The sequence below is a fragment of the Chamaea fasciata genome, unplaced genomic scaffold (assembly GCF_029207755.1).
Source record: "Chamaea fasciata isolate MVZ Bird 193981 ecotype frontalis unplaced genomic scaffold, bChaFas1.0.hap1 SCAF_6, whole genome shotgun sequence".
Taxonomy (NCBI): domain Eukaryota; kingdom Metazoa; phylum Chordata; class Aves; order Passeriformes; family Sylviidae; genus Chamaea; species Chamaea fasciata.
The window spans coordinates 49,423,253-49,563,732 of NW_027094091.1; the positions used below are offsets into that span (position 1 = coordinate 49,423,253).

The 140,480-nt window shown below is 43.0% G+C and overlaps 9 protein-coding genes and 1 long non-coding RNA gene across 16 annotated transcripts in view; 7 read left to right on the top strand and 3 right to left on the bottom strand.

Moving 5' to 3' along the window:
- Positions 1–1,866: 1,866 nt before the first annotated feature.
- On the bottom strand, positions 1,867–28,714 carry MTTP (microsomal triglyceride transfer protein). 2 transcript variants are annotated; one of them, XM_066186319.1, is made up of 18 exons: positions 28,648–28,714; positions 24,174–24,361; positions 23,457–23,600; positions 21,360–21,467; positions 20,530–20,646; positions 19,372–19,511; positions 18,338–18,488; positions 14,830–14,987; positions 13,789–13,957; positions 13,097–13,204; positions 11,995–12,207; positions 10,760–10,971; positions 10,050–10,147; positions 9,827–9,948; positions 8,829–9,056; positions 4,954–5,078; positions 4,400–4,570; positions 1,867–3,506 (listed from the first exon to the last, which is right to left on the bottom strand). In XM_066186319.1, exons 1-18 carry the CDS (start codon positions 28,706–28,708, stop codon positions 3,338–3,340), a joined length of 2,682 nt encoding a protein of 893 aa, XP_066042416.1. In that variant the 5' UTR covers positions 28,709–28,714; the 3' UTR covers positions 1,867–3,337. The 2 variants fall into 2 exon arrangements, with proteins under 2 accessions (XP_066042416.1, XP_066042417.1); XM_066186320.1 differs by lacking the exons at positions 24,174–24,361; positions 28,648–28,714 and adding an exon at positions 23,804–23,821.
- A 3,911-nt stretch (positions 28,715–32,625) lies between these two features.
- Positions 32,626–43,150, top strand: TRMT10A (tRNA methyltransferase 10A). Of its 4 annotated transcripts, none has more exons than XM_066186322.1 (8): positions 32,626–32,706; positions 33,772–34,063; positions 35,040–35,202; positions 35,630–35,701; positions 36,131–36,205; positions 36,826–36,975; positions 37,533–37,638; positions 38,935–43,150. In XM_066186322.1, exons 2-8 carry the CDS (start codon positions 33,801–33,803, stop codon positions 39,099–39,101), a joined length of 996 nt encoding a protein of 331 aa, XP_066042419.1. In that variant the 5' UTR covers positions 32,626–32,706; positions 33,772–33,800; the 3' UTR covers positions 39,102–43,150. The 4 variants fall into 4 exon arrangements, with proteins under 4 accessions (XP_066042419.1, XP_066042418.1, XP_066042420.1 ...); XM_066186321.1 differs by lacking the exon at positions 32,626–32,706 and adding an exon at positions 32,757–33,197; XM_066186323.1 differs by lacking the exon at positions 32,626–32,706 and adding an exon at positions 32,757–33,152.
- Positions 43,151–47,522: 4,372 nt separating this feature from the next.
- Positions 47,523–58,979, top strand: LOC136291348 (alcohol dehydrogenase 1). The gene is made up of 9 exons (XM_066186325.1): positions 47,523–47,671; positions 50,460–50,561; positions 51,735–51,873; positions 53,936–54,023; positions 54,132–54,351; positions 55,050–55,310; positions 55,794–55,929; positions 57,205–57,343; positions 58,772–58,979. The coding sequence occupies exons 1-9, from the start codon at positions 47,654–47,656 to the stop codon at positions 58,794–58,796; spliced, it is 1,128 nt and encodes a 375-aa protein (XP_066042422.1). The 5' UTR covers positions 47,523–47,653; the 3' UTR covers positions 58,797–58,979.
- Positions 58,980–62,369: 3,390 nt separating this feature from the next.
- LOC136291349 (alcohol dehydrogenase 1-like) lies at positions 62,370–68,203 on the top strand. The gene is made up of 9 exons (XM_066186326.1): positions 62,370–62,618; positions 63,536–63,637; positions 63,842–63,983; positions 64,362–64,449; positions 64,562–64,781; positions 64,911–65,171; positions 65,474–65,603; positions 65,927–66,065; positions 66,497–68,203. The coding sequence occupies exons 1-9, from the start codon at positions 62,601–62,603 to the stop codon at positions 66,519–66,521; spliced, it is 1,125 nt and encodes a 374-aa protein (XP_066042423.1). The 5' UTR covers positions 62,370–62,600; the 3' UTR covers positions 66,522–68,203.
- A 4,235-nt stretch (positions 68,204–72,438) lies between these two features.
- LOC136291350 (alcohol dehydrogenase 1-like) lies at positions 72,439–76,887 on the top strand. Its single transcript, XM_066186327.1, has 9 exons — positions 72,439–72,803; positions 73,714–73,815; positions 74,265–74,406; positions 74,505–74,592; positions 74,705–74,924; positions 75,054–75,314; positions 75,617–75,752; positions 76,076–76,214; positions 76,646–76,887. The coding sequence occupies exons 1-9, from the start codon at positions 72,786–72,788 to the stop codon at positions 76,668–76,670; spliced, it is 1,131 nt and encodes a 376-aa protein (XP_066042424.1). The 5' UTR covers positions 72,439–72,785; the 3' UTR covers positions 76,671–76,887.
- A 4,436-nt stretch (positions 76,888–81,323) lies between these two features.
- Positions 81,324–85,760, top strand: LOC136291351 (alcohol dehydrogenase 1-like). The gene is made up of 9 exons (XM_066186329.1): positions 81,324–81,688; positions 82,600–82,701; positions 83,151–83,292; positions 83,391–83,478; positions 83,578–83,797; positions 83,927–84,187; positions 84,490–84,625; positions 84,949–85,087; positions 85,519–85,760. The coding sequence occupies exons 1-9, from the start codon at positions 81,671–81,673 to the stop codon at positions 85,541–85,543; spliced, it is 1,131 nt and encodes a 376-aa protein (XP_066042426.1). The 5' UTR covers positions 81,324–81,670; the 3' UTR covers positions 85,544–85,760.
- A 4,437-nt stretch (positions 85,761–90,197) lies between these two features.
- LOC136291352 (alcohol dehydrogenase 1-like) lies at positions 90,198–94,643 on the top strand. The gene is made up of 9 exons (XM_066186330.1): positions 90,198–90,562; positions 91,474–91,575; positions 92,025–92,166; positions 92,265–92,352; positions 92,452–92,671; positions 92,810–93,070; positions 93,373–93,508; positions 93,832–93,970; positions 94,402–94,643. Exons 1-9 carry the CDS (start codon positions 90,545–90,547, stop codon positions 94,424–94,426), a joined length of 1,131 nt encoding a protein of 376 aa, XP_066042427.1. The 5' UTR covers positions 90,198–90,544; the 3' UTR covers positions 94,427–94,643.
- A 4,720-nt stretch (positions 94,644–99,363) lies between these two features.
- Positions 99,364–108,765, top strand: LOC136291353 (alcohol dehydrogenase class-3). The gene is made up of 9 exons (XM_066186331.1): positions 99,364–99,468; positions 102,085–102,186; positions 103,087–103,228; positions 103,841–103,928; positions 104,687–104,906; positions 105,406–105,666; positions 106,397–106,532; positions 107,407–107,545; positions 108,466–108,765. The coding sequence occupies exons 1-9, from the start codon at positions 99,457–99,459 to the stop codon at positions 108,488–108,490; spliced, it is 1,125 nt and encodes a 374-aa protein (XP_066042428.1). The 5' UTR covers positions 99,364–99,456; the 3' UTR covers positions 108,491–108,765.
- Positions 108,766–110,814: 2,049 nt separating this feature from the next.
- METAP1 (methionyl aminopeptidase 1) lies at positions 110,815–138,573 on the bottom strand. Of its 3 annotated transcripts, none has more exons than XM_066186334.1 (12): positions 138,454–138,573; positions 128,438–128,489; positions 126,257–126,369; positions 124,821–124,881; positions 123,535–123,626; positions 122,722–122,805; positions 121,127–121,265; positions 118,406–118,537; positions 115,831–115,974; positions 113,600–113,665; positions 113,262–113,439; positions 110,815–110,949 (listed from the first exon to the last, which is right to left on the bottom strand). In XM_066186334.1, exons 1-11 carry the CDS (start codon positions 138,571–138,573, stop codon positions 113,279–113,281), a joined length of 1,164 nt encoding a protein of 387 aa, XP_066042431.1. In that variant the 3' UTR covers positions 110,815–110,949; positions 113,262–113,278. The 3 variants fall into 3 exon arrangements, with proteins under 3 accessions (XP_066042431.1, XP_066042430.1, XP_066042429.1); XM_066186333.1 differs by having other exon boundaries at positions 110,823–113,159; XM_066186332.1 differs by having other exon boundaries at positions 110,823–113,439.
- Positions 138,574–139,053: 480 nt separating this feature from the next.
- The window catches only part of LOC136291356 (uncharacterized), a 3,354-nt gene continuing 1,927 nt past the window's right edge, over positions 139,054–140,480 (bottom strand). The window contains exon 3 of the long non-coding RNA XR_010721500.1: positions 139,054–139,414. This is a non-coding gene — a long non-coding RNA (uncharacterized lncRNA). The remainder of the gene's footprint in view (positions 139,415–140,480) is intronic.

Here is a 140,480-nt window from a genome sequence, read left to right on the forward strand (position 1 = left end):
AACCTCTACAAAAGAGAGGCCAAAAGTAAATAAACTGAGAGACATGAACTTTAACATTTCCCTGAGAGGTCCAGTCTTGCAACTAGTGTTTGTCCAACCACAAAGTGCCTCACACCACACGAATCCACTGAAATTAAAGTATGAGGATTTCTTATGATACCTTAAATAAACTGAAAGGTGGAATATGTGTGGGATTTTCAAGGATTGTTGGAGAAAATTATATAAGTTTCTACAAAATCATTAAAATATCACTGGTAAGAATGATGAGACCAAAATGGTAAAAGTGCAACTCTATTGTCAAAAGGATTAGGAACAAAGTAGAATGAGAACCAAATTATTCCCTGATGTCAGATCTAAACAAACTATCCAAACATAGAACATAACACTAAAAAAAGCCAAAAAAAAAAAAAAAAAAAAAAAAAAAGCACCTATTTTAGGATTGCTGACCCTGGGCTTGTCACTACTGAGAACATGTAATATGCCTGCCAAACCAAAACTGTATCCCTATATATATGAATATTTTTTTTTAAGAGTAGATGAAAACTACTGTTAAAAAATTAGCAGTCCTGGAAACCTGGAGGGGAAAGTTTCCAAGTCTCTATTGCAAGTGGGTTGCTTTTTGGTCTTAGCTGGATTATCATTGTACTGTTCCTTCTGTGGCTCCCAATTAGAAAAGACTGAGCATTTGTTTGCTTCTCTAAACTTCAGGTATGAATTATTGTTTAATTGCTACCACTGCTGACTACTTAAAAGTACATGTAGTATCATTATTAAATATGTATTTTGCATCTTGATTAACCCCCACTGATCTGATAAACAGAGCATTTGCTTTGTTTGTAACCCTAAGTGGTTTTTTCCTTCAAATGCAGGCTCGAGCAATGTATTAATTTCACCTTATTTTTAGAAGTTTGTTACTTTTGTTGTTTCTGTAGCTATGGAGCCCAAGTAAGGAAGCTATGGCCTTCCATTGCCCAGCTGCTGGACTAAACCTCTCCTGGAATCCCCATTATGTCCAGCTGTTGGGGTCAGATAGCTTCAGAAGCATCTGCTGCCAGGGGGTATCCACAAAGACACAATCACTTCTGAAGGAGCAGTGTGGGTCCCAGGGGCTCTGTTTAAGGGTCAAAGCTGTGGGAGGTCCACAATTTTCCTTTCCAGGCTGGTTCTTCAATTTGATAAAATTGAGAAGGGATAAGCCTTGCAGTGGGATTGCTGGTATCAGACAAAGATCTTACAGATATAATTTAAATTATCTAGAACCTTTTTATTCTGATTTTGGGTTGTAAATTGATAGGCAAGCCTGGCAGAGTGGGGCTAAGGTGTCATCTGGTGATATCTCAACTCTTTCCAAGTAAAATAGTGATGGCAGCTATTATATTGTTCACCTACTATATTTAGAGTGTCAGGTCACTGCAGGAGGAGACTGCCTCTTGCTAGGGGAGTGAGTAAGTAGCTGTGCTCTTATTTTTGTTTTGTGTGACACAGAGAGCAAGTAGTAATAACAGATGCAAAAGCTTGTCTTCAGTTTGTTCCTGAAACAGTAGTGGAGGTATCAGAGTGTCTACGACAGAGAGGGTGCAGACTGTGAGTGAATGCTGAGGGCAGTACTGACACTGAGGAGGAATGCCTGGGTCTCACCTCCCCTCTGGGCAGGGGGTTTGGGCAGGCACCTCCAGCCCATGGTGCATCCAGCTTCAGGTCTCCTGGCTAGAGAGGAAGCCCAGAACAAGTGTGTGCCAGCTCAAGTTATTGCTTCATATTGTGAAGGTGAGTAAAATGGTTCCTCTTACCCCAATCAACAGTATTCTTTCCCCAATAAGAAGCTTTCCCTACCCAGAAAGTAACAGACAATAAAACCGGAAACAATTTCTTCACACTGTATTTTTACCTGTTTTATTTAGGCTTTGACTAGAAATGTGCCAGCATTTTCAGGAAAGACAACAAGCAGACTATTTCATCCCACTGACAGTTTGATTTTTGCAATTTCTGCACTCTTGTTTTTTTACAACACAAAAGAATTTGGATTTTTTTCTTAATCTTGTAATAAATTTTTTTTCATGACAATTTATGAGGTTTTCCTGCTTGCTTTTGCATTTGGTTTTTTTTTATTGTTCTTGACTTTTTATTTTACTCTTTTTTTTTTGTGAACAACACTTGCCCACTTTGTTCTACAAAAATTAGATTGATCAGAGATCAGCTGAGCTGGGATGGGGTATATTCCTTTTTAATATGCAATGCTGATGTAAATGTAAAACTTTTTTTTTACAGATCCTATAAAGACATTGCTTGAAGTATATAAGTAATTTTAATCAGAGGACTTGTCTGAGTAGTGATTATTTTTTGCATTGAAATACAAACCAAACTTACCTAGAAGAAAATGTTCTGGCTCAGCACAGGCTTTGCTAGACTGTACATCAAAAATCTAAAATCTATTTCTTTCAAGATCCTTTCCTTCTTTGTAGTTCAGAATTGCCTTAGGGGGTGCTAATTTTTTTGAAATGCACCTGCCCTGCCTTGATTACACACAGGGACACAAGTTTTTAGGAGGCAACCTTGATGAACAGCCAGTGTTGGCTTAACTCTGCTCCTTCTTCTTGCAGCTACAGAAATTATACCATTGATTTCAATGAGAACAGAATTAAGGCAACTGTAAGTCCTTCTGGAAACATAACCCCACACTGTTTATCAATTGCATTTAACTACAGCAGTTAATAAAAAAACTCCAAAAGATAAATAAAAATAATTGAGTTCTGCCTGCTTAAAAAAACCCACAAAATCCTTTAAAATAATGTAAAATAAAATCTGCTTTTTTTGTAAAGAGGCAATACTAAGTAAGCAGAAATTCATGCTCCTATCTGGATGTTAATTGTACTTGAATATTTGAATGGGGATTGGTCATAGGCCTAAAACGTGTAAATACTTTAAAATACATTTATAAATAATCATTCTTTATACATCATAATTGTTCTTTCTGCACGTTGAAAACACAGACTTCTGTATTTCCCAAGAAAGAAAAATGAAAATTACTTTTGCTTTCGGCACAAAAAAGTGAAAATGAAGAACAAGCACCACCCTTAAGGGAGTGCATGGAATCCCAGCAAATTGGTCTTTATTTGCCTTAGGGTTTTATTATATATATATTTTTTTTACAAAAGTTTTAAATATAGGTTAATATGTAAACACTGTGCACGCACTGACAGTTTGATCCTGGCCCGTTGAAATCAATGGCAAATTTCCCATTAACTGCAGCAGTGCAAGGGCAAGCTCCACGCTGGTAGGGTACGTGCAGGCCTAAGTCATTGAGGGATTCAGGAAAGCAGGAGCTCAGGTCCTGCTTTCAAAACCAGCTGCCAGCAGAGTCAGACTTTGTGCCAAACACCTTCTTGCACATGTTGGAGTTTTCCTGGTGGAGAGGGTATTCATTCCCTGCCAGCATGGCTGCTTTCCCCCTTCGGGCAGTGTAGCGCCTGCCAGAGGGCAGGCTCTCGTACTTGGTCATGTGAGTCCTGCAAAGACACAGCACCGGGCTCTGGCATTAGCAGGTTTATGCAGAGCTTGCACCCTGTTACAAGCACCTTGCACACAGGTGAGGTGGCACTTCCCCAGTGAGCAGATATAATCAGCAGATGTTTTAGTAGGTGCAGAATAGCAGACACTGTTTTCTTAGGATTTCCCGAAGATTCTTAAGGTCTTTGATTCCTTTCAGGTTTTTAAACATCTTTTGGATGAGAAAACCCTGAATGGAAATCTGGCACAGGCTCTTCAAATGTTATCTTCCTTAAGTTTTAGCAAATAGGAATTAGGAGAAAGCAGTAAACCAAATAAACCCAATTTAAATACTATTCTTTGGCTGCTGAAGAGCATCTTTTTAACCTTACTGCACGGTTGTTTAGTTTTCAGGAAAACTGGTGCCTTAATAAAGTAGAATAGAACATAATGGCTGCAGGAGTTTAACAGACCAGGTACTTTTGGTGACACTACCAAATAGCAGATGATGAAGAAAACTTTCCACTTCAGCTCATTTATGGCTTTGCACTTCCTCTTTCAGTGTAATAGAGAACTACTGCTGGCAAAGCCTGAGATCACCATCAGAACTGATTGCACACGAGGGCACTACTGTCCTGCCATTTAAATTAGTTTACTTGCAAAATCAGATTTAAAAATTGGAAGTGCACATTCAGAGCTGATCAGTTGTGATCTTCAAAAAGGTTATTTCTGAATCTCAGGGGTGAGGGACAGGCAGGAATGGGTTAGCAAAGAGGTCAGTGTTGTGCACTGCACCGGATTGTATTAGGCTGGAATTTGGCCTCCGTGGTTAATCTCTTGTGTCTGTGAAAACCAAAACGTCCAGCAGCTGGCTGGAAGGACACCTCAGAAAGTGTGTACTCTTAGTTCTTACCTGAATGGAGAGTCCACTCTGTCCATCTGCATGCAGACCAAAAATGGGTACTGTGAAAACTGCACTGTGGAGATGAAGTCTAAAGCTGTTTCTGCTTCCGAAGTGGTTTCCATACCAGTTTTTACAAAGAAGGAATCCACCTCGACGTTACCAGCTACAAACACGGCTATCCTACAAAAAAAAAAAAAAAAAAAAAAAAAAAAAAAAAAAAAAAAATCAGGCATTACAATTATTTCAAAACACATTAAAAAAGAGGAAATTTAATTATAAACAGTCCTACCATTCATACATAAAAACTGCCCTCAAAGGAGCCTGTTCTTCACGTAAAGGTATATAAATTCACATTTATAGTGGGAACTGGTATTATCCAGGAGGAAAGAAAAATATAAGTACAAACATTCTCCCATGCACATAACTATTTAATTCTGTTTATTTAATTGCTTAATTCTAACTCATCTGCAGGGTCTTTTATACTTAAATTCATCTCACTGGTGCTACCATGGCTCAGAAGCCTGAGCCGTCTACAGCCACAGCGTATGCTGGGAGTATCTCACCGGTTCTTGACGTTGGTTTTGGATTCCCGGTACCACAGGCTGAACTCCATCCCTCCAGAGATGTCGATGGCCAGTCCACCCATGAACTCCGCACTGGCTGTGGGCCCAGACTGCAGCTGGATTTCCTGGAGCCACGGGAAAGCACAGGTCACTCACTGCAGACCTCAGAGGTTTCCTTATTCCCCTTGGTACTGCCCTCACACCACTTGTCATTTTGCAGGAACAAAAAGGAACAGAGGGATTTTCTGAAAGGATGGAAAAAACATCCTGATGCACCTCCCTCCCCCAAAAATGGGATGAAGCTACAGCAGGGTGCCTTGCATCCTTCCCCTCTCCCTTGTGTGCCAACTGGCATAATTTCTGCAGGGAATATCAGTCTCCAAGAGCTAACACAGAAGTTCCACAAGGAGGCTGTGATGGCAGTCCAGCTAAATCAGATTAAACTCCTTGATGGAAGCCCAGCTTGGTGTGACTTCAGCACCCCTGAGCAGATTTGTAGTGGCTCCAAACCCACCATATGACAGGAATTATGTCTTCAGTGGCTGGATGGCCAAACCCATCAGCTAATGCACCCTAATTTGCCTTTAATGCATTTTCTATTAAATATCAAATGTGCTCATGGCTTTATGAAACCTGTAAGGCTGGACTGGAAACACATCCATAAAGTCCATTTCGGAAGTGGTAATATAGCTCAGGGTCATGGCAGTTCATTACTTTTAAAGTTTGACGCACAGCCAAGATTTTAAGGTTCACCCAGATTGGCAGTCTAGCTCTCTTTATATAGTTGTCCTGCTTCCCTAAGAACTAGTGGATTAATTCACCATTTAAAAAGAAACATTAATTTGGGAAATGCTTATTTTGATCATGTGCCTCACATACAGGATACTTTCTCCAGTCTCACAGATGGTTTTCTCCCTCCTCCCAGGTTTCTGTGCCTGTGGTGTTCTCAGCACCTGTAATGTTGCAGGCCTTTATAGGACATATGGGAATGTGAATTTCCTCCCCCTTTTTGATGTCCAGGCACCCTAGAAGTCTCTATTATCTTCTTAGCTATTCAGTAGTCCAGTGGCTCCAACTAATGCTATCCCAAGATTTAAGAAAGAAGCAAGCAGAGAGTCAGTCTAACTTCCTAATCCCTATAGCAAGCAGCAACATCGGGGAAGGTTTTTGTTCAGAATGTTAAAGTTATCCGGCTGTAATCGAAGACTTGGATAATTATGGTAGCTGTACATGGTTACTTCACCTTTTAGGGTAAGTTAACTATCCTTGAAATTATTTCCTTGACAGAATGAGCTTGGCAGAGCCATCTTGGCAGTCAGTTGATGCTAAAGTGGGCTCAAGATTTAAAGAATGCAGTGGGCTGGCTGTGGCTTATAAATCCAGCATGACCCCAGCAAGTGTGGTCATATGATGCTCTGATTTCTTATTTTCACCCAAGTTACAATCATGGATTGAAACTGTGGTCTTTCTGAAATCAAAGGGAGTTTTTATACTGACTGCAATGAGGCATAAAATACTTCCCTTGTTGGTCTGTTTAGGTGTGGACATAAAGCTTGTGTTACTTTATTTTACTTTGCTTTTAATTGGGACTGGATTGGTGGGTAGCTGCTAATGAGTGAGGAGGTAACAGTATACATGCTGGCAGAGATATGTACACACAACCAGAGCAGCAGATATTTTTAGATGTATTGTCAAATTGCACCCAAGAATATTAAAGTAGGCTGGGTTTACAAAGGCTGCATGGTTCAAGACTTAAATGCTACCTAGAATTAAGCTGTATTTGTCACTGAAACCAGCAGAGAAGCTAAGGAGCACTTGTCTTGTGTTTTACTAGCTCATCTATTTCCTTATTTATAGCTCAGCCCTGTCCCTCGTCTCATGTGCAAATCCAATCCAGGCTGATGGGAGGTGTAAATCACAGGGACCCAGCCTCCTCAGGAGAAGTATTTTCCTTCCCTTTCCTATTTTAAGCTTTGTGTCTCATTTGCGGTGGAAAATGTGATCCAAAACATCAGAATCACTCATTTGTTATGGTTTAAAACACTGAAACGTGCCATGTTTCAACAAAAAAGTGTCTTCATGTACCGCACTGTAATGCAACCTTACTGTAATGCAATGCAGAGATGGCTGCAAGAAGCAGTTCTTTGAGAACTGGCTACCTTCCACTGGGGTCTGGCTTGCAAGTGGCTTCTCTGACCTATAGGTACAGTATTTAATTTCTCTGGGCTTCTGGCAGGTGTGTTGCCTAGGAGAACTATTAACACTGCTGAACTTTAATGCAGGTGACTTAGGAGTCTTGAAAACAGTTTTATGAGAGCTGTTTATTTTATAGCAGGAATATAACTTCTGGTTATTCTTAGCCCTCAAACAATACTGTGGCCAGAGGGAAGTGCCAAAACCATGTTGATGTGCTGTTGAGTTGGAGCATAGCTATAAGACCATTCTTAAAAAGATAGGCTGTGCTTAAAAGGCAGCTCAGCCTGAAGCTGTGTTTAACAGGGCTTTAAACCCCTCCTACCCTTGTGGGGTGTGGAGATAAGACACTGCTGCTGAGGCCCCAAAAAGGCAGTGACTGACTGAAAATACTGCACCCTGATATTGTTAAAAATGGCACACAGTCCCAGCCCTGGCTGCCCCAGGCTTTTGAGAGGTTCTCCAAAGACGAGAGGTAGAGAATTTGCTGGCGGGCAGAGCTCTAGGGGTGCCCAGCCAGCTGATTCAGCCAGAGTATGTCTGGAGCTTGGTGCATGCACAGCAGTTGGAAATATTTAGTTCTCTAAATGCTCTCTATGCTCAGGACTAGACATGATTATCTTTCTCACCTCTGCGGTCTGTTTGTTAAATAGGTCATGGTAAAGTTTCTGCCCATAATCTGCGTGTGAACTGTAAAGCACTGTTGGAATGAGCTTTAGTTAGCCAATTTGGGCACTACTTGGGAAGCCCTCTGGACTTAAAATACCATTAGAAGGAGATGAGCTGGGTTCTGGATGGGGAAACCTGACATGTGCAGAGGGGGTTTCTGTATAATTTTGAGCAGAGTGGATTGTCTCATCATCTACTTTTGGCATTTTCTTTTGTCAAGAATTAAAAGGGAAAAGCCAAAAGTAAAGTTTGAGACTGCAGATGTTTCATGAGTTGAGTACAGCTGTTAAATCCTTAGATTCTAAGGAAATCCCTGCTTGGGAAGAGCAAAGATATCAAACCAAGTTCTGACCCTGCACTTTGAGAGAGATGTCTAGATTCTTAGTCCTCCAATAACACACTGTGTAGCCAGTTATATTTATATGTGAATCTATTTATGCACAAAACTAGCAAATCATCTGGCGTAGCAGTTGCATAAAAGCTGTGTAATCCTCATTTTAATTCCTTGTTTTGCCTAGAAATAAACAGTTGAAATTTGGAGATCGCAGCATTGTTCTTTGAAGGATAGTTATCTGATTCATTCACCTGACAATTATGGCCTAAGTGGACACAAGGTCCCTGGACAACTTGTAAAGAGGAAAACTTAGGTGGTCACATGGCCAATACTATATTCCAAGAAACTGTGGGAGGGGAGGTCATAGCTGAAAGCAATGTGAGTTTTCAACAGGAAACTCAGTTGGATTTGCTTTTATTCAGTGTCACTTTATTTTCTAGAACATCTACTCTCACCTTTGTGCTACGTTGATTTTCAGGTAATTTTATTCTGGTTTTTAATACTCTTTTCTATTGCTCTCCTAGTAAAGGTAGCCAGGTGTAACACTGGTCAGGCTTATCAGCATTGAAAAGAAAGAAAATAAGGTGTCCTACTATAGCAGCATGGGGGAGGAACCACTCTAAAGCACTCTTCTGTGCTTAAGAGACAGAAAAAGAAGCAAATAAAGTGCTGTTAGTACCTGTAAGAAATCTGTGAGGAGGACAAGTCCTTTCACCACGTTCATGGCATCTCCAGTTGCCGAGAGCATTTTAGACATTAAATCACCATACCCTTGGAAAAATGTCACTGGTCTGAGCTGGAAGTCGAACAGAATGGCTGACATGCCAGCAAATGAGTCCAGGTTTTCCTCGCCTTCATCGGGAGTTGCAGCTATTATGGACTCTAGACCCTGAGCTTCGATCACCACCTACAAAGGAACAGTGATACAGAATCAATGAAAAAATTCTGCCTGACTTAGAGTATTAACAACACCACTTATTTTCTTAAGGTCTAAGAGCCTAATTCTAATTTATGTAGTTGTAGTGGAAAAGGTATGAGGTTAAGACTTAATGGAACTAGGCAGAGCACCCAGAAAAATGGAAAATAAAATAATCCCATGCCATGTTTTTGCCCTTTAGGTGCTGAGCAGGATTTACCCACATGTAGATCACAATCCTGAGATTAGTTTTCTTTCAAACAGATTTTCCTTTATTCATATAACTATTTTTCATAGGCAGTTGGGAGAAAAAGCCAGAGATGTTCCACAGCACAATTTTTGTCCTGCATAAATTTAGGAGAATTATAATAGTGAAGGTTCTTGCCAATATTAAGAAAAGTCTAAAACACAGACATTTAAATCTCTTTGATTTGTACCTTTGTTCTGCTCTTCAAATTTCCATTCTGTGACATACCTAAACTGGGACCCGCTTTTACAAACTCACAAAGCTTTTATTGATTACATCAGATAAACAGCATAGGCTTTACACAGACACAGAGCTTGATGTATGATGCAGAACAAAACACTTGTTCTTTTGTTTATGGCAAACATGCCACATTGTGGGATTTCCCCCTGTTATTGGCTTGTTCTCTGCCTAGTGCAGCAAACCTTATGGTCTTAAGCATTATCTGAATTGATTTAGAAGCTGTAAGAAAAGGACCACAGCCTGGCTTGGTGGTTATGTACAGTGTGGCAGTTACCTGGATGGCATGAAGTTCAGCATTTCTGTCAAAAACATGGATGTTCATGTTACTTCTTCGTAAAATGCCAGAGCCGGAGTAGAGGATGTCAAGGCTGTATGTGGATGACACATCAGGACCACCTTGGTTAAAAAAGAAAGAAGGTACCTGTGACTAAACTAGTGGATTAATCAAATGTTTGGGAATACAAGGAGGGTTCAAAGGCAGTTTCATGGTTACATACGTGTGATGTATCCGGTGTAGGCAGAGGAAGAGCCCGTCTTGGAGAAGCGATCGTAGTTATGGGCACGCATGTCCTTCAGAACCTGCCGAATTGTTTTGCTGTGGTATTTCAAAACAAACAAACAAAACCACTGAGATACAAAAATGTTACAGTGCCAGATGTGTTATTTTTAATTTCAAAAGTAAAAGATCAAATTTGAGAGAGGGAGAATTTTCCAGTAGGAAAGAGGGTCTTCAAAACCCTTACCTTTTCCCACTAAAAATCTCCCCTAACCCAGAGTGTTTCTTTCAATTTCAGTTCCTGCAGTCATAGGAAGAAAGGCAAGGAAAGGTCTTGATTGAAAATTAATGGTTTTGAGAAAAATATATATATTGATTATTTTCATTCTCACACTGTGATGTTTAAATTTTTTCCACATCACTGGTTCTTAAAATATAAAAGCAAGGGACCCACTGAGAGAATTAAGATCAACAGATGACATTTTTCACAGTAATGCAAGTCAGATGCCTAATTATTTTTTGTACCTGTGAAAATGTGAATAACTATTAAAAGAATTACGTTAAAATAAAGGGATTTATTCTGAAATAACATTACAAGGGATACAAAAATAAGATATCCTTTTGTACTCTCATTAAGCTTTAGTAATTCATGAGAACCTGTGTGTTCTTTGTAAGGAAGGGCTATATTTATTTACACTGAACCTAATGTACCTTGAAGGCATTTCAAAGTGCAGTATATCTTGGATCATGGAGAGCATGTACTTGTTCATTTCCATAGGCAGTTCCCCAATGGAGAGTAGGATGTTTTTCACTTCCATGTAGGATGGGTTACTGTTTAAGATGATGGCAGCTGCTGTGGTTCTCACTGTCTTTTCATGGACTTTGCGAGTCTGGTGGTATATCCTGTTCATTGTTTCCTTCACCTGGTCAGGAAACACATTATTCACTCAATGCTCATGCAGATGACTGGGCAAAGTACAGGTTGGAATCTCGTTTATAATATCAGCTTAAGTTAGCTTAAGTTAGCTCCATAGCTATGGCTAATACATAAGGATATATTTTCAGCATCATGTTTTTCATGGTCCTTTTGGAATGTTGAGACATGTATAGCTCAGTGACCACAAGGACAAGTGGGACATCTGTTATGTTCTCTCAGCCACAGTCCAAATACAGCCTTACACACTGGTTTTCAAAGTGGGGCTGTAAATAAGTAGCAGCACTAAGAACAAATGTGGCAGTGGTAAGACAGATATTTTCTTGACTGTTAAGGAAATATGTACTTTAAAAATCAAGAATCTTGTTAATTTAATTTTCTACATAGTGCCTGTGGGTGGCCTTGTGTCCCTGAGAAGATTGTGACACATCTTTATTACAGGGGAGTCCATGGAAAGCCACATAGCTGACAGAATGGCCTCCAGCACGTTCATTGCAGAGCAGCACCCTGACAGCCTCCATCCTGGTGGCAGCAGCAGGTATGAAATGGAAAGCAAGGTAATGCAGAAGAGGCAGGACCTCTTGTCCCACTATTTTCTATGTCTTTTCCTACTCTTAGAGGCTGCAGGGTAAAATGCATCTGTTTTACCTTTCTCTTACTTAGTCTGCTCTCCCTGGCTGTGTGAAAGCACAAGAAAGAACAGGGGTTGCACAGGTGCCCAAGTGCTCCCTCTGGCGAGCAGAGCCCGCTTTTCCCCGCAGACTGCAGGCCACCTTTGATGGCTGTGCGTGACCCTGGAGCCAAGGGCTGACCAGCACCTGTCCACCAGTCCATTTCTTGCCTTCAGCATGTTGACTGCACCACACAGCTTGGTGTCATCAGCAAACTTACTAAAATTGTGCTCAACCTCACTGTCCACGTTGCTGATGACAAGAAATGAACTCTGTTAATTTATCCTTTTTCTTTAATACAGTCTCCTGCACCTCATTTCTTGGGCTGTATATTTTCTTACCTCTTTGGTGAGAAAAGAAGGATCATATCTCTGTAAGGCAGTGGCAGCAAGGCTGCTGATGGGCCCTTCTCCTGACTCAGCGTACTTCAGAAGCACTGGAATTCCTTCAGGAAGGAGCGCATTCTTCAGTGCCAGCAGGTACATCTGCACATTGTCATCTTTACTGGCCTTCTCCAGTCTATTTAGAATCAACCTTTTGGCTTCCATAACAGCCTAAGAAAATCAACAGCACATTAAATGGTGATCATAAACTTCCCTTTTTCCCCTTGCATGAGTAGAAGGAGCAGGGCAGGGTTCTGGCATGTTTTTGTTGCACAGGTTTAGCAAAGGTGTCATTTGTATGTTGATGGCTTCCTTCAAGCATAACCAAAGTGCCTGCAGCCACAGTGACACCTGATCCAAAGTTTTATCACTTGCCAGCTGCTCCTGCCCTGATTCAGGGACATCACAGATCTTTTCTGTGGGGCCAACAAGTCCCCACAAAAAAAGGCAAGGGAAGTGTTCTTCAGTGCCTCATAACATAATGTTATAAAACTGCTGGCAATTGACAAGGGAAATTAAGAGCGCCTGTTCAAGTGCTCTTTTCAGTGGTGTGCTGCAGTGCTGAACAACACAGATCCAGCAGCCTTGTCTCATCATTCCCATCCTCTAACACCAGCATCTACTCAGTTCATGCTCAGAGTAAAAATCTTCCTCCTTTTATGCATGTTTGGGGCACAACTGAGTACTTGATTCAATGAATTTTCTTCACAGAGGTGAAATAACCTACGGTGATTGCAAATAATAAACAGATCCTGAGTTTGCCACTGTTTCTCTGTGGATATGCAAAGCTTTTGGAAAAGGCAGCATAAAGGCTTCTGCTGACAGATTCAGCCACAGAAATGGGAAGAGACAAGATTAAAGCCTAAATCTGACAAAGTAGAAGTCATTGTTTTAAAAAAATTACAATCCTCTATCAAACATAGGAGTTCATGGGCTTATTTTAAATGGGAGAATCTGCTTCCCATGTCTGTCATGCTCTACCAGTAACATCACCAGGGCTCAGTCAGGCATGTTGCGGACCTGACCAGAATTTGGGCAGCAGTGACCATCAGATACTCACTGGCAGCTTGCAGCCATCTCTGTCACACAGCTTTTTAATGAGCGCTCCCATGACAATGACAAGAGTTTCTCTGATTTCTTCTTTGGCAACATCCCCCTTGAACTTCTCCTGTCATGCAAAAGCGAAGTTGTTTAGTGTCTCAGTGTAAACATGACGAGCCACACTCTGCTGTGGGTTCAACAGGCTCCTTCATTTTCTGTGAACATTAATGCAATGCAAGGGCAGTGATTACCACAATGGCCTGGGCTCAGGCTAAGCACTGCACATCTCTATCATTACATAGGTATTACATATAATAACTCACTGCCATTTTCACCCTGAGGTACACTCAGCATCTCAATTAGATTCATTTGGGGGAAAAAAAAAAAGGATTTACAGTTCTGGTTACAGGACTTTGATAAGGCAACAATCAAATGATCCTCAAATTATTTTCCTAACATTCAATATTATGTTTCTTTTCTAAGTACTGGATTTTGGTAATATTTTAGAAAGTAAATAGACTTTCAGTCTGGACCTAGAAATGTTCGTTGTTTGCAGACTCTATGTTAATGGCACATTTATAGGAAACCCTGGAAGGCATAAAGAAAGGAAAATTAGAAACAGCAACCCTTGTTTCTTCTTCTCTTCCCCTTTGACTGGGATGAGGCATAAGAGCATTAGCTCTGTTGTATTTGTTTTGTCCTTGGACTTACAGTTAGTGATTTCAGGAGCATTTCACTGGGGTGAGAAGCAAATCCACAGGCATACAGGAACCGCTCCTGCAGGATAAAAGTGCTTGCATCCTTAAAGTCAAGAAACTCCAGTACAGCCTCCAGTGATTCTGGCGTCTGAGCTGAGGTTACAGCATCCACTACCTGTGGACTACAAAAAGTAGAAATTAAATGAACATATCATTGCAATGAGCCGGTCAATACTGAAAAAGGCTTTGCTGCATATTGAGAAAAATAAGCTAATATACTGAAACAACTCTTCATTGCACATAAGAAAATCTTTTACTCTTCTTGGGAAAAGTGTCCCTGAACTCTCAAAATGGTACACACCTCAAAATGGTAAACAAACTCACATCCAGGATAATCTTTGAATTTATGCAAATAGGGGACCAAAAAAGTATGAAAAAACCCAACTATCACAAATGCATTAAAGTCTACAGGACAAGGTTGTAAATATAAAGAAGTGTTACTACTGCATGCACAACGGCACATAGTGAAAAGGCTTCTACCTGAGCGATTCTAAGGTTTATCTCCACTGCTAACAACTGCTGCAATTTATTTGGAAGATCCTGACCATATGACTCAGAAATGCTTTTCAACTCTGAAGTCTCCGTGTGCATGCTGTTCACAACCAAACTCTAATACTAGGACAATTCCCAGGCATTAATCTTCCCCTTCTTTGTTGTATTTTCTATTGAAGGAAACAAGTGGGAACTCAAGAACAAGTTATAGGGTGTTTCAGAACAAGCATTTGGTTTGAAAACCTTTAAAGTTAAACTACAAAGCATGTTGGACTTGAACTGTAGATACAACCCTGATGGCTGAAGGGTTTGCTGAAAATTTATTATATTACAAGAACAAACATAACAGGAAAAAAAAAATCCTTTTCCTATAGACAGTACTGAACACTGGGTTTGCAGCACTAGGGCATCACCAGTAGAAGTCAATCGCTTTGTATGCAATTTTCCCTTCTGAATTTTTCAGTATCTTAAACCTTTTAAAAGTCTGTTCATGGTAACTTACAGAAATTCTTGCTTTTCACTTCTAATAATTTTCAGTATCTCCTCTTTCGTAGCTTTTCTGATGTTCTGAATGAAGGACAAAAAGCTTTTTGCTGCTTCAGGTTTGGAAAGTTTGTCAGGATGCATATGTTCTCTGATGCTCTGCCAGTGCTCAGAAAGCTGCAAAACAATTCATATTATGTCAAATCTCTCAGACTGTGGTTTCAGTTCTCAAAATGAGACTAAGTAAATACAGATATGTAGGCCAGCTGTAGTTCGAATTAGCTGAAGTCCAACAGATTGATGATCCTTTGGCACAGTATTAGTTAATTTATGATATCCCAGCACAAATATCTTTGCAACATTTCTATAGCTGTCTCTCTTTCAACGCTTTGGTATTTTCCTGATGTTGTACATGACCTTAAATGCAATCTCTTTTGGAACAATAAAATTTATTTATACTGTAACTGGAATAAAGTGAATTCTCTTCCCTTGCAAATTTATTGTGCTTTCTGGTGAATATGGTCTTTGCCTTATGTTCCCATTTTTTCCCAAGTAGATTTTTTAAAAAGGGAGATGCAGGATCCCCAATTCACCAATTAATCATATTTTCTGAGAGGACGGTAATTTTGGGTTAGTATAGAACAGGATTAAATGTCCAAGAAGTTATTCCCATTTTTTATTCATAAGCTTGCATACTAAGGGATTTGTAGCTATTGTAAAAAATGAAAGGTAAGATGGTATTAGAACAAGTAACTCGTGGTTGCTGTATTTATTCCCACACCACATTTTTTACCTGAATGAGCCAACATGGTAGCAAAGCACCCATATCTGTCCTTCCAGATGCACTCCCATAAGAAACTGGTGCTGGTATTTTGACCTTTCCTCTCTCCCTCGCCTTTGCCTCTGTTATCTCAAATTATCGAGAACATTCCTCGGGGAAAACTCAGCTGTTCTTTGCAGCAGTCTTTACTGCAGTTTTCCTGAGTGGGAAATAACAGTAGCACCCATTTGACCTTTACTAAAATACTTCCCTTCTGTAGGTTTTGTATTGGGCAATAGCACTTGAACCTGCTGGCAATTAGAAGGATCATTCATCAGTACAGAGTGCAACTTCTATCGACTGTAACAAACAATAATTAGGCAACAATGATTGAGACATAGGATATTTCCTGAGGATTAATGACCAGCTGGGAGGAGCTCATGTTCAGAGGCACAGATGGGTCTTTTAACCTCAACTGGTGATTAGTGCTTAGCACCAAGGTCACTGTTGCTATTATTAACTGAAATTGGATAAACATATGGGGCACTTTTTATTCCCCCTGCTGAAGTTGCACCATAGTCCAGCAAAAAACCCTCTAACTTCATTACTCCTGTATTTTCTCCTGTGCAGAGCCCAGCTGTGTGGGCTGCTCTTAGTCAGTCTAGCCCATACCCTAGAGACAAGCAAAGTGGGAGATGCAAGCTGGAGTCATCTCAAGCGAAAGAGAGTGGAGACCAAGCCTTCCTCTCTGGGGAGGAGTTCAAACTGTTCAATAGCTACAAGGAGCAGCTACCTTCTCCTGCAGTGACCATGGCATTAAAAACACCATTCACAGTTGACTTTTATGAGGGCACTCATTCTCCTGATGTGAATGTCAGGCAGTTTGGATTCAATAACCCAAACATTCAGGCACAAGATGCACACCCTTCCAAATGACAACTCAGCATGGACACGGACCTGTGTTTCTCTGACAGAGAGATCAGAACAGAGGTCTTGTGAGCACTCTAGGAAAACTCCAGCCAAACCAAGAGGCTCTAAAACCAGCAGGAGTTGGTTTTGAATGTCAGTGTCTGACAGCTGTTTACTAACATACAAAGGGTGGCTGCACAAGACAGAACAAACCCACCTCACCTTCAGAAGGGGCAAGAAGCCTTTCCCATAGGAACCATGAGCATAAAAGAATGTAAGGTGCATGAGCTCTTCTGAAAAGAGCATGCTTTATGTTGTCTAAACACAGAAATCTAGACCTCATTTTAAGTGCAAACATTTGTTATAACCTCAGGGAAGCTAGTGCTGCCATCTGGGAAATGAGGATAGTAATGGTTATTTTACTAAATCCATAAAGATAGAGATAAGACCTGTTACAATTTTAAAAGGACTTTGAGAATATAAAACTCTAAGGCATAGCATGTCAGCAGGGCATTAATGTATACTATGATATATAAGTACCATATGCTATGTTGTTGCTTTGGATACAGTGCTGTTTATAGAGCACATCTTTTCATAGCAGTTACTGAAAAATACAGTGAGAAAGCAGAACTTCATTCTCCTCGTGCCATTAGGTTTATAATGACATAGCTCAGTTCCCAGGCAGTGCTCTAGAATTATACCCTGTGTTTGTTATCTTGGTCTTGAAATTATAACTGTTATGACAAACTCAGTCCCAAGTGACAAATTGGTCAGCACAAACCCTGATGGTAGAGTCAGGGAAAAACCACATGTCCCTACTCTGTTTAGGATGCCTCAATATTCCCTGCTCAGAACTGCTCCAGCACACATGCAGCATCATTTCTATATTCTCCAAATATGTGGTTTTGGTCTTCTCTGTGGCTCAACAAGTATTAAACAAGATAAATTTTTACAGTGTAATGCTACTTCCAAATAACTAGCACAAGTTCCGATACAGCAATATATTTGTGCTCTTAAGGAGTATCTCTGGAGGACTAAAATTATGTGTGCTGAATAGAAGCTATATCTTGCTTATCAGCACCAGAGAATAATGATCCTTAAATCAATGTTCCCATTCATTCCTCAATGGTAATAGCATTAATACTGTTTGCCAACAGTCACTGTAGTAATTTATTTAGTTTATGACGAACATCATTAGTAAAACAAAAGATAATGCATTTATAGTGCCATGCTCTTAGCCTTCAGATGTCATAAATATAAGAAAAACAAGGCAGATTTTTTTTTTCCAGGGAAAAATGAGAATATTATTGGACTTCCCAAGACTACTAAAGCCCCATTTTATACTTGTAAAATACTTATAAAATATTTTAAACAAAAGACTTCCTCGGGGTCAGGTAGTAAGAAGAGGTTAAATATACTACCAACAAATGCTTAGCCTGCCTGAGGAATAGCTAATGAATTTGAATTCCTAGGAACAGTTCAGCTCCTCCATGACATAGCTGTTTACAAACACCAGTCAACCATCTTAAAATTAATTTTCCACCCAGAGGAAGTAAGCCTCTGCCACCTCAAGGTTGCCAAAGGTGAGATAAAACAACAGGGTGTTGTATTTTCTAGTGATCTGGAGAAATACTGCAGTCTTTAAAAGAGAGCAAAAAGGTTGGTACTTTTAGTGGTAGATCTTATGACACCCTTGTGGGATGAGCACCATTGCAACACTTCCATACTCCCTACTCCAGGGTGTATTTTATATTGATATGTTGGACCTGACCTAGTTCTGCTTAGACAGAAAATTTGCTTTCACACTTTTCCTGCTCAGCTAAGCAACCTGCTGTCCAATGAACCTGTGTTTACTTACTGAAGGGCATTTTTTGCATTCGGATTTCACTGGCTCTGCTTCCAGGGGAATGGCAACATAATTGGGGTCCAAGGTCTTGATCACACCAGCGACTTGCTTTGCAGCGATCAGTCCCATCCCAGCTTGGACTGACTTCAGTTCCAGCCTCTGCCTGTACATCCACACAGTGAGGAAACCATTAGAGCTCAACCATCAGCGCAGAGATGCAGAAATCACACCAAGACAAAACAAAAAACCCCTCCACGGGCAAAAAAATACAGAATGTAGACTTATTGAAGCCTTATTTTAGAATGTTCAGAATATGGCAAGTCTGTGGGGTTTTTAAGGTAACAGAAATTTCTGACACCAGCAAAATTACTGCTAGACTTATGTGCAATAAAATATCTGTATGAGAAACTTTCTAAAGCACAGATTTATAACACTTGATAAACAGCCTTCAGTATTTATGTGCATTCTGAAATGTTTCATATATTTGCTCTTAAAAGATCTGGAAAGTGAGATTTTTGAATGTACTTTTAAATATCTACTATTACTGAAATGCCTGAATAATATATCTTGTATGAGTATCTCCACACCTTCAGTGCTTTGGAGTCTGGAGTCTAACACAGATCTAGGTTTCACTGTTGTTTCCTTTCTATGCAGTAGATTTTATTTTCTATACTTCCAACCTCTCATATACTAGAAATGGAAATCCATCAGAAGTATTTCTTGATAAATGGGAAGACAGAACACCTATAGCACTAATGGGTAGATTAAAAGGTTTTGGTCAATTCTTGCTGTTTTCAGTTGACTTCTTATGAATGTCATTATGCAGTATTTGTGGTGTGGTAGAACCCCTAATCAAAGTTAGACTTGGTACCTGGCACAGCTGGACCTGTATATAAATAAAAAAGAGACCTAAATCCTTGCCTGGAGAGTTCACAGCCTTAGGTCTCTAAAATTAATAATTTTATATTCTATAAGACCTACACATATAACCTGACTTGAACCACTAGTTTTGCTACCATCAATGACAGTCCAATTGCCCAACTTACTTTGAAACTATTTTGGCACCAGTTTTTCGTCGGTAATTCAGAACGAAAACAAAATTTTCTTCTGCCTTAATGGATTTAATGAAACTGTCTTCCAGCACATAAACTGTAGCAGATGTGCCTTTTGTACCGACATCCAAGATCTGAAAATTATTAAAAAATAAAACAGAAAGAGGGCTATTCAACAAACAGCAAAATAGGAAAAGAGTTCCAAAGGAGGGTAAGACTTGTAATGAAGTAGAGCCATATGAGGAAGGTGCATATAGGCTGGCATCTCAAATTAAGCCAATGAACCAGGTTTTCGAGAATTCCCTCTGCAGGAGGGAGCCACTCACTTCTACACCATGTGCTTCAAATTCAGTATGTTCCAGGGTAAAACACAGTAGAAGCAGGGCGGGAAGTTATGGTGTAGGCTGCAACTGAGAACACACCCAGTACTACATTTAGTTTAAGATACGCTTTAAATAAGACAAGAATCTTTCCCAGAGAAATGTCTTGTAAATGAGATTGTCACATTCACGCTCATATCAAACAAGGTGGCTGGCTTTGCTTCTTGTTTTGTAAACAAGATGATGTCTTTGTGGTAAGTGTGAAAATTTGGAACCCAATCGTAGTGTTAAGGCAGTTTATTAAGAGAGTGTGTGCTGTCTTTGTACTTCTCTGAGCTGAGAAAGGTCAGTTTCTGATGTGGAGAATCCCAGTGCCTTCAGCAGGTGTCCAGCCTGCCCTCAGCAGTGACTACTTAGAAAGACATTCACTAATAGTGGAGGACCATTAGAGCTTCAGCTACCTCTATGGCACATCTGTATTACACCTGGGTATTAGGGAAGCCTTTGACCTTCCAGGCAAGCCTGACCAGGCTTAACCATTCAGGAGTCAGCATCTTGCCTGGCATTTACAGCAAATGGGAAAAAAGGTTACTGTTATCACTATGACTGTGTCTGTATCAGCTGAGCCAAAGTGGTTTACACCACAGGAGAATCCGTTCCCTGTTCTCTCCATGCAAACTACATACGACATTTGGGCTAGTAAAACTATAAAATTTACATATAGAATTTGCTTTCTCTAATGCAAGAAGAACTTCTGAGAAGATGAGTAGTAGCTGCTAAGAATGTATTTTTAATAGGAAGAATAGGTTTTATTTTGTTAAAGAAATCATACCCGGTTGTGGCTGGTAAATCTTTTTCTTTCTATTTCACAGGAGTTCAGGTCTTTTATTTTAGTCACTTGATCTTGCCGCACGTGGTAAGTAGTATTGCATTTCCCAGAAATGTCCACCTTGGAAAAGAGAGTTAGATTAGGACAATTTCTTGAATTTATCTTTGGGACCCCACAACACCTTCCAAAGATGAAGCATTTTCTCCACTGTTGGAATCCTGTACCTGAGATGCTTTTTGAGGATGTCAGTGGTTCTAACTATTTGCTTTGGATTGACAGGGGTACTATTCATTAGATGGCTATGAAGAAAAGTAACAATGGTCGTTTAAACAAAATAATTAGGAAATACCGGGCAACTCACACTATACTCACAAATTTTAGTTAAATTCAAGCTTTGTTCAAGGGGACAGGTTTAGAAATTTAACAATGGAAGGCAAATTAAATGGATGCAGCTAAACTAGTGTTAATTTTGTGTGGGTACTCAGATTTAGAATGGGACTCTGCTGAATTGAATTTAGGAATCAACCAACTTTAAACAGCAGTATAATCACTTTTATAGTGACCTGGTTTAAGGTAGTTTATTACCAAAGTGTGCTAAATTTATAAAGGCATTTTAAATCAAACAGATTGCACTACTTCTTTATGCTAATTGCAGCAATTTGACTTGTGTCACCAAATATTCAGAAGTCTGTCTTTATGTCCCTAACATCACATGTGATCAAAGGGCTGACTTCTATCACAGTTCACTCCTTCTGAAGTCAGCAGGAGCCACAGGTCTGCCTTTCACAGCAGATCCTAAGGTGATGATATTCTTGCCTGATAGAGCACCATACCTCACGGGAAGAGCCAGAGTGCAGCTGTAGCTGGAAAAGGCTAGCCAGACCTCTCTTAATATTCTGAGTAAAACCAGGTTCATTTTGATAAGAGTAGAAGGTTTTGACCTGTAGGGATTAAAAAAAAAATTATAAAAAGCATTCAAAAGTGTGTAAAAAAACTGGTTAAATGAGAAAGGAATAGTGAGGAGCCACTCTAGAAAAACTCCCTTTACTTTTTTCTCATTAGAAAGTTGAATTTGGAGCTGTTGCTCTTATTTAAGCAAACTGCAGAGGCTGCAGGGCCTGACAACAACAGTAGAAATATGTTTCAGCCTTCAGTTGAACCTAAGTACAGTTTCAGTGCACTGAGCATCTCTCCTGGAATTACAGAAAATTCAGATGCGAAATGGGAAACTTCATAATTTCACAGGCGACTCATTTCTCTGCATAATCCTCAGGCAATTACAGGGGCATAATATCTGTTGCACTTTAATCACAGGTTACAAAAACTCAGGATGAATCATAGATAAATCACAGAATGACCTCAATGACGTGTCAAACGTATCACAACCTTTGCACTTCATGGGTCAACTGTTGTGCTTGAGCCTCTCCTCTGGTAACAAGACTTTGCCCCTCCACTTTGCATTCAGGGTGCTTTAAAAGTGCCCCTTTTTCTGGAACTGCAAGTACAATCAGTGTGTTATCTCAGGGCAATCCTGGAAAGTGAAATTATTGTGCCAAGGATGAAAGTGTCACACTTCAAAGAAACCATAAAAGGAGTGTATAGACCGTAGTACCTGAGAAAAAGCCCGAATTTTTAATACTACATCTTAGCCTTAGCATGTGAAAGCGTGCAATGTATGAGGAGCAGATGCATTCTGTGTTCTTCTGGTACCGCTATTCTCATGTACGGATGTGTACAGTTCACAGTCAGTGCTGTCCTGTTTCTTTTTATGTTGTGTAAAACTGATGACAAGGCTGAGTCTGAAAGTTACTGAGCAGGTCTGATAGCAGCTGCAATTCAGCAGGCTGAGCTGGCAGCCAGGGTATGTGCTCAGTGCCTATTTACAGCAGGAGGTAAAGATCCTGCTGGGATAGGGTGTCACAGCCCTCACTCGGCTCTGCAGAAGGGAAAAGGGAGTGTGACCTTCAACCTTCCTCCTTTCTCACAGTCCCTCTGCCCATGCTCCATCTGCTGAGCATTGCTCAGGCTGTAGAGGGGAAAATGGGGCTCCTGGCCTAATGCTACAAGCAACAGGAGGGTGAAGGACCAGGAGCAAGGAGGCAGGAGCAGCCATGGCTTGAGCCTCACCACTCCCCAGCCAGAAGAGTAGGCTGAGTACAAGGGGACACATAAGCAGCTCTGCAGAGAAAAAAAGAGTGGGATGGATGTACCTGAATCCTCTTCTCAGAGAAATGGGGACTCTGAGAGCTACAAATGGACATGTGTGCTCCTGTGCTGGGACAGTGCTTTGTTATTCTCTCAGGGTGGGATATAAAACCCAGGCATGTGTTGAGAGACACCTGCTCTCTGACTCTTCTCCACTGATTTTTGGAGACAGTCTTCCAGTGGGGGGAAAACATGTAAGGCTGTAGCTCTTTCAGCATCAAGCTCATTAAACTTGGGACTATTGAAACTGCAGGTGACACAGAAGTAACTAAGCAAACCAAAGAGCTGGGAAAAGCAGTCCTGGTAAAATATTTGGTAACGGTTTAAAGTGACTAACACCGTTCCTCATAGACTCAGTAGAACATCCTTCATGATAAATGGTATCTCCTTTTCTGCCTCCAGATCTTGGACAAAATCCTGCCCTTGCTGAAGTCAACAGCACAAATCCCAGGTAGCAATTGTGTACATATCCACATGTGTACCTGTATATTTGTGGACAATCTGTCCTTTGCTTCCCCACTGTGTGGTGTTCTCAATGCACAATAGGCCTGGGATAGAAGGTAAATTACAGTCTGTTCTAAACTACTGTATTTCACATAGAGTGATAGGACACAACAGCTTATCAAAAACTGAGTGAATTGTGAACTGTTAAATTATTCAAGTTTGTTACAAAAGATTTGTGTTATGTTTCCCTAGGGACTGAGTTTTAAAAGACAGGGTCTTACTTTTCCACGGACTAGCTCAATCACTATGGGCCTCTGTAAAGCCTCCAGATAGTCTTTCCCGATGATCTTCTCTGTGCTTTTTCCTTTGAAGATATTTTCAGCAGCTGGACGTTCATTCACATTTTCAACCTGGACATCTTTTATCTATCAAAGTAAAAGCAGAGAAAATTAATGTAGAGAGCAGTGCAGAACTAGCCTGGAGCAGGCTAGATAGACTAAATCCCATAATAAATGTTCTTATTTCTGCATTTCCGGTTCTGATCAATAATCTTTCATGATTACTATGTCAAAGTTTACAAAAGAAGCCAGTGCTCTCCACTGGGGAAATAAATGCCAGAAAATCTCACCATAAAGCTAAGTACCAAAGCCAGTTTCTATTTAGAAAATGTCATGATTTGTAGCTAGAACTGAGGGTTTCAGACAACATATTGTCCCATGGGTAAGGGCTTGCACACCAGTTGTTTGAAGCTATAGGTGCTGTATGAAGCAATTTCTAAATACAGGAGATATTCTGAAGTTCTGGCTTATGATGTTAGATAGACACTTGTGAAATCTTATTCTATAGGAATCAGATCATCAAAGCAGCTGGGTTTAGTTGATGAGACTAGAGAATAAAAGGTTTAGCTAGTGTTCTGAAAGTGAGCTCTCTGAGATTAGATTAGCAGCTAGGTAAGTGTAGCAAAAATTGTGTATGTTTTGTCTGGTGGCAATAATTACCGTAATTTTGACCAGCTGGTCATCATCATTGTCAGGATTTCTCCATAAGAGGTTGACATCCACAGCAGAAGAAATCCGATATCCTGCACTTTTCTGCAGTGATGCTTTCACCCGATCAACATAGACTTCAGCTGAGTAAGCAAACTTATACAGCTTGTCATTATTGAGGCTTGGCCCAGTAGTGTGCCCTGTTTGGAAAGCAAAAACAAACAGCATTTTAGAACTGACTAACTCACACAATCTACCATTTTCTCTAAGAAACACCTTTAGAAAAATTAAAAATTTAATTACAAGCAAAAGATTTATGGGACTGATCCTGCTGGTATTGATTACAGAGGCTGTCCCACTGAAGCAGCTGGGGTTTTTTGTGATTTAGTTCTCACTGATTGTACATATTTAACATAAGAATGGCCACAAAATGAGATTCTTTTCTTCAGTTATGTTAGCATTACAAATTAATCTAAAATTATTTGCAACTCAAAATACTGTTAGTAATCACAAAATTTGTGTGCTTAGCAATGTGAAATGCGCTGATGTGATTTGCTGGAGCCAAAAGAAATCATTCTCTGCATCTTTTGTATGTTTATCGGGAATCTTCCCATTGGCAGTCTTGCCCAAGGGTGACACGAATTCAATGAAAACGTTAGGAATGTATTTTTTAGATTAACTAATTAAGCTCTTTTTCTCTCTACTAAATAATTGTCCCCATAGCTGTGTCTCTGCTCTTAATTTATATCTTTTAAGGAATATAAAAGGGAAGGGAAGCAAAAAAAAAAAAAAAAAAAAAAAGCTGGCTGTACACTAAGTGCTCTTAACATTCTCAAAGCAAACAGACACAGAGTGACCTTAGGTGCTATCTGTAAGCAGCACAGCACCAGTCTCACACTCCCAAATGCTGCACCACTGAATGCACTGAAAATTTCTTCATGGAGTTCAGGAGGTACAGAGCAGAAACAACAAGTTCACAACAGAGTTAATCTAAGAAACACAAAGTGCTGTCCTCAGGGAGATGAATCTCAGTCTTATGACAAGTGCAGGGAAGGGCGGGGGAAAGAAGAAAAATCTCTCACAACATCTCAGAAAAATTCTTAAGCATGCTGTAATGGAATCAGTGTCTTCAAAGTCCCCTGCAGAGATTCTTCAGGCTATCCAGATTTATGTTATATCCCTCTCTTTTATCTGACTCACTTAAATAAATTTCAAATCACTGCATTGATGGAAAGGAAAATCAGTCTTATTTCACTTTAATATGTTAAAGCCCGTTTAGGTGGGTGCACAGGGTAGTTCCATTGTGGCTGGATGGATACATTCTGCAGCTCTTAAAGAGCCCAAAACCTCTGCTTCGTTAAGATTTTGCTCACATCATTCCTCTGTTCATTCACATACCATGGCAGTGGATTAAGGTCAGCTTCAGAGAACCTTACCCTGAGCAAAATTGACACTTCACCAAGTTTAGTCTGCAAGTTGTGTAAACTGGCAAAGTTACGGAACTAAATGGACTTATACTTCATGCCAGCTGGGGATGTGGTGCAGCAAATCTGGTGATCCCAGTGGGCGCAGCCTGTTTGCATGTGAGAGGCCAAAGCTGTAACTATTGATTTTTTTTTTCCCAGGGATGCTGAAGGATTCATGTTGGCACGATGGGGTTTGCATGTCCTGTGTCTGTTTCAAAACAAAGTCACCAAGAGGCATACAACCCTTCCTGCAAGTTTACTGTGAATTACCTAGGCAATTTCCTTCCCCAATTCCATTCTCTGAAGCTACCTTACCCTCGAGAGCAGAGGGTGCTCAGTGCCTGCTCAAAAGTGGCTATGCCTTTCAGGGACATCCCTGGTTCCCTGCAGTCCCTTGGAGCCTGTTGCTTCCTGGTTCAAAATGTCCTTCATTTGCAGCAGAAACTGCAGTGCAAAGAGATTTTAAGAATACCACATACTAGGTGCATTCTAAACACAGTCCTATCTAAAGGAAAAAAGTAGGTGAATAACACATCCAAGAGAAATTATTTGGGTGCTCAGAGACAAGTGTCTTACTAGTTAAGGTGTATGTTGTGGTTTTGCTCCCTTCCTATTTTCAGTTGAAAGCACCTTTCACCTACCCTCTTCCTTTTCCCACAACTGAACACATACATGGTTTTATTCTCCTTTTGTAGGAGCTCCTTCCCTCTTCCTCCCTTTCAGCATTTGCTTGTCCCCACATACAAAAGAGCTGTACCATCCTAAAGCAAACAGATGAACAAATGATGCAGCAGCTTCTTGCAAGTGTCATGGAAGAAAGAAATAATTGCAAAGTATTCCTGGAAGCTAGAAGAACATGTGGTTTTGAAAGCTTTCATCATTTCACACATAGAAAACACTGCAGGAGCCACGGCAGAAGACACCTTTAGTTGCCAGACAGGGAAAAGGTAGGCCAAGAGTGGATCATGATATGAGAAGCAGCAGGGATGAGGCAGTATTGAAAGCAGTCCCGAAGAGTTAGCATTTCTCTCTGTGGAAATGGGGAGGCCAAGAGAGGCAAGTGAATAGTGTGGTCAGGCTGAGAGGCAAGGGGGATCTTCACTGATGAGAGACACAGATACAGGGCCACTGACCAGAACCAGTATTCAAAACAGCACAACTAAATTTTCATGCCAACTTCCATGAAGTAAACACCAGTACTATTTTAAAAGGAATATTGCAACATCTTTCTGATAGAAACTTTTCTTAATAGAAAGCCCTCCTTTCAGAAGCTCCTTCCTTTGTATTCAGCACAGCACTGGAATCCTTGTTGCCTGTGCAGCCACTGACATTTCAGCTGATGGCAAGTGTCCCACTGCCTGAGAAGGAAGGAGAGACGGACACACAGACTGCCATCAGCCCAGCCATGCTCTCTGGGGGTCAGAAGTGCTGCTTCCAAGGTGGAGTGCATAACACATAGTTTGACTAGTAATGTTTAGTGTCTGTCATTAAGGGTAACATGCCAAGTCTATAATTAAATCATGATACTGTATAATACAGAAGGTTACACTGCATGAGTAGAGACAGCTGTCAAGTCCTGTGCCTTTTATTAATACATATGGCATGCACAGCATGTGTGTCTCTAACTACTTGCTAGCTCTACCTTCATAAATCATATTTGCCACTGTCTCTGATAGCAGATAGCTTTAAAAAGCAAACCCCATCAGCTTATTTGAAAACATTTTTCAAGTGGAACTGCAGCAGGAAAGTTTTATGTGTGCTTACCTACCTGAACTGAACAGAATCATGTTTCAATATTTCCAAAAGGCAGCATGGCCTGATGAAAAGGTAAAATACTAATACTAATCCCAGCTCTCACACTAAGGCCCTAAGTGGCCTTTGGGCTAGTAATTTAGCTCTCAATCTCCCTGCACAAGAGAGAGAGGAAATCTGGCAGAGCTGAAATGATGGCTAATTAAAGAGAAAATGTTTGCTCAGTATCCTGGGGATGTGACAAGCAAATATTACTTCACACCAAGAAGCTTTACTTAATTGATATTAAGGGGAAGCTGGGAAGATCAGACACCAGAAATGTGGCACACTGGTACCTAGCCATAAACTGAACATGGCAGTCTCATGAAATAAATTCACAGGTAAAGGCACTGCCTGCAAATTTCTCCCCTTTATAACTCCTGTCATGAGGATGTAGAGAAGCAGGAAGGAAGGCGGGTTGCTACTCTGTGCTTACACAGTGTCCTGGATTCCCTGCAGGAAGCAGGAGGTGGCACCCATGAGAGCACCTCTACAGCCTTTTTAACAGCTTAACCCAGGATGGCGTGTCCCCCCTGCTTCTCATCATGATGGAGACATCCTCATTAAACTAAAAACTCAGCTTGTGTTATAAGGCTGCTGTTCCTCTCAATTTTATGTGAAGTTATACATGATGAATCACTACCACAGACACCTTTCCTTGCTTCACACATTGGCACTGTAGAAGCAGTCTCCAAGTCTTCATACCCTAGATTTTGTCAGGATGCCTGGGTAAAGTTCTGCTCACAGGGTTTCTGCAGACATCCAGATTTTCAAGACTTACTACAGAGCAAAGTTCTCACAAAATTAATAGGATGCTTCTTACTGACTTCAGTGGTAGCTGAGTCAACTGCTCAGAAGCTGAAACCTGGAGAGTCCTGAGCACTTCCTGGCTCTGCTCCATCACAGCACTCCATGTGTTTAACTTCAGAGCGTGTGAAAAGGCCCTTTGAAGTTGGTGCCCCCACAGTATGTCCTGATTAAGCAAGGTCAAGATCCCTAATCTCCTGGGCACACCACTGGCCCTTGTGCACTTGAAAACATCATCTCCTCCATCACCTCTCCTGAGAGGAATGCCACAAGCACTTAAACCTAACTACTAAATGCATCTTGTATTACTCAAGCATGTCTAAGTAAAGTTGATAATTTTTGAGGCAAAACAGATCTACATATACAGACTGATTATGCCTCTGGCTGAGGCAGAAGCTGAACCAAGCCCAGTAGAGACCTACCTTTAACAGAGGCTGAGTAGGTGGAAATGATGCAAAGGAACAGCACGGTAAGGAGAATCATGCTGGACTCTGCAGAGCTCCTGACTGCAGCATGAAGTGTGAGAGCCTCCAAGAAATGAGCTGAGAGTGGAGCTTGCAGAGAGAGCCACAGGCTCAGCCACACTGTTTATCTAGATGTAGTAAAGGTCAGATTCCAAATTCCACACTCAGGTACTAAGTTCATGAAAGGACTTCCAGTTAATTATTAAGAACTAAGGTAACTGGTGGTTTCTACCCCATTTTACTGATCACCTCATTTTTGAACACTGAGCCCACACAGACCCATTTTTATGCAGCAGAGCCCACCTCCAGTGCTGGAAGAACCGGGAGATCCTGCCACCACTCCTCTCTCTGAACAAAAGGGCAATCGGGTCTGTTGCTGCCAGGGACCAGCTCCGGACCACTGTCTCCACTGTCTTGCATCATCTGTCATCATCTCTGTGAGCAACCACAGAAGCAGAGGTTTTTTAAGGGTCTTCCTGGAAGCAGAAGTACATGGGATCAAGCCATCCCAAAAACTGATCCTACTTCATTACAGACTCAGATGTGATGTCAGTGCCTGCTACATTGTACCATACTAAATCAAGGTTCTTTCTTTCAGCAGCCCCAGCCCCCATCTTACATCATTGCAGTGGCAGAGGTTAGAGCCTGAAAGATGAGACAAACCAAGACATTTTGTTCCATCTCAGTGAAGGGTACCTGCTGGGCAAGGTCTGGGAGCAGGGCAAACCAAGCCCTTTCCCTTTTTCTTGTGCTTACTTCATGACCTCCCTTGAAAAGGCCCTGGCTGACTAACCCATGTGCTTCCCTGTTTCCTCTGACAGTAAATCCCAGGCCCTCTCACATTAACCTCATGGCCACAGGGCTGGTTAAAGGAAGTCTTACAGCTGTCCCTCAGGTGTCAGTGGGGCAGCAGGCCAACCTCCCGTGTTTCTTAGCACACTCTGGCACACAGCCTGTGAGGCTTGCATGCCCCTCTCCCAGCACACAAAGCCTTCCCAGCTCTGTGAGGAGGCAGGATTTGCTCCTGCCTGTAAAGGAAACACACAAATGAGCCATCACCACAGTCTTCCAGTCCACTTCCACAGGTTGCTTTCACAAGACTGTGATCTACGAACACCCCAACCCATAAAGTGCCACACCAGGCTGTGTTTAGATGCTCCCAGAGAGCCATTTCTGCCACCACATCCTCTGTAAGGGATGGTAAAGTGAGAACAGCCTTCACCCTGAGTGGTATAAATGCCTCCTCTGTTTTCTTGTGGTAAAAGAGAAGTTAAATACTGTGGATGTGAATCACTGCCCATCAGTGGGAAACAACAGGTCCATGCCACTGCTTCTCCCCCATGCTCATCTGCACCTTGTGGAAGTTCTCCCTGGGCTTCTTCCTGTATTTTGTCTGTGTGTGTGCACAGGTGGGAGGGAGGAGATTAGAAAACCCCAAGGGTTTGCTATTGCTTCTTCCCCATTTGTGGTTGTTTATGCTGCTTTCTCAGCACAGGTGACATGTTCCCAAATTGAAGGGGCTGAGCCAGAGGACTCCTTTTGCTGCATTTAGTAAACAAGGAGCTTGCCAGGCTTTCTGTGCTGTTTTGAAAAAATAAGGACACTATCTTGGTGCAAAACCAACTCTGTCTAGAGGAAGACCAGAGATATGGACCCTGCTTTAGAAAAGCAGCATTGACACTCTAGTCAGAAGAGGGAGGTGATGTTGGTCTGAAATCTGTAGAAGAGCAATTGTCCTCTTTCTATGCTCTTGAGACACAAAGAAATTTATTTCTTCCTTCAAATAAAATATTTTTTTAAAGGCCTCTGTTAAAATATCCCTGGCCAGATCTCCTGCTGCTGTAAACCCACATCTCTCTTTGGACACCACTGCAGCAGTGCCAATTACAGAAGTAAGGATGTAATTGCCATGACATTTTGTACCTACATTTCCACGTGCACACACATTTATACACCCATTGGCATACCTATAACACAGAGCTGGAGTGTCCTTCAGACGTCTTAGAAACAGGAGGCCTGAGCCTCACCTTAGTTATGGTCAGAGTTAATCAGCAGTGACTTCCTTTCAGTCAGATTACACCAGTGAAACTGGTGCAGTGGCCACCAAAGTCCACACCACGTACAGGTTGTGGGATCGGCCCCTCATGGATGCTTCACGCCATGCTGGCATATGGACAGGGGTCAAAGTATTCCTGCTGCTGCACATTTTCCAGAGTCCAAACTATAGGGCTCATATCTTTATACAGCCTAATAAAACTAATGAGATTTCCTCCCATGTTCTGAGGTCAACAAAATGTTTCATTCTGTCTTCTCAAGCAACAGCACAAAGCTCTTCCTTTTCAATTTAAGGTGCGATCACCAAGGTACCCAAGTGCATCTTTGCCCTTCAGCGGGTGCCCATGTGCCCCCAGCTCCCTGGTTTTGGGTAAATAAGACCTCCCTATTTCTGCCACAGGGGAAAGGGGGTCAGAGATGCCCATTCAAGCCACTGGCCAAAGCTGGTTTGCACCCTAAGCCTTCCTCAAGAGTGCTGCAGTCAGACCGAGCCCACAGAGGTCAATGTCATTGTCCACACCTGAGCCTCCCGAGTATCTTTTTTCTTCTCCGTGGTCTGCCTCTTGAGCTGCAGCTTTAACCTGTGGTGTATTTAGTTCTTTCTGTAGCTGGGGGAGAGGGTGACTCACCATTGGGACCAGCATCTTGAAAAAGTCACATTAAGACCCTATCAAAATAATGAAATTTAGACAGACAGCTCTTTCCCAATATTTGCAACTGCTCCGTTCTTCATTCCATTTTGTCACTGCTTGGCATTTGGCAGACTTCAGAAAACATTGCATTACCCTGTGTTGGTGCCTGAGGACACAGGGGGCTGGATGAGCAATACTTACGCTTTGCAGAGTGCACTGTGAGAAAAACAAACTGTGTAAGCAGTTTCTTCATTCTAGGAAAAAGCACATCTGAGTATTGTGCGACTTTGTCAGATGTCTTCTGCTTTTGTTTAAAAAAGGGCTTCTACCTGTTAGTCGTCTGCTGCCTTTCAGTGACCAAAAAACACCAAAGGATTCTCCACAGGGAGGCTGGAGCTTTTGGACTCTTGTGATGCTGGCATGTCAAGCAAGATATTAATAGTAACGTGAGTGAGGTTTTAAATAGACCCCAGCAAATGCAAATCTAGCTATTTTTAAGGTAATGCACTGAATAGGAATCACAAATTAGATCAAATACTACAGCAAATACTAAATTCCAACAGCAGTTGAAAGGTCAGTGTCTCACTATAGTGACACCACAGAGTTTCGTGAGTGCAACACAGCTGTAGCGAACCTGAAACCAGCACTAAAACTGTACGAGTGTGTATATCTGGCACCAATGAAACCTGAGATAAACACTGATGCACATGAAAAGGGGATTATGGTAGCGCACGCTCGTGTGCTTGCTAACTTTGTGTGCCTCGTTAACCAGGGGCAAACAGACCATCTACATACTCAGGCTGCCCAAAATACATTGTTCCCATAGAATATAATCCCAGTCTCCAGAACCGACTCCTGTAATAGGGCAGCATTCTTTCATGAAGTTATCTGGCGGCGAAAGAACGCTGCCCTTCGCTGGGCATTGACACCGGAGTTGAAAACGCTGATTGTCGGTGGCCTTTAAAAATAGGAAGCACGAAGGCGCGCACCACTCTCGCGGGGGCGGAGGGAGCACGGCACTGCCGGGGGACCTCTGCAGCTACAAAACTGGCCCGAGGAATGCCACCGGTTAAAAATACGTCGCTGGCCCCTGCGTGAACTCAGCGGTGCCATCAAAACCACCAGTTAATATTAAGATTTTCCCTTCCTTTTCGCTCCCCTTTATCCCCACGGAGCCCCCAAAGCAACGGCTGCGGACCGGCGCCCGCACACCGCCCGCCGCTGGGGGGCGCCCCGCCCAGCGCCGTCACGTGACCGCCGCCCCGCGCGCCTGCGCGTGGCGCGGCTCCGCCCCCTCCCAGGCCGGGCGCGCGCTCGGGGCGGCTCGCGGGTACGTTGCGGCCCCTCGGGGGCGGGGGGGAACATGGCGGCCCCCGGGGCCCTGAGCGCGGCCCCGCACTGCGCCCGGCCCAGCCGGCGGGGCGGGACACGGCGCTCCGGGGGCCCGCGGCCGGCCCTCTGCAGTCATGAGCGGCTCATGGCGTGTCCGTGTGTAGATACACGTGTGCTTGCGTGTGTATATCTGTGTGTCCGTGCGCCCATATACACGCACGAGGTGTGCGCACAAGGGCTCGGTGTGTGAACGCCCTCAGACAGGGAAATCGGGGTGTGCCAGCAAAACCTCCGCTGGCTTTGTGGCGTCCTCAGCGTTTCCTGTCTCTGCTGCCACTGCAGGAAGCCGCGGGGTTGCTGTTTCCTGCCTGTTGGAGACGCAGTGTTCTCCGGTGAAGTTGTCCTTGGGGAACTGCGTGGGTGTCAAGCACAGAGGAGCTGCAAGTGCGGAAACATCGTGCTTGCCATTGGAAAGGAGTCGTTATAATTGTAATTGATGTGAACCGAGAGTGTTTTGCTGAATAACAATTGTTCATCCTTTTACTTGTATTTGTTTACTGACAGTGGCCGGTGTCTGTTACTGTCCAGTGTCTTCTGTTTTCAGGATAAATAAAAATTCATTTTGAAGGAGTACAGCTCGTTCACACTTCTTTTTTATCTCCCAAATGGCTTTAGTGACTTTAAAATTACATTTCTCTAACATGCTGCTGTATTTATATTGCAAGATACGTCTTTAATTTTTTGTGTTTGTGTACACATACTGCTAATGCTTTTTTATTATTACATTTGATTCATTATGATTCCCTAATTTTATGCTGTTGTTCTTTCGCAAAGTTATTAATTAGAAGCTATTCACTACCTGCAGATCTTGCAGGCAGAATTTTAGACTATCAGAATATAGATTATAATCCTTCTAGAATGTTTTATGTTACTATTTGCAGAGGCTTTAAACAAACAAAACAGGCCTTCTTTTATTCTTTATTCAGGCTTATAGTAAGTGTTGAGTGATACTTGGTCTAGTTGAGCATCTTGTTAATGACACTCATGTCACTTTGTTTCCTAGAGAATTGGTGAGCAGAAAACTTGCTTTTAATGAAATATCCAGCACGTGTGGAGAAACCCAGCCAAAAGCTAATGTCGTCTGAAACACCCACAGACAGTCCAGAAGTGCCAATGGAAAATACCGTGTTCCCTGGAGTTCCTGATGTGGAAGGAAAGGCGAAGTCAAATGACAATCCAGTAGAGAGACTGGAGGCAGGCTCGGGCAAGGAAGATTGCCTTGAGTCCATGTCGAAGAGACAAAGGAAGAAGCTGTTGAAGCAGAAGCAGTGGGAAGAACAGAAAGATCTACGGAGGTATGGTTTGCAAAGGAGCTTCCCGTGGTTCACATGTAATATTTAGTGCTAATAGTAACGACGTGTCAGCAGAATTTACTTGTGAATTGCTTCATCAAATCAAGGCAGTTGAACCGGTTTTCTCCCACATCAGTTTAAAAGCAGTAGCCCCAGGCTACTTCGTCTGCACTTGAAGAGGCTGTAGAGGTAAGCATCCCCTCCTCATACTAGAATTGTTCCTCGGTTTCAAGAGGATGTCAGGAGGGATTCAAACGTGCATGTTTTTCATTTGTCAGAAGGGAGACAGATCGTGTGGCCTTGTTCCTTTCGCAGTGGGCTGCACCTCTTTTCCTGGTGCTGTCAGACTTGAGAATCTTACAAAGACACTGAATAAAAGCAGCTATGTTTGACACGTGAAGTGCTGTGCTACAAGTAACACTGACTTATGTAGAGCTTCTGTTTTGTTGTGTTGAGTGAAAGTGTATCTGCAAATGCACTGATGGTGGTTTATTCTTGTCCCACTGACTGCCTGGTGCTCCTTCCCAGACAGTGGTTGTTGCTGTCTCTGGAATTTGATCTCCCTACTGCCTGCTCCTATCAGGAGGACAGGAGGATGGAACAATTTCTTCAGAAGCCTTTTGAAAAACTGTTAAGTGAAACAGGAAGTAAATTGCCTTCCTCATTCTGATCCTGATACTGTGATTTTGTCAATCTTTTTGGTTAGTTCTGTTACGAGACTTGACTCAGAGCACCCTTGACTCCTAGTATGGAGTTAATTGAATTTGTGTCTTTGTAGGTATTTACAGAACTTCACAAAGGTGGGGGCGTGTTTTGTGCTGGTCTCAGTGTAGCACAAATGCAGGCAACAGGCTGAGTTTAAACTATCACAGTCACAGGACAACCACTTTGGCCCTAGAAGTCTGCATTTGTGTGCATAACACAGCACCTCAGCAGGCTTGGCAGCACTTTTTGAAGATTGATTTTTTTGTTTACTTAGGCAGAAACGAAAAGAAAAACGCCAGAAGAGAAAACTAGAGCGTCAGTCAAAACTGGATTCCAACAGTGAGGGGAATGACAGGAAGTGCATGCGCAGAGAAGTTGTTCCTAGCACACTTCGCCTCATCGTGGACTGCAGCTTTGATGACCTGATGGTGTTAAAGGTAAAAGGATCTTCAGATTAACTAGGTATATTTAATTTTCTTAAATATAGACTGTATGTTCTCAGGATTTTCCCATGGGTTAAAGACTGAGTATTGTCACAGTGATAAACCTGTTTGATTCCTCAGATTAATTTTTTATGCTAATTAAATACCTGTGATTTTTTTTCCTAGAATAATGTAAATCAAGCACATGCATAGAGGTGTCTAAGTTCACCTGTGTGGAAGATGTGTGCATTTCCTTGTCAGCATAATGCCCTCACAGTGGGTGTTTTTTCTCTCGGGATCTGGCGCCCACACTCTCTGAGTAGTCACTTTTGCAAATCAAAAGCTTCCTTTTTCTCTCTTTAGTTTCTGACTGGGTCATGATAAAGCATTTTGTGATGCTCTGTATGAAGGACGAAATAAAAACAAATTGTGTTGTGTACAGGATGTTAAGAAGCTTCACAAACAGATTCAGAGATGTTACGCAGAAAACCGCAAGGCATTTCATCCTGTGCAGGTATGTTCGAACAAACTGAACACTGTCTGTTGCCAAGTACCAAACATGAGAACTGTAGTAGGAAAAGAAAATATTTAAGCTGCCTCTTTCATAAGAAAATTACTTCTGTTGTAACACCCAGATGTTAAAAAGATACCCCTATATATGGAACAGTATGTGCATGCAGATGAAAAGCACCAGATCCAAGTGTGCCACTAAGAGGCTGTTGATACCCTTGGTTTTAGCTGTGGCAGATTTTTAAAGAAATCACTCTAAGTCCGAATTTGTCTTGTAAATGTATCACTAACTATATGAATATGGTACTAATACTACTTCCATCTAAAAAATGTTAAGAGTTTTAGCTTACAGTTAAGGGTAAAAAGAGAAGGAAACAGATTGTAGCAAATTGACGTTTCTGTATTTTGTACCTCTTGTTTGTTCTGTTTGAAGTTTTACTTGACCAGCCATGGGGGACAGTTGAAGACCAACATGAATGAAAATGACAAAGGATGGGTGAATTGGAAGGTGAATAATTGAGTATTTCTGTAAAAAGTTAAAGTCTTGATTGTAGTTGTTAACTCTATTGTTAGTTGTGAAGAATATAATTTTTTTCCACATGGGTTTTTCTAATACATACGAGCAAGGGCATATTTGAATAAGTGCAGCTTTTTGTCCTTTTAATTGATTTAACTTAAATAAGCCAAAGACTACTTTTCTTGAATCTAGATTTGATTTTTGCTTGAAAAACAATAGCTGCTTCATGAGAGCTTAGCATAAACTTCTCTTACTGAACAATTAATGTTAACTAAGCATTTGCTTCTGGGTTCACTTTTTTTTAATGGGCTTGAAAATTAGTTGGATCCATAGGAGAAATATGGCAACGTTTGAAGGGAATCACAAGAACTCTCAATTTGTAAAGTTCTTTTGGCATTTCAGAAAATCTCCTGTTGATTTTTACAAATCAGTGCTCTAGGGACTGGATTGTTTACACAGAAAATTAATCTGCACTCTGCTACGTATTTGAATGTGGAGAAGGAATGTGGAATGACCACATACTGTTGGATTTATTTTACCAGTCCCATCTTGGGTATGTAAAGCTTGGTCAGCAATTCATCAGTAACTTCTTTTAACTACCTTTTTTTGAGGATATCCAAATTAGAACAGAGCACTATAGTGAGCTAATAAAGAAAGAAGACCTAGTATATCTTACCTCAGATTCCCCAGATGTTCTCAGAGAGCTTGATGAGAAGAAAGCCTATGTGATTGGAGGACTGGTGGATCACAATCACCACAAGGTAAACTGTGGGTCTGTTTCTTTGTAGCTTTTTTGGCACCTTATTTGACATTATTGCTGTTCATGTGTAAGCTAACATAATTAATAATGAGAAAGCTTCTTCAAAAAAGAATTCCAAGAAATGTTGAAGAAACGTGAAAAATCCTTGTGGTGGTAGCAGTGGTTTTGTGTTCCGGAGTTTTCTTACCCTTTAATCTTCCTCTGAAGAAATACCAAGTGACTACAACCTGAATAACTTTGTACTTTAACATAAGCTCATCTTTAAAGCAGGCTATGGCTGATGGCTCTAGAGCTGCAGCTGCATGAACAGGTTGCATTTACAATCCTTTTGAGCACGTATATTCACAGATATAGAAAGCAGTGAGTTTTCCAGAGGTAGTAGCCCTTGAGGCAGGTGCTGTCCAATTGGGGTAGGTTTCTTTTTGTAAGCAACTTCTAAAGCAACATCATGGCAGCACAGGCAAAACTCTTGCCAGAAAATGATACTTGTAGTAAATCTGTATGGGCTGATCTGAAACAGTAATACACAATCCACTTGTTTTGGTATCTTTTCCCCAGGGAATTACTTACAAAAAAGCTGTAGAGCAGGGAATTGATCATGCACAGCTCCCACTTGGAAACTTTGTCAAAATGAACAGTCGGAAAGTGTTAGCTGTCAATCATGGTAAGTTCTAAGTCATAAAGTAACTACATTATTTTAGAATATATCTCTGACAGTCACAGTTCGAACCCTCTGCACTGTAGTGCAGATACCTAAACCTTGTTTTATTATGTTGATATTTCTTGAATTTAGTTGCCTTCAGAATACATTAATTGCCTTGACCTTTAAATATTACAGATATGGTTAAATGTAAATGATGGTGTCTTAGCCATTTAGAAGTGCACATTGTATCCTGTTGGCTTGTCTGAGAATTACTTGTGGCTTTCTTACCATACTGGTCTTGTTTCCAGGCTTACTGTATAAGTGAGTAAAATGTTGGAAACTATCCAACATTGTATTTTATTGTAGTGTACACATTTTGTGCCAAGGGAGGATGAATGTCTGTGATGTTTTCACCTTTTTGGACAGCTTTGTTCAGCAGTAACTGTCTCAGTACCTATAGACTTTCCTCAGTTGGTATCAGCAGTACCCCAGCTAGTGAATTTTCATAAATGTATTTTTACCTGATTTGCTGGTTCTGATTGAAGTATTCAGTTGCTTAACCAAGCCTTGAATCCTGCTCCTTTTAAACTTCTGGCTTTATTATTAGATTGTCTGTCAGTGTCATTAAACAAAAATACATGCAAAATGGAGCCTACTCTGACTTTCATGGAAATTTTTGACATGGTGTCAAAAGTCTTTATTGTGCCCTACTGCACATTCTTTAGCTTGTCTTACCTTGCTTTATTTCAAGTTTATTTTTTATATAATACATTGCTCAATGATGACTTTATTTTCTGAAAGTGCCATATTAATGGGAGTGGCTTTTGCATGATGATAACTGTTATTTAAGCATGGAGGAGAATATAGTATGGCATGTGACTTAAAAATTATCAAATTCTCTGTATTTGTAAGATTTTACATGTTTCTAAAATTAGATCTTTCACTGTTGCTTTATATAGAAAGGAAGAGCTAATTAGAGCTAATTATAGGAGGGGTCAAAATCTTTGTTAAAGTGCACCCACAGCAGGATTCCTGTCAAGCAAGTGAAAGGATTGGTGCCTGTACAGAAGGCACTGGTGAGACTGAAGTATTTGTCTCAGTCCCTGGGAGAACTACTGTCATGCAGCTGGAGACTCGGGGCTTCAGGCTGCAGTAGTAGCAGAGTCTGTTCCTGCCTGCCTTTCAACAGCTCTGCTCTGAAGATGCCACAAGAGAATGCACAAAAACGTCTGTAAAAAATGGATTTGGGTGTGTCTTGCTATCAGCAATTCACTTACCTCCCTGTAAAAGAGCTGATGGGCTTTTCTGATGTTGCAGTGTTTGAGATCATCCTTGCATACCTGGAGAAGAGAGACTGGAAGGAGGCCTTTTTCAGTGTCCTGCCACAGAGGAAAGGGGCTGTTCCTTTGGGAGAAGCCAATGATTCATCCAAACATGCTCTGTCTGGAAAAGAAGATGAAGACAATGACTCAGACAGCAACTAGGCTTCAGAACCAGATGATGGGAAAGATGAGACATGGAGTTGATGGAAGAAAACTGGGGCATGAAGTAGTTTTACTTCAAAGACCATCTGCGGCCCCTGTAATGCTGAATTGTCTCAGTGCTCAGTAGTCCCAGAGCTGTTTCTGTGCATGAAGGGTTAAGTTAAATGCAGGGTTTTACCCTGAAACTTCAATATAATAGCTTAAAAAAAAAAAAAAAAAAAGACAAATGCAGCATTTATTTTTTCCCAGGGAAGCTGTTTAATTTAATTTTTTTAAATATTATTTTTTATACATACCAAATTTGGCGTAAATGCCATGAGCTTTAGTACTTACTATTTTAATGTATACATTCTTTCCTCCATTTCTGTTCAAAAGTTTTCTTAAAAGCAATGAATGACAAGTGTTCCTTTGGCTCCAGAACCTGTACCACTAGTGCCTGCTGCAAAGTGTGCATGAACACTCAAAAATTCTGACTTTCCTGAGCATCTCAACAGACAATCAGCTGAACTGCCTGATTTATATATTGTGTTTAGTTAGCTGGGGTCAGTAGGTGAAGTATGAATGTGGGGTTAAGCCAGTGCTTTATACTTGAGCTTGAGTGGGATGGGTGTTAGCACAGGTGCAAATCATGTGCCTTGGTTGGCACACAGGGCTCACTGAGGTGACTCAATCACTTTTAATTTTTTCTTCATCTTCTCAGCAGAATTTACACAGCCTCAGAACAACACCAGGAGAGAGGAAGTCTTCCTTACATGTCACTCAGATTCAGTATTTCTGTGTTATCATATGATCCTCTGTGTATTGTATTGTCTATCAAATATTTTTCCTTTTAAAAAAAAATGTTAGTCTTGGCTGGATGTTCTGATTCATCAACTGACTTCAGTGCTTTGGCGAAGTAGTGAAGTGGAAACCTTGGAAGTGAGGCTGTGCTTCAGCCCTGTGAGCCTGCCTATCCCTTTCTTCTCCAGGGAGTAGCCAGGGAGCTGCAGTGCCTGAATAAGTGCAGCTCTCACACAGGTTTCTAATGCCTGAAGAGCATGAGGACACGGCATCCTAAGTGTTCCTCTCTGCTGAGCTGCAGTCAGAGGGCTGATTAAAGTCTGACTTGTCTGTGCCCATTTTTCTTCCTCTCTTCCTTGTTACTGCTTTCAAGTGGAGACTGCAAGTGGAATCCCTGTGGGTCCCTATGGTCTGTAAAGGCTTGGCAACCAACTGGTTATGATTTACTTAGTGCACTTCTCTCTACACTTTCTAAAAGGCCAATAGAAAAGTTTCTTCTGTTAAAAGGATTGATTAGGGTTTGTTGCTGAAGTTCCACAGGGCTTTTCTTAGGCTTTACAAAACTGTGATTGCTTTGTTGCAGAAACTAGCTCAGCCTTTTCATAAAAGCATTGCTGGTTTAATTTCTGTAACAAAAAAGGCAGCATAAGTGTACCCAGCATGCATTACACTGATTCTCCAACTGAAATGTGTAAAATTGCAAGGAATTACACCTTTACAGCTGAGGTTCTGCATCTTTATGCATGTAGCACCTATTAAGCCTGATCTAAGACTTCTCAGTCTGTCCAAAGTTTACTTAAGAACACTTCATACATGTGCCTCATTTACTTGGGCTTGAGAGTGTAGGAGCAGATGGCTTAGACAATCTGGGAACTTTCAGAGACATGCTGAAAAGGTTCCAAAGCATCTTACAGAATTGTTGTGCAACTTAAAACACAGCCTTACCAACTTTACCAGTGAAATTAGATACACACACATGCACACATACAGGTGTTTTAAATTCAGCTGTTTAAATCTGAAGCTTACCTGTCTGTGGAGAAATAGAAGGAAAACACGGTCTGGTGTGTTGCTGTTCAGAGGCTGCTCATGCCACCTGCACAGTATCACAGCAGCTCAGTAGCTGCTGCCTGTTTGTATACAGTGTTTGTCTCACCCATCTGCTCTTCCTGTCCCCCATCACAAGAAGCATGGCCAGCAGCTCAAGGGAGGTGATCCTCCTGCTCTGCTCTGCTCTGCTCTGCCCTGATGAGAGCCCACCTGGACTGCTGCATCCAGAGCTGTGGCTCACAACATATGAAGCCCATGAACCTGTTTGAGCAAGTTCAGAGGAGGGCATGAAGATGCAGAGTGCTGGAGCACTTCTGCAGACAGGCTGGGAGAGCTGGGGGCTGTTCAGGCCAGGAGAAGAGAAGGCTCTGGGCAGACCTTACAGCACCTTCCAGTATCTGAAGGGGGCTACAGGAAAGCTGTAGAGGGACTTTTTACAAGTACAGGTAGTGATAGGACAAGGGGGACTGGTTTGTATCTGACAAAGGGTGGGTTTAGATTATATATTAGGAAGAAATTCTTCACTGTGAGGATGAGGACTTTTAATTGTTTTTCATTTTGGATTCACATATTGTATACAAGTTATAGCCCTGTTTGGCACTCTGGTGTTCTGGCTTGTGGCATGCTACTTAAGAAAGCACATTTATTCTTCTTTTTAAATCTACAGACCTGGGTGGTGTTCTCAATATTTTCAAGATGGCCATTTGCATATTTCAGCATGGCCCACTAATGCATTACACTGGCAGCAGAGATAAATCACTATCCTGTTTTACAGTAAGAAACAAAAAGAAATTTGTTTCTGATAACAAAAATAAATACTTACATGGAGTGCTTCAGGGCACTTCTTCAAGATCTTTCTTTGAACTAGCTTTAACTGTACAAAGTTAATGAAACAGAAGGAAACACACTGGAAGTTCTCTGCTTCACCCTGCTGTCTTCCGGGAAGATCAGCTCTGACATGCTTGTCTAACCAAAACTTAGAGACCTCCAATGTGATTTGTTCCTGGGCCACCACGATGTTGAAGAAGAGAACATGAAAAAGACAATTGCACAGAAGCTCCAGAAGAACAGGATCCCTGTGTTTCACCACCAGGCGTCATTGCTGTGCTTCAGAAAGCTCTTTCATCACTAAGCTTTGTAAAGTTTCAGGTACTGCCAGAACTATTGCTCAGCAATGCTGGGCAGCAGAATACATCCAAAGGTCTTTCAGTCTGTGTAGTAAAGCATTAAAAAGGCAATAAAGAAGGTATGGCTCAAGGAATCTGAAAGGAAAGAAACAGAAAGGGGATATGGCAGAAAGTCAAACCTTCTGGCTAAATGGGCAAACTTTCTTTTAGTTATGTGCAGTGGGGAGGTCACAGCAAGATGCCATAGGTAATCCTGTTGTTTTGTTCCGTTCCCACTGAGCCTCAATCCCCTTGGTTCAGATTTATGAAGTCAGGGACCCCAGCAGTTCATCTGCATCCATGTTGTGACAGTTTCCCAAACACTGTACTGCTGCAGGTTACTTTATTTTCCCCCTTGTCTATTTCCTGGATTCAGGTCAATTTGCCTTTGCTTTGGCTTCCACATGCCCCATTTCATAATATATGCTCATTGCCCCTATGTTTGCTTATGGAGCAATAGCGTTTGATTCTAGAAATGACTCTGCAGAACAGCATCTGAGTGTAAGGAGCCTCTCTGGACAGCCCCATCTCAGAGGCTTCTGCTCACAAAGTTGACAATGATGGTGGGTTTTGCAGTGCACACTGCCATGCTGCACAGGGTGTAGCTGTCCAGGGGGATTCACACTGATGGTTATTCCAAAATCCAGTGTGTATGACAAGGCACATGTCCTCAGGGCAGTCTTGGAGCAATGTGACTGTCAGCTGCAGGCTTGTAGGATGTGGCATTCCAAAAATCCTTAGAGTTGGAGGATAAGGTCAGGGAAGTCTGAAGAGTTCCAGTGTTTCTTTGATTTAAACAGAACTTTTTACTGCTCAGGCTGTTCTGTAGATCACACTGAAGATCACAGGTACACTGCACCATTATTGGTATTTGTTCATATTACTGTAAAGTATCCATTTATTCTACAGGAGGGTTTTTAAATAAGCTATCAGTAAGCACACATTCTTCTTGTCATAAGTTATTCTGAAAAGCAGAGACAGACTTCTGTGTGACTCCCAATTCAAAAGGTGAATAAACTTTGGCCCATCTTTGAAATGTGTACCTTAATTGTCTCTCTTCCAAGAAGGTGACTTTGTTAGCTGGAGCAACAGCATCTGACAATCCTAAAGCCAAATAATCAAATGTTTGATTCATGTTCATTCCCTTTTGCTGCATTTTTACTTCAAGTAGTGTAAGAAGGATGTGCTTTTTCGTTTCTTGTTTGCCTTGTTTGACTGTGATCTTTCCAGAGACCTAAAAGGAAGAAAAAGCATTATTTAAAAAAGGGGTGTTAATACTTGATCGAGTACTCCCCTTGGATATTATTTTCCCCTTCTAATTCTTCTAATACTTGCTCTAAACCCACAAGGTAATTTGCACCTTCCACCTTTAGCTTTTCTTCAGCTTACTAAAATGAATAAGGCATTGTCCCATGAGCAGGTGATTTATTCCCCGTGTGTTTTGGAAAGGTGTTTATTTCTGGATGTCTTTGTTCATGTTCTCACAAAATTGGATGCCATCCCATATGTGCTGAATTCAGCTCCACTGTAATGTCATGCACATTTGTAAAATCTTCAGATATGATCCCTAAGCTTTTTGACGGGCATAACCTGCCCTGCCAGCTAGTTTTGCTCAATCACGGTGCTTCAGTAATAATGAGCACTTGCAGGGTTTTGATACCTAATCTTTTGGACATCCTTACATGTGCAGGTGGAAAAATACAAAGGGATTGGAGTAGTCACAGCTCCTGTACTGTGTGGGGTGGGACTTCAGAAATGTTGCTCTTTTGTTCCTATCTTCTACTAACATGAGTGTCCCAGAGCTTTTGTGTTATCAAGTTCTTCAGAAGTGGCTCATAAGAGGGTAACTTGGAAATTGCTATCACACAGTGGGATGAAATGATGGATTTTCCATTTAAACACCCTCCAGAAGGTTTATTTTCTTAACAGCTAAGTCACTGTCTGAAAGAAAGAAAGGTACCTTGGTAAGCTTAAAAATCAACATGGTAGATAAGGAAGAAATAACCTATTTTTAAAAATGCTAAAGTTTTAGCTAGAGCTAGTATGCATTTTATTATTTGTAGAACAGTATAGTTGTCAGTAAAATCTATGATGCATTACTGCCATTAAAAGTTTGTGGGGTTTTTCCTGTAAAGAGTTAGGTCACTTGAGCTGTGGTTAAAATAGTGTCCTGTTAAATAGAGCCAGGTTCAGTGCAGAACTAATTTTCCATTAAAAGAAAGCTGTTTCAGAAAACACTGGCTCTCTTCAGCTGGAGTCAACATCATGCACTGCTTCAGGCAAGCAAGCAATGCAAGGCTGCAAAGCCCTGGCAGGAGTAAGGAGTGAGAAGCAGGCTGTGCTGCCTGTGAAGTGGCAGTAAAGAACCACTTTCCCCTGCAAGTGCCTTGTACTCAGAAACTGTAGCTATGGCTACAATCTGCTGAGCATGGTCAATGTTTCATAACATTTGCCCAAGTTACAGTCCCCAAGTGAAGATAACGTGGAGTTGCAAGAGCAGGCCTTTGCCCACTGCTTCTAACCTTTTTTTGCGTGCAAGCTCACCAGCCATGAACACCTCCAGTATGTTCTCCGTCTTCAGCCTGTGGCACACATTTCACTTGAATCTGCTGAGGTTAATAAATCACTGGAGAGGGAATATTACTGCACTATGTTCAGTTGGATAAAGTGAGATTAAAAAATGATAAAAGAATGTATCATATTTCCATTGAATTATGGGCTATCCTGAGTTGGAAGGGACCTGCATCAAAGTCCAGCTCCTGCCTCTGCACAGGGCAGCCCCAAGAGTCACACCCTGAGCCTGAGAGCACTGTCCAAACCCTTCTTGAAGTCTGTCAGGCTGGTGCTGTGATCACTGCCTTGGGGAGCCTATTCAAGTGCCCAACCACCCTTTGGGGGAAAAACCTTTTCATAATATTCAACTTAAACCTCGCCTGACACAACTTCATGCCATCCCCTTGGGTCATGCCACTGGTCACCAGAAAGAAGAGATTTTAATTGCACAACATGTAGATAACCATGAAGAAAAATTCTCTCCATAGTGAGCAGCCCTAAAAGTGGAGGGGGCTAGGAATCAGCTAAGTATTTTCTGGCAAAGGGTTGAGCCGAGGGCCTGTGTAAGCAAGTTATAAAGGGGTGGCACTGTGGTTTCCCTCCATGCCAAGGGCACTGTATGCCCCAAGCTGGAGCCTCACCCTCATTTATCTTCAGGAATCGGGCGGAGCAAGACAAATAAAGTAGCTCCTGCAGCATGGTTATGCAAGTCTGCTCATGTTCACTGGAACCCTGTGCAGTCTCTTTTGTTGTCACCTTTTGCCTGAAGACCATGACATCTATCCCTGCACAGGCTGCAGACAGCGTCCACTGTCTGATGCAATATTCTCAGTTGGAGAAAAAAAGTCACGGCCTTGATATGCATATAGTTAAAGATATAAGGAAAGTTTTGAGGGGAAAGGAAATCTAAAGGGATATGAGAAATAAACCAAGAAGGAAAAGGGATGGGAACTTTACAAGAATCATAGAACACTTAAGGTTGGAAAAGACCTCTAAAATCATTAAGTGCAAAAGAAGGGAGGAAAGGAGAAAGATAAACATCAAAGAGTAGAGTGGACTAGAAATACTTCATTCTAATACAAGTAATTTTAGGAAGTGTAAATCTCTAGGTTGTACCTCCTGAGAGGACTGGAGAGCTTTGGCTGGAACTCAGAATAAGAAACGAGGGTTTATGGCCTTTGGAAGAAAGGGCTGAGAGCTCAGGAGGATTGCAAGGATGTTATGAGTTTTAGCAGGGAGAAAATTGGAAGGGCCAAAGCCCAACTAGAACTTAACCTGGTTACTGCCATTAAAGACAATAAAAAATATTTCAATAAATACATTAACAGGAACAGGGCTCCACCATGTGTAATGGTGACTTGGGAAGATAAATGCCATCACTCCAAACGTCCATGCCTTCCTCCTTCTTCCCCCACTTTGTATACTGAGCATGATGTCATGTGGTCTGAGATAGCCCTTTGGTCAGTGTGGGTCACCTGTCTGGGCTGTGTCTCCTCCCAACCTCCCATGCATCCCCAATTTCCTCACCAGTGAGGCCATATGAAATGCAGAAAAGGCCTTGGCTCTGTAAACCATGCTTAGCAATAACAGAAACATCCCTACATTATCAGCCCTGTGTTCAGCACAAATCCAACACCCAGTCCCAAACCAGCCACTGTGAAGAAAGCTAACTCTGCACCAGCCAAAACCAGCACAGAGGTTCAACAAGGCCAAGGGCCAAGTCTTGCCCTTGGTAACAACAATCCCAGGCAGCACTACAGGAAAAGTTGCCTGGAGAAAAAGGACCTGGGGGTGCTGGTTGACAGCAGCTGAACATGAGGAATCGTGTGCTCAGGTGGCCAAGAAGGCAAATGGCATCCTGGCCTGGATCAGAAATAGTGCAGCCAGCACAACTAGGGAAGAGAAGAATCTCTTCTTGAATTAATTACAGTCATACAGGTAAACATGAGAGACTGCTATACTTAGTAATTACTAGTCAGGTTATATGCAGCATCTTACCTCTTTTTTACTTGTTTCTGAAGGAAAAATCTTGATTTCAGAATGCAGGGCATAATTTAAAAATGGATGAGCCTTGAAGTCCCCAGGAACAGCATGCAGTGCTGACTTCAACCCAATCCCTTGCACCAGCATGTAGTGCCAGGAGAGAGCAAGTGTGTAGGCATCTGAGCAGTGATGGGGGCTGTGCCTGTGGGCATTGATGGAACCAGCAGGTCAGGCACTCACAAAACAAGCAGGGTGTTGCATGTGGGAAGAAACATTGTGTCGCAGCACTTCTGACTTACTGGTTTTTGTTTTCCCATCAGCATGGCTGGCACATTGTCCTTGGACACAGTGAAGTGAAAGCTATTCCAACAGATTAATGAGTAGCTGGACTGTAAAACTAAGAATTCAGGAGCAGATAGAGCCACAGCCACCCAGTCAGTGTATGTTTCTTAAGCAGCTTGCACGATCGCATGTTTTGATAGATGAGCTGGGCTCTTGTAAGTGTCACCAAAGTTCATCAGCAAAGCCTTCATGTTCTCACTGTGTCCCTGCTGCTATGAATTCAAGAGTCACTCTCTCTGTTTCTCTTTGCACCTACAGTGCCACTGAGAGTAGTGGGTTTGGAGGGCAGCTTCCATGGAGATGGAAAAAGGGAAATAGCTTCCAGCTAGGGCTGTTGCTTTTGTCCCATGATGTTGAGGGCAACCACAGTGGGCTGCAAAAAAGGGTAGGGAAAAGCATGACAAAGGAATCAGAAAGACAGAGGCACTGAAAGAGTGAGGTTTCATCAGATGAGTGTTTACTCTTATTCTAGCACTTTTTCTGATTAAGGGGTGGGACTCTGAGCTGGGAGGCTTGGCTAGAAGATCAGAGCAGTCCACTTGCGGGAGGGCTTCGCACAGACAGCTTCCAGTGTGCTGGAGAGGACTTGTGGTACCAGCAACCCAGCTGCTCTGGGGGTGACTGAGTTCTTGGTGCAAGAAATCAGCAGTGGGAAGATTTGAAACAGACACACCGGTCAACATGAGCACAGCAGGCAAAGTAAGCAATAGTTTGTATTAGGAAAGTTTCTTCGCTGCAGCTGAGTAATGCATTTTTAAATGTGAATTCTTTGCAGGGACACTGTAAGTCCTGGTGGTATAGCACAGATTAGAGTTTAGGATGAAGCTGGTACAGAAGAGTTGCTTCTATTTTCAGGGTGCTGTAGTTTCCTAGGAAATGGTTGTTAACTCTTCAAGGCAATAGTTTATTTGAGGCAACAAAAGGTAACAGCACCAGAATAGATCAATGCATTTATCTGCTCTACAGATCAGCTTCTGAGATCCTACATTAGCTTTAATTTTTAGTTTATGTATACTTCTATTATCTTGTTTTCTAAAAAGAAGATAAGCTAATACTGTGTTAAATTTCAGGGTGAATTGTGCTGGCATTAGGGCAGTCATTAAATTTGAATATGCATATAACAAGTCTCAAACTTTAGTTAATAAATACCAGAGGTGAATTTCACATGCAATGCAATATTGAGCTGGAATTGAAATGAGTAGTTACATCATTGCTAGAAATTAGATAACAAGAGAGATGGAGGTATTGATACCAGTACATGTTCCTTCTTGCACTGCTGGCGAGATGCTAACAGACACCCAGGGGTTAAGGGACAAGCAACGCAAAATGGAAAACAACTGAATGCATGTGCCTTGCTAGAATGTGCCTTAAGATAGTTCCAGGATCATTTGCTGTTACTGCCAGCCATATTCACTATTCTAAAACCAAATGAGAAAGAAAAAAGAAATCTCTTTAACTTTGAAATACTGCAAGTGCAAAATTAATTGTAGCTTACTTGTAGGTAAATTCACCAAGTTCAGTCCTCTACTCAGCATTGGATGGAGCACAGTAAATGAAATGTTGTGATGTAGCTTAACTGCTTTGATTTTACTGCGTTTATCTTGGAATAACACGGGAGTTACAGTGCAATTCATGTAACCAAGCAGCATAGTCCTTGTGTCCTGTACAAGGGTGCGTTTCTACACCTGCCCTCTCCTGCCACAGTAACTCACACGGCTGGTAGAACCTAGGAGCAGAGAAAAAACCATTAAGGCAGTTTGTCTCAGCAGATGAAGGGGGTGACAGTGTGTTGTTGCTGCATCTGTGGGATCCTGCTGCAAACGGTAAAAGCTCACAGGGACTAAACAGATAGAACAATGCATAATTAACTAATGTCTAATTATAGGGAAGATTTGTTTGTTCTCGGCAATCCACACTTTTTGGCCACCTTTGTTCCTAGAAACACTACATGTGCTTTGCAAGTCATGAAATCATCACTGGATACAATATAAATATATGAACTGCCTTCTTTTTTTAAAGTAAGTTGGTGCCCTTTGAAATGTGACCTTTGACCACACTCGTGAATTTTTCACTAATCACATTTGCCTTGAAACATTAAATTTAAATTTACTGCAAATATCTCTTGAGGCAGTTTTTTCAAAGCATTGTGCCCATCCCACTTCTGTATCTAGCTGCTGAAAGTCTGCTCTTTTATTTCATACGTTTAGTATTTCCTAGTAATTATTTTCTTTGTTACCAATTTTCAGTTTGTGGATAATCAGACATTATTTCTACTTCTACTTCAAAAGCTTTGATACTAAAAATTCGTTTGTTGTTTTCCCCTGTGAATTGTGCAGCATACTGGTGTTAAGTTGTCCCAGTCACACGGGATAAATACGCATGTGTAAACTTCTTGCATCCTTGATTTGATTCCCCTCCATTTCCTTCTCAAGATAATGCCACTCGAACACTTGCAGGCAGTAGATTTCACAGAATGACTGAGGACTTTATAATGTGTCACCCAGGAAAATCGTATTTCAGGGACCGGGGTTGTTTAAAGACCTAGGATGAGATCTTTAAACACCTCCAAGGAGGAACAGCAATTATGGGGACAGAGAGATCCCACTGCTTTTGAATATACTCGGATTGAGCTTGCAGGGAGGAAATCTGTTTGAGAGCCTGGGATGTGTGTGGGCAATACTCTTCTCTTCCCTGAGGGCATTTTTCTCTCAGTGGCAGATGGTCAGAGGAGCCCTAAGACCTGTCATTACCAGGACAAAGCCTGAAGAGTTAGTGGACAAAAACTTCAGTCGCGGAGATGAAAAAAAAAACCTGTCTTGGATAGTTGGGTAGTAAATCCACCTGAGTTAGAGAACCCTTCTGAGAAGGAGGGTACCTTATGGTGGATAATACTGCACTTAAAGGGACTCCTCAAGATTATCTCTGTGTAGTCCTACATCAGCTTGCACAGGTGACCTTTCAGCCATCACCTCATGGCAGAACTTGGGCTCTACTAGAATGTTTATAAATCTGTACTAGGTTCTGAATTCCGTTTTTAGCAATTTTGTCAGTTCCCAACACAGGCAGTTCTAGGCAATACAGACTTTATCACAGCCTGATAAATGACATCATTTAGTGTGCCATCTTCAAGAAGAAACAAATACAGACAAGTAATCCAATACAGCAAAAGAAATTGACCAAGGAAGTTAGCAAAGGAGCAGTGAGAATTGGTAAGGTATCCTATTACCTAGGAGATTATTACACATGCAGCTGAAAACTTAATGTGACAGAAATATGAGCAAAGTCAGGCATGATCTTGGTGGGGGGGAAAAGTAGGCTTACACTGACCTTTGGTGTTGACTTTTTTTGTTGTTTGGTTTGGTTTTCTTCCCTGTAGCTTCCCTATCTTCTCCACAAATATGAGCAGGACTTTCACATGCAGAATGGATGTCTGTGTAGTGACTTGAAAAAGCAAGTGCCATTCCTGTTCTCTTTGCTCTGTTTGCAGGTTATTAAATGCAAGGCAGCAGTGCTGTGGGAAGCCAATAAACCATTCAGTATTGAGGAAGTGGAAGTGGCCCCACCAAAAGAACATGAAGTTCGCATAAAGGTATTGAAAATAAAATTTAAAACAACTCCTATGACTTTCAATCTATGTTGCTTTTAATCAGAATTAGTTCTATAAATTTTTAAAACCCAGTCAGAAAACATTCTACTAGAAAGTAGTTACAAATCAGTGAGCTCCTATGGAACCTGTTTAAAGTCCTTAATTTGATAATGAGGTTCTTTAAAAAAAAAAAAAAGTTTTTCAGGGCTGTATTTTTTGTTTACTGACATCTCTTTTTGTAATAGCCTGAAAAAATTACAGTACAAGGCAAAAATCAGAATTTCCTGTAGTGTGGAACAGGATAATTTCTTTTATTTTGTTTGAATCTGTGCTAGGAAATAGCTCATTATGCCTGGGAGCTTCCTTTTTTACCTGCATGTTGGCCTCAGTGGAATTCAGCAGCTGCCTTAATTTTTGACCAGTTTCAAGTGTTACAGACATGAGGAAAACCTTCCCATGGGGTTGACAAATCCATTTGTCAGAATAAAAGTTGTAAACATACCTGAATATTTCAAAAGAAATAGTGCTGTTGTAGCTGCAAGAAAAGGCAAAATGTCATATAAAACATTATGTAGCCTAATTTTTTTAATGTAACATGTCCAAATATTTTAAATATATACATAATACAATAATATAATTATTATGTATTATCTAGAATATAAGATCATTGTGTAATACATCATTTTTATAAAATGTCTATTATATATTGTCATATAATCTGATATAATAAACACACAATATACACAATATTTCTGTGTCTATAAATAATGTGATAGTTAACATGCATTTACACAATTTTACTATATTTATATAATATTACACACTTTTCAAGTATTTCTATATAAATATTAGGAATAATTTAATTTATTCTGTTCTCCCCATATAATTGTGTTGCTAGAACATTGGTTCTACAGAAAATCCATCCAACTCCCTATAGAGCTCAGTACTGCATAGCAAATATTCACAAAGTAGCTTTTTCCCTGTGGATTAATGACTAATAAATACCATGAAAATCTTCAATCACACAAGTAAATTTGTTTTACCTGTAGATTTATTGTATGTATATTGGATTTTGGAGAGAAACAAGTGGCTTCTCCAAATGCAGAATATCATTTCACTTCTGCACATGACCTGACATAGTTAAATGCAGAAATATTCTTCTTTCCTGTGAATCAGATCATGGCCACTGGGATCTGCCGCTCTGATGACCATGTGGTATCTGGTGCACTGGTTATGCCTTTTCCAATAATTCTTGGGCATGAAGCAGCTGGTGTTGTGGAGAGTGTTGGGCAGGGAGTGACTTCAGTCCAACCAGGTATGAAACAACAGTGAAAACAAACCCTGTGCTGAGTTTCCAGACTCTTCCTTAAGTCAAAGATTATTATATTCATGAGTACTTTTACTGCACGGAAAAATATTCCAATTTCAATTTTTTCAACGATACCTCAAAGGATATAAACCTACTGTTTACGCTTTTCTGTGTCCCCAATATTGATTTACTTTCAGAATTTTCTACTCAATTTCTTTTGGTTTTGGCAAAAACATCTGCAGCTTGCTTTCCACCTACTTGGTGCTTTTCCTGTCATGAGACTAAGAACATGCAGTCTTTGCTGTTGTTCATATGATATCAGGCATTAGCTGAAGTTCTCTGAACACAGTTTATACAGCTCACCTTTCTCAAGAATAAGGCAAACAAAGCACCAGATGACAAACATGTCAAAGCACCTTTTAATTCTCCTAAAAGCTAAATAATCCATTGATTTCAGTTGACCGGAACTTAGGTCTTACCTCACTTTAAAAGCATCAGGGAACAACTGGATGCCCACTCTGCTGCAGACTTTGCATGTGGGCAGCACCAGTGCAGGTGAGGCAGCACTGCTCCCTGAGGGCTGGATTGCTCTGAGGACACTCATCTGGACCAGCTGCTCCTCTCCCTACATTCTCTTTGAACCACAGTGCGTGGATAGTCAGTGAAAGATGACAATTTTCAGCCAACTGCTGCAAGATGAGATGGGATTCCTCTACACTTTTATAGGACTGAAGAAGTTCAAACAAGGGCTAATTTATTAAGAGAAAATCTGCAGTGAAAATAATCTACACAGAATCACTCAATTTCCAGGCAGTTTGTTATGATACCTGAGTATCCCACTTTTAACACCTCTGTATTTCCAGTGTCTTTGCCCATACTGACAAGTATGAAGTCTGTCCAAAGCAGGTTGGTGTGTATAACAGAAAATTTTATTAGAGAATTCTGCTTTAACTCTAAACAAATATGCATATTTCAAATTTCAGTGACAGCTCTAGCTGCTTTTTCTCTTATGTCTGGGTTCATAAATCTCTCTGTTGCCTAATTCTAGCTGCCCCATGTTTCCAGGTGAGCTGAAATAGCTGACCTGAACACATACATGCACAAAATCACATTTCTCAGATGTTGCTTAATTTACACTTCCAAGTTCTGAAAAAAAGGTTTCAACTTGTGCAATGTTTCTTTAGCAAAATCATTATTAAGCCCATATCACAGTTCTAAGTTTAATCAGGGTCAAGGTAGTGGGGGGATTTAATGTTCTGTAGGTATTTTTCAGTTTTTGGTGGAAATCAAAAAATTTCCCTTGACTTTCAATGTGTCAAGGATTAGCCACATTTTAGAACGGACAAATCATAAACTGATATGTATTAGGAAATACCTGTTTAGAGATTATTAGATATTTACCATGTACCATTGCTGTGGAAATTGCGTAGGAGTAAAAAATTGCACTGGGAAACTATGTGCTACTTTGTTAATCACATAATTGTGCTAAAGAATTAGAGATGCTGGCTTAGACTGTGTGTGCCACTGCTTCTCAGACAAATATTTTACCTGCCTATTACTCAATGCAACAGTAATAGGATTGCTATATAGCAAAGGTGCTCAAAAAGACTGGCAAAATAATGCTTAATTCCCCATTCTTTGTATGCATAGGTTACAGCCCTGTTATCTTGGCACTGCAATCTGCTGTCTAGTGGATGTCAATTTTTATCTCTGTTGCTTTACTGAAAGAAGGTGTATTACTACCTTCTTTTTACACAGAAGGTGCATTAAACTGCTGAGTAAGTACTTCAGAAGTGTCAGTAAATAACATGGTTTTGTGACACAGGTCTAACTCATTTCTTTGGAAAGACACCAGAAATTTTGCATATCAAAATTAGTTGTCATAACATTGCCTTAATTATGTCTTTTATATAAAACACAGAGAGATGGTTCATCTTACAAATGCAGCAGAAGGAAATAAAACCTAGTGCATATTTTCCTGGGGATTAAATACATTTGCTTCATGTTTTTACCTGCATGCTTCTTGTTTACCTTTTTTAATCCTCTGTCATTACTGTTTTATTTCTAGGAGACAAGGTTATTCCACTCTTTGTTCCACAGTGTGGGGAGTGCAAGAGCTGCTTAAGCACCAAGGGTAACCTGTGCAGTGAAACTGAGTAAGTTTTGCTGGATTACTTACAACCCTAATTTGATTTGACTTTATCCAAAACTGAGTACAAAGAACAAATTTCACTTGCCATTGTTTCTGGTCATCTTTCAAACAGCCTTGGTACACGTGCTGGATTAATGCCTGATGGCACCACCAGATTTACTTGTAAAGGAAAAGCAGTTTACTGTTTTCTTGGTACAAGTACCTTCACTGAATACACAGTAGTGCATGAATCTGCTGTGGCCAAAATTGATCCTGCTGCTCCTCTGGAAAAAGTTTGTCTAATTGGCTGTGGATTTTCCACTGGCTATGGGGCTGCTCTGCAGACTGCCAAGGTAAATATGGTGGTGGGTGTTTCTGATATTTTATGGTGTCTGTTCAAGATTGTGTAGCCTGCAAGTGGGTTGCCAGCATAGCAGCCAGGAGGCATAGACTGTTTAGTTCAGTGTGGAAATAAGATACTAGTTCTTTGCCTACTTCAGATTCTGTCTCTAGAGTACTCAGAAGTCTTCACTTCAAAATCCAGTAAAATTGTTTACTACAATCTATACTGTTTTCCCTCATAGCTTTATCACCCCTAGAAAAATGTTACAACAGAGTTCATTTTTTAATTGTAACTGAAGTCTAGGAATACACAGAGGCCTAGATGGGCAACACTCACAATTGTAGCAAAATATGAATGTGAGTTTTAGAGCCGGCACCATCTCCAATTGAGTGACCCTACAGATCTTAACATCACTGGAATATAAAGCATCATTTAAAAAATGTGTGTTTAAACCTGAAGCTGAGACATATAAGGAAAACCTGGTCTCAGAAATGTATTTTAGGGACAATAACTCTTAGTCAACATGTAGCATTGTAACTGTACAGATGGCTACTGCACTAGCAGGTATGCATGTACAAATTCCTTCTCAGCAGGTAAACTCTAAATTGCAAGAAGTGGCTTAAGTGAAATCATGTTGATAATGAGGAAATGCATGGTGCCTTCCCTAGCCTGTAACAATATGCCATGTTTACATGGTTGTTATTATAGGTGGAACCAGGCTCCACCTGTGCCATCTTCGGCCTCGGAGGCGTTGGCCTCTCTGTTGTCATGGGCTGCAAGGTGGCTGGAGCTTCCCGCATCATTGCCGTGGATATCAATAGTGACAAGTTTGCCAAGGCCAAGCAGCTGGGAGCCACCGACTGCATCAACCCTAAAGATTTCCATAAGCCCATTCACGAAGTGTTGATTGAAATGACCGGCGGGGGTGTGGACTACTCCTTCGAGGTCATCGGCCGTACAGATACCATGGTATGTAACCAAAAGATGGGGTGACAGGAGGCATTAGCTCGTCAGCACTGTCTTCACCAGGCCACCAAGCACCGAGGAGGAGGAGCTGGGAGCCACTGGCAGAGTACCAAGCTGACTTCAAACCTGTTAAGTCCAGCTATCAGCCACTGAGATGCAGGGGCAGAAGCATGCTCAGAAATTTAGGAAAGGGAACTTCACTGTAGTGCCCTGGCCAAACCAGGGTGGCTACATTTCACACAGCCCATTATCTGCTCTCCAGAAATGGGTTATCACTAATAGTTTAGACAAAATGGGCTAAGATATACTTAACCAGTGAGAGTAGATACAGTGGTGTGAGCAGATACAATGGACAATTTTTATGTGGTTTCAGTTACAAAAACTGAATTGCAAGCAGAGCCCTGAGAGGAGGACATGGAGTTCAAACTTCTGTGGCCCAAGGACAAATCTTGCCTGACTCTGGGTGTCTCTCTGTTTCTAATGCAGACTGCAGCCTTAGCCTGTTGCCAGTGTAACTATGGAGTCAGTGTGATTGTGGGAGTGCCCCCTGCAGCACAAAAAATCACTTTTGATCCCATGCTCCTCTTCACTGGTCGCAGCTGGAAAGGCTCCGTCTTTGGAGGTAAGGACGTGATTTAACTGTCTTGGGAAACTTGTAAATCATCTTGAATGAAACATGATATATCAAATTAATTGCTTAGGCTGTCTTATTAGAAGTAATTGTATTGGTACTGATGTATTGATGGCTATTTTGCTGACAAAGAAGTTGAAAAGGAATTAATTAGGGGAACTGTTAGTGAATGGCAAGAGAAGGAAGGAAAAAAACAGAAAAGGAGGGAGGGGGAAGAAAGGGAGGAAAAGAAGAGACAGAGAAAGAAAGACATAAAAAGGCAGAAAATAGAGAAAAAGAGGGAGGAAAGAAGAAAGAAGAAGGGAAAATGAGAAAAAAGGGAGAGAAGCAAAAGAGCAAAAGAAAATGAGGGGGAGGGGAGGGAGGAGGATGGATGAAAATAAAGATGAAGAAAAAAGATAAGGAGAGAGATAAGAGGAGATAAAGGACAGAAGATAAAGGGGAAAATAAAGAAAATCATAAAGAGGAAGAGAGGACAGAGGGAAGGGAGAAAAAGAGCAAGTGCAAAAAGGAGAATAAGAGGAATAGAAAGACAGGGAGAGACAGCAGGAGAGATGGAGAATCAGGACTAAAGGACATCAGGGCTTATACTCAACTGATTTCCAGAGAGGTCAGACCCCAGTTTAGCCCCTGGCCAGCTGCCAACAGTCCCTTCCCATTTTTTCTCTTTTTGGAGCTCTCTCAGCACTCCTACACTCAGCTAGTCCTAGCTCAGTCAACACAAAGGCCACAGAAAACTTATTTCCAAAAACAGGTTTTCTCACTCATAACCAGTTCCTCCCATGTATTCAAAAGACACCTGAATAAAATAGCAGAGACCAACCAGGTTCCTCTGGAAGGGCATCCTACTATTTATGACAGCTTTATCTAGTGGTGCTTGTCAGAAAAGAGAGACACATCCACCACCCACTCCCCAATGTTGAGCAGACAATCAAGTTTCAACTTATCAACATGGATGTCAGCACTCTGGCATTTGTATGAAATGTAATTAAGTTGAAACAGTATTTAATGTGGGGGAAAGTTTGGATTCTGCAAAGACTGACATTTGTACTAGTATTCTGCTAGGTTTGTCATATGTAGAATAGCTGCACTTTGTCCTATGTTTCCTGCTGGCACACTGTGTTAGAAAGGTAAAGCCACGCTGCCACATTTCATCCTATTAGACTGCAACAGAAAGTTTATCTAAAAATTTAAGCTGCCCTGGGTTTTATGTATTTTCAGAAGCATTTTAATTTCATTATGCATTTTCTGTATGTTTTTTTTCAGGCTGGAAGAGTAAAGATGCAGTTCCCAAACTGGTTGCTGATTACATGAAGAAAACATTTGTTCTGGATCCCTTAATAACCCACACACTACCTTGGACAAAGATCAATGAAGGATTTGATCTTCTAAGGACAGGAAAGAGGTAAACGTTGTTTCATTGTAAAGGTTCTGTATAAATAACCTAAAGGAGATGTATGGTAAGACAAAGTCTGACTTCACAGCAGAGAATGGGGAAGGTAGCCCAGCATGCCCCTTAATGCCTCCCAGTGTTCCCATGGGTTGCACCTGGAGTAATAAAGCCAGCAAACCTTCAGCTCGTGAAATGCAGGGGGCCCTTGCAGAGGAACTTTCAGATTCTAAGTTTGGGCAGAGACACTGGATGTCAGAGGGAGAAAAGACTACACAATTAAGGAAGTCCCTTCCCGGTACCCATTGGAAAAAAGCACACAACCAAGTGAACATGGGAGTGCCAAGTTGTTGAATGCCAAGGGTTAACTACATCATATTCCAAGAAACATTTCAGGATGAGAAGCAGGAACACAGAAACAGAAATAGCCTATTCCTCTTGTGAATTAGGGAATAAAGTCCCAGTCCAATTGGTCCTAAAGTCACTGGGTACTTTACCTTGAACTTCAGAGCTTTTTAAAAAGGAAAGTCCTTGGTATGCATCTACATTGCAAAATCAGAATTTAGCTCTTGTGCTTTCCTCAAATATTGTGAAAGTTCAGCTCAGACTATTTTCACAGGGTATTGAAATTGGAAATATTTTTTGACAAAAACATTTGACAAGATTCACCACAGGAATTGAATATTGTCCTTGGCAGAAGTAGGAAAAACATTTGTATATCTTAGTATGTGTGGGGACTACGTTTTTTGAAAGTTCTAAGTGTTTATAACTTACAATGTCTGGAGAATTATATTCATGTTTTCTTTTCATTGAAATTTGCTAGCAGTTATTTTAGACGTTACTCACTCTGAATATAAAAAACAAGTAACAGAAGAATTTTAGCCCCTGAGGTTTGTTCTCAGGTTCTAACAATGCAGCATGCACTTCCTTTTTTGATTGTCCTTATTTTACACAGGCCATAAACGTTCATTTTAGTTCTTAGTATAACAAATAGGAAAGTGGTGAGGACAGAAGTGTCAGCAGCTTTGCTAGAATACTGGTAGTCAGCCTGAAGATGTAGGCATGTTGCAGCTGATCATTTTTACAGAGTGTAATACTTCAGTGTTTCCGCGCAGAATAAGCTGTACCCGTTACCCTGTAAGTGGAAAGATGTGTCTAAGCCCCTCTCTGAGGAACTTCTCAGGCTGTAGCTGGTAATTAATTACCAGAAGCTCTAGGCTTCATCAGTGACTGCTTTGCAGTCTTCTGTGAATTTTGTTCTCTACATCTGCAGCAAAGTTTGGGCATCCGCTCTGTCATTTTGCTGCAAGCTGGGGCAGAGGCAGGCAGGGAGGGAGTAACTGTTTGAAAGCAGTAGCGCAGATTATCAGAGAAAACAGCAGTGTTTTGCTGATGTCAGCCCAGGGGATTTTCTAATTACTAACTTATCATTTTGTATTGCAGCATCCGCAGTGTCCTGACGTTTTAAGATTCCCAGACGTTAAGCAGCAGATGACTCAGCACCAGTATGAACTTCATCACCCTCCAATACAACTTATATGAAACCAAGAGATTCCTGAAAGATCTACCAGTACTCTTGAATAAAAGGATCAAGCTCAAACCCCACATTTCAAGCAGAGAATTTATAAATTAAACCATCTTTTTCCTTCTACCTCTTTCTCCTCATTCTTGTTTTAAATCCTTTCTATTGTGCTGCAATTTTTTTTAATAGCCAGTTATGAATTACAGGACTTGCTCCTGTCACAGGTGTTTTAAAAACACCTGTTGGATTTTTAAAAATTACTTATAATATACAATCTTTTAATAAAATAAAAAGTAATGAAAGTGTTTCTTTAGGCTTCCATAACACTGCAAGCTTAACAAATTTGTACATGTAGTTCAGCATAGTAAAACTATAGGTTAGAACTGTGAATCCATCCTGAATGACTGTATTATTCCAGTGCCTAATAAGCAAGGAATGATATAGCAGAAATTAAAATTTATGGTGACCATGTGTTTGAATTAATAATTTAAGTAAATCATAGACTGAGGTACTGGAGAACATCTCCATTTCAGATACTCCCATGTCTCCATGGAGTATTTTACCAGATTAACACTCCCAAACATTTTATGTAAAACTGGTGTGTTGTTATTCTGTGTTGGGGTTTGTATTTGGGGTTTTGTGGGTTTTTTTTTACCTTTATACCTCTTTCTTGGGGTTGTTTTATTTGTTGATCAGTGTTGATCAGGTTTTAGACCTTTGGCCAGTTTATACAGGTGCCTCTCATGTTTGGGAAGCAGTGTGAAGAAATACCAATGTGCATCAAGTATTGTTTTTTGTTTCCATTATACAAAGGGGAGGCTTCTTAACTTCTTAAGTATGAATACAGAATAAATGGGAAGAAACAGGTGACAGGTAACAGTTTGCAACAACTCAAACATAAAGCATCTTACTGTTTTCTGATTTTGCAATTCAGAAACAGGAACAGAGGCTATTTGTATCTTGGCAGATATGGTCACCATTGACATATCTTTAGCACGCACTAATCAGAGCTTGCAGGCATTCACACGCATGGCAGCTGAGTAAAAGAGCCTGTGAAGCAAGGAGACTCTGCTACTGATGACATACCTGTTTGTGTCAGCAGAAAGAGTCTTTGAGTGGCACAGCTAGTTTAATGTTTTGAGGAGAAGAAATTACAGTTTAACAGATGAAGATCCTTAAACACGTCTACAAACTAAATTTACATAACAACTGAGAGCTGAACTTCAGTCGAATTTACACAAGAATTGAGAGCTGAACTTCAGTTGTCAGTGTAAAAGAGCTAAAGTACAACAAACTTCACTTCTATCCTCTTCAGGATGATGCAGAGCCCATTTTTGTGGTTGTCATCTGCCAAGAATAGTATGTTACTATCTTTAATAGGATAGTTGCTGGAGTCCAAAATAATAAACCCATTAAATCATTCTTATTAGGGATATTTTATAAGGCAGCCATCTAGATCAGTCTTCACATGGAGGAATGAAGTGTATTCTGACTGGGAAACAACAAAAAGTTCATACTTTCCCAGAGTATTTTGCCCTGCAGACCCTCGTCAGCACTCAGCTGAAGATGAATTTGTTTGTGTGATTCTATAGCTTGGACAGAAGGTTTCTGACAGCCCTTTCTAATGACTCTGGCTCTGAGGTACTCCAGGGGGGTCCAGGAGCTCTGGACAGCTCTGGACAGCTCATGCACAAATTCTGTGTAAGCCTCCATTTAGGAGCTTTCCTGGGAGCTAATAGAGACCACATGCCCCATCAGAGCACCAACTGTCCACTAGCACATGATGACACCATGAAAAATCCACAAAAGACATGAAAAATCCAGTAATTTCCCAAGAAACAATCTAACTACCAGCCAAAGCTCAAATGGTGTTTCCTCAGACCTTAGAATATGGCAGTGTTTAACTGAACATCACTTGGCTTTGCATACAACCGAGCACTCCCATGTTTCTGCTCTCCCACCACATCCCACCCACCCAGACACACCCCCAGGAAATGGCACATGCTCCAGTGGGCAGCTCTATTTTCGAATGCTTTTAAGATCATGCTCCCTAACAGTGCATCAAAGCCAAATGATCATTCCCAAGCAACATAATTCCCTCCAATGCTTCCAGGTTATCAGATGGAGACCACAGATCCCAGTAAAAAAAACAAATGTGCTACACAGATACTTGGGAGACAACAAGCCCATGTTTTGTTCAGGGATTATCACATCTTTGGACAAGTGAAAAAAATTGCTCTTGATAAGTGATTTTTTTTTTCTCTAACAAGATACATAAATCATACTGGAAGTCATGATAGATTTATTTAGTTTTAATGCAGCAGGTTGACCAGGCTGAATATTGAAAATCTTTAAAACTTCATTCTAAAACTCCTTATGCCTGTGAAATTATATATCATCATAATGGTTCATGGTCTGATTGAGGCTACCAGAGGTGTGCAAACAAATGTATGAAAAAGCAGAAATTTCTTGGAAAAAACTGCTAAACATCCCTGTGCATCTGAAATACAGATAAAAATGATCCACAATGTATGTCTGCTCTAGAGCCAGCTGCTCACCTCCAAGACAGGAGTATGTCATCACCTAGAGGTTGGGTTGATCAGCAGGGCTCGGGAACTGAATGCCAAGCAGCACTTCCATGTGGCTGGGACCACTGTCACACCACAGGGCTGCCATGCTCTGTGCAAGAGCTCAGACAGCTGCTGGGGCAGGATAGGGCAGCTGGGCTGCACCTCTGAAGCTGGAGATGGGTTCAGGGACCTTGAGAGCTGGGGCCTTGGCCTGCCAACTCTGAGTCCTGTAGCTGCTACCAACCTTCCTCCTCAGATCATGAAACAGGGTTGGGACATTGAGTAGCAAGCACCAACACAAACCTCTGCGGGCAGTCCACTGAGCACATAAACATGGGGCTGACATCTTGCCAAACACAGAAGCAGTTCCCAAACACACATGGTGCTCATCTTAGCCTGGTCCTCCAACAGGCTCTTGCTCATCCTATCACCCCAATACATCACCTTGCCCAGGGCCTCAGCAGAAAGCAGCTCTGGGGGAACATAAAGAGCCCAGAGGGTGTGAACACACAAACCTGGTTACACAGGAGTGATGCAAATGTGTCCTTGGGGGGAAAAAAAAAAAAAAAAAAAAATCCTTTCTTGACAGACTCTCCCCTTACTGCTCTGGTGAAAATGGCAGCAATAACACAGACAGTAAAAGCCTCAACCCAGGAGGACATGTGGGTTTGTCCACCACACCACATTTTCACTGCCATTTCTTATGTTTTCATGTGTTTTTTAAAAAATTTAACCTCTTTGCAAATATTGTGGTGTGAATGGCCACCAGGTCAAATGCTCCAACCTGGCAAAAGGGGACGCCAAAGGAAGCCCCAGCGTTTCAGCAAATCTCCCTCCACACCTGCCAGAAGCAACTGGAGGGGGAAAAAAAAAATCTTTCTGAGCACTCTGTGCCTTTAAGGCAGAGAGGGCAGGGAATGACCCAAGGTCAGAGTCACGGATAAAAGCTTCCCTGGAGGACTTCTGCCCCCATCCATCTCCCTGCCGCTATCCAGCTCCGCCCCTCAGCACTCCCTGAGCTCCTCGGCATCCAGCATCCGCACAGATTAAGCAGCGCTCTCCAGCGACGGTGCCGCACCGGGACTGCTCCCGCTCCACGCCTGGGGGATTCTGCAATACGCCGAGGCAACAGCTTCCCTCCTGCCTGTGACAGCGACAGACACAGCCCTGCTAAGACCACATGGCCACTGCGGGAAAAGTAAGGACATCGCATTTCCCATCCTTCTTCCGGAGGTGCCCTGCTCCTGGTGACATCCGCTGCAAAAGCCTCAGCCTGCACACCACTCGGCGTGCCCTCCTCTCTCCTCTGACCTCACTCCCCCACCTCTTCCAAACCCCTGCGAATTTCACCAGATTCTGCTTTCGGACAACTGCACGTGTCCAGACCTGCGTTAGGTAGTGCATTCCCCCTCTGTCCTGCCCACCCGCTCAGGAGACAAAATATGGAATTGTGCTGCTCTGAAAAGCATCCACCTGCTCAATCCCACTCTGTGCTCCTGCTCTGGCAGCAAACGCAGCTCTTCAGCGGTGCCCTCTTCAGCCACCCATCTCCTGCCCTCAGCCTTGTCCATGGCAATACCCTTTTCAAGCTGCAAGCTCCATTTTGCTGATGCCAAACTGCTTTGAGTTGATCCAGAAGGGTTTGAGTGATGTCACACTCAAAACATCCTTTTGGCAAGGAGAGAAATTATTCAGTTGGCAGTCAGGCTGGGACTGTTTTGTAAGCTCTTTTTAGGTAGCTTCAGCCCACTGAAACTGTTCTGTCCTGCTTGCCTTAAGCTGCAGAAGTGCTCATGTTGCTGTCACATCTGTCCCGTACACCAGATAAACCAGTCACTTCATTTTGCAATTCACACGAAGCCAGTGTTTAGTGAATATTGTTTGGCTTCACATACAGCTGAGCAGTCCAATGTTTCTGCTCTCCCAGCACATCCCACCCAACCAGCAACCCCCAGAAAACAGCACAGGACAGTTGTGTAGCTCTAGAAATGTGTGCTGCGTTGTGCAGAGACACATGTTGTGCAGCTCTGGCTTTGATGATTATAGGACAATTGTCTTGGCCTTTTGCCAAAGGTAAACCTTTCCCTGCAATGTATTCCTCTCGGCTGCTTCCAGGTTATCAGGTGCAGGGCTGCTGTTGCCTGGGCCCCGGGAAAACCACTCTCTATTGAGGAGGTGGAAGTTGCCCCTCCAAAGGCAGGAGAAGTCCGGATCAAGGTAAAAATACGTTTCAAAAATTTTTTCTCCCTTGTGGGAATTGCTCTTCTTGTGGCTGTACCTTGGGTATAACCAAGTGATCTATGTCCACCCATGAGTCTTAAATGTCCAGAGACATTCTGTGGAAAATCCTTCCACAAACTGAGATTAACAGAAGCTGGACTATTTCTAGAAATCACCATTTACTCTTTCCTCTCCAAACAGATTGTGGCCACCGGCATCTGTCTCTCAGATGATCACGTTATTAAAGGTTCCATGCCTAATGTGGAATTCCCAGTTATACCAGGCCATGAAGGAGCTGGGATTGTGGAAAGCACTGGAGAAGGAGTGACCGCTGTGAAACCAGGTAACCAACACACACTCAGATGCACACCCAGGATTCAGGCCTCAAAGCTCTGCCAAGCTCAGAAACTTCCCCCTGCTCCTGAGTCAGTGGTTAAAAAGCTGAGTGCACACTCATTGCACTGGACTCTCAGGTTGTAATCTTTGCCAAAAAGCCTCTGATTGTAATTTTACCTGGCAGATACCTGTCTTCCCAAACCAAGACACAGGTCCACTTTCCTGGTCTGATCCTCATGTAGACAAGTGGGGCCTGCAGCATTCATCCTCACAGAGAAAGCAGAGGGTTCATGGTAGGTTTGTGCCCTCAGAAGGCTCAGGACAGGTGATTCAACAGGCATTGAGGGCCTGCAGAGTTGCCTAACAGAGATCCACTTTGTTGCAGGAGACAAAGTGATCCCCCTTGCCATCCCTCAGTGTGGGGAATGCAGCTTCTGCCGGAATCCTGAATCCAACTTCTGCCAGAAGTTCCAGTGAGTTTCCGTTGCCTTCCCCTACACCCACATTGGATTGACTTTATGACAAATCTGACGGCCCCATTAGTGCTTTAGTAAATCAAATACAAATGTATATATGTCCCCATAGCTTCTGTGAACCACAACACCTGCTGCCAGACAAGACCAGCCGCTTCTCTTGCAAAGGGAAGCAGATCAACCACTTTGTGTGGATCAGCACCTTTGCAGAATACACCGTGGTCCCAGAGTACGCCGTTGCCAAGATAGATGCCGCAGCACCTCTGGACAAAGTCTGCCTGTTCGGCTGTGGGTTTTCCACAGGCTATGGGGCTGCCATTAATGCAGCCAAGGTTGGTATTTAGGCGTGTTTAGCACACCACAGCCACCCTCACAACCTCATCAATCCTGTGCAAAAGAAACCTCCCCACTTCCTCCTCCTCCTCTTCCCACTGGAGACTCACAGGGTCCCATTTGTGCAGGTAAAACCAGGCTCCACCTGTGCCGTCTTCGGCCTCGGAGGCGTTGGCCTCTCTGTTGTCATGGGCTGCAAGGCAGCTGGAGCTTCCCGCATCATTGCCGTGGACATCAACAGGGACAAGTTTGCCAAGGCCAAGCAGCTGGGAGCCACCGACTGCATCAACCCTCGAGACTTCCAGAAGCCCATCCAGGAGGTGCTCACTGAGATGACCGGGCAGGGCGTGGACTACTCCTTTGAGGTCGTCGGGCACCCGGACACCATGGTAGGTGACACTTCAGCACCTGTCCTCACTGCCAGGTCATCACAGGATCCTCTCAGGGCAAAATCCATCCCCATGGGAAACTCCACACCCGCTGCCAGCACTGCTGGATGCAGAAAGGCAGGCTGTTGGCTTGGGGATAAAACTGTACAAATCTTAAAAGAGGCCACAAGCTCTCCAGGTCTGCTCCCAAGGGGGGATGTGTATTTTCAGATCACCAGGGAGGAGCAGGAGATGGCACAAAAAGAGCATTCCCCTGAACAACTCATCAGGGCTTTCTCTAATTCTCCTCCCTGTCCCATCAGATTGCTTCCTTGGCTTCCTGCAATATGAACACTGGTGTCTGTGTGATGATTGGGGTATTGGATTCAAAGATTTCCATCGATCCCATGCTTCTGGTGACTGGACGTACATGGAAGGGGACTACGTTTGGAGGTAGTAACCTTAAGAATACAATCTAAATATTTCAGCTTTTCCATTCATGGTTGTTGACAAGTCAGAAATAGTAAAAAGAGGGTTTTCAAGTAGAAAACAACTAAAGAGCAGCACTGCGTTATCTGTACTGAAAATCAGCATGACACATGCAAATAAACCTCCACCTGTTTGACACAGTAACCCACTCATCCTAAAGAGCAGAAAATCTCTCACAGGAGTCTAGCACCAGCACTGGTTACTCAGTCCTGACCCTCACACTAACACTGCCTTACCAAAACAGCCTTTCTCTTGTTATTCATGCAGCTGATTTATCCTGTTTCTAGGCTGGAAGCCAAGAGAAAGTATCCCCAAATTAGTTTCCAGCTATTTGGAGAAGAAATTCGACCCAGATTTGCTGATCACGCACACGCTGCCATTCGCTAAAGTGAACGAGGGATTTGAGCTGTTACGTGCAGGAAAAAGGTGAGACCCTGACCAGCAGCAGTGAGGTTCAGCAACACCTCAACTCCTCCTCCTAAAATTCCAACAGGCAGAGCATGTAACACTGGCTTCCCAAAGAGCACCTGTGCCTCTTGGTGCTGCTCTGCTTTTGGGGAAGCAGGGCCTCACAGCTGAGCGGTGGCAAGACCTGCCCTAGCCCAAAGGGAAGAGCCCACGTTCGGCACAGGGAACCCTCCTGCTCATGGTTCAGCTCAGCACACATCCTGTGGCCTTATCCCCTGAGGGGTTCCCCTCAGCAGGGATTTGAAGGCTGCCCTGCTCCTGCACGCCTCATGCAGCTCAGTCAGGAAGAGGCTAGATGGCAAAGAAGTGGCCGGTCCCCAGGCACACCTGCCTGCCCCACTGCCTGCTCCTGAGCTGCAGCAAACCCTCCCTTCCCTTCCACTTTTCAGTATCCGCACTGTCCTGCTCTTCTGAAGGACGCAGCCAACCAAGCCGAGCACAGGGACCAGCGCAGCAGATGCTCTCCTGGCCCGGGCCCTTCCCAAGCAGCATCTCCTTGTAGGGCACAGGGAGATGAGAATGAGGAATTCAGCGGTGCTGGTGTTACTGCTGCTCCAGCTGTCCCTGAACAAGATGCAGAAGGATGTCTCTCCCAGGAAAGTGCTTTTACTAATAAAGGCGTTTAAACAAACTCATCTGACACAGTGCACTCAATCAAAAAGACTCCATGGCCATGGGACAATCGGTTGACAGCAGGAACACAGGTAGTGATTTCATTGATCTGTCTGTAACAAGGAATTATACTGGCAGGAATAGGCAGATCCATCAGCATGGCTCCAAGGGTGGTGTAAGCAAGAAAATATTGGGTTTTTTGACTGTGGGTTGATCTATTCAACACCTGGTCTACAGACATCTGACAGCATGAGCCTTTCTCAGAGGGGAAAAGGGGCTCTAGCACAGGAGCTAGCAGGGCTCTTTGAGGGAGCTTTAAACTAGGCTGGAAAGGGGAATGAGAAAATGCCCGGCTGGCCAGTGATGAACAGTGGCATTGTGTGCCCAAACCTGAGGAAAGGAGCACTAATGGGATCCCTCCATCTGCTTCACAAGTGTTGGCTACGAAGTACCACACGTGGAAATGTTTTTATACCAAGGAATGCCGCTTGAGGAACAAACAATGCTGACCTGGAAGCTTTTGCCCGGTGCCAGAGACTTGATTTTGTTGGCATAAGTGAAACTGCTGGGACAAGTCCTGTGACTGGTGTAGTGGTTTAGCATGAATGTGAAGGGGTTTTTTTTCTTAAGGAATTTATAGCATGGATTGATAGCTTGGCTGACGAATAGGAGTGTTTTCCACGCCTCTGGAGACCCTGGCTTAAATCAAAGGTCCCAGGCGATTCGGCCGTTTTCCTTTTCCGGCTGGCGAGGAATTAACGTGACCTTGTCAGAAGTTCAAGCTAGGCCCCCCGGGGCCAGGCCTTGGAGCAGGGGCCGCTGCCTGTGGGACAGCTGCCTGGGCCGGCAGTGTCCCCTTTGTCCCCCGGCTCCTCCCCCGGGGAGAGGAGGAGGATTGCAGACCGGCAGGGCTGGCCCTGCGCCACGGGCCGCGGCGGCCGTGCTCTTGGCTTGGCTGCCGTAGCCTCTGGTCCGAGGGAGGAGAAAATCTTGAGAATCTTTCTCCGGAGCTCCAGGGAGCTGATCCAAGTTTGAGTTGCTTTAGATATGACCAGGTGTGGAGGAGGGTTATCCATCAGCGTTCCTGAGCATGCTCCTTCTCCTCCCCCCCCCTCCCCACCTTCACCTGCGGCCTTGAAGTTCCAGGAGTCAGCTGGAGAGGAGGGGAAAAACAACCTCTGGGCAAAGACATTAACCCTTTTCCCTCCTCCACAGAAGTCAGAGTGATTTTAAATGTAGAGAAACAGTATGAGACAAAAGGCAACAAAAAGACTGATAAAGACTATTGGAAGAAAGGATGGAAAAAGTGGACATTTCTGACCAAACTTCTCCGGATGTGAATTATGGAGAAATAAACTATTTCTTGTAATATCATAATGCTGTTTGGAGGAATGCAAGTTCTAGCCAAAGGGTTGTGTGTACTGATAAAAATGAGATTTAACTGAGAATTTTAATAGAGTATGTCCCCCACTCCTGAGGAAAAATTAAGAGGTCTCAGCCTTTGAGACAAAAATAATTCTAGAGAGAAAGTGATTTTGAAGCCCTGGGTCCTGGGCATAAAAAGAGGTCTCTTGTTTCTTTTGAGATAAGGATGATTTTAGATACAGAAGAAGAGAATCCTTGCTTTATACTAAAAAAGCATTCTTAAAACAGTACCCCAAACATACAGAAGCCTATAAGCAGCTTGAAAAACTGTTATATGGGTAGGACTGCACAGAATCTGCAAAAATTCCAAGTAGTCGCAGATTTATGATGTTGAAAGCCACCAGACCTTTTCTTGTAGCATGTCTCCATAAACTAAAGAAGCTCCTCTCCTAAAGTGATGGAAAATTGTGTTTAAATAGTTGCAGCTGACTGAAAATCATAGTTTTCTCTCTGTGTTGAGTGAAAAAGTGAACAGTTTGTAGTAGACAAGTGTCCCTCTGATCTTTTTCAGCCTTCTGATGTTTGCATTTTTGTAGTAGAGTTTTTTATAGATTTTTATGTCAACAAAAGTAATGTGTTGTAAACTGTTCTTCCTGTTTACATTCCTCTCTGGAGGAGGGACAATTGATAAATTCTAGTTTGACCAGTGTAATTAAAAGAGGTGTCAACCTCATTTGTCCAGTCCCTGGTCAATGTCCAGAATCTCTATAAATCGAGGTCGAGAAATAAACTTCCCCTCTTTTTTGCCCAGACTCGTGACTGCGTGCGTGTCCTTCATTTCATACCCTCTAGAAACAGAGGAGAAGGTGTTTGAATGTCTCATTTTTCTTTTTCTCTTTTCTTAGTGTACATTAATAAAATCTATCTGTTTTTACTTTTAAGTTGAGCCTGTTTCACCTTTTTCTCCCAATTCAGCAAACATAAAACCACCACGTAAATGGTGCATTGGCCGAGAAATCAAACCAAAACCACTACGCTGGTGTGCCCTGTTGGATGGTTACAGGCTCTTCAGGAGGGAAGGGCAGGGCAGAAGAGGCCAGGGGGTGGCACTGTATGTAACAGAAGGGTTGGAATGTATGGAGCTGTAATGGCACAGTTGAGAGGCTCTGGGTGAGAATCAAGGGGCAAACAAATAATGGAGATGTCACCATGAGTATCTACTATAGACCTCTCACTTTGCCATTTACTATTCTCTCCTAATTTTTCCTTCTTTGATTCAGATTCGTTCTCTTTACATCCTGATCTTAGTCTGGAGGCTTTTCTCCTCGTCCAGTTTAGATCTTGGAACAACCTCAGAGAAATCTACAGACCATAATGGGAGAGACACATTACACGTGCATTTCTGTTTCATCACATATAACTGTGGGTGCTAGAGGTGCTATGCCTAGGCTATCAGAAATCATAAATTAAAAATTTTCTCCTTACATTGCAGAGGGAAATTCTGTAGGACATACGATGATCACAGCTGGTCTGACAAAGTAATTCATTCTAAGCACACACACAAAAAAAAAACCAAAACAACAAAGGCAGCAAGGCTATGATCCTAATGGTTGCCCCCCAAGCTGAGATATTCCATCAGTCTATGGCAGCGTGGACTCAAAATCAGCAGCTGCTGTAACAGTCCTGTTCTCTATTTTAACAATTTTTCCCCCTCAAACTTTCTCCTTAATCTGGGTGAACTGAATCAATTCTTCTTTTTAGTAGACTTTTTTAGGGTTATTTTTTTTTTATCCCTGCTAGGTACAATATATTTGGGTGGATCTAACTCCCACTTTCCTTACATCATTTTCCTAATTCTGCTATCATTTTCTACAAGCTACACAATATTTCTGTTCTAACAGAAAGTAAAGCAGGAAGGCATCTTATAGAATAGTGAATTAGCAACACTCCTAACAAATGCAAAGCCATATCAGCTAGGATATGATCTGGTTTGTCATTCACAGTAGCATGCAAAAATGGTCTCTGAGACATGTGCCCAGTTAAACCGTGGACAGAATTTTAATGCTGAGTCAGTAAGAAAGGCACCAATATCGGGCTCTGACTTTTAATTAAAAATTATTGAAGCCTGCTGCAGGCAGCAGAAAAGATAAGATTTGTACTTAGCCCTCATTACTGCATTTCAGCGTCTATTCCACACAGATTTCTCTCATATTGTCTTCCATCTTTCCACCTCTTTGATACAGGCAGCAAACAAACAGAACACAAAGAAGGGGACAGAAAACTGACTACCAAGATGAACACAAACACTCTGAGGTCTGTGTGTACTAACATCTGACCTCACAGATCAGATATTAAAACTGATAAAATATATGCACATGTACAGCAAGTCAGGATAGCACCTATTGTAGAATGTAGATACACAGGATCTGCCATTAAAAAGTTACTCATTAAATCCGTGCCTGCTGACATACAAGTTTGATCCTATTTTCCCTCTATTACCTGGATAAGAAGAAAACAACAACAACCTCCTGTCTGAAACCTATACCAAAAGCTGCACAGCAACTGGATCTCAGTATCAACTCCCTGCAATAATTACATACATTTCAAATGTTCTGCAGAGGTGCCAGCTCCCCATGGCACTTAACAACTACAAGTAGGGCAGACAGCAATTCTCAAACCTGTATTGTCCTCACATCAGTGGTGAGTTTGCAAGTTTGGGGGACTGGAGTAGGACATGGATGTTTTAAGGAATAATAACAGTACACATCTGAAAGATCTTTTTACCACCATTGTGTAGGTTATATACTTAACAGCAGACACTAGACATGTCTTAAGAGCCATGAAATGAATGCTAGCACAAGTAGCACATCTATGTGCTTATATGTGAGATGAAATCATAGGGCCATATGTATGGAATGCTATCTAGGAAGTAGGTGAATGATTTCATTCTCTGTTACAGGACTTTTTAAATTTGTTGGTTTCAACTTCAAACACTGCCAACCATATGAGCCATCAGCCATACAGCATTTGACCTCTGGAATTGCTTTACAGCTCTTGTGCAATGCAGAAAACAGAATGGGAATCAAAGCCAACTAGTCTATGTCCCAGGAGTTCTGTAAAGTGGGTCTGTCTGAACAGCCGACAGAGTATTTTTGGCTTTGTCTGACCACTTAAATCTGCCCACTTTCAGGCTGAAGTGAGGATTGCAAGGCATAGGAAAGCACATGAAAATCATGGAGAGGAACCAAATTTTTTGCTCCACACTGTCTGCTGGGTGACCTGATAGGATAACAGGCATGAAAGACAGTAGGTTTAGATCAGATATTAGGAAGAAACTCTTTACTGTAGGAAAGCTGAAGCACTGAAACAGGCTGAGGGAAAGTTGTGGAGGCCCCATCCCTGGCAGCATTCGAGGCCACTCAGATATGGCTACGAGCAATTTTGTCTAGTCAGAGGAGTTCCTGCCCATGGCAGGGGGTTGGAACAACATGATCTTAGAGGACCCTTCTAACCCAAGGCATTCTGTGGTCTTGTGAAGGACATGTGAATCAACTGGAGAGCTGAGGGTGCCAAGCTTGAGTCTACACAGTAATGCCCTCCTGATTCAGGAATGCCACGTTTTTTTCCTGATCATGTCTAATCCCTTTTGCTATTCCAAATGTCAACAGATGTCTTTTGATTTTAAAAGAGTATATTTATATATAGGTATAATTTTTCTCAATACCCAAAGAGTTAACTTCTCCTCATTATAGCATTCTAAATGGTGAGTGACCCAAAAAGGGGGGTTAAGTCATTAGTGACAGCCGTCTAGGAAATTATCCCATTCCTTAGGTTTGCAAAAGACTCCTTTCAGCCACACTTTCAGCTGGCTCCTTTCTCCTTTCAGTTAGAAGATTCCTTTCTAACTGTGGGGATTACATCACACTCTGGGTGCTCATCTTAGCCTGCTCCTCCAACAAGCTCTTGCTCATCCAATCCCTGCAAGACATCACCTTGTCCAATGCCTCAGCAGAAAACAGCTCTGGAGGAACCTGAAAAGTCTGGGTGGGGTGAACCCACTTAGAAACCTCATTACATTGGAGTGGAGCAAATGTGTCCTTGGGAAAAAAATCCTCTTCTGCCTTTACTGCTCTGGTGAAAATAGCAGCAATAATACAGACAGTAAAGCTTCAGCCCAGGAGGACATGTGGGTTTGTCCACCACACCATATTTTCACTGCCATTTGTTTCCTTTGGTTTTGTTTTTTTAATTTTTAATCCTTTTGCAAATATTGTGGTGTGAACGGCCACCAGGTCAAATGCTTCCAACGTGGCAAAAAGGGACTCAAAGAAAGCCCCAGCACTGCTGCAAATCTCCCTCCACACCTACCAGAAGCAACTGGAAGAAATAAACCAAGCTTTCTGACCTCTCCGAGCATTTAGGGTGGAGAGGGCAGGGAATGACCCAAGGTCAGAGTCACGGATAAAAGCTTCCCTGGAGGACTTCTGCCCCCATCCATCTCCCTGCCGCTATCCAGCTCCGCCCCTCAGCACTCCCTGAGCTCCTCGGCATCCAGCATCCGCACAGATTAAGCAGCGCTCTCCAGCGACGGTGCCGCACCGGGACTGCTCCTGCACCACGCCTGGGGGATTCTGCAATACGCCGAGGCAACAGCTTCCCTCCTGCCTGTGACAGCGACAGACACAGCCCTGCTAAGACCACATGGCCACTGCGGGAAAAGTAAGGACATCGCATTTCCCATCCTTCTTCCGGAGGTGCCCTGCTCCTGGTGACATCCGCTGCAAAAGCCTCAGCCTGCACACCACTCGGCGTGCCCTCCTCTCTCCTCTGACCTCACTCCCCCACCTCTTCCAAACCCCTGCGAATTTCACCAGATTCTGCTTTCGGACAACTGCACGTGTCCAGACCTGCGTTAGGTAGTGCATTCCCCCTCTGTCCTGCCCACCCGCTCAGGAGACAAAATATGGAATTGTGCTGCTCTGAAAAGCATCCACCTGCTCAATCCCACTCTGTGCTCCTGCTCTGGCAGCAAACGCAGCTCTTCAGCGGTGCCCTCTTCAGCCACCCATCTCCTGCCCTCAGCCTTGTCCATGGCAATACCCTTTTCAAGCTGCAAGCTCCATTTTGCTGATGCCAAACTGCTTTGAGTTGATCCGGAAGGGTTTGAGCGATGTCACACTCTGATCAAACCTTGGTAAGGGAAAAAATTATCCAGTTGCCAATCAGATGGGACAATGCCATAAACCCTCTCACTCACCTTCAGCCCAGTGTGTCACAAGGCTGACATCAAAGCTCTCCATAGGCATTTCCACAAAGTGGGGCCACAGTCCCCACGACAGCACAGTCTGGCCAGTAACATATGGGGATACTATGAAAAATCCACCAAAGCCATCAAAACCCAGTAACTTTCCAAGGCTATACCTGACACTCCTTGGGAGACAAACCACAAACACAGTTCCCTCAGACCTTGAACTAGGCCAGTGCTTATTGGACATCACTTGGTTTCAGGTGAAGCTGAGCATCACCAAGGTTGAACACCTCGGGCTCAGCTGATTGCAGGATGACTTCCCCCAACCCTGTGCTAAAGGCAAATGTTCCCATGCAATGTATTCCTCTCGGCTCCTTCCAGGTTATCAGGTGCAGGGCTGCTGTTGCCTGGGCCCCGGGAAAACCACTCTCTGTTGAGGAGGTGGAAGTTGCACCCCCAAAGGCAGGGGAAGTCCGGATCAAGGTAAAAATACATTTCAATAACCTTTTCTTCCTTCCTTGTGGGAATTGCTCTTCTTGTGGTTGACCTTCAGTATAACTCAGGGATCTGTGTCCTCCAAGGGGCTTTAATTGTCCAGAGCTGCCTTGGCTCAAATGCGCCATCTGCCAGGGGCTCCTTTTGGGACTAATCCTTGCCTAAGCTGGCACACAGGAATTCCTTTCTCCAGCCCTTGCTCTGCTGGACATGGCCCTGGTAGGGGCCTCTCTTCCATTTCCACCTGCAGCTCAGTGCAGAGGAAAACCTCAAGGAGCATTCAGAGTGAGCAGAAGGCAAAAGCCCAGCCTGGGCTCAGTCTGCTGCCATGGAGCACCAGCACTGACTGACCGGACATCGTAACACCCCTGAGAAAATTCCTTCCACAAACTGAGTAAGACAGAGGCCAGGACATCTACTTTTCCCTCTCCAAACAGCTTGTGGCCACAGGCATCTGTCGCACAGATGAACACCTCCTGCAAGGCTGCTTTCCCAAAGCAGAATTCCCAGTTATCCCTGGCCATGAAGGAGCTGGAATTGTGGAAAGCGTTGGAGAAGGAGTGACTTCTATGAAGCCAGGTAACTGACACACACACAAACACATGCCAAGGAATCAGCTCTCACACAGCAGGCAGCATCCTCAGAGGCACCTAACATGGGATATTGTTTTCTTCCAGGTGACAAAGTCATACCACTTTGCATCCCTCAGTGTGGGGAATGCAGCTTCTGCCGGAATCCTGAATCCAACTTCTGCCAGAAGTCCCAGTAAGTTTCCTTTGCCATCCCCTACACCCACATTGGATTGACTTTATGACAAATCTGTCAGCCACATCTGTGTTTAAGGCAATCAAATACAAATACTTGCATCTCCCCACAGTATTTCTGAACCACAACACCTGTTGCCAGACAAGACCAGCCGCTTCTCTTGCAAAGGGAAGCAGATCCACCACTTCCTGTGGGTCAGCACCTTCACAGAATACACCGTGGTCCCAGAGTACGCCGTTGCCAAGATAGATGCCGCAGCACCTCTGGACAAAGTCTGCCTGTTCAGCTGTGGGTTTTCCACAGGCTATGGGGCTGCCATTAATGCAGCCAAGGTTGGTATTTAGGCGTGTTTAGCACACCACAGCCACCCTCACAACCTCATCAATCCTGTGCAAAAGAAACCTCCCCACTTCCTCCTCCTCCTCTTCCCACTGGAGACTCACAGGGTCCCATTTGTGCAGGTAAAACCAGGCTCCACCTGTGCCGTCTTCGGCCTCGGAGGCGTTGGCCTCTCTGTTGTCATGGGCTGCAAGGCAGCTGGAGCTTCCCGCATCATTGCCGTGGACATCAACAGGGACAAGTTTGCCAAGGCCAAGCAGCTGGGAGCCACCGACTGCATCAACCCTCGAGACTTCCAGAAGCCCATCCAGGAGGTGCTCACTGAGATGACCGGGCAGGGCGTGGACTACTCCTTTGAGGTCATCGGGCACCCGGACACCATGGTAGGTGACACTTCAGCACCTGTCCTCACTGCCAGGTCATCACAGGATCCTCTCAGGGCAAAATCCATCCCCATGGGAAACTCCACACCCGCTGCCAGCACTGCTGGATGCAGAAAGGCAGGCTGTTGGCTTGGGGATAAAACTGTACAAATCTTAAAAGAGGCCACAAGCTCTCCAGGTCTGCTCCCAAGGGGGGATGTGTATTTTCAGATCACCAGGGAGGAGCAGGAGATGGCACAAAAAGAGCATTCCCCTGAACAACTCATCAGGGCTTTCTCTAATTCTCCTCCCTGTCCCATCAGATTGCTGCCTTGGCTTCCTGCAATATGAGCACTGGTGTCTGTATGATGGTTGGGGAATTGGATTCTGGTTCAGAGATTTCCATCGATCCCACACTTCTGCTGACTGGACGTACATGGAAGGGGACTGTGCTCGGAGGTAGTAACCTTAAGAATACAATCTAAATATTTCAGCTTTTCCATTCATGGTTGTTGACAAGTCAGAAATAGTAAAAAGAGGGTTTTCAAGTAGAAAACAACTAAAGAGCAGCACTGCGTTATCTGTACTGAAAATCAGCATGACACATGCAAATAAACCTCCACCTGTTTGACACAGTAACCCACTCGTCCTAAAGAGCAGAAAATCTCTCACAGGAGTCTGGCACCACCACTGGTTACTCAGTCCTGACCCTCACACTAACACTGCCTTACCAAAACAGCCTTTCTCCTGTTAATCATGCAGCTGCTTTCTCCTGTTTCTAGGCTGGAAGATGAGAGAAAGTATCCCCAAATTAGTTTCCAGCTATTTGGAGAAGAAATTCGACCCAGATTTGCTGATCACGCACACGCTGCCGTTCGCTAAAGTGAACGAGGGATTTGAGCTGTTACGTGCAGGAAAAAGGTGAGACCCTGACCAGCAGCAGTGAGGTTCAGCAACACCTCAACTCCTCCTCCTAAAATTCCAACAGGCAGAGCATGTAACACTGGCTTCCCAAAGAGCACCTGAGCCTCTTGGTGCTGCTCTGCTTTTGGGGAAGCAGGGCCTCACAGCTGAGCGGTGGCAAGACCTGCCCTAGCCCAAAGGGAAGAGCCCACGTTCAGCACAGGGAACCCTCCTGCTCATGGTTCAGCTCAGCACACATCCTGTGGCCTTATCCCCTGAGGGGTTCCCCTCAGCAGGGATTTGAAGGCTGCCCTGCTCCTGCACGCCTCATGCAGCTCAGTCAGGAAGAGGCTGGATGGCAAAGAAGTGGCCGGTCCCCAGGCACACCTGCCTGCCCCACTGCCTGCTCCTGAGCTGCAGCAAACCCTCCCTTCCCTTCCACTTTTCAGTATCCGCACTGTCCTGCTCTTCTGAAGGACGCAGCCAACCAAGCCGAGCACAGGGACCAGCGCAGCAGATGCTCTCCTGGCCCGGGCCCTTCCCAAGCAGCATCTCCTTGTAGGGCACAGGGACATGAGAATGAGGAATTCAGCTGTGCTGGTGTCACTGCTGCTCCAGCTGTCCCTGAACAAGATGCAGAAGGATGTCTCTCACAGGAAAATGCTTTTACTAATAAAGGCGTTTAAACAAACTCATCTGACACAGTGCACTCAATCAAAAAGACTCCATGGCCATGGGACAATCGGTTGACAGCAGGAACTCAGGTAGTGATTTCACTGATCTGTCTGTAACAAGGAATTATACTGGCAGGAATAGGCAGATCCATCAGCATGGCTCCAAGGGTGGTGTAAGCAAGAAAATATTGGGTTTTTTGACTGTGGGTTGATCTATTCAACACCTGGTCTACAGACATCTGACAGCATGAGCCTTTCTCAGAGGGGAAAAGGGGCTCTAGCACAGGAGCTAGCAGGGCTCTTTGCGGGAGCTTTAAACTAGGCTGGAAAGGGGAATGAGAAAATGCCCGGCTGGCCAGTGATGAACAGTGGCATTGTGTGCCCAAACCTGAGGAAAGGAGCACTAATGGGATCCCTCCATCTGCTTCACAAGTGTCGGCTACGAAGTACGACACGTGGAAATGTTTTTATACCAAGGAATGCCGCTTGAGGAACAAACAATGCTGACCTGGAAGCTTTTGCCCGGTGCCAGAGACTTGATTTTGTTGGCATAAGTGAAACTGCTGGGACAAGTCCTGTGACTGGTGTGCCCTGTTGGATGGTTACAGGCTCTTCAGGAGGGAAGGGCAGGGCAGAAGAGGCCAGGGGGTGGCACTGTATGTAACCGAAGGGTTGGAATGTATGGAGCTGTAATGGCACAGTTGAGAGGCTCTGGGTGAGAATCAAGGGGCAAACAAATAATGGAGATGTCACCATGAGTATCTACTATAGACCTCTCACTTTGCCATTTACTATTCTCTCCTAATTTTTCCTTCTTTGATTCAGATTCGTTCTCTTTACATCCTGATCTTAGTCTGGAGGCTTTTCTCCTCGTCCAGTTTAGATCTTGGAACAACCTCAGAGAAATCTACAGACCATAATGGGAGAGACACATTACACGTGCATTTCTGTTTCATCACATATAACTGTGGGTGCTAGAGGTGCTATGCCTAGGCTATCAGAAATCATAAATTAAAAATTTTCTCCTTACATTGCAGAGGGAAATTCTGTAGGACGTACGATGATCACAGCTGGTCTGACAAAGTAATTCATTCTAAGCACACACAAAAAAACCCCAAAAAACAACAAAGGCAGCAAGGCTATGATCCTAATGGTTGCCCCCCAAGCTGAGATATTCCATCAGTCTATGGCAGCGTGGACTCAAAATCAGCAGCTGCTGTAACAGTCCTGTTCTCTATTTTAACAATTTTCCCCCTCAAACTTTCTCCTTAATCTGGGTGAACTGAATCAATTCGTCTTTTTAGTAGACTTTTTTAGGGTTATTTTTTTTTTATCCCTGCTAGGTACAATATATTTGGGTGGATCTAACTCCCACTTTCCTTACATCATTTTCCTAATTCTGCTATCATTTTCTACAAGCTACACAATATTTCTGTTCTAACAGAAAGTAAAGCAGGAAGGCATCTTATAGAATAGTGAATTAGCAACACTCCTAACAAATGCAAAGCCATATCAGCTAGGATATGATCTGGTTTGTCATTCACAGTAGCATGCAAAAATGGTCTCTGAGACATGTGCCCAGTTAAACCGTGGACAGAATTTTAATGCTGAGTCAGTAAGAAAGGCACCAATATCGGGCTCTGACTTTTAATTAAAAATTATTGAAGCCTGCTGCAGGCAGCAGAAAAGATAAGATTTGTACTTAGCCCTCATTACTGCATTTCAGCGTCTATTCCACACAGATTTCTCTCATATTGTCTTCCATCTTTCCACCTCTTTGATACAGGCAGCAAACAAACAGAACACAAAGAAGGGGACAGAAAACTGACTACCAAGATGAACACAAACACTCTGAGGTCTGTGTGTACTAACATCTGACCTCACAGATCAGATATTAAAACTGATAAAATATATGCACATGTACAGCAAGTCAGGATAGCACCTATTGTAGAATGTAGATACACAGGATCTGCCATTAAAAAGTTACTCATTAAATCCGTGCCTGCTGACATACAAGTTTGATCCTATTTTCCCTCTATTACCTGGATAAGAAGAAAACAACAACAACCTCCTGTCTGAAACCTATACCAAAAGCTGCACAGCAACTGGATCTCAGTATCAACTCCCTGCAGTAATTACATACATTTCAAATGTTCTGCAGAGGTGCCAGCTCCCCATGGCATTTAACAACTGCAAGCAGGGCAGACAGCAATTCTCAAACCTGTGTTGTCCTCACATCAGTGGTGAGTTTGCAAGTTTGGGGGACTGGAGTAGGACATGGATGTTTTAAGGAATAATAACAGTACACATCTGAAAGATCTTTTTACCACCATTGTGTAGGTTATATACTTAACAGCAGACACTAGACATGTCTTAAGAGCCATGAAATAAATGCTAGCACAAGTAGCACATCTATGTGCTTATATGTGAGATGAAATCATAGGGCCATATGTATGGAATGCTATCTAGGAAGTAGGTGAATGATTTCATTCTCTGTTACAGGACTTTTTAAATTTGTTGGTTTCAACTTCAAACACTGCCAACCATATGAGCCATCAGCCATACAGCATTTGACCTCTGGAATTGCTTTACAGCTCTTGTGCAATGCAGAAAACAGAATGGGAATCAAAGCCAACTAGTCTATGTTCCAGGAGTTCTGTAAAGTGGGTCTGTCTGAACAGCCGACAGAGTATTTTTGGCTTTGTCTGACCACTTAAATCTGCCCACTTTCAGGCTGAAGTGAGGATTGCAAGGCATGGGAAAGCACATGAAAATCATGGAGAGGAACCAAATTTTTTGCTCCACACTGTCTGCTGGGTGACCTGATAGGATAACAGGCATGAAAGACAGTAGGTTTAGATCAGATATTAGGAAGAAATTCTTTACTGTGAGAAAGCTTGTTATAAATGCATAATATAAAGTTGGCTTTTCACAAGATGTGTGCTATATGATTAATAATGTTATGGTAAGGACATAAGTTTTTACTTCTGCTATTAATAAAGAAAGATAGGCATAGTGGTAATAGTTGATATAGTATGCTTAAACTGTTTGGCCGGGATAACATCCAGTGAACATGTAAAGAAGACCCTGCTATTGAGATACCAACTATCAGCATCTACCATCTGAAGAAAGTATGGACCAAGGCCCAAACTGGAGGTGATAATGAAGACATGGCCAAAAAACACGCATGCTCGAAAAAGGTAGACCTAAGGAACATGCAGAACAGTTCCTTGAATATGGAAACTAGTCTATGGAAAAATATGGATATTAAACAGACTGATGCAATAGAAAGGGTATTTAAAGAATGACTATGATAGAGCAGTGTGTGGACTTGGCTGAATGCCAAGTCACCCGGCCGCCATACTCTGCTTTTTTTATCTCCTTATTGTCTTATTATTTTATTAAATCTATTTCTTAAAATTTACATACAATGTGAACCTCGTTTTTCACAGGCTGAACCACTGGAACAGGCTGAGGGAAAGTTGTGGAGGCCCCATCCCTGGCAGCATTCGAGGCCACTCAGATATGGCTACGAGCAATTTTGTCTAGTCAGAGGAGTTCCTGCCCATGGCAGGGGGTTGGAACAACATGATCTTAGAGGACCCTTCTAACCCAAGGCATTCTGTGGTCTTGTGAAGGACATGTGAATCAACTGGAGAGCTGAGGGTGCCAAGCTTGAGTCTACACAGTAATGCCCTCCTGATTCAGGAATGCCACGTTTTTTTCCTGATCATGTCTAATCCCTTTTGCTATTCCAAATGTCAACAGATGTCTTTTGATTTTAAAAGAGTATATTTATATATAGGTATAATTTTTCTCAATACCCAAAGAGTTAACTTCTCCTCATTATAGCATTCTAAATGGTGAGTGACCCAAAAAGGGGGTTAAGTCATTAGTGACAGCCGTCTAGGAAATTATCCCATTCCTTAGGTTTGCAAAAGACTCCTTTCAGCCACACTTTCAGCTGGCTCCTTTCTCCTTTCAGTTAGAAGATTCCTTTCTAACTGTGGGGATTACATCACACTCTGAGTGCTCATCTTAGCCTGCTCCTCCAACAAGCTCTTGCTCATCCAATCCCTGCAAGACATCACCTTGTCCAATGCCTCAGCAGAAAACAGCTCTGGAGGAACCTGAAAAGTCTGGGTGGGGTGAACCCACTTAGAAACCTCATTACACTGGAGTGGAGCAAATGTGTCCTTGGGAAAAAAATCCTCTTCTGCCTTTACTGCTCTGGTGAAAATAGCAGCAATAATACAGACAGTAAAGCTTCAGCCCAGGAGGACATGTGGGTTTGTCCACCACACCATATTTTCACTGCCATTTGTTTCCTTTGGTTTTGTTTTTTTAATTTTTAATCCTTTTGCAAATATTGTGGTGTGAACGGCCACCAGGGCAAATGCTTCCAACGTGGCAAAAAGGGACTCAAAGAAAGCCCCAGCACTGCTGCAAATCTCCCTCCACACCTACCAGAAGCAACTGGAAGAAATAAACCAAGCTTTCTGACCTCTCCGAGCATTTAGGGTGGAGAGGGCAGGGAATGACCCAAGGTCAGAGTCACGGATAAAAGCTTCCCTGGAGGACTTCTGCCCCCATCCATCTCCCTGCCGCTATCCAGCTCCGCCCCTCAGCACTCCCTGAGCTCCTCGGCATCCAGCATCCGCACAGATTAAGCAGCGCTCTCCAGCGACGGTGCCGCACCGGGACTGCTCCCGCTCCACGCCTGGGGGATTCTGCAATACGCCGAGGCAACAGCTTCCCTCCTGCCTGTGACAGCGACAGACACAGCCCTGCTAAGACCACATGGCCACTGCGGGAAAAGTAAGGACATCGCATTTCCCATCCTTCTTCCGGAGGTGCCCTGCTCCTGGTGACATCCGCTGCAAAAAGCCTCAGCCTGCACACCACTCGGCGTGCCCTCCTCTCTCCTCTGACCTCACTCCCCCACCTCTTCCAAACCCCTGCGAATTTCACCAGATTCTGCTTTCGGACAACTGCACGTGTCCAGACCTGCGTTAGGTAGTGCATTCCCCCTCTGTCCTGCCCACCCGCTCAGGAGACAAAATATGGAATTGTGCTGCTCTGAAAAGCATCCACCTGCTCAATCCCACTCTGTGCTCCTGCTCTGGCAGCAAACGCAGCTCTTCAGCGGTGCCCTCTTCAGCCACCCCTCTCCTGCCCTCAGCCTTGTCCATGGCAATACCCTTTTCAAGCTGCAAGCTCCATTTTGCTGATGCCAAACTGCTTTGAGTTGATCCGGAAGGGTTTGAGCGATGTCACACTCTGATCAAACCTTGGTAAGGGAAAAAATTATCTAGTTGCCAATCAGATGGGACAATGCCATAAACCCTCTCACTCACCTTCAGCCCAGTGTGTCACAAGGCTGACATCAAAGCTCTCCATAGGCATTTCCACAAAGTGGGGCCACAGTCCCCACGACAGCACAGTCTGGCCAGTAACATATGGGGATACTATGAAAAATCCACCAAAGCCATCAAAACCCAGTAACTTTCCAAGGCTATACCTGACACTCCTTGGGAGACAAACCACAAACACAGTTCCCTCAGACCTTGAACTAGGCCAGTGCTTATTGGACATCACTTGGTTTCAGGTGAAGCTGAGCATCACCAAGGTTGAACACCTCGGGCTCAGCTGATTGCAGGATGACTTCCCCCAACCCTGTGCTAAAGGCAAATGTTCCCATGCAATGTATTCCTCTCGGCTCCTTCCAGGTTATCAGGTGCAGGGCTGCTGTTGCCTGGGCCCCGGGAAAACCACTCTCTGTTGAGGAGGTGGAAGTTGCACCCCCAAAGGCAGGGGAAGTCCGGATCAAGGTAAAAATACATTTCAATAACTTTTTCTTCCTTCCTTGTGGGAATTGCTCTTCTTGTGGTTGACCTTCAGTATAACTCAGGGATCTGTGTCCTCCAAGGGGCTTTAATTGTCCAGAGCTGCCTTGGCTCAAACGCGCCATCTGCCAGGGGCTCCTTTTGGGACTAATCCTTGCCTAAGCTGGCACATAGGAATTCCTTTCTCCAGCCCTTGCTCTGCTGGACATGGCCCTGGTAGGGGCCTCTCTTCCATTTCCACCTGCAGCTCAGTGCAGAGGAAAACCTCAAGGAGCATTCAGAGTGAGCAGAAGGCAAAAGCCCAGCCTGGGCTCAGTCTGCTGCCATGGAGCACCAGCACTGACTGACCGGACATCGTAACACCCCTGAGAAAATTCCTTCCACAAACTGAGTAAGACAGAGGCCAGGACATCTACTTTTCCCTCTCCAAACAGCTTGTGGCCACAGGCATCTGTCGCACAGATGAACACCTCCTACAAGGCTGCTTTCCCAAAGCAGAATTCCCAGTTATCCCTGGCCATGAAGGAGCTGGAATTGTGGAAAGCGTTGGAGAAGGAGTGACCTCTATGAAGCCAGGTAACTGACACACACACAAACACATGCCAAGGAATCAGCTCTCACACAGCAGGCAGCATCCTCAGAGGCACCTAACATGGGATATTGTTTTCTTCCAGGTGACAAAGTCATACCACTTTGCCATCCTCAGTGTGGGGAATGCAGCTTCTGCCGGAATCCTGAATCCAACTTCTGCCAGAAGTCCCAGTAAGTTTCCTTTGCCATCCCCTACACCTACACTTGACTTTATGACAAATCCGACAGGACATTAGTCAATCAAATACAAATACTTGCATCTCCCCGCAGTTTCTATGAACTACAAAACCTGCTGCCAGACAAGACCAGCCGCTTCTCTTGCAAAGGGAAGCAGATCCACCACTTCCTGTGGGTCAGCACCTTCACAGAATACACCGTGGTCCCAGAGTACGCCGTTGCCAAGATAGATGCCGCAGCACCTCTGGACAAAGTCTGCCTGTTCGGCTGTGGGTTTTCCACAGGCTATGGGGCTGCCATTAATGCAGCCAAGGTTGGTATTTAGGCGTGTTTAGCACACCACAGCCACCCTCACAACCTCATCAATCCTGTGCAAAAGAAACCTCCCCACTTCCTCCTCCTCCTCTTCCCACTGGAGACTCACAGGGTCCCATTTGTGCAGGTAAAACCAGGCTCCACCTGTGCCGTCTTCGGCCTCGGAGGCGTTGGCCTCTCTGTTGTCATGGGCTGCAAGGCAGCTGGAGCTTCCCGCATCATTGCCGTGGACATCAACAGGGACAAGTTTGCCAAGGCCAAGCAGCTGGGAGCCACCGACTGCATCAACCCTCGAGACTTCCAGAAGCCCATCCAGGAGGTGCTCACTGAGATGACCGGGCAGGGCGTGGACTACTCCTTTGAGGTCATCGGGCACCCGGACACCATGGTAGGTGACACTTCAGCACCTGTCCTCACTGCCAGGTCATCACAGGATCCTCTCAGGGCAAAATCCATCCCCATGGGAAACTCCACACCCGCTGCCAGCACTGCTGGATGCAGAAAGGCAGGCTGTTGGCTTGGGGATAAAACTGTACAAATCTTAAAAGAGGCCACAAGCTCTCCAGGTCTGCTCCCAAGGGGGGATGTGTATTTTCAGATCACCAGGGAGGAGCAGGAGATGGCACAAAAAGAGCATTCCCCTGAACAACTCATCAGGGCTTTCTCTAATTCTCCTCCCTGTCCCATCAGATTGCTGCCCTGGCTTCCTGCAATATGAGCACTGGTGTCTGTATGATGGTTGGGGAATTGGATTCTGGTTCAGAGATTTCCATCGATCCCACACTTCTGCTGACTGGACGTACATGGAAGGGGACTGTGCTCGGAGGTAGTAACCTTAAGAATACAATCTAAATATTTCAGCTTTTCCATTCATGGTTGTTGACAAGTCAGAAATAGTAAAAAGAGGGTTTTCAAGTAGAAAACAACTAAAGAGCAGCACTGCGTTATCTGTACTGAAAATCAGCATGACACATGCAAATAAACCTCCACCTGTTTGACACAGTAACCCACTCGTCCTAAAGAGCAGAAAATCTCTCACAGGAGTCTGGCACCACCACTGGTTACTCAGTCCTGACCCTCACACTAACACTGCCTTACCAAAACAGCCTTTCTCCTGTTAATCATGCAGCTGCTTTCTCCTGTTTCTAGGCTGGAAGATGAGAGAAAGTATCCCCAAATTAGTTTCCAGCTATTTGGAGAAGAAATTCGACCCAGATTTGCTGATCACGCACACGCTGCCGTTCGCTAAAGTGAACGAGGGATTTGAGCTGTTACGTGCAGGAAAAAGGTGAGACCCTGACCAGCAGCAGTGAGGTTCAGCAACACCTCAACTCCTCCTCCTAAAATTCCAACAGGCAGAGCATGTAACACTGGCTTCCCAAAGAGCACCTGAGCCTCTTGGTGCTGCTCTGCTTTTGGGGAAGCAGGGCCTCACAGCTGAGCGGTGGCAAGACCTGCCCTAGCCCAAAGGGAAGAGCCCACGTTCAGCACAGGGAACCCTCCTGCTCATGGTTCAGCTCAGCACACATCCTGTGGCCTTATCCCCTGAGGGGTTCCCCTCAGCAGGGATTTGAAGGCTGCCCTGCTCCTGCACGCCTCATGCAGCTCAGTCAGGAAGAGGCTGGATGGCAAAGAAGTGGCCGGTCCCCAGGCACACCTGCCTGCCCCACTGCCTGCTCCTGAGCTGCAGCAAACCCTCCCTTCCCTTCCACTTTTCAGTATCCGCACTGTCCTGCTCTTCTGAAGGACGCAGCCAACCAAGCCGAGCACAGGGACCAGCGCAGCAGATGCTCTCCTGGCCCGGGCCCTTCCCAAGCAGCATCTCCTTGTAGGGCACAGGGACATGAGAATGAGGAATTCAGCGGTGCTGGTGTTACTGCTGCTCCAGCTGTCCCTGAACAAGATGCAGAAGGATGTCTCTCACAGGAAAATGCTTTTACTAATAAAGGCGTTTAAACAAACTCATCTGACACAGTGCACTCAATCAAAAAGACTCCATGGCCATGGGACAATCGGTTGACAGCAGGAACACAGGTAGTGATTTCATTGATCTGTCTGTAACAAGGAATTATACTGGCAGGAATAGGCAGATCCATCAGCATGGCTCCAAGGGTGGTGTAAGCAAGAAAATATTGGGTTTTTTGACTGTGGGTTGATCTATTCAACACCTGGTCTACAGACATCTGACAGCATGAGCCTTTCTCAGAGGGGAAAAGGGGCTCTAGCACAGGAGCTAGCAGGGCTCTTTGCGGGAGCTTTAAACTAGGCTGGAAAGGGGAATGAGAAAATGCCCGGCTGGCCAGTGATGAACAGTGGCATTGTGTGCCCAAACCTGAGGAAAGGAGCACTAATGGGATCCCTCCATCTGCTTCACAAGTGTCGGCTACGAAGTACGACACATGGAAATGCTTTTATACCAAGGAATGCCGCTTGAGGAACAAACAATGCTGACCTGGAAGCTTTTGCCCGGTGCCAGAGACTTGATTTTGTTGGCATAAGTGAAACTGCTGGGACAAGTCCTGTGACTGGTGTGCCCTGTTGGATGGTTACAGGCTCTTCAGGAGGGAAGGGCAGGGCCGAAGAGGCCAGGGGGTGGCACTGTATGTAACAGAAGGGTTGGAATGTATGGAGCTGTAATGGCACAGTTGAGAGGCTCTGGGTGAGAATCAAGGGGCAAACAAATAATGGAGATGTCACCATGAGTATCTACTATTGACCTCTCACTTTGCCATTTACTATTCTCTCCTAATTTTTCCTTCTTTGATTCAGATTCGTTCTCTTTACATCCTGATCTTAGTCTGGAGGCTTTTCTCCTCGTCCAGTTTAGATCTTGGAACAACCTCAGAGAAATCTACAGACCATAATGGGAGAGACACATTACACGTGCATTTCTGTTTCATCACATATAACTGTGGGTGCTAGAGGTGCTATGCCTAGGCTATCAGAAATCATAAATTAAAAATTTTCTCCTTACATTGCAGAGGGAAATTCTGTAGGACGTACGATGATCACAGCTGGTCTGACAAAGTAATTCATTCTAAGCACACACAAAAAAACCCCAAAAAACAACAAAGGCAGCAAGGCTATGATCCTAATGGTTGCCCCCCAAGCTGAGATATTCCATCAGTCTATGGCAGCGTGGACTCAAAATCAGCAGCTGCTGTAACAGTCCTGTTCTCTATTTTAACAATTTTTCCCCCTCAAACTTTCTCCTTAATCTGGGTGAACTGAATCAATTCTTCTTTTTAGTAGACTTTTTTAGGGTTATTTTTTTTTATCCCTGCTAGGTACAATATATTTGGGTGGATCTAACTCCCACTTTCCTTACATCATTTTCCTAATTCTGCTATCATTTTCTACAAGCTACACAATATTTCTGTTCTAACAGAAAGTAAAGCAGGAAGGCATCTTATAGAATAGTGAATTAGCAACACTCCTAACAAATGCAAAGCCATATCAGCTAGGATATGATCTAGTTTGTCATTCACAGTAGCATGCAAAAATGGTCTCTGAGACATGTGCCCAGTTAAACCGTGGACAGAATTTTAATGCTGAGTCAGTAAGAAAGGCACCAATATCGGGCTCTGACTTTTAAAAAAATTATTGAAGCCTGCTGCAGGCAGCAGAAAAGATAAGATTTGTACTTAGCCCTCATTACTGCATTTCAGTGTCTATTCCACACAGATTTCTCTCATATTGTCTTCCATCTTTCCACCTCTTTGATACAGGCAGCAAACAAACAGAACACAAAGAAGGGGACAGAAAACTGACTACCAAGATGAACACAAACACTCTGAGGTCTGTGTGTACTAACATCTGACCTCACAGATCAGATATTAAAACTGATAAAATATATGCACATGTACAGCAAGTCAGGATAGCACCTATTGTAGAATGTAGATACACAGGATCTGCCATTAAAAAGTTACTCATTAAATCCGTGCCTGCTGACATACAAGTTTGATCCTATTTTCCCTCTATTACCTGGATAAGAAGAAAACAACAACAACCTCCTGTCTGAAACCTATACCAAAAGCTGCACAGCAACTGGATCTCAGTATCAACTCCCTGCAATAATTACATACATTTCAAATGTTCTGCAGAGGTGCCAGCTCCCCATGGCACTTAACAACTGCAAGCAGGGCAGACAGCAATTCTCAGACCTGTGTTGTCCTCACATCAGTGGTGAGTTTGCAAGTTTGGGGGACTGGAGTAGGACATGGATGTTTTAAGGAATAATAACAGTACACATCTGAAAGATCTTTTTACCACCATTGTGTAGGTTATATACTTAACAGCAGACACTAGACATGTCTTAAGAGCCATGAAATGAATGCTAGCACAAGTAGCACATCTATGTGCTTATATGTGAGATGAAATCATAGGGCCATATGTATGGAATGCTATCTAGGAAGCAGGTGAATGATTTCATTCTCTGTTACAGGACTTTTTAAATTTGTTGGTTTCAACTTCAAACACTGCCAACCATATGAGCCATCAGCAATACAGCATTTGACCTCTGGAATTGCTTTACAGCTCTTGTGCAATGCAGAAAACAGAATGGGAATCAAAGCCAACTAGTCTATGTCCCAGGAGTTCTGTAAAGTGGGTCTGTCTGAACAGCCGACAGAGTATTTTTGGCTTTGTCTGACCACTTAAATCTGCCCACTTTCAGGCTGAAGTGAGGATTGCAAGGCATGGGAAAGCACATGAAAATCATGGAGAGGAACCAAATTTTTTGCTCCACACTGTCTGCTGGGTGACCTGATAGGATAACAGGCATGAAAGACAGTAGGTTTAGATCAGATATTAGGAAGAAATTCTTTACTGTGAGAAAGCTTGTTATAAATGCATAATATAAAGTTGGCTTTTCGCAAGATGTGTGCTATATGATTAATAATGTTATGGTAAGGATATAAGTTTTTACTTCTGCTATTAATAAAGAAAGATAGGCATAGTGGTAATAGTTGATACAGTATGCTTAAACTGTCTGTTTGGCCGGGATAACATCCAGTGAACATGTAAAGAAGACCCTGCTATTGAGATACCAACTATCAGCGTCTACCATCTGAAGAAAGTATGGACCAAGGCCCAAACTGGAGGTGATAATGAAGACATGGCCAAAAAACACGCATGCTCCAAAATGGTAGACCTAAGGAACATGCAGAACATTTCCTTGAATATGGAAACTAGTCTATGGAAAAATATGGATATTAAACAGACTGATGCAATAGAAAGGGTATTTAAAGAATGACTATGATAGAGCAGTGTGTGGACTTGGCTGAATGCCAAGTCACCCGGCCGCCATACTCTGCTTTTTTATCTCCTTATTGTCTTATTATTTTATTAAATCTATTTCTTAAAATTTACATACAATGTGAACCTCGTTTTTCACAGGCTGAACCACTGGAACAGGCTGAGGGAAAGTTGTGGAGGCCCCATCCCTGGCAGCATTCGAGGCCACTCAGATATGGCTACGAGCAATTTTGTCTAGTCAGAGGAGTTCCTGCCCATGGCAGGGGGTTGGAACAACATGATCTTAGAGGACCCTTCTAACCCAAGGCATTCTGTGGTCTTGTGAAGGACATGTGAATCAACTGGAGAGCTGAGGGTGCCAAGCTTGAGTCTACACAGTAATGCCCTCCTGATTCAGGAATGCCACGTTTTTTTCCTGATCATGTCTAATCCCTTTTGCTATTCCAAATGTCAACAGATGTCTTTTGATTTTAAAAGAGTATATTTATATATAGGTATAATTTTTCTCAATACCCAAAGAGTTAACTTCTCCTCATTATAGCATTCTAAATGGTGAGTGACCCAAAAAGGGGGTTAAGTCATTAGTGACAGCCGTCTAGGAAATTATCACATTCCTTAGGTTTGCAAAAGGCTCCTTTCAGCCACACTTTCAGCTGGCTCCTTTCTCCTTTCAGTTAGAAGATTCCTTTCTAACTGTGGGGATTACATCACACTCTGAGTGCTCATCTTAGCCTGCTCCTCCAACAAGCTCTTGCTCATCCAATCCCTGCAAGACATCACCTTGTCCAATGCCTCAGCAGAAAACAGCTCTGGAGGAACCTGAAAAGTCTGGGTGGGGTGAACCCACTTAGAAACCTCATTACACTGGAGTGGAGCAAATGCCTCCTTGGGAAAAAAATCCTCTTCTGCCTTTACTGCTCTGGTGAAAATAGCAGCAATAATACAGACAGTAAAGCTTCAGCCCAGGAGGACATGTGAGTTTGTCCACCACACCATATTTTCACTGCCATTTGTTTCCTTTGGTTTTGTTTTTTTAATTTTTAATCCTTTTGCAAATATTGTGGTGTGAACGGCCACCAGGTCAAATGCTTCCAACGTGGCAAAAAGGGACTCAAAGAAAGCCCCAGCACTGCTGCAAATCTCCCTCCACACCTACCAGAAGCAACTGGAAGAAATAAACCAAGCTTTCTGACCTCTCCGAGCATTTAGGGTGGAGAGGGCAGGGAATGACCCAAGGTCAGAGTCACGGATAAAAGCTTCCCTGGAGGACTTCTGCCCCCATCCATCTCCCTGCCGCTATCCAGCTCCGCCCCTCAGCACTCCCTGAGCTCCTCGGCATCCAGCATCCGCACAGATTAAGCAGCGCTCTCCAGCGACGGTGCCGCACCGGGACTGCTCCCGCTCCACGCCTGGGGGATTCTGCAATACGCCGAGGCAACAGCTTCCCTCCTGCCTGTGACAGCGACAGACACAGCCCTGCTAAGACCACATGGCCACTGCGGGAAAAGTAAGGACATCGCATTTCCCATCCTTCTTCCGGAGGTGCCCTGCTCCTGGTGACATCCGCTGCAAAAAGCCTCAGCCTGCACACCACTCGGCGTGCCCTCCTCTCTCCTCTGACCTCACTCCCCCACCTCTTCCAAACCCCTGCGAATTTCACCAGATTCTGCTTTCGGACAACTGCACGTGTCCAGACCTGCGTTAGGTAGTGCATTCCCCCTCTGTCCTGCCCACCCGCTCAGGAGACAAAATATGGAATTGTGCTGCTCTGAAAAGCATCCACCTGCTCAATCCCACTCTGTGCTCCTGCTCTGGCAGCAAACGCAGCTCTTCAGCGGTGCCCTCTTCAGCCACCCCTCTCCTGCCCTCAGCCTTGTCCATGGCAATACCCTTTTCAAGCTGCAAGCTCCATTTTGCTGATGCCAAACTGCTTTGAGTTGATCCGGAAGGGTTTGAGCGATGTCACACTCTGATCAAACCTTGGTAAGGGAAAAAATTATCCAGTTGCCAATCAGATGGGACAATGCCATAAACCCTCTCACTCACCTTCAGCCCAGTGTGTCACAAGGCTGACATCAAAGCTCTCCATAGGCATTTCCACAAAGTGGGGCCACAGTCCCCACGACAGCACAGTCTGGCCAGTAACATATGGGGATACTATGAAAAATCCACCAAAGCCATCAAAACCCAGTAACTTTCCAAGGCTATACCTGACACTCCTTGGGAGACAAACCACAAACACAGTTCCCTCAGACCTTGAACTAGGCCAGTGCTTATTGGACATCACTTGGTTTCAGGTGAAGCTGAGCATCACCAAGGTTGAACACCTCGGGCTCAGCTGATTGCAGGATGACTTCCCCCAACCCTGTGCTAAAGGCAAATGTTCCCATGCAATGTATTCCTCTCGGCTCCTTCCAGGTTATCAGGTGCAGGGCTGCTGTTGCCTGGGCCCCGGGAAAACCACTCTCTGTTGAGGAGGTGGAAGTTGCACCCCCAAAGGCAGGGGAAGTCCGGATCAAGGTAAAAATACATTTCAATAACCTTTTCTTCCTTCCTTGTGGGAATTGCTCTTCTTGTGGTTGACCTTCAGTATAACTCAGGGATCTGTGTCCTCCAAGGGGCTTTAATTGTCCAGAGCTGCCTTGGCTCAAATGCGCCATCTGCCAGGGGCTCCTTTTGGGACTAATCCTTGCCTAAGCTGGCACACAGGAATTCCTTTCTCCAGCCCTTGCTCTGCTGGACATGGCCCTGGTAGGGGCCTCTCTTCCATTTCCACCTGCAGCTCAGTGCAGAGGAAAACCTCAAGGAGCATTCAGAGTGAGCAGAAGGCAAAAGCCCAGCCTGGGCTCAGTCTGCTGCCATGGAGCACCAGCACTGACTGACCGGACATCGTAACACCCCTGAGAAAATTCCTTCCACAAACTGAGTAAGACAGAGGCCAGGACATCTACTTTTCCCTCTCCAAACAGCTTGTGGCCACAGGCATCTGTCACACAGATGAACACCTCCTGCAAGGCTGCTTTCCCAAAGCAGAATTCCCAGTTATCCCTGGCCATGAAGGAGCTGGAATTGTGGAAAGCGTTGGAGAAGGAGTGACCTCTATGAAGCCAGGTAACTGACACACACACAAACACATGCCAAGGAATCAGCTCTCACACAGCAGGCAGCATCCTCAGAGGCACCTAACATGGGATATTGTTTTCTTCCAGGTGACAAAGTCATACCGCTTTGCCATCCTCAGTGTGGGGAATGCAGCTTCTGCCGGAATCCTGAATCCAACTTCTGCCAGAAGTCCCAGTAAGTTTCCTTTGCCATCCCCTACACCTACACTTGACTTTATGACAAATCCGACAGGACATTAGTCAATCAAATACAAATACTTGCATCTCCCCGCAGTTTCTATGAACTACAAAACCTGCTGCCAGACAAGACCAGCCGCTTCTCTTGCAAAGGGAAGCAGATCCACCACTTCCTGTGGGTCAGCACCTTCACAGAATACACCGTGGTCCCAGAGTACGCCGTTGCCAAGATAGATGCCGCAGCACCTCTGGACAAAGTCTGCCTGTTCGGCTGTGGGTTTTCCACAGGCTATGGGGCTGCCATTAATGCAGCCAAGGTTGGTATTTAGGCGTGTTTAGCACACCACAGCCACCCTCACAACCTCATCAATCCTGTGCAAAAGAAACCTCCCCACTTCCTCCTCCTCCTCCTCCTCCTCTTCCCACTGGAGACTCACAGGGTCCCATTTGTGCAGGTAAAACCAGGCTCCACCTGTGCCGTCTTCGGCCTCGGAGGCGTTGGCCTCTCTGTTGTCATGGGCTGCAAGGCAGCTGGAGCTTCCCGCATCATTGCCGTGGACATCAACAAGGACAAGTTTGCCAAGGCCAAGCAGCTGGGAGCCACCGACTGCATCAACCCTCGAGACTTCCAGAAGCCCATCCAGGAGGTGCTCACTGAGATGACCGGGCAGGGCGTGGACTACTCCTTTGAGGTCATCGGGCACCCGGACACCATGGTAGGTGACACTTCAGCACCTGTCCTCACTGCCAGGTCATCACAGGATCCTCTCAGGGCAAAATCCATCCCCATGGGAAACTCCACACCCGCTGCCTGCACTGCTGGATGCAGAAAGGCAGGCTGTTGGCTTGGGGATAAAACTGTACAAATCTTAAAAGAGGCCACAAGCTCTCCAGGTCTGCTCCCAAGGGGGGATGTGTATTTTCAGATCACCAGGGAGGAGCAGGAGATGGCACAAAAAGAGCATTCCCCTGAACAACTCATCAGGGCTTTCTCTAATTCTCCTCCCTGTCCCATCAGATTGCTGCCCTGGCTTCCTGCAATATGAGCACTGGTGTCTGTGTGATGGTTGGGGTATTGGATTCTGGTTCAACGATTTCCATCGATCCCACACTTCTGCTGACTGGACGTACATGGAAAGGGACTGTAATTGGAGGTAGTAAACTTAAGAATACAGCCTAAATATTTTAGCTTTTCCATTCATGGTTGTTGACAAGTCAGAAATAGTAAAAAGAGGGTTTTCAAGTAGAAAACAACTAAAGAGCAGCACTGCGTTATCTGTACTGAAAATCAGCATGACACATGCAAATAAACCTCCACCTGTTTGACACAGTAACCCACTCATCCTAAAGAGCAGAAAATCTCTCACAGGAGTCTGGCACCACCACTGGTTACTCAGTCCTGACCCTCACACTAACACTGCCTTACCAAAACAGCCTTTCTCCTGTTATTCATGCAATTGCTTTCCCCTGTTTCTAGGCTGGAAGATGAGAGAAAGTATCCCCAAATTAGTTTCCAGCTATTTGGAGAAGAAATTCGACCCAGATTTGCTGATCACGCACACGCTGCCGTTCGCTAAAGTGAACGAGGGATTTGAGCTGTTACGTGCAGGAAAAAGGTGAGACCCTGACCAGCAGCAGTGAGGTTCAGCAACACCTCAACTCCTCCTCCTAAAATTCCAACAGGCAAAGCATGTAACACTGGCTTCCCAAAGAGCACCTGAGCCTCTTGGTGCTGCTCTGCTTTTGGGGAAGCAGGGCCTCACAGCTGAGCGGTGGCAAGACCTGCCCTAGCCCAAAGGGAAGAGCCCACGTTCAGCACAGGGAACCCTCCTGCTCATGGTTCAGCTCAGCACACATCCTGTGGCCTTATCCCCTGAGGGGTTCCCCTCAGCAGGGATTTGAAGGCTGCCCTGCTCCTGCACGCCTCATGCAGCTCAGTCAGGAAGAGGCTGGATGGCAAAGAAGTGGCCGGTCCCCAGGCACACCTGCCTGCCCCACTGCCTGCTCCTGAGCTGCAGCAAACCCTCCCTTCCCTTCCACTTTTCAGTATCCGCACTGTCCTGCTCTTCTGAAGGACGCAGCCAACCAAGCCGAGCACAGGGACCAGCGCAGCAGATGCTCTCCTGGCCCGGGCCCTTCCCAAGCAGCATCTCCTTGTAGGGCACAGGGAGATGAGAATGAGGAATTCAGCTGTGCTGGTGTCACTGCTGCTCCCACTGTGCTTGGACACGATCCAGAAGGATGTCTCTCTTAAGAAAACACTTTTACTAATAAAGGTTTTCTGTCAAACTTGTCCCATGCAGTGCATTCATCAGAAGTGTTTCCAGAGGACATGAGGTGCTCCCCCTCACAAAGAAGGCCTTTCCTTCACACCCTTAGTCTCAGCAGTGAGCAACGGCCTTTGCTCCTCCTCTCTGCTGTCTCCCACCTTCATCTGCTTCACTGACGTGGGGCCTCTCCTCTCTGCCCTCCCTCTCAGCTGGGTGAATGCTGCAGCTTCCAGCAAAGCCCAGCAAGGAAACCACCCCTGCTGCTGCTGCTCTGAACCATATTATATAAAGCAGTAGATGACTTTCTTATTACGATGTAGCTCTCATACAGCATCCGTGGATGCGGTTTTATTTTGGCAAATGTTCTTGTACTTTTAATATGTTTTCCACACCAAGTCCCACAGTAAATTACAAAACAACCCTGAAAAATTTTCCCCAAATAACAGGATTGTCACTCCAACACGTTCATTCTGCTAAACAGAACCTTCTTTCAGTGCTGAACAGTGGACCCACAACACTACCAGGCCTTTTGACCTCTTTTGTGCAACACTTACCACATCCCACAGCCCTTTGAACTTCTGGAAACCCCTTAGCACAATGAGCAATTACACAGAATATCAAGAATACACAAATCAGTTATCAAAGGTAAACAAATTCCATCCTGTTCGCCAATTTTTAGTGACTTCTGCACATATCACTGCCATGACATAAAAGTTAGCTATAATTCTCTTAACCACTTTTTAAACAATAAGACAATATAATTCAATAAATGTTGATTGAGTTCTAGCACTTCCCTAATGAGAAAACTCCAAGAACTTCCTTCCAATAAAAAATGTTTCCCTAATACTGCACATGCATCTGCACCGTCTTTATTTTATACAAGTGACAAGTCTCAAAAACATAAGCAATTTGCCAAGTATCTGTCTACCGAATATAAACACAAATAAATCTGTACAGGATTGGGACAAAAGATAATATTCCTTTTGGGAAAAAATCTAAACCTAGATGAAAAAAAAATTCATCAGTATAAAAAAACTCTGCCTGAAGTAAATTGGAACTCGCACTTAACCAATTCTTTTTGAACTGATGCTACGTGAAAAATCGGGCAAGCCCTTCTGAGTACTGAGGAGCTCTCCACTACAGCAGGGCCACCTGGTGGTCGACTGTCCCTGCTCTCCGGGCCGGCTGCCTTAGATCTCGGAGATTCTCCCACCCCTTTAACATCACCAGCTGGGCAGGACTTGAGATTTCAGCAGATAATTAGAGAGTTCCTCAAATTCTGATCGATTCCTAAAACATCACTTGTTTCACAGCTGGCCAAATAATTACGTTTGAAAACAAAGACATCTATACAAACCAGAAGAAAATGCTGCCAAGTGCAAAGAAGGAGGTGACAGAACAACTTTCCCCACTTCTATCTTTCAAATTTCCCTTGCATAGTTAGTTTAATATTAACATATTAAAATCAGCACATATTGGATCAGCTTTTTGTGTTTTATTTGGTTTTCAATGAATGCAGATACCTGAGAATATTTAATTGCAAAACTCCCCAAATTACTTATTTCCATATCTAAAATATAAAACATCTTTCAGCATCTCAGCTTCACGTGTCTCTACTTCAAAACTGTCATGGTCACTTTCACACTTATTTTGGGTACATTGGATTTGTTTTGAAAAGTTACTTTACTCTAGTATACTTTAGAATTATACTAGGATTAATTAGTGAAATTATTCCTAAAGTTTTTCCTTTGGAACAAACCATTGCTTGAGTTACCAGACAATATTTAGATTTATTTTTACAAAACCAGAATATTTCAATTACCTAGGAATTATCCAAAGAAATACCAACCAGCTTTGAGCACTTTTGGACATAGTCTCAAGCTGCGTCAGGGCAGGTTTAGGTTGGACATCAGGAGGAATTTCTTCACAGAAGGAGTGATTAAACATTGGAATGGATTCCCCAGGAAAGTGGTGGAGTCACCATTCCTGGAGGTGTTTAATGAAACACTGGACGTAGCACTCAGGGCTATGGTCTGGTTAACATAGTGGTGTTCAGTCAAAGGTTGGACTCAATGATCTCAGACGTCTTTTCCAACCTAAATGATTCTGTGCTTCTAAATAAAAACAATTCTGATTTCTAAAAGGTTTCCATTCTTTAACCAGCTATACTTATACTTTATTTAAAAAAATTGATGCTGCCTTGAGGAATTACAAGAATTTCTAGCTTTTTTTTCAAGCTGCACAAGTATTATCCTCCAGTACTTTAGAGGAAAATGTAGAAAACTTAAATCAGAATTCAAAAGAATGGTTTTGAGAGCAATGCCCCACAAAAAGAGAGTTACGTTCAAGCATCCACTGTGCATAGGTTATCCCAGCTCCAACAGGGTTGCTCTAATGAAATGTTTCTATCAAAACTACCAGTTTTATTTGGAAAATTTATAGTATTAATAGAAGGAAAATTACCTGTGGGTCAATCTAGGATCATATCTGCTTGGGGAAAACAAACCAGGTAACGTTTGTATTAATGCATTTCAGTTTTGCCTCTGGGTAGGCTTGTCAGTCTGCTCCAGCCTCCCTGTGCCTTACCCATCTGTTCACCAGTGTGTGAGGCTGCAGCCAGCAGTTCCAGTGCCAAAGCGCCAGCTCTTCCTTCTGAGGGAGGCACAAAGCCAGCTTCTGCCTCTGGCACTCAGACTGGCCCAGGATGGGCACCCTGGCAGATCACTTGCATCTTCGTTCAGCCATACACTGCCTGCCAAGCTTGCAAGGGATTTCTTGCCCCACATCTTCTCCTGCTTCAATGTTAAATAAAGGTGCAGAAAAACCCTCACTAAAAAACTAATGCCTCTAGGGTAGGCATAATAATACAGTTTTTTTTAAAAAAGGAAAAACTAATGTAATGTAATGTAGTTGTTTTGGACTTTTCTCCCCACTTGGCACACAAAACAGACTACATCCACCAAACAAGAACATGATTGCCCCATGTGTTCAAAGTGCTTCCAAGCCGTTCTCTTTTCCCAATCCAAATTGATGTTCCTGATTAACACGTAACGCCTGATAGAACAACACCAAAACCAAACCAATGTAAAATTCAGAGCAGCAGTAGAAGTCCTCACCTATGGAAGGAACTTAGGTACGTAAGCCTGAAACATGTGACAAGCCTAGATAGTTCAGTCAAGACCATGGAGTGGTAACTCATGGTGCTGAGCACAGAAAGAAAGTTGCAAAACCACTCACCATATCCTGGGGCTTCCAAAACTACACAGCAACACTGGGGGCAGCAGCACAAAACTGCAAGGAAATATGAAAACATAAACAACCTCTTTCATCTCTGAAACTGGACACCTAAACTGGAGAATTAAAGAGGTCTGATTTATGTATCTGTCCCTTTGTCCCCTAGAATCAGTGCCTACAATGTTCAGAATGCCAAAGATACTAAAAAAAAGCAGAGCATCTCTGGAGTTTAGCTAAACATAAAATACTTTGAGGCTTTTCGGAAGTACTGACACACCAGGGGTGGCCAAGAGCATGAAATTCACAGGAGAGGTTGGCAGAGCTGAATTTAACCAAGGAAATAGGCAAGGCCTGTGTTGATATCAACAGTGTGTGTAACCAGTATAGCACCCTCACTGGCCAAACTACCTTCAAGTTCCATGCCAGCTTTAATGAGCCTACAGATTTTGTTCCTCATTTTAGTTTTGTTATTAAATGTTATGTTACTTTCATGTTATTTACTAAATGCCATAGTTGCTTATGTCCTGTTATTAATTTCCCACATACCGGCATTGTTGTCTATATGTGGTATTTCCTAAGCTTTTGCTAGCATGTCACTGGAAAATAAAAATTCCTTTAATTACTGAGGGGGACTTACTTACACCCTGCAGTTCCTCAAGCACCATCACCTCTCATGGAAAATCCCAACAGCTCATGACAGAACTGTTCTCCTCATCTTACAAAATCATGTCTGCAGACGTCACAAGAAGCCCTTCCTACCCGGCCTGGAGAAAAAAAGGTTTTTCAGAAAATGAAATAACAGCATGAGCGAGTGAATGATCCCATCTTGCAGCAATAGCTCCTTTGCTTCAAAGGCTGCTGGATGGAACGTCAAGAAGCCCAGTCGAAACTTCCATCCCACTGCAGATCCCTTCCCCTACCCTGGCAGCGGGCTGCCTTCACCCTGAAGTAAAGCCTCCACCACTGTACTTTATCCAGCCAGGAACAGATTCAGGCACAAAGGACGTGCTCTGCAGGCACGGTCAGCTTCCCCCTGTGTCCGGATGAGACACAGGCGGGACCAAGCACCTCCAGAACGGGAGCCAGGGAGGGATTCCCCCGCATGGGGAGCACAGGCACATCCAGGCACTGCCGCGGCCCTCAGGGCGAGGCGCAGAGGAGGGCATGGCGTCCCGTTAGTCGGGAAGGGATCTGGGCAACCTGGTGTCGGCAGGAACAGGCCCACAGCCAGGACGGCGGGCCTGCTGCCCTAAAGGCACAGTAATGTCCATCTGCCGGCCGGACTGAAGGGGCCGCGATGGAAGACGCTGGTACAGCCGTCAGCAGCCGCAAACGCAGCCGCACCGCGAGGCAACGCTGCGGGCACCCTGAGGAAACAGAGATCTTGGCCCGCACTGCGGCCTGCGGGAAGAAAAGCGCTACACGGCGCTTGTGACAGACACAGCGCGCCCCGGCCCTGCAACGGAGGGAGGCGAGAGAGGGAGGCAGGAGCCAACTCCTTCGCCCGCCCCTGAGAGGGAGGCGGGGAGAGAGGCAGCGGAGAAGGAGGCGGCTTCCCCTTCCCCTTCCCCTTCCGCTGGCAGCCGTGGCCGTGCGCGATGGCCAGCGGGGTGAGCGTCTGCGTGCCGCGGCGGGAAGGTCGCCCGAGGGCGGGCGGAGGGTCCCGCACCCGGCAGGATGAGGCGGGAGAGCTCTCCCTGCCCTACCCTCGCCGCCGGGCTCCGGAGGCTGCCCGGGGCCGCGGGCAGGGCTCGCCGTGGCCGCTCCCGGGGTGCGGGGGTTGTGCGGGCGTCTCCGCGCTCTGGCCCACGCGTGTGAGGCGTGCGGCGGAGTCGGTGCCGCTACTTAGGCGTGGGAGGCTCCCGCTGTATTTGCAGGGTTGGGAAGGAAAACACGCGTTTGTTCCCCGCCGGGTGTCGTACTCGACCCCCGTGCGCGTCCTGTGGGTCTGAGGGCTGCGCTCCGGCCGCCCCTGGGTCGCGGCGGTGGAGGAACAAGCAGAAGACCTTGAGCTTGCGTGGTTTTCCGCGGGCTTCGGGCAGGTGCGACCGAATCGGCTGGAAAGACGGGGTAAAACAAGCCCCTGCCTGCTCACAAAGCCATTGCCTGGCACGTTTGCTGCATTGCTTTAGGAACAGCGCGATAGGCCAGACCTTCTGCCAAGATTTGTCCGAATTGTGCACAGGCGGTCAGTGCCCGCGGCCGAGCGGGCTCGGTGGCCGCGCTTGGCCGGACGCTGAGGCTGCTCCAGGCTGGCACTGGGTTTGGAGCAGCTTCTGTCACCGCCCGGAGCTCGGTTTCATCCCGACTGAGATAGCCGATCGTGTGCATAGCCACAAGGAACCCAACAGCTGTGCTCCAGTGCTAGCACGGTAATAGAGGAAATGAAGAACTCTGCTGGAAGTTGGTGTTTTGGGTTTTAGTCCCAGCTGTTGGCTTCAAGACTTTCAGCAAAGCAGCAGTGGAAAGCTATGAATAATAAGGGGGCAGAAGAAGATGGGGCTTTCCTGATACCCACTCTGAATATTCCAGGGGCCTCTGTGGCTGTATGAACTGAATCAGAAATCATTATTTCCAAATGTGCTTCCAGAGGCGTAGTTAGTTTTAGATGTTCAGCATTTATCCTGTAAGGAGACTTTTTTTCCTCCTTCCTGTCTCTAATTTTGTGTTTAACTAAGCGTGTGGAAATCAAATTTTAGGAATGCGCAGTCTCCAATGCAATAACAAGTGATGACTTAATGAAGGGAGGATGAGGGGATGGATTGAAAACCAGTAAATGATTTACTGAATGATGGCTCCTCTTGCACTTTGTGCTTTGAATTTAGATTTTCTGGCAAAATCTTTGGTAGATTTAGAGATTAGGACCAATGGCTCACACTGTGATTCCACACGTAGTTACTATGGCACATACCATGCATTTTTGTAGTATTTACCCTGGTATTAAAAAGCCGGACAAGATTTCATGGTTCTAGTTAGAGGTGTTTCTGTCTAATTTAGACCCATGCTGGCTATTGGAATGGGTACTTGTTTTCTGTTACAAAGCTTTTTGGGTCTGTAGTATGTATTTTACCAAATTTAAGCTAAGGTAAGTATCTAAGTTCTGCTATTACAAGTACAGTGAGGATTTTAACTGGCTCTGGCAAAGCCTGGTACTGTTTATTGTACAACAGAAATACTACAGAAAGGCATAGACTAGCCATTATTTTCTGCTGATCACACGTGATGAATCAGACCTGGCAATTTATGGTCTTGAGGATTTAATTAATTTAATCAATCCTCTTTCTTTCAAGCATTCCATGGGAACACCATAGCTATTTTAAACACACAAAATGTCATGTTCTTCTATTGTTTTATATTTCTAATAGCAATGGTTCAGACCTTGTCATCATGAAACTGACTTCTAAGGGTAATCCAGATGCTTATCTTGAAGCTGCTCTAGAGTGTATGGCTATAATGCCTGCTGATTTTCTCAGTCAGCTGTGTGTATGTACCTATCAATAGGGTTTACAGATCCAGAAATCCTGCTCTTTCATCCAGGCTCTGCACCGTTGGGATTGAAAAGCTTCCTGGGATGTTTAGGTGTGGTCGCAGAGCAGGATTTGTCCTGGTGCTGAGAGCAGTGAACGAAGATTTGCTAACAGTGATCCCTGTGACCACTGCAGTGGTGTTGGAGCCTTACAGCCAAGTCCCTCAGGTCCCTCTGCATCACTGGGGGCTCTGCATGTCAGCTGCACACACACATCTCCTTGCCAGAATCCTACTCGGAAACCATCCTGATAAGGAACAGGAAATTCACTCTTGATGTGGGTCTTCACGGTTTCCTTTCTGAACTTTCCAACTTCAAACACTGTGTTTAATGAACATATCTGAAATGAATGGCAGTCTTTGATTTTAAACCACTATTGTTATTATGCAACCTTTCTATTCATGGTGCTCACTTCACTACAGCGTGTCTCCCAAGCAATCCCAGGCTTATTATATTTTCTACTCAGTAAGAGAATGACATCCAAATTTCAGATCTTGGCTTACTCATTATTGTTTAGCTTCATGAAAGCAAATGTGGGGCAATTAAACCTTTGTGTTGAAATTATGAATTTCAGATCTGGGATTCTTTCCAAAAGCCAGTAGTGCTGCTTTTATTTTCTCACTTGGCTGAACAAGAATTATTTTAAACGAACCATACAACAGATGTCCTCTTTCTTTTTCTTGTCATTCTTGTCTTTTAGGTTATTAAATGCAAGGCTGCTGTTGCCTGGGAGGCAGGTAAACCTCTCTCTATTGAGGAGGTGGAGGTTGCTCCACCAAAAGCTCACGAAGTTCGTATCAAGGTAATTACATCAACTCTTATCTACATGTTTTCTGGTTTAGGAAACTGAGTATTAAAGATGAATGGTTTGTTTGCCAACAGAAGAAATGTTGAATAGATATCATTAGTTCATTAGTATCTCAGCTGGCTTTCCAGAGAAGAAAATTACAGTATTTACATCTTCCATTAATGAAAAACACTTTTAATTTCTACTAGTCTCACTTCACAGTGTGGTGTGAGAATCAGTTCCAGTTGTTACAGACTAATTTCCCTCAAAATGTCTGAACTGGGAACATCTTTATCTTGTTTGAAGGGCAGCAATTTGTCACTTGTGGCAGCTGTGTAACATGCTGGATTTTACTTCAGTCAGGCCATAAGTTACTGGCTGCTGAGCTGGGATTGGTCTCTTGGATCCCTATACCCATGTTGCTGATTTCATCAGGACTTTCCAGGAGCCTGTATCTGCCAAAAAGTATACATTCATTTGAAGTTTATTTCTGTGGAAAGGATTTCTGCATGGAGCTGAATACTTAAGCTGGATTTTTGCAATACTGAGAGTTCTGCATGGTCTCTCTGGTATTTTACCTCTTTAAGTCTTAACTTATTTCAAATCTGAGATGCTAAACTACTTTGAGATGACTTGGAGCACTGGTTTCTAGTATAGGAAAAAACATGTCATCTTTTACCCCTTTCAGGGTCACATTTTGGTTGATGGAAATTATAAAAATGTACTGTCATGACTTTGCTTTTTCAAAGTATGAAAAACTGCCTTGCCAGGAATTGAAAATATGTTGCCCATATCCCAAATGCTGCCAGAACTTTGACCTGGCAATTGTTCTGAATTTCTGACCAAAGGGAATTCTTTAGATCTATGCTACTATTCTGTTTTTCAGGGTGTCTCAGATTATATATTTCTTCACAGATCGTTGCCACTGCTGTCTGTCACACTGATGCCTACACTCTGAGTGGTGCTGATCCTGAAGGATGTTTCCCTGTGATCCTGGGACATGAAGGAGCAGGAATTGTAGAGAGTGTTGGGGAAGGAGTAACAAAAGTAAAGAAGGGTAAGGAAATACCTTACAAGTTTTCTGCCTTCTTTGAAAGTGTTACTTTATTTGAAGACCAACTGTCAAACTGGGCCACTGAAATGCCACATTGCAGGAGTTAATACAATATTTTATTCTGGGGTGTATGCCTGTGTTGATTTCTGTGGTTTGTGAGACACAACACTAATCTATTCAATGAACTCTTGATTTAAAGCTTGAAAGAGTCCAGAATAGCATTTTTTTTTTACTTGAAATCAGATCAATGTATAGTTGGAAGAGGGTTGGGGGGTTATTATTTTTTCAAATTAGTTTTTATTTTTGGTTTAATTAGAAGGCTTTAAGTGTTTAGTCATGTTGTTCACTGTTGATTTGGGGTTGTTTGGTTTTACAGTACCATTGCTACTTGCTCTGAAATGATTAATTTTGGATGGGCGGTCCTCTCAGCTGGGATTAAAGTGGTTTATCTAGCACTCTGTAATACCACTGTATACCATACACAGCTTTTAGTATGCAGAGGTTTTAAGTGAACTCAAGCTCAAAGAAAAACATGGAGAATCAAGTACCTTCATTTTTTTTCCAGAATGCTTTGCTTGACTCAATAACTAGACACGGAATATTTTTTTTTCTTAGGGGACACTGTTATCCCTCTATACATCCCTCAGTGTGGAGAGTGCAAGTTCTGTAAGAATCCTAAAACAAACCTATGCCAGAAGATAAGGTTTGTATGACTTTGACACAGGCTATAGTATTCTTTGAAGGTATACCTGCTGTAGTTAGCAGAAGTAATTGACAGGAGTTTTCTTTGAAGAGTAAGTCTGTTGATGCATCATTTAATGACTTGGAAAGTAGGTGTTTCAGGAGTCACTAATGCAATTTTTTTCCACTCTTCCTTAAAATTTCTATTCTTCCCTTAAATAAAACTGTTTCTCTCTTTCCATGTATGTGAAGGTGCAAACCATTACCTTGTGTTCACAGGCTGGAAAACATAAATGCTCTGACTGTGTATTTAATCCATACTTAAGGGAAGCACTTCAGGGAATTTAGCTCTTGGGAGTGAACACCAAAGCTTTCAAGTGGTACAAAATCATACAGACAGCTCTTTTTTCCTTAACACCTGCTTCCCAGATAAATTTGCAGGTCCTGTTCTGAAAAAATTCTCCCAAACTCCAGAAAAGCTCCAGTGGCATAACTGACAGGTGCTGCCCAAGGGAAGGGTACTGAAGCAGGCCAAGACAGTGGTGTGGTACTGTGGCACATGCAGTTAGTATTGGTAACTAACACAGTGAACATGTGAATAAACTCATGAAGTTTTAGGAGTTTAGCGTCTCACTTCTGTGAACTCCTAGGTTTATTGAAATGGTCAAAATATAAAGGTGCAAGTATGCAACTGCCTCTCTGTGCTGTTCAGTGGATTCTGTCTGATGAGAATATCTGCTGCTTAAAACTCTGACTGCACTTCCCTGTTTTCGCCTCAAGAATTACTCAAGGGAAAGGAGTCATGCCTGATGGTACCAGCAGATTCACCTGCAAGGGAAAGCAGATTTACCACTTCATGGGGACCAGCACCTTCTCTGAGTACACCGTGGTGGCTGATATCTCTGTAGCCAAGATAGATGCTGCAGCACCTCTGGATAAAGTGTGCCTGCTGGGCTGTGGCATCTCCACGGGCTATGGGGCTGCTGTCAACACTGCTAAGGTAAAGGCTGGGCTCAAGGCACACACCGCTTAGCAACTACATCAGGACTGTAAATGTGATGTACCAAATCTGTGTTCCTTCTTCCTCTTCAAGTGATGAAGTTTAGCTGAGAATTTCTAACTTCCCCATAAGAGGCCACATCAGGTTAGAAGAACCTGTTGCCCTTTGGAGGAAATTCAGGCAGAGTATTCTGCATCCCTTTTGATAGCAGCTATATATGAATTATTTTTCCTGTTCATATTCATCTTGCTGCAAGTCATTCTGAAGCTCAGGGTGAGACAGAGGTGGTAGGTGAGTGGGCATGAGTCTTCAAGTAAAAGAAAAAGCTTAGTACCTACACGTTAAATTTCTATATAGTTTCCCTTGTCTATAAAATCTCATAGCCATATATACTTGCTTCCATTTTTTCCTTTATTTACAGCTTCCTTAACCTGCATTTCCTCTTCCCATGGAAGGATGATTCTTTTTCTGCTGCTCATGACTCCTTTCTTACTCCTAGGTGGAGCCTGGCTCTACATGTGCTGTGTTTGGTTTGGGAGGAGTTGGGCTGGCCGTTATTATGGGCTGCAAAATAGCAGGAGCATCCCGGATCATTGGCATCGACATTAACAAGGATAAGTATGCCAAAGCCAAAGAGTTTGGAGCCACTGAGTGCATCAGCCCCCAAGACTCCAAGAAGCCCATCCAGGAGGTTCTGGTTGAGATGACCGATGGTGGTGTGGACTACTCATTTGAGTGCATCGGAAATGTCGGAGTCATGGTGAGTGCTTCACCAACAGGAGCATGTACAGGGAGGGACCAGTTCAGCTAAATAGCAAGATCAGCTGCTTTCTTAACACAAAACATGCCAGACTCAGTAATTTAATTTTTTTTTTAAATAGTAGTAATAACTGCTATGACTAAAAAGGACAATTTACACTCAACCCTAGTTATGTAATGAAAGCAGCCGCTACTTCTTGGGTTGAAAAGGGCACTTAACAAATGTTTTTTCCCTAATCAGATGTTTTTGAGATCCTGAGTTTCTTTGTGCTCACAGTTGAAATTAACAAAATTCACATAAAATATGTTGTGCAATGAACAGTAAAATCTCGGGGATCACTCAGTATTTCCCTGATTTCTTGTGTAATTAATTTTACCTTTGGAAATGCAAAAGTATTACTAAATGTAAGGCTAGATTTTCAGGAATTACAGTAGCATTCCTGACTGTTGGTGATATGGTCTGTGATTACAGTTTATCCCAACTCTCAGTGGCAGTTCAGAGTGACTTCTTTGAAGTCTAGATGGAATATAAAAAGTGCAAAGTGAACCTTTAACAGTATAAGGGTATCTGAACCAATGGAAAACAAATATAATGTAATGTTCAGTATATTAATTGTTCCTTAAATGCTGATGTGGTGATTCATTAATTGGGGGAAGGGAACTGGACTACCAGTCCAGGCAGCATAAACCTGAGCAATAAACACTCTGCTTTGTCCTGTCTGTCCATGAAGAGAGCTGCCTTGGAAGCCTGCCACAAAGGCTGGGGAGTTAGTGTGATAGTTGGAGTGGCTGCTGCTGGCCAGGAGATCTCCACACGGCCATTCCAGCTAGTAACTGGGCGGACATGGAAAGGGACTGCATTTGGAGGTAACTCTCTCTTGCCTGTGGGGATAAAAATAACTTACTCTGGGCTAAAACTGGGAAGAACACGCTCCCTTGGTTTGGCTTTTGCAAGAAATGTATTGTTGACAGGCTATTCACAAATGTTATGTTGGCTTTTAAGATAAAGACTCTTAAAAAAATCTGTTATTCCTACAGACAGGGTACAGATTAACACATTGGTATGATATCTAACGTATTTTGAAGAGAGAATATCTCTATATACTACTCACTACTAAAGGAGTGGGACAGGGACACTGCCTTGTCATCAAGTGAAGGTTTGGTTCAGTTTGGTCCAGTGAAAGGACCTGGTCTTCAGGGAGATGGGAACTCACATCAGTATGTTTGTTGCTTTACCACTAAGTAAATTGTGGGGCCAACATGACAATGTGCTATAAAGACCTTTAAAATAAAAAGGGAACAAGTGCTTGATACACATTTTCTGCTGTGAACTCAAAGCCACATTGAGTTCTTTTTTTTTGGGAATTCAGTAATTACTGAAATTGATGGAAGTATTCAGACTTCGAATTATTACACTGCTCTTTGCCCAAGCAATACAGACCTTATTGGGTTGGGTTATAAAGATATGTAGGAGGCCTGATAGATACGCCTTGTGTATACTTTCCTAGGTAAGGGCTGCTGTTAATGTTGAATGCTGGAACAGCTAGTGAAAGATTCTTCATCAATACTTGTGTGTGTTTGGATAATGTGTTTTGCCAGACCACCGTGGGAGGGACAAACATGTCACTTGTCTCTGTTCCTTTTCATACTGATTATACAAGTGCCGGTGTAAGGGCTGTGTTTTTAATTTTCTGAGATGGGTGGAAAAGGGGAAAAACATGGCATGTTTTCCTTCTTTCAGGCTGGAAGAGTGTAGACAATGTACCGAAACTGGTGACTGAATACATGTCCAAAAAGATCAAGGTTGATGAATTTGTGACTCACACGCTGCCTTTTGACAAAATCAATGAGGCTTTTGAGCTGATGCATTCAGGAAAAAGGTAATGTTCACAATATTGAAAGGTATACAAGACACTTTTTGATCAGACACTGTCAAAGTACAGGTTCCCTGCCCACTGTCATGTTTTCAACAGGGAAGCTAAAGGGTGACAGACCACATGCATTGATTCTGAGATAAACATGCTTCTCTGAGCTTCCAGGCACGTGCCAAAACACAGTAAAAAGCAGGTGACAGTGTACAAGAGAAATACACACAGATATAAAGCTGATAAAGGGGACAGGTCAGTCTCAGGTTTTCACTGTTGCTAAACCATTCCAACTTAGAGAAAGCAATATAAAGAGACTGAAGATTACATATTCAGTAATATTTAGGTTCCTCTGCAGTTATGAGCATTATCTCCAGAAACCAGCATGGTCTTTGTATTTGATCTCACTCTGTATCTATCTATTGTATATAACTTTGGGGGAAATACTAGTTCTATCTGCTTTAGCTCATATGGATTCTATTTTGGATAAATCAGTTGACTGTACCTTGTTACAATTAAAAACACTGCATCTTTGCAAATTTCATCCAGCAGTTGATCCCTGTCCCAGTTATAAACTTCAGTATCATTTCGGTGCTTTAGTCATACATGAGCATGTCCTAGGAAACTAATAATGAAAGCTACCTAACGTTTTTCAAACAGACAAAAGAGAGAACACCTGTAGATACTACTACTCCTGATCAATCTTTGCTAGCTACTGAGAGCTGACACCTAGTTTGAAAAAGTGTTCATTTGGAGTTTATTTTACTGGAGGAGATAACAAGCATTATCCTGGATTTTTAGTAAATACTATAAGCATAAGCATGACTTCATTCTTCAAAAAAAGAAGCTAAAATATGTCTCAGCAATGAAAGGGAGGGGACAAATGGAGAGAAAATGGACTTCTTGGTAATTTTTTTTTTCTTTTTTATTTTAAGCATTCGAGCTGTCCTAAAATTTTAGAGCCAAATGCAGACCTTCTAATTGACCAGCACCATGTTAACTGCCTTTTTATAATGGAATTTTTGATAGAAGATAGAATCAAGCAACTGAAAACTCACTGGGACTAGGAAGACCATGTATCTTAGGGTGAGCATTCTCGGTATTTAATTAAAAAATTGTTAACCACTGAATAGCATTACAGAATTAGTCCTGATTATGGAACTTCTATTTCTATACTCATTCTTCAAATTCAATAGTGGTTAACTCAATCTACTTAATAAAAGCTTATTTCTAAACCCAGTGTTGGAATTATTTAGCATTAACAGTGACTGTGATTGCTGTGTTTTACTTGTTTTGCTCTAGTGATTTTACAGTGCATGTGTGACAGAGGAAGAGTGTTCTGCAGAGTCTACAGCAAATGATGTGGCATTCACTGCACAAGGCACAGCTAAGCACAGGGGTGAGAAGCAGCATGCATTTGCTGCAACTGTGCTGAGAATGGCCAGAACTTGTCAAGTTTCTGAGGCTACTCTAGGACTACAGTGGATTGTAGCATCCAACTCAACCTTGAAGCCAAATGTAGAGCAGAGAGTTTGGTGTCCAGGGGTACCCATGTTCACTGGGGTGGTCCATGTTCTGCCTTATTTCTTATTGGCCTCTTTGACAGGCCTCTTGTAAAGTTCATGGCACAACTGTTACTTGTCCTCTAGTTACTTTCTCTAGTAGTGTCCTCCAAGGCTTCAGGACACTTGTCCCATTTCCTTAACTTACTGGCAAATTAAAGAAACTTTGCAGCCAATACTGCAAAAACAAACAGCGTGGCATTGTTACCTTTAGTCAGAAATCTGATCATGCCATTGAAACAGGAAATACTACTATCAGAGCAAGTCTGCTCTTGAGGGCTGCAGGGGAAGAGGAAAGAGCATTGTGTGGTGATGGCTTCAGGATTTTTTGGGGGTTTTTTTGTTGGAAGGGTTATGTCTCAGTTTTGGAGTTGCAGGTTTTCTTAACTAGGTGAAGTGATCTGACTGGATAAGGTTCTTTTTGCATTGAAACCTGGAATCAGTGCCTCACATCCAGGAAAACACAGAGAAATAGCAGAAAACAGACTGCAAAGCAGAGGCAGAAAGCCCAGCCAGTTAAAAAAAAAGTTAGATACATAGAAACTCAGTGTTTTTCAGTGAACCCAGGACACTGATTAAGTGAAGTTTCATGTTTTAAAGAACCCTGGTCAAAACAACTTCTAACTGAACACTGAATGCAAACAGTAATCTCATTAGAAGAAATTCCCTCTCACCACCAACAATTACTCCAAGCCACTGCTATACAGCTGGGACAATTACATCTTTTCCATCTCTCATTAAAAAAATACCCCCTAGAGCATTCTGAAAATAGTTGAGGTACTGCATTTCTACTTCATTTCAGACAGTAAAGAACGAATGTGAATGCTGTAAGAATTCTATTTTGAGCATCAGGAGGAAATAAAACTGTATTTGTACCAAGAAAGATAGCCATTGAACCCAGCAATGAGGTGATTCTCAGTACCTTGTAGCTCCAGGAGGGCTGGCTGAAATTCAGAAAATCCAGTAGAAAACTCACTCCAGTGAGAGTACTCCATAATTACAAGACGGTATCAATACAATACTAGCTAACCTGGCAAACCACCCCCCCAGCTGGATCTAACAGATGTGAAATACTTACACTGGAATAGCTGTTCCTCTATGCTGCACAGACTATATCAAGACCACACAATTTTGTCTGCACTACACTGTTACTTCAGAGAATCTGCAGTGTTTGTGGGAAGCCAGTCTGTAATACCAACAACAAAGAAATGTAGTGATACCAGAGCACTTGGGTCAAAGACCTGCAGCTTCTTCCCAGCCTGAGCAGTTATGTCACAGCCCCTACTTCATCCTGCAAAGCTTTTGATTGAATGGAGCATGTTTGAAATGGGGGTTTTTTTGGAAGTTGTTCAGCAAAGGGACTCAAAACCAAGAGCTTGTACCCCACTTTTGGCAGTCAAGGTGCAGTATTGAACAGCACCATCCTGACAACGGTAAGAACTTCAGTGGACAAAAATGTTCCACCAAATCACTGTGCATGAAATGTGCAAGTACTGTGCTGGCTGTCATGTAAAACATGCAGGCTGGCCATACTCCTCCTGCTGTTAATCTTAGTCAACATGATCTACCAAACCTCTCCTTAAATATTCAAGTCAAGTTGCAGAAACAGCATGAAGAATTTCCACACTGACTTACACAACAACAAAAAGGAAATACATTAAGAGATTGATTCGGAACTAAGTGCAGGACTGTGGTTTTGGTAAAGCATATACAATTGCCAAAAATCTCATTAAAAAGTAGATTTAAGTTGGGATCTTTTATTTAAGTGGATAGCAACTTACGTAAGAATCAAAAATAGTAAATTTCCACATTCCAGTCAGTACAAGCCTAGTACATCACGTTCAAGCAAAGACACACCTAGATAGGTGAAAAAAAGCTTTTCTCAATACTTTTATTTAGTAAGTCTTGTTCTCAAGGCTGATGTGCCCTCTCATGTTGAAAGATCTGGTGTAGATGATAACTAAGCTTTCCACTAATTTAAAAATACTGCAGTAGTATGAACTCACTATAATGAGTATGAAATCACAGTTACCATGCTGTGATTTTAATTTATAGGCAGAAATGCATAGCACCATAGATTACCTGCATTAAAAATATGCTAAATTTGGTTGTATCAGTGCAACAGAGGTATCCAAATGGCACATGTGTGGGTTTAAGGGTGAGTTCAAGCTAGGTGCATGCGTATCAGTGGGGCTTGCACTACTGGCAAGCAAACCTGGATGTAATTGAAAATTCTGTGTCTGGAATTGGATTACAAGACCAAAAAAAAAAAAAAAAAGAAGTTATTTCTGTTAAAAGCAGCTGCAACTTTTATTTCATAGACCAAAAATGAAGCCCCCCACCCCCCGCATCATACACACACATAGAAAAGGCAAGACCATTGTAACCATTCAAGTGAAGGATATGGTGGGCAAACCTCCAGGACAGGCATCTCCTCAACACAGATCATTCAGCACAGGTAATCCCACTCAAGTACTACAGTCTGTTTTGTTAAAAATCTCCACACACACGCATACGCACGCACACGCGCTCTCTGTGCATCGTTTCAGGTCACTTTACTGCATGATTAAAACAAGAATAAAGGTAATGAAAACATTGCAGTGATACTCTTACAGCAACAGAGGTCTGAGGCACTCAGGGCAGAGAAGACATTTTCTGATAAATTTGGGAGTAGATGAGTCCAGTTCTGTGAAGCACTAACCTCTTTTCCCCACTAAATTCTGCAGTGCCAAGGGAGCCAAGGGTATGCAGCACTTCATGTGGCAACAAATTCACCAAGTATTTTGTAAGAGGTGTATTTTATGCCCATGATTGTATGATTTAATGTCTGTGTTGGTTTAAGTATTTCCTGCTTTACAGTGGTATAAGACGAAGTCTACAATGGGGTCTGAAAAACTTTTCATTACAAGAAAAAATAAATTTCCTCAGCAGAGACACCAAAGATGATGGAAGGGAAATGGGCATGGAAAAAGAAAGGGTAGAGAGAAGATAGGCTTATTCAAACCACACTCCTTAACATAACCATTTCCAGTTCACTATGACCCATTTACAAAATATAAAGGGGTATATATAGCAACGCTGCCCACTCTATAGCCTGTCTGAGGAAGAAAAGATCAATGTTCATAGCTGCCCCCCTAAGACTTTCCAAAAGCCTGAAACTCACTCAACCGAGGAGAAAGAAAATGACCCGTTTAAAAATTACCAAAAGAAAATGAATACAGTGTTGAACATGTTTCATTTTCACACACTCAGACTTGTTTTGAGATACTTCACTTGCAAATCCAATCCCCCAGAGCTACTGTGGATGTACTTTTAAAAAACACCCCACAGTTAACACATGTAGGGATCCCATGAATCATGGGATCTTTTTGGTTCTTATTTCATTCCTTTACCTAGGCAAGTCTGATACATCAGCTTCACTAAGCTTTTGGTGCAGGAGGCTGCCTGCAAGTAATGCTTTGCCAAAAAGCAGCTTATTCCAGGGAACTGCATTTAAGATAGACTTTGTTAACTTCCCATCCTATCAAAACTCCAGCAAGAGGAACAAGTCCTGCCATTAACACAGTGTGCCACCCACAGTGGCAATCCCCACAGAAGCCACCAGCAGAGAGATGGGGGCAGAATTAAAGGTAGCCCACTCTTGCAGGTGCGTGCCTTTCTCCCTTCTGCCCCCTTCTCAACTGATAAACAAACAAGGCCCAGAATAGTATCTGCAGAAGCAAGAGCAAGTCTTTGGAATAAGAAATACTTAAAATCTCAGGTGCCACTTGTGCCGCTCACAAACCAAGAGTGACAGGGCACACTGAAATGGTGAAAAAAACCTGGATCCCAAAATACCAAGTCCCAGTGGGAAAGCTTACCCACGCTTTTCTACCTAATATCATGGCAGCAACAGAAGCAATTGTGTGTCTAATTGGAAGAAAGGTGCTAAAGAGATAATTGAAGAAAAAAGGAAAGTACAGCGTGAGTGTTGTAGGTAGGAGGAGAGCAGGAAATCCTTTTAATTCTTCTCTGCTTTTGCAGACATTGGGTCGGGTTCTTCGAGATATTCCTCTTATCTACAATCACTGAGAGCAAAGTAAATGGTGAAATCTTTGTATTCTGTACTCTTAAAAAAATGCATAGTACAGGGGCAAAAAAAATTAGATATATTTCTCGTTCTGCTGCACCTGCTCAGTGTGGACTATCACTGGGTCATGAAGTGGGGGCGAATGCTGTCCAGGCGCCGCGTCAGGATCTCACAGCCCGTGTCTGTGACCAGCAGCGTGTGTTCAAACTGCGCCGAGCGCTTCCCGTCCCTCGTCACCGCAGTCCAGCCGTCGGGCCAGGTCTCGTCCTGCCAGCCACCTGAAAACAGAAAGCATCACTTCTTGCCAGTTTTTAAATAACAGTTCCCCAAAGAGAAATGAAAATCTATCAGCTCTACAGGACAGAACCAGCAGTCTGTTCCATCACTACTTCAGAGCAAGCAAGAGTAGCCGTTTTACTCTACTGCTCAATTGCTCACCTTCACAGATCATTGGTTCAATTGTGAATACATGACCTGGCTTCATGACTCCAACAGCCTTGTTTTCTGCAATAAACAAAACACTCAGGTTAGAAAAAAGAGTATCATCTTAGTAAATGAACAAATCCTTGTCCTAACAGAACACAACAGAAACACAGTAAAGTCAGAAAAGCCCTTCTGAGATGATCTGTTCACTTCTCCATTTTTACATATGCATAAAGATTTCCCTGAGTTCTTTCCTCCTCCCCATCCACCAACACTGTAATAGTTACTCAAGCAGCTTAAAATTAATTGCTGTCTTTCTCTACAACAACTGGAATTTCAACTCTAGTTCTATAAAAACACTGAACAAGTAAAATACAGGAATTTCTACACACTTCTATAATGAAAAATCATAATTTAAAAACAACAGAAGTAAGAAGCACTTAAGATATTCAGAGAAGGCTTGAAATCTCCTAATTTTTTTGCATGGAGCCATTAGCTTCAATAAATTGTCAAAATGTGACAGTGGTTAAGTAATCCCATGATTCCATTTATGAAAGACACACTGCCCCCTTACTACCGTGGATAATGGGGTCATAAGTGGTGTCAAGAGTGATAATGCTGTGTTAATTAGCTAACATAAAACAGCAGAGCATTTCGAGGCATCCAGGACAATAACAGGAATCTTTTGATGTTAAATGCAGCAAAAATGCTTATGTGGGGGCACATGAACTGACAGCTTGACTCCAGGAGTGCTGTTTGACTGAAGAAAGGCTTCAGCCCATTTCCTCTGCCCTGTTTCACCTGGAAGGACAGCAAAACTCTGATATAACTCAGCCTGAGAGCTGGAACTCAGAACTGCACAGGAACCATTAGCTCCCAGCTACTTTGCAGCTGTGGACAAACATAACCTCAATTATGTAAATTTGTTACACTGCCTAAATCACTTAGAGGCTTTAAAAATCTCAGACATCAAGCTACCACAACAGCAACAGAACATTTTTTCTTAGAAAATGAGCTTTTTGCTTTTCAAACTCCTTTCATAGTAGGCTAAAAATAAGCAGCAGCATTCTTTTCCTCCAGAAGGTTTTAAGTCCCTCAGATCTTTCCACTTTGCTTTTGCGCTGACTCTGTATTTAAAAATACCAGAAAAAAACATCCAGCATCTTTCTTTCTGGGAACAGACATATTTGCTAAAAAAAAAAAATAAAAAATAAAAAAAAAAATTCAAAGTTCCAAATAGCCAGGAAAGATAAGAAATTTCCTTTGTCTTTGGACTGGATTTTAATTTTTTCCTTTGTCTTGGATTGGATTTTAATTGGCCTAAAAAGCTCTCCAAAGAATCCATATTTTCTTCATTTTACACAACAAAAAGTACATACCAGGAATTGATACCCTTTTACCCTGCAATTAACAGATTTTCTCTGTGGTCAGAAAAAATAACTTTGGGAAATGATGACATGGAAAGTCAGGAATTGCTAGACTATATTCTATACCCATAACGTGTTAAAGCTCATTAGGAGATGGGAAGGTGGAGGCATCTGTCAGGTCTGAGGAAATAAGTGTCCTATTATCAATCAGGGCAGCTTTACAGCTGAAGTGAGTGTGAACTGTTCATCACTGCTTCATGATATTTACTCTGCCCTGAGTTGTCCACTGTCCTTCCACTGTCCACTCCACACCTTCTGTCCTTTGCCTCTGAGGATGTTGTTTCTTAGTCTTGCTGGAAAAATTGTTACAGGGCCATGGACATTTCCAAAAACTACCACTGCTGGGGGAATGTTCATTCCTCCTCTGCCACACACTAGGATGAAGTTTCCAGAAATACCAAATCACAACATTCAAATGAAGAGAAGTGAAAAAAAAAACAGGATCCAGACACAACACCCATCTATACTATTCAAAGAGCTTTTTATTTGCATCTGTAAGTGGCACTAAGGTTTTGCTTAGAACTTCTAAGGAGAGAAACATTTGGCAGTTCATGTCAGACAAGAATGTCTAAGGAAATTCAGCTGGGAATTCAGGAAAAAACTTTGAGCACTAACCCAGAACTGATGACAGCTAACACTAATCATTAGTGCAGGCAAATAATGCAAGCACAGGTTCATAAAGTATGCTACAGTCCAGAGTTTAAAAAAAAAAAAATTCTCAAGTGCCAAAATGCTGACTTGATGGCTCAAGTAAATTGGGTGCATTCACTGCAAATCACTCCTTGTCTACAGGACAGCACAAAGGGAACAAATACTCACTGGCATAATGGGGCACGTTAGGAGCTGTATGGAAAAGTTTATGGATTCCATGCCCACAGTAGCTCCGAACCACTGAAAATCCATTTGCTTGAGCGTGTTTCTGAATTATGTTCCCCAGTTCTCTGTACCGAACACCAGGTTTTACTGCAAAAGTAAAGAGATACAGAAGGAAATTTAGAGAGCTTTCTTTCAACACGACTAACCATCAAACACCATCTCTGTAGCACTCATGACATGTGTGCCCATCTGTTCCAGTATGCAGCTTCCTATGATCACTTAATCCACTGAGCATGTGTGTGTGTGTTATAACATGAGAGAGGGAGGAAACTGTATCATATTAAAAAAAATCCAAGAGAGACAGAAGAAAATGCCTTTTTCACAAGAATACTACTTCCTTCCTTCCAGGGATGCAAGTGCTCACATTAAAAGGATGTTGAAATTTGAAATGAAAAACAAAGGACATTCAAAGTACTTGGTGAGCTCTCACACCCTGAGCTGCAGTGCTTCTTGCAATGAATGTATGAACTATATTTTAGTATACAGTTATCCCTCTATTATGTGAAAAACACACACAAAGGACCAATATTTAGAAAAATAAATAAAAGGGAAATGGCTATCTCTACTCTTAGACAAGATTCTCACTGACAACGCTACAGCAAATAAGAATGTTCATATTCAGGTTTAACTTTTTTTGACAATCCCTTTAGGAAGCCTTACAAGTTAAAGAGTTTGAAACACATGAAAATGGTGTAAGAAATTTCAGTTTGAATACTAGGACAAGGGAGTAACCATACCATAAAAGCAACAATGTTTCATCATTCAGCTAATGAAGATTCATCCCAAAAACAACCTTGAGCCCCTCAAAACAAAATATTAAGCTTTCCCAAGACTATTCCCAACTCCCTGAATATCTGCTGTTCCTTCAGGAGCCAGATGTGTGCTTGTGTGGAGCCATCTTAAGCAGAGTTCACATAAAGCTAAAACTTTATGTGATGCAACCATTTAGTTCAATTCTCTGCTAATGTAAGCGACTACAACTGAAACCTCTAAGCTGAATTCACAGGAAGTAACAGGAAACTTATATTACTGAAATATACATGCTCCTCCAAAAATTAAAAAAGGACATGGTGGGGAAGAGATGAATCTGTCGCATTAGTGCTAAATAGCTGTGAAGTATGGGCCTGACAGCACGTGCAACTCATTTCAATGGAGCAAGGAGCCCTGTGCTTCTCGCTCATACAGCTCTCCCAGGTAGAGCTCCGCTGGTCCAACACCAAGACATTAAGATGATTTAAAGGGGCAAAAGGTGACCCCCTTTTAAAAACTGAGACACCTGCTGCCAGAATTCCTAGTCACATGCAATGTCTAAAATCTTCTAAAACACATTACAGCATCTAAAAAATTGGTTTAAAAGACTTACAGTGAGATTTTTAATCTCATTGTAAGGAACACAGGGAAATTTCTGTCACAGCTTCTACATCAAAGCCACGATACAAAGGATAAGAAACAACACATGTAACATTTGCCATAAAAAAGTACAGGACCAAAGATACACACTGTTCTGGTTTAGCTCTGAAAAACAAAGTGGTCATTTCAGAACAGTAATCCCGCATAAAGAGCCAATCTCTATTCTTCACAGCTCAACCTGGCAGTATTTTCTTGATCACACAACAGATACACAAGGTATCAGTCCTATGGATTTTTGTCTTTTCAGCTGGAATAGCTATCTCCAAATTATTAACTCAAATTATGTTAATTTTAATTTCTTTTATTTACATTTACTTTTGATTAAATGCAAGTTTAAAGCCTTACTATATGGCACCTTAAACTTCAATCTGTAGAGGCCATGAAATTATTAAATTATAATGGGGATTTTAAGAAGCTGCAGGGTATAAAAGATACAGATGGTACAAGTATTCCCAGGGACTTGAGGAATTCTTCTTTTGTTTTCCGAAGTTGAACATAACACTCTGCAGCTACCTTTCTATCTCATTCTATGTCTCAATGCAGCTGTCCTATGTCTCAGTGCAGCAAGATAATTAAAATTCTGTATGTACTCGAGGATATGGATCTGTCTTCTCTGCCACACTCCCACAGAAAACCAAGAGTTCAAACTAGTTCTATGAAATAAACATCAGGTTTGGCAGGGCTAAAGAGATATGTTAATGTGTTCACACAGTGTTTTACCTTACCAGTTCACTGTGCAACACCATACAAATAATAAAAGTAGGATTCTCCAGAACATACTTTGCTTGTTACATTCTCTAAGTCACTCATATCAAGGATGTCTTACTCATCAATGGTCAAAAAAAGGCTGTTTCCATGTCAATAGCATCCGTGGATCAGCTCAGCATCAAATACATTTTCCTCACCAGCCCACGTTTAAAAAGAAGTTGCAGCCATCACTCACAGAGCTGTGCCATTTGAAGGATCACTGCATTACACAACACCCATCATCAGCTGATGACAACACACCAGTGTTGCTTCTGTGTGCTGCACCAGAAGTCACTCTGAGCAGTGGCAATACGAGCAAGCATCTTTGAGAACCAAACCCTTCACTTCAGACATGTTTTACCTGCATCAATGGCTTGCATTAGGCACTCATAAGTTGTCTGGACAAGCCTCCTGGCACCCTCGTCCACGTCGCCAACATAAAAGGTCTCGTTGAGATCTCCGTGGTAGCCATTGCGATAGACGGTGATATCCACTGCAAACAACAGCAGACATGAGAAAATTAGCACTCCACTCCTCGTTTCCTGCCTCTCACCTGGTGAAAGAGCCAATGTGTACAAATGGGGGATTCTAGTTGTGAAGTGATTACTTCACAAGAATTCCTTATGAAGACTCTTCCAGCAGAATCAGCTCTTTCATGCTTATCCTGTCAATTCTATATAATAATTTATAAGTTAGTGTTTCACCGGTGAACAGTCTGGTTTAGTGAAATAAAAGGGGGAGGAAAAAATCCCCCAACAATGCAACAGAGACATAGTAAGACAGCACTAGTTTTTTAGGTAAAGGTAAAAATGGGAAAGAGAAACTCTTTGCTCAATGGTGATTTACCTGGTTAAAGTACTTTCTCAGAATTAATTCCAGCACTAACAGGGGAAAATTACACTTTAAAAGGTATATAATCATGGTTTTACCTACCAAATTGTCTTGCTGTGGCAGAATGGGAACTTTTGTTTCTAAGTCTTTCAGTCAGCTGGTAGGTCTAATAGCTGCTAGATCACCAAACTCACTAGAGGAGTTATTGCTCTGCTATTCATGAAGAAACCCACACCCAAATCCTCTCACAGGTAAACAATCATGAAGGAAACTAGCGCACAATAATACTATAGGAATATTGTACATGAGCTGCCGAGAGACACCAATACAATCTTGAAAGGAAGATGTGGGAAAACACACTTTGGTGTCAACAACTAGACATCACTTGCAAGTATCTTCTGGATGATATGCTCCTGTGATTCAAAAAACCTGCTTTGGACTTTGTCATGGTTTCCAGGCTAAAAAGTTTCAAATAAAGAAAAATATGGACACTTCCTTTTAATTGTTCATTGGGTACATCCCTTCCAAGGTACCTTGTCTTTCTCTCCTTGTAACCTGTTCTGATCCTCCTTTTCAAGAGGCTTTTGAGCCACTACCTTACAGAAAGGAGGCCCAGTTCTTTCTCATCATAACAAAGGCTCCAAGCTTGATCAAGTGCAGGAATGTGGACAAAGGTATGACTAAAGCCTCTTAGAGAAGGTGTTCTCTAGGGCTGAGGTACAGCCTTGGCATGCAAACAGCCAACAGAGAGGTAAGGCAACAGGTAGGTGAAGCCAATCATGCTGATTAGAAGGCTGGAGCGCCTCTTCAGTTAGAAAAAGCTGAGAGAATTCAGATTGTTCAGCCTGGAAAAGAAAAGGCTTTGGGGTGACTTAATTGTGGCTTTCAGCACCTGAAGGGAGCCAAGAAGAAAAACAGAGAGGAACTTCTACAAGAGCATGGTGGGGACAGGACAAGGAGGAATGGATTCAAACTGAAAGAGAGTAGGTTTAGATTAGATACTAAACAAAAATTCTTTATGGTGAGAGTAGTAAGGCACTGGAACAGGTTGCCCAGAGAAACTGTGGATGCCCCACCCCTGGAAATGTTTAGAGCCAGGCTGGATGGGGCTCCGAGCAACCCGGCTTATATTGAAAGTGTCCCTGCTCACAGCATAAGGGTTGAAGCCAAATGATCTTTAAGGTCCCATTCAACTCAAACCATGATTCTATGAGTTGGGCTTTTAAACTGGACTCCAGCAATGCCAGAACAGCTGGCAATAATAAAGAGCTGTGCAAAATCATCATCTTTGAAATTAAAATAAGAAAAAGGCACTTTGGCATACATTGTTACATGTACCCTACAAGCTCAGAGCTTTCAACCAGACCACACCTTACCTAGACAGGGGCAGCAATCATGAGACTTGTTCTGAAAAGGCTGGTAGCCACAGCACTGAGGTGCAGACTTAGTAGCTATTATTACAAGCTAGTATGTATCAAATATCTGATAATCTAAAAAGATTACAACCTGTTTCTAGAGGCAGGTCAAACCTTAACATATGCTGTGTATTTACAGGTAAGAGAAAAGCAAACCAATGCAATAAACAAAGGTGCAAATGTTTGTACAAAAAAAGCATCATTAATTTTTACTGCCAAACTAGGAAGAAATGGAAATTAAAACAAGATATGGTCAAATAATTTATAAAAGTATCTCTCACCACCCAAGAAGGCCTAAGTACCTTTAGTACCAAGAATAAGAAGCAGCTGGTATTGTTAGGCAGTGAGATGCTCAAAGAAAGGTAACATGCACCTATATAATGCCTCCACATTAGGACCCCTTACAGTCATCCTAATCATCATAAGCAAAGCAAAATTGTAAGAATCTAGAGCCATCTAATCAAGAATTCACACAGAACTAATCCAGTTGAATAATTCAATATACATTTTTTTCACTATATATACACACAGTCTGGAATAACTGGAATCTAGCCCACAGCTGGAATACTCAGTCACTATACTAATGCACAGATCAGGGCAGAAGAATTATAAAGCTCTTAAAGTGGACTGAACTCTTGAAATTATTTTATTAAATGAATTCATTAATTTAAGTATATGAAGAGCAGAGGTAAATGAGAACAATCTAACTGGTAAATGAGAACAAAAGGCCCCCTTAGGAAGCTATTCAAATGATGTTGCCTGCTTCTGAAACTTTACTGCATGGCTTAGGTGTACAGAAGGTAGAATTGTTGAAGGTTAATTTTCACAGCACTCACCATTAACAATATCTCCCTCCTGCAATGGCCTCCTGTCAGGAATTCCATGACAGATCACTTCATTCACTGACGTACAACACGACTTGGGGAAATTATAATAATTCAAAGGGGAAGGATAACAATTCCTTGCAATACAAGCCTAAAGAGAGAAGATACAATTTACACCAATAAGTTTTGTACAAAGAAAAAACACAGAAGAACACATTTGTGCAACAGCTTTACAGTAAGAATGATAGGCTGAAAAGCAGTGACTCTTGAAAAGAAAGTTCTTCAAGCATTTCTTGGCAGTGTTTTCATTACGCCTTGCATTTCTTACCAGGAAGAAATTAAAGCGACTTTAATTTTGTTTCTACTAATTTTCATGTTTGACTGCGAATGCTGAGATATTCAGGTTTGAAACAATGCATGGCAATATTTACTCAGCTTTAAAAAGTCATTTTCAATTACCACTTTTAAGCACCCAGACCAAGATGTCTGCAAGACACACAAGCTAAACAAAATAATAGTTAGCACTACTCGTCCCCCCAGCTTTAAAACCTTAAGCTGCTTCCCTTGCACTGTAATAACCTTTTTGTATTTTTGCAAAACTGACACATTTCATATACACTTGCACATACATACATACACATACTTTGTGACATACTGAGCAAAGTACTGAAAAAAAATAGTGTCCACTTTTTTTTTTTTAAATTAAAAAATAACACTGTTTTTAAAACTGCAAAATATCAATTAGGAATATCAGTCAGTATCAACAACCTGCCAAAGTTTCCATAAACTGCTGATGAGGGGTAACTCCACGTTAACTACTAGCTGTTTATATTAGACATTATGCCTAAGCAAGTAGTTTGGGGGTTAATGCAGTTCAACAGAAGTCTCCAGCCTAATGGAAGCAGACAATCTTGGCTCAACAGCTGCAGATAAAAAGAAAGCTGTCTAACAAACTTAACTATACCAAAATTGTTTCGTTTCCCACATTGCACAGAAGTAGCCTCAAGTACCAGATTACATGATTTATAGAGAAGACAGCAAAGAAAAAAAATTACACAATTCAAATATCTATGGAAAGTTAAAGCAGGAAGATTCTTGAGCATGTTTTTTTAACACTTCACTGGAATGTGGCTTTATTTTGTCAGACTGCATCAAACATCTTGGTCCAGTTCTCTCTGAGGCACCTCAGTTCTGGTTCCCAATCATAAATAATTTAACTTTCTCCTCTATATGTCTTAACCAACCACAGAGAGTACAGGAAGTCCATGGCCTACATATGATGTTCTTTATATAATGGTATCCGTGGAGCAAAAAGGGTTTAGAAGAAAGAAAATAATATGATGTTAACTGAGAAAGCAAGTGAAGAAACTTAGAAGAAATCTGAAGCCAGAAACATGGAAGCAATTGATACAGAGAGAGGCCCAGGAGTTTCTAAATCACTTTGAACCTACCATTGCACTGTAGAACACTTCTGTCATCTGCACTACCCACCAGCTTCCAACTGGGAAACAGTTTGAAATAAAGAAATGGAATTCATGCAACAAAGAAAACCACACAATAATAATTTAACACTTATAAATACCAGAAGAATAATAAACTAATCTTACTAAATGGACAGCATGATCAATTTCTTCAGTAGTTACTCCTGGTTTTACCATCATGGCAGCAACATCCAATACTTCTCTAGCAAGCTGCAAACGAAACAATTTAAAATTTAAAACAGATTTAAAATTGATCTATTGGCTTAATTTAAGTTGATTTAAAATAGGCCAGGACTACTCTCGACAAGATTCGTAACCCATTTTTGACAGCTACACTGAGATCACCAGGAAAGCTGTGTGGAGTTGGGCTCTAGAAAGACTTAGAGGCATCTCCAGGTCATGTACTCAGGCACCTCTCTGAGAGCTGAAAATACCCCAATTAAGGTTTGGACCACATTTTCCTTGAATGCCATCATCTTAAATCAGATTACCTAAACACATTTCAAAGTTTGACTTTATGCACAAGGAAGTGATTCCAATTTAACAGCTCTTTTTCAAAAATTGTTAGGGATGGTGCTTTGTTTTACTTTTTAGTTTTTACTTAGTACCATTTCCAGAAGAGGAAAAATTCTCATTTTATGCACTATAAAACATATTCTTAACAGTAACAATGTGTCAGGCACAGATTGTTTTACTACTAATAACAAATGCAGGAAACAGATAAAAGTCATCCTTCTGTTTGCAAAATACTTTACTGGGAATTGGGGCCACAAGAAGAGAAAAAGCCAGAAAATATCGAGCTTCCCAAACTATTTTTCAGTGCTCTAACTGGTTTGAAAGTTTGTACTCTCAAATGTGCTGTGACAAAGTGGTAAAATCATTACAGATTTTTAAAGAATATAAAGGCACCTTGTGTAAGAAAAATCAAAAGCCCCTTACCCTACACACTAATCGCATCCCTTCTATATCCTCAGATGACAGAATTTTTATTTGAGAGGTTCCTTTTAAAGCTTGTTCTGATTCAGACATTCCTGAAGAGAAAAAAGGAAGAAGATTAAAAAATGAAAGAAAAAACCCCATGTTATATAGGGTGATGATTACTAGACATATCCAATCCAGGAACTTCCTTAGCTTACCAAAAGCAATAGAGGTACAGACTTTCTCACCACAGCCTAAAGTAAGAAACCCACCAAGCCATAGTATTTTCAACATTATTCAGATTAATTGGAATTCATAAGCCTTCCACAATACCATAATGCCCCATGTGCTCAGGAAGACCATTCACTTACCGCATAAAATCATCATGTCCAGTTAGTCAAAACACAACCTTAAATATCAGGTTTACAAGGAAGTTATTTTATTCATAGAAAAGCATTTTTCAGCTGCTCTTAGAAAATAATTAGTGAAAATTACATTCTAAAACAGTCATAAAGGGTTACAAAAGCTTGGGAATATATCTGGTTATAATACTGCAATAATCAGCTGACAAAAACATGCAAATTCTCCCTACTAAATTCTGTGCAATCTCAGCTTTATAGATGAGCAACCTCCTAAAATCCAGTATTTTGTGTTGTTTTAATATTCACACTCTTTAAAAAACAACTATGTAACATCTTAAGATTAAAAAATAATGCTAAGAGACTTTATAGCAGCCTTTTAGGGAAATGTAAAGCTCCAACACTGGTATAAAAAGGGGAAAATACCAAAACAATCCAGTAAGTGAGTAATTTTGAATGCATTCCCTCTCTGTCCAAAAGCAGCTGGAACTCATACACCAGTTTTCTTCTGGGGGATGCATACTGCAAAGTTTTCTTGGTTTTGTTATAAAATAATGCATTTTCAACAGATACACCGATGCCACAGAGAATGGTCTAGCAGAATTCATCTGTGACAGTCAACTGATTGATGTTTGTTATCAAATTAACAACAGCACTAGGACTTGTATGTTTGAGATAAAAAAACTCAAAACCAAATTAACTAACTCTTAACTTTCTGTACACCGTTGAAAGACAACGCATTACAAACTTTGGACTTCCAGAAAATACTTGCAACCATGATTTTTTTAAAATCGGGAAGTTATTGTGGGAAAGAAGCAAGTGAGAATAGATGAAATAGGTTCCCTTCTCCAGGTTCCCATCTCTCCTTGATGCTTTAAAGGCTTTTTCAATGAAAAGGAAAATAGAGAGTAAACATAACATTCATAACTGTGATTTGTTCCATGTTACCTAGTGGGTGATCAGCATAATCCGGTCTCTGAATGTAACTTGGCACAGGTCTTGTTGGCGTCTAAATAAATCACAGGCAAAGCTGGTTAGGTTGCAAGAACAATTATTATAGTCACAAAAATAGAGCCACATGGCAAAATTAAATACAATATGAAATATTTCATGTGAAATATGGCTAAGCCCATTTAGAAAAAGTTGCAAAGCATGTAAACACTGCCACAGTTCCAAGTTTCATTCCCAAACATTTTGCTGTTGATCTCTATTGCTATCACATTATGCAACTTTTAATAGCCAACTGCACAGCTTTGTAAAAAGTCAAATTTTTATTGTCAAGTGAATCACACTGGTTTTATAATGTATTATGCCTTATTGTAGTGGGTTTTTTCTGCTGCTTTCCAGACTGCAAGTGCACTGGTTCCAAATGCATCCCTCTTCTCTTTAGCAAGATTGCTACTTCTGATCACCACCTTAGTCAAAATCTCTAATTTCATTTGCATCAGTCTCACAGCAGTCACAAGACAAAAAAGCCAATGTTCAGAGACATCACAACTCAATTACTTAGCCAGTGAAATATCTCAAACATCTTTTTCTCCAACATCACTAACAAATACACATGCGCTCAGGCTCTCCTAATCTGTTCTCTAATGAGCCTGTAACAGATGGAGAAGACTAGAGAGAGGATGCCACTGGGGCAGCTTTTCTAGCACTGGCCAATTAGAAAAGACAAATGTAAAGAAAATGCCATTATTGCTGTAAAAGAAAGCTGCAGTTTACTCCATGTATAAACTTGTACCAGCTTAAAAATACAGTTACATCTGTGTGTGCATATATATATATATATTATTTGTTTATTTATTTATATATATATATTTATACACACAGTTATATGTCATCATCTTCTAAACTCACCTTTCACAACCAAAGATCTTACTGACCTGTGTTGTTTTTTCACCATTCCAGTGCTGGAGATTACTGTAATCTCAATTCTTTCAGCTGTTCACCAGTTCACTCACCAGGTTACTCTAAACCACTTACATAATACAATATAAAACCATTTATTTAAATTCTCAATTAATTCACCTGAGCTTTTCAGAAACAGACTGCTCCATAACTGATGAGGCCAACAAACAGCTAGGCGACATCTTCTGAACTAGCAGTAGCTTTTTTGCAGAATAAATGTCACAGTGTACATCCAAAAGTTAAAGCCTGTTACTGATGCTCACAGGCACTCCCTTCATTATAAATATACCAGGAGATAGGACAAGTTAAACTAAAATGAACCACAGGAACAACAGCCATGCGTGTCCTTGCCATCGGGTTCAGATCAAGAAGCTCTCCGCTCTCAGCTAAAATGTGGGAGGTCATCAGGTCAGGAATGGTCCATCAGTTGCTACAGAATGTAGCAGTGCTGGAGTAGAGTGGCACCTCTTGCTTACCAGTGGATAGTGTGGCCTGAGTTTCCCAGTGTATCGATAACCAGACCAGGGATTTGTGTTAATGTCCCCTTCCAGGCTCCAGGAGGAAACTTCACGCTTAGCTTTTTCATCTTCTGAAAAGACAAGAAAAAATGGGGGAAAAAAGTTGCAGCAGCAAAATCTGTCCTACTAAGAATGAGAACTGTGGGGTCTAGAAAGTGACTCAGAAGTGTACAAGTCTAGACCTGACTCTGTCTGGCATTTTAGATACTGATATATCAAAGTGTAAGTAGCAGTTATCATTTTGTATTGTCCATTCCAAATTCACATTCTTCCTACCTTACTCAATAGCAAACTGGGGAATGTCAGGACTGAATGTACAAAGGAAGTGTAGCAATTAAGTTGTTCTTCATTTGCAGTTTTATAACACAGTGCTTGTTTTCATGCCCAGGAAAAAGCCTGTTTCTACAGAGGCACTCACTATCCCTTCAATTAACACCCTTGCATTGCAGATGAACGTTCCTTTCTTGTGATGTCCCTTAGCACCCAGTGACTGAAAGGACTGAGGTGGAAAGGAGGCCATCCAAAGGTGGACAGGAGGCCATCCAAAGGTGGAAGGGAGGCCATTCAACTGTCAGGCTCAACACATGGAGGCTGCTACCCCTCCAGAGCTGATGAAGAGTGCAGGTCCTGCCACTTGCGCAGTTCAGGACAAGCAGTGCTCACACCTTAGAAGATGGTCCCAAACTGCTGGAGCTTCCCAGCTCTCTGAACCTTGTGAAATTCATGTCTGACCTGGTCCAATGACTGACTTCATTCACAAATAACACATTCCTATGAGGGCAAATTGAAGGTGTTTACATAAAGGACTGAAACAAGTAGATCCTGAGCAATACCAAAAGAAGTATTTACTCAGAAAGAGAAGGCAAGGGTTAAGAAAGAGCACAGTACCATTAATCTTTAACTCATAACCGGATAACTTGTTTGTTTTCTCTTTTTATATCTCAGAAAGATGAAGAGGTAGCAAAAGGTTTGCCACTGCAAGCCCTAATGTCAATTCCTCAGAGCCTCCGTGGCTGATATCTGAGCCATCTGTTCAAATGACATTCAGTTCAGATGAAACTCAGAAACAACAATTTAAAAGTCCAAAGCTTTTCACATTCACACAAATTACAGGATACAGAATGCAAGTGTGAACTATTAGATCCCTGCCCTGGGAAGGCAGAAAGAAGGAAGCCATTTGTAAAGGTCTGTAGTCTCCAACCTATTTACTATTCAACATTTATCGTGGAGAAAGAAGCTCTATTGGATTTTAGGAAAGGAGGTAAATTATTTGAGGATGTTAGTTTCTGCCATTTCACTTTTTAGTCCTACCTTCCCTTTTTAGCAGGGCTTAATGAAGATAGGCAGGGTGGTGGCAGGGAGGAACCAAGGGGGCAGAACTGAGATCTGCCCTCTCCTGTTTGGTTTTAAACTCATGAGTTATTTTCACTACTCAGATAAGGTAGAATCTACCAGTCTTCTGGTATTTCTGTGCCAGAGCTACCAGCGGTTACTAAGGCACACAGACACTCTTACTACCTTGAACTGAACTCAGCAAAATCCTAGCTATGATAGATCCTGTATCAGTGGCTGCACCTTGCACACAAGCATTCTCCCTTTTTTCCCAAAAATGTACAGAACAGCTGTACTCTGACTCACTTGTGTTCCAGCAAGTGTCTAATCACAAAGACTTTGCAAGAACCTTTCCCACTGTACTGCCTTTGACTGCAACAGACATCAAAATGCTATGAGGGAACACTGCCTTACAACAGTGATTTATTATTCTCCTTGCCCTTTATTTCAGGACTCCTCTTTCTGTGTTTATATAGCTGGCAATGTGGCTCAAGCAATAATTCATGCAAATAGAAAAGTCAACAGAAACAAACACTTCTGTGAACCTCTGCCTCTAAAATTTTACACACTTAAATTGTTGACAACTGGACAAAATTTCAGATATGCATCATCCAGTGCCAGGTATCTTGGCAAACAACCCAATACCATTCCTAGGCAGAGAAGCACAGAGCAGGTGAGGTTGGAAGGGACATCTGGAGGTCATCTGGTCCAATCCCCAGCTCAAGCATGGCCACCTAGAGCTCACTGCACAGGACAAAACCACTTCAAAGCAATATGAAAATGGATTTTAAAAAGTAATGGACTTACTTGCTTTCTTGTGTAATAACTTGTGAGTGGCCCAGCTTCCCTTAAAGCATTCCTAGAATTGCAAACAAAATGAATAAATACATGTTTTAAGCAGTATTTACATGGATAGATATGCCAACCTGACAAAATAGAGAAGCAAATGTATTTTAAAAGAAAACTGCAAGACAGTTTTTATTAACCCTTGTAGCAATATGCAGTAAATGCTACTGTAACTGCTAGTCTTAGCAATAGAAATTATTACATTTAAAAGTTTACCAACCAGAATAGGCAGAAAAAGCACAGCCTAACAGACAACACCCATGGCAGTGAAATACACTGATATAATCCTATATATTATTGACCCCTTATCACTTAAATGAGTAACTAAACACCATGGTGGCTGCAGGTTGGCTGAAACAGAGTCTATCTCTGTACCTGATCTTACAGCAGTGCAGTGAGCAGCAAGGTCCTCCCCTGACTCCTACAAGAAGCCATCTCCTGCCTAATTGCATCCCTTCTGCCTCCTGCTCCAACACAGGAAAGCAACAGAGGCCAATTAGCACAACCACAGGGGAACTAATGAAGCAGACTAAAGGGTGGAAATGAGGGCTACAAAACGGAGATAGGAAATTGAAAAAAAAAAAAAAAGTATTGAGTAAGTTGAAATGGAAATCAAGGAAAGAGTCAAACTCAGGAGGAGTCTGGTCTTTTCTCTTCTTCCCAAGCACAAATAGAGCAGCTCATGCCAGGAACAAAGAATCAGGAAAGGGGCAGATGGAAATGGCTAGCAGCTGGAGAATAAAGAAGGACTAAGATGAAGAAAAGACATGAAAGAAAAGAGATTTAAGTGGAAAGTCCGAAGAAGGCAGCATTAAAGGTGATCCTTTAAGGGGCTAATTAGCAAATTACTTGGGTTTGTAGCAGAAATTCTAAATCAATGGTTATGTGCACTCAAAACACCCATTAAGGGACTGCTAATTCCAATCATTGACAATTACAACTGAATTTCTGAAGAAAGAGGCAGGAAGCAAACTGTTTTTCTTTTTAAGGAAAAACAATACTAACGCTGAGTCATCATTGTAAAACTACCATCCAGAGCCAACAACTGATTCAACCTGAAGTTTACAACACTCAACCAGTCCAAGACAACACATCTGCAAACTAAGCCTGGCTTGTAACATTCTACCCTTGCTTCAGGGTTGCTCTCGAGCGGTCTGAGCTGTCTGCTCCTGTTGAGCCACCTTCTCCCTCCTCCCTCATTAGTCTTGCAACCAGTAGTTACCAAAGGGCACCCACAAACACACAGTACAGCGGTGCACAAGTACACCCACATTCATAGAGACCCTGCCGTGTGTGTGTGCTGTTCCCCTCATGACCAGAACCAGCTGCTCGTTGTGTTCTGCTACCCCACACAGCAGGAGCGACTGCACTGCCAGGAGCTCTGAAACCAACACCTCTCTGACCGGAGAGAACGTCACTTCCAACAGCAGCCCAAGGTTTTGTCACGCTTATATAACCCACTGCACACACAGACCTTTGCACTGCACTGTTCTCTGCTGGGGAGCTGCGAGAAAAGGAACAGGTTTAAACTGAGGCCTGCTTTAGGGAAAAGAAAGTTTTTTAAAAAACCTTAAAAACTAAAAATGCCATTTCAAGGACACTGGAAGCACCAGTTTGGTTTTAGTCCCCTTTCAAACACGAGGTCTTTGTTCTGAAGCATAAGAAGGATTACACAACTAAGGACTTAGAGCAGCTACCAAGTCTGCAAACCTAGAATCCACTTTTTTGAATATAAAGGAGTATTTGGGGAAGGAAGAATACATCAGCTGTGGTAATTACTAATAGTAGTTCATCCTCTGCTTTCCCATGAAATTTTGGGGAATGTTCTCCAAAGCCCTTGCTTTGTCCTACACCAACAGCCTTTCCTCTTTGCTAGCCCACAAACAAGAAACACCGGGCAAACCCAGCACTAGGGACAGTACCATAACCTGAGAGGCTCCCTTTTGGCTTTTTATTTCCTGCAGCTGTGGACAACCTAAGATGATTCTGCATAAGGCTGCCATATGCCTAAGCTCTCCCAAACATGTTTCCCAGATTTTACTTGCCCTCTATCTCCAGAGGAGCAGTAGCTCTGCCAGAACTCCTGGGCACAGCTCCAAAGCTGCTCTACCCCAACACAACCCAGACACGTGCACCATGTGCACATCCATCAACTGCAACAGGCACACACAGTAAGTCCAAAGTATTTTTGTGAGCAGGGGCTGTTACAAGTGCAATGTACAATCAATGAATCTCTCTGCCTTGGTCTGACACTTCTGGAAGGCACTCAAGGGATATGCTGCACATCCACCTACAGCCCATCTATTCTGTGTAGGATCAGTCACACGCTTTGGACTTACAGTGTACATACGAATTATTTATATTCAACAACCGACTGCACAAGCACCACATTGCACATGACTGCAGAGCTCTGCCTCAGCAATTCCACATAAAAACCTGGCAGCTGTCATCTCACAGGTTGGAGAACCATAGCTCTGGCAACAAAGCACTACCAAAGTAGCACTGCACATTGCAAACACCCTCACCTTCTACACTGCAGACTTCCTGACAAGCCATGGAAGAAATCTCCTCTTTCTCTCCATCTGGGCCACTTTCTGGAGTGTTTTCTGGAGAAAATTACACTTTCCATGGAGCCTTCTCCTGAAACATCTGCTTCAATCTTGCTACTACCATTCCTGTCTCTTGACAATTCTTCTGTGTTCCTATGCCCTATCCAGGTCAGGATAGAAATATTTCAATGACTAAATAAACAAAATCCAGGGGAAAAAATACCCAGGGTGATTTTTAATATTAAAATTAAGAAAATAAAGTGGCTTTTTTTCCAGATACAGTGAAAAAAGGAACGTACAATACTGCATGGCTATATTTTAAAACATTAAATAGCTTCAGGGAGAAAGTACACAGGAACAATATGAATTTGGCTTCAAGTTTCTTGGAAGACTTCCTGGGTTTCATTTCAAGCACTACATTATCCATTAGCATGCCTCATATTAATATCCCCACCCTTCTCACCTAAAGCATTTTTCTTTTTACTGCATGTGACTTTTACACCTCAATTAAGACAGACATGGAAACACTGAAGAGGACTGTACAGGAAGAGAGGTCAAATGTATGACAAAAAAGAAAGCAGAGGGGTAATCCTTGACTTGTTTAGAGCAACTCTGGGTACAACTATTCTATCAGTAAGGAAAATATAAATATATCTTCTAGAGGGAGTGTCAACATATTGAAACCTTTAACAACATTCCTGGCTTCAAGACATTTTTAAGCCAATCCCAGTGGTTTTGTGTTTAGAGACAAGTTGAATCTAGCGTTCACCAGAATATATCACAAGGTAACCCAAGGCACAACCAGCACTACCATTTGGAAAGATTCCTGTTGCATCCCCTTGTGGAAGCGGTGTTATTTCTGGAAATGATTTTTACCTTAAGGACTTATCCAGTGTCAACAGAATCATGTGGCACAGCAGCATTTGTTTTATAGTATTGTGCATTTTCACTATGAATACACTGCTCACTACCAAATACCTTTAGTTTTTGGGGTTTGTTGGGTTTTTTTGTTTGTTTGTTTTAATCAACCATTGAAAAACAAAACCCTTTAAAACAGTTATTGGAGTAATTAGGGGGAAAAATTGTGCTATGTTTACTGTCATCTTTAAAATAATAACAGAAAGGTTCTTATTTTTTCAGTTTATGTATACATACAATCTGATTAAGAGGTGGGAAAGTACAGCCAACTGCAAATTCCAGAGGAGAAAAGGATGCTCAGACAAGATAAGGATATTACTACACTACAAACCTCTGTATAGCACAGACATAACAAACTAGATTTAAATAAGCTACCCAGAGACAGGGATGCCCTATCCCTGGATGTGTTCCAGCCAGGATGGACGGAGCTTTGAACAACCTGGTCTAGTGGAAGGTGTCCCTGCCCATGGCAAGGGATTGGAACTAGATGGTCTTTAAGATCCCTTCCAAGCCAGACCACTCTGTGATATCCAGCCCAGGAGCTACGCAGGCACCACAGCACAGAACTCCAGGCATGGTGATAGACTGTGTTTCTGAACTGCATTTGCATGGCAGCAGCTCATTTCAAGCTAGCTCTGACAACCCCTGTCAGCACTCCAACTTGTGTCCAGCCTCCACAAAATTACCCCCTCCATCCTCTATGGTCACCACTTACAGCCACTGTGATGAATTTCAAAAATTACCTACTTTACAGGGGAAAAAAAAAAAAAAAGAATAGTTGGAATCAAGACTGTGAGAACAGACTGTCTGTCTCTTTGCATGTCATTATACCCTGAATTGCAATGGACAAACATCTAGGAAACAATGCCAAGCAGCACACTGTATTTAAAAATATTCTGAGCAATCTTTTTAACAGAATTTACAAATGTCCTTTAGAATGTAAGACTGTCTGGGGCTTAATCTGAGACTGTGTCATTTTCATAATGAGAACTTGTTTTTAACCAAATACCTTAAAGGTATGCAAAACAGAAGACCAAAAAAACCCCTGAAGTACAGCATTTAGCTTAATACCAGGCTATCAGTTATATATATATATATAAATTAAATACAGTACAGATTAACTCACATTTTATCCCTAAGTACAAGTATGTTGAGGTGTTAATACATTTGATGTTAAATGAAACAGCTGACTCTTCAGCATGCTGAAATCCTTCTAGGGCAGTACAAGCCCAGAGAGACAGCCTCTGGTCTGAAAAACTCCATACAAAATTCCCAGAGCAGCCAAAGCAGTATACGTGAGTAGTCAGGTTTTCAGAAGAATCAAATATGTGTTTGCAGATTCCACTCCAAGAGAAGTACCTACATGCAGAACCGTGGTCTCAGCAGGGTTGATGGACTTTCTCCTTCACCCAAGACCTGATCTTACCCTGAGACTCCTGGGTCCTTCATGACCCAGCCCTTCCTTTGAGGAAGGGACTGCATTTTGCAGCTCTTCAGATTTACAGAAACATACAACTGATTTTTGAGAGTAGTGAAGGAGCAACAGAACAGAGAAGTTCCAACTGGACTATCCTGTCAATACATGGAACACTAGCTCAGCAAGTCTGCCTACAAGAGTCTGAAGTTTTACTTCCAGAAAGTCATGAGGGCTCAGCTTTTACACTTCACCAACAATCAGGTGCTTACCTCAGACACAGGTATTCATGATGATTTATAGGCAAATGAGAATGTTAGCTTCCTGATGAAGGAAATCTGATTTTCTAGAAGATGGTATCAGCTGAGTGCCATTTATGCCTGAGGAAACTGCTATGTGCTGCAGTTGAATCCAGGCAGCTGATTTCAGCCTATTTCAGGCACAAAGAACAGTGAACCAAGGGCAAAACATTGCACTGATGTCCTATGATCTGATGTGAGAGAGGACAAAGAATAGTTTCATCCAGGTCCATTCCTCCCTGCTTCCCAGCCCCAACACATTAACAGTGAAAGGAAACAGAAAGCAGGATATGGGACAACAATCTTCTCTTCAGGTCCACAATTTTTCACAAATTACTGTGACCTTGAGCATCCAAAGCAGTCAACGGCCCAGAACTGAGTGTCAGTGAAAATGTGCCTTCCAGAAAGCAGTAAATATAAACTCACTGAGAGAGCAAAACAGCATTTCTTTCCTGTCACTGGAATTTAACAAGTCATACCCCACCTCAGATATCGAGAGGTATCAAGAGATATTGGGAGGCACCCGCCAGTGCAAGAGAGATGCTGCCCCCGAGTGTACAGTTCAGAGAAACTGCTTCCCTTTCAAACACCTTAAACACACGGGGCAGAGCCACCACATAACTCCAGCCCTCACTCCTGACTCCATAACCAGGCCACTTCATACACCTGGGGCTGACAACACAAGGGCACACAAAACAGGGAGAGGCAACACTTCTCCTCCAGTAGGTTATGACTACTATTATGGTACAACCCACAGCCACCAGCTCTCAAGAGAAACAAAAATGGCAAAGGCCACTGACTTCAGAGTAAGAGAATGTTTCCAGTAAGTGTCTACAAGTGGGTATTTCTGAATTTGCCTGGAGAAATGGCCCTGCACCAGTATCTAGTCCATACCACAGTAAACTTACTCTGTTTTGTCGAAGACACTTTTATAAGCAATGCAAAAGAGGAGGTTTTTCACAAAAGCAACACAAAGTCACTAATAAGTGATCCATTCACAATTAGAAGGCTCATATAAAAATGGTAACTGGAGATCTCAAGAGCAGTCACTACTCTCCCCTTTATCCTTCAGCCACTTGTAGAAGACAAACTGTCTACTTAAACACAAACTCTTTATGTATACTACACACAATGTACATGCAAGTGACTGTATCTGTAAGGCAGATTTCACAATAGCAAATTTATCTTAGCAAGAGAAACTCTACACTTGAGATGTGATGCTGGACATCTGTGTGATTTCCGCATTCAGAAGATAGACTGAATTACTGTATCTCACCACAAGTTCATAAAAACACACAGCACTGCAATAAGTCTCTAAAAAAAAAGAAAAGACGGTGAAGAAAGGCAGCTGGAAGGGACAGTACTTTATTTACTAGCCTAAAATATTACTAAGGGTTAACAGCAGACAGAATCCCTCAGTAGAACAGTTCCTCTTGTTACACCTTGACGTGAAAGGGAAAAAAACCCCAGGGTCCAACACACCATCCCCAGGAGCTCCTCTGCTGCTAAAAGCCATTTTTACCTTGTCTCCATGACCAGTTCAAAAGCTCCCTGCTAGGCCAGAACCCGGCCACATGGCCTCCTTTCCATCCATGACCCACAAGCACAACTATTATCCAGCAGCTGTACCCAGTTTCCAAGATGCCCAACAGCCAGAGAGGAAACAGTGTTGGCTCAAAGAATGTCAAATTGCTCATGCTCAGACAATGTCAAATTACTCCAGCATAAGCATTTTCAGGGCATGTTGTTGAGGCACACATTTTGATGCAGAGAGGGAGAAAAAAATAAGGGACCAGAATAACACTCTTTGTCCAGGAAAGGAGAAACACAAATGATAAATCCACGGGGGAAAATCATTGTCTTGATGCAATCTACTTGGAAAGTTCACTTCAATTCTTTATGTGCAGTCATGAAAAATAATTTTTAATCAATCTAAACACTACACTGAGATTCTCAGTCCTATACTTCCTATACCTCCTATACCTTTCAGTCCTATACCACTTTTTTCTTAGCAAATGATATGTTAGTAATTTATAATCCAAACACATGGCTTCACATGGTTACTTTCCGACAGTAGTTCACAATTTTCGGTTGTTTATTCTCAGCACGAGTGAAAATAAATTCCAACAAATTTGGTTTTAGCTCTGATTGGAGTTTTTTGGCTGTATGAAAAAGTCATTGTAGGCTTCCAAGCAGATTAATTACCTGGTGTCCAGGCCCATACAGATTCTTTTACCTGTCAAGGACATGCCAGATAGCTTGTGGCTCCCAATCCACCCTCAGCCCAAAGGAAGCGCCCACACACCTGGCTAACACCAGTACATTCCATAAGGACAGGCTGACTTTATGGCTGGGCCAAACTGGGCCACAGTGGGCAAGCCTGCTCTTCAGCAGCACACTCCTCAAGTGTTTCATGACCCTGCAGTGCTAAACCAGCAAAAACCCCCCAAAAACCCAAAACAATTAAAATGCAACTGCTTTTCCTCCATTGAAAAGAAAACCCTGAAGACCTCAGAAGCGGCTCACCAAGGAATCAGGGACAGCCTAAGGGAAAGGGTAGAAGCATGCATCCTTAGAGGGAGGGAATAGCACCAAGCCAGCTACAACACAGGCTTTGCTGCGAGGTGGAATAACATCCTAGGTCCTCTCTAGCTTATCTAGGAGTTATTTATCCATGTCAGACCAGAATGGAAAGAAAACCACCAAAGAGAGAACTCCAGAAAAGTTTCACTGATGCTAACCAGTCCACTGCAGTCAACTGAAGCTTGTTGGAAGTTCAGAGAAAGTAACAGTTCTTCACCTGCCATGTGCTTATTGGAAGAGGCAGCCAGGTTGTCAGCAGCACCTCACCTACCCTCCTCTGAGTGTGCTTGCCAGACCCCGGGGCAGGATGGCAGCAAGCCTCCTCCTCGGCACACACCAGGCGATGAGGAGAGCATGGAGCTCCATGCTGGGCCCCACACAGGGTACTAAGGTGGGGCTAAGGGTCCTTGCTACAGGATGAACGTGAGGACTCTTCTTTCAGTGCGTGACATTTCATGCACATCTTTAAAACAGGCTGTCACTAATGTCCTTCTCTGTAACACCTCGCCCCAAAACCTCCGAAGCACCTTCAGCGTGCTCACCCACATTCCTGATTGGGACAGCAAGGTACAACACGCCCCAAGTCACTCAGAAATGACTGAGATTCCCTGTTCAGCATTTCACATTCTAGGCAGGACAGCTTTACAAGCATGTAGTCAGTTATCCAGCAGCCTATTTTAACAAGCCAGGAAGTATTTCCAGTAATTCCCCTTTTACCTAAAAACAGCAGCAGATATTTCAAAATAATTAAACTAAGTATACAGAACACAAGAATCTCTGCATCTTACATGGAATTAGCTGAGTTAGAGATAGGAAGGAGGGGAGTGAAGATGTAACTGGAACTCTTCACATTGGCCTGTTCATTCTCTTAACAAATGGTTTTGTCATCACCCACTAATATTTGTATACACCAATGATGCATTTATGATGAGTTTTATATCAGACATGTCAAAACACACAGTAAAATGCAGAGCAAATCCTAGAAGTTTACCACAAGCACCACGTGGTAACTAGAGATACAAAACTGTCAGAACAATTCTGAGTAGCAGTTGCTCTAATTTGGCATTGGCTCCCAGCATAGGGCACAGACTCCAGGGGAAACTACTAGAAACTGTGCAGTGGGTGTGTCACAAGCACGTGGGAAATCTTCCCCTAGTCCTATGCAAACTATAACCATCAGATTACATACTGACTCAGAAAAAAATCCCAATTAATAAATTAATCCAGCTGATGTGACTGAATTATTTACATATGTTTATCTACAAAAGTTCAATGACTTTACACTGAATTATAATTGTGACAAGGAGAGCCAGTGTTAATCTCTGAACTAAACCCACATGTCCTCATTGATTTTGACAGAATTACCCACACAAAAAGATCAAAGGATCAGGCTATGTCTTTTAGGGCACATGTTAAAGTTAATTAAAAAAACCCAAAATAAACCCCACCAACAAAAAAACACACTCAGCAGTTATCAGACAGCTCTTTCTATGGAAGGACCACACGCTGTAGCCTACGGAACACGTTCAATCCTCACATTTATACGTGGGAGCCGACTGCTCTATGACATGTGGCCTAACCTGAACCTTCCTGTTTGGCACCCTCGGAGTAGAACATCAAAGGACACAGTGGAAAAAAAGAAAGTTAGGAATGAAAAGGGAATAATAATAAAAAAGGAAGAGTACCAAATAGGTTTTACAGAAACTCATAACTTAAAGAAAATCTGTTTTCAGAGCAACAAGTCTCCCGGTGTCTATCAAAGCCGAGCAACTCCAGAGCTGACGCCGGCAGAGAAACGCACCCGCTGGAATTTGATGAGCACGTCCTCACTTTGTCCCACTAAGCCTTTATTTTTAAGGGGAGCGCACGGACCACCCGCACCTTCAGGCAGAGGAACATCCGTGCACCCCCTCACGAACGCTCCGGCTGCGCTTCAGTGCCGCTCAGGTCCCGCATCGCCCGCGGCCACGAGGAGAAACGGGGCTCCCGCCCCGCCCGGGGCCGCCAGCCCGGCTCCCACAGCCCAGGAACCGAGGGGGAACTTGGTGCGGGGCCCCCGGCTGGGCGCTGCTGCGCCGGGAGCGGGCGGGCAGAGGCAGAGCCGGGCACCCCGGGCCGGGCCCGGGCGGCCGGGAGCCGGCGCGGGGAGCTGGATCCTGCGCCCGCCGCACGCCCGGAGCGCCGCGCGAGGGGCTGGGCCGCGGGGAACCTCACCTGGGAGCAGAAGTAGGAGCCCTGGATGCCCAGCTTGAGGCAGGTGGGGCACTGCAGCTTGGCCTCGCTGCTGCAGCCGGCGGTCTCGCACACTCTGCGGGTCTCCACCGCCGCCGCCATGCTGCCGGGCGGCCACGGGGGAGGAGCCGCCGCCCGGAGCTGCCGCCGGCTGGGGCGGGCGGGGAGAGCGGGACGGAGGGAGGGACGGACGGACGGACGGACGGGGAGAGGGAGGAGGCCCCGGGGCTCCAAGCCACATCCGAGCCGGCCTTGCACGCTCCCAGTGATGGGCCATCCACAGCTTCCCTGGGCGACGTGTGCCAGCGCCTCGCCACCCTCACAGTAAAGAGGGTGTTTAGCCTACTTAGCCCACAGCACAGGACTGAGAGGGGATCTCACAAATGTCTCGAAGGTGAGTGACGAGCGGGTGGTGCCAGATTCTCTTCAGTGGTGCCCAGTGACAGGATGAGGAGTTAACGGCCATAGACTAAAGCACAAGAAGTTTCACCTCAACATGAGGAAGAACTTCTTTACAATGAGGGTGGCAGAGCGCTGGAACAGGCTGCCCCGGGAGGTCGTGGACGCTCCCTCTCTGGAGACATCCCAGACCCACCTGGACACAGTCCTGTGTCACCTGCTCTGGGTGACCCTGCCTTGCAAGGGAGTTGGCCTGAATGATCTCCAGAGGTCCCCTCCAACCCTAATTGCGTCCGTGAAGAACTTCCCATAGTTTTCATCTGCGAGGCTGTACAAGAAGTTTTTCAAGCATATCTTCTTTATTATGGAGTGTGGGCTGTGGTATGTAGGTCTGTCTGTGTGGTTTATAACGATTCTTTCACCCTATTTTTAGCCCAGGTAAAACCATCACAAATTCAATATTCAGTAAGGCAGTAACTAAAATTAGAAAAATAGGCTGCAGAGTCAAGGTGGCATTGTCACATGAAGGATGCTGATTGTCTTCCTGGAAAGAGAAAGATTAGAAACCAATGATCTGTCATAAAAATAAATGTGATTAATGCGCATATTATGTTTCTCCTATTTGCATGGGTTAGAGAGTGAAGAAAGATACTACCTGTGCCTGTAAAGATGACTGCTTATGTTCTCTAGGTTTTGTCAAACCTAGTGTCAACGTAGAATCAGAGAGTTAAGGTTGGAAAAGACCTTTAAGATCATCAAGTCGAACCGTCAACACTGCACCACCACCATGTTCACCACCAACCACGTCCTCAAGTGCCATATCCACATTTTTGAACACTTCCAGGGATGGTGACTCTACCACCTCCCTTAGCAGCCTGTTCTAACGCTTTACAACCCTTTCCACTAAGAAAGTTTTCCTAATATCCAATCTAAACCTCCCCTGGCACAACCTGAAGCCATTTCCTCTTGTCCTGTCACTTGTTACCTGGGAGAAGAGACCAACCCCCATGCGGCTTACAGCCTCCTTTCAGGCAGGTGTAGAGAAAAATAAGGTCCTCCCTGAGCCTCCTTTTCACCAGGCTAAACACCCCCAGCTCCCTCAGCTGCCTCTCACCAGAGTTGTGCTCCGACCCTTCCCCAGCTCCGTTGCCCTTCTCTGGACACGCTCCAGCACCTCATTGTCCTTCTCGTAGTGAGGGGCCCAAAACTGAACACAGGATTTTAGGTGCCTCAACGGCATCACAGAGGAGTGATCACTATCCTATGTACTAAAACATATCTAACTTAATATCAGTTCAAGTGCTTTTTACTGGTTCATGTTAAGCAGTTGCTTTCAAAAAGAGCACAGGGAGATGCCTATTGAGTGGGAGAATAGCTGCAACACACTTCAGAGCATGTATCTGCAAGATCCAGCCATTAGTACTGGGATCCCACTCCTTGTTTAAATTTCAGCTGTCTTCCCACTGCTGGCAAGTACAGACTATGATTTCAATTAAAACTTTGCAGGATGAGATTCTGTATTTCTGCTTCAGTGACATTAACTTTCATTAAATGACACCAATCCTTATTCTGATCTTAGTACCCAAAACATTCTACTGATTTCCCAGCAT

Excerpts from the sequence above, each read along its gene's own strand:
- MTTP (XM_066186319.1), bottom strand. The coding sequence starts at position 28,708 with ATGATTCTCCTTACCGTGCTGTTCCTTTGCATCATTTCCACCTACTCA. Across the intron at positions 13,958-14,829 it reads AGTGAAAAGCAAGAATTTCT|TCCACAGGTAGTGGATGCTG; the intron begins GTAAGTTACCAT and ends TACTTTTTGTAG. Across the intron at positions 10,148-10,759 it reads CACTTTGAAATGCCTTCAAG|CAAAACAATTCGGCAGGTTC; the intron begins GTACATTAGGTT and ends GAAATACCACAG.
- LOC136291349 (XM_066186326.1), top strand. Across the intron at positions 63,638-63,841 it reads CAGGAGAAGTCCGGATCAAG|ATTGTGGCCACCGGCATCTG; the intron begins GTAAAAATACGT and ends CTCTCCAAACAG. Across the intron at positions 66,066-66,496 it reads CTGTTACGTGCAGGAAAAAG|TATCCGCACTGTCCTGCTCT; the intron begins GTGAGACCCTGA and ends TCCACTTTTCAG.
- LOC136291351 (XM_066186329.1), top strand. Across the intron at positions 82,702-83,150 it reads CAGGGGAAGTCCGGATCAAG|CTTGTGGCCACAGGCATCTG; the intron begins GTAAAAATACAT and ends CTCTCCAAACAG. Across the intron at positions 84,626-84,948 it reads GAAGGGGACTGTGCTCGGAG|GCTGGAAGATGAGAGAAAGT; the intron begins GTAGTAACCTTA and ends TCCTGTTTCTAG.
- LOC136291350 (XM_066186327.1), top strand. Across the intron at positions 75,315-75,616 it reads TCGGGCACCCGGACACCATG|ATTGCTGCCTTGGCTTCCTG; the intron begins GTAGGTGACACT and ends CTGTCCCATCAG. Across the intron at positions 76,215-76,645 it reads CTGTTACGTGCAGGAAAAAG|TATCCGCACTGTCCTGCTCT; the intron begins GTGAGACCCTGA and ends TCCACTTTTCAG.
- LOC136291348 (XM_066186325.1), top strand. Across the intron at positions 51,874-53,935 it reads AGTGACTTCAGTCCAACCAG|GAGACAAGGTTATTCCACTC; the intron begins GTATGAAACAAC and ends TTTTATTTCTAG. Across the intron at positions 57,344-58,771 it reads CTTCTAAGGACAGGAAAGAG|CATCCGCAGTGTCCTGACGT; the intron begins GTAAACGTTGTT and ends TTTGTATTGCAG.
- LOC136291352 (XM_066186330.1), top strand. Across the intron at positions 92,167-92,264 it reads AGTGACCTCTATGAAGCCAG|GTGACAAAGTCATACCGCTT; the intron begins GTAACTGACACA and ends GTTTTCTTCCAG. Across the intron at positions 92,672-92,809 it reads CTGCCATTAATGCAGCCAAG|GTAAAACCAGGCTCCACCTG; the intron begins GTTGGTATTTAG and ends CCATTTGTGCAG.
- TRMT10A (XM_066186322.1), top strand. The coding sequence starts at position 33,801 with ATGAAATATCCAGCACGTGTGGAGAAACCCAGCCAAAAGCTAATGTCG. Across the intron at positions 35,203-35,629 it reads ATGACCTGATGGTGTTAAAG|GATGTTAAGAAGCTTCACAA; the intron begins GTAAAAGGATCT and ends TGTTGTGTACAG. Across the intron at positions 35,702-36,130 it reads AGGCATTTCATCCTGTGCAG|TTTTACTTGACCAGCCATGG; the intron begins GTATGTTCGAAC and ends TTCTGTTTGAAG.
- LOC136291353 (XM_066186331.1), top strand. Across the intron at positions 103,929-104,686 it reads AACCTATGCCAGAAGATAAG|AATTACTCAAGGGAAAGGAG; the intron begins GTTTGTATGACT and ends TTTCGCCTCAAG. Across the intron at positions 104,907-105,405 it reads CTGCTGTCAACACTGCTAAG|GTGGAGCCTGGCTCTACATG; the intron begins GTAAAGGCTGGG and ends TCTTACTCCTAG.
- METAP1 (XM_066186334.1), bottom strand. The coding sequence starts at position 138,573 with ATGGCGGCGGCGGTGGAGACCCGCAGAGTGTGCGAGACCGCCGGCTGC. Across the intron at positions 115,975-118,405 it reads AATGCAAGCCATTGATGCAG|TAAAACCTGGTGTTCGGTAC; the intron begins GTAAAACATGTC and ends TTACTTTTGCAG. Across the intron at positions 113,440-113,599 it reads TGAACCAATGATCTGTGAAG|GTGGCTGGCAGGACGAGACC; the intron begins GTGAGCAATTGA and ends TTCTGTTTTCAG.